The sequence below is a fragment of the Prinia subflava genome, chromosome 11, assembly GCF_021018805.1.
Source record: "Prinia subflava isolate CZ2003 ecotype Zambia chromosome 11, Cam_Psub_1.2, whole genome shotgun sequence".
In the NCBI taxonomy this organism is placed as follows: Eukaryota; Metazoa; Chordata; class Aves; order Passeriformes; family Cisticolidae; genus Prinia; species Prinia subflava.
The window spans coordinates 19,488,679-19,632,857 of NC_086257.1; the positions used below are offsets into that span (position 1 = coordinate 19,488,679).

Here is a 144,179-nt window from a genome sequence, read left to right on the forward strand (position 1 = left end):
TCCCTCCCTTCCTTCCCTTCCCTTCCCTCCGCCGGCGCCCATTTCGGCGCGGCCGGGCACCCGGAGTGTCTGCGGGCCGCCGGCTGCTCCGCGCCGCTTGGCTCCTTCCCCCAGTAACAGCTCCCACATTCCGCCCCGATCCCTCCTCAATCTCAATCACACACACACATATTACTTTTTTTTTTTTTCCCCTCCTTCCTCGGGACTTAATCTCCAGTCCCCCCCCCCACCCGCCCTCCCCACCCTCCCCTCCCCCGGCCCCTGGCTCGGATATAATTGAATATCACAGCGCTACGCGCTGGGTATTTTTTTTCCTTCCTCCTCCTGTGTGTGTGTGGTGGTTTTGTTGTTTTTTTTTTTTTTTTTTTCTTCTTTCCCCTGGTGTTTTTTTTTTCTCCTCCTCCTCTCGGTGTGGACACCTTAAAAATACATATTATATGTATATATTACCGATAACTCTACGCGTGTACACACACACACTCACACAGGCAGGGATGTGCGCGTATATACACGCGGCGGTATAAAACACACGGGAGGAGGAGAGACAATCCAGGGTGAATTCCTCGTGCCTCCATTCCCTGGGAAAGGGGGGAGCAGCCGCTGGCAAGGTAAGAACCGGGGGGCTCCGAGCCCCGGGGGCGGGCAGGGGCCGCGGTGGGGGTGGGGGGCGGCCGCCCTGTTTGTGTCGGTGGAGGCGGGAGGGGGATGGGACCAGAACGCCTCTGTGACCCCCTCCTTTTTATTAATATGTGTGTATATACATATATATATATATACACACACAGACACACATATATGCACATATTTATCCCTTCCCCTCCCCCACCCCGCGCCGCCGGCTTCCCCTCCCCCACCCGCCTGCATTTTTTTTAATTAAAAAAAAAAAAGAGAGGTTTAATGGAGCGGGGGATGGGGGGGACACCGGCCTCGGCAGCGAATGGCACACGGGAGCCATGGCGAGAGGCCTATTTTTAGCCCGATTTGTGTGGAAGAGCGGCTTCCCCTCCCCCCTTCCCGCATATTTACTTATGGGGGGGAGGGGAAGGGGGGGCAGGGCCGGGTCGGGATGGGGGAGGGGAGGCCCTGCCCCTCCCCCACTCCCGGAGTTCTCCCCGGTCCGCTCGTGGGGAGGGGACAGACCCCCACCCCGGGTCACCCCCGGTGTTCCTCCCCAGAGCCAAGTTATTGATCACTTCTCCGCCTGAGTTCAGGGCGGAACGTGCAATACCCCGCGGTGGCAGCGAGCGGGCCCGGTTCGGGGTGTAAAATAAGCTTTTATTTTCCCATTTCACAGCGTCTCTCCTCGCCCTGTCCGAAACCCTGGTGTAAATTGTGTGTTGCATCAATTAGAGGGGCTCGCACGGTTGATGCAATGTGTGTACTGTTTTCTCCGTGGAGGATTTAAGTCCTGAAATAATGTGGCTTGTTATTGTTGTACCCTCGAAAGGGTTAAAATTTATCGTGTTGTTCCAGGTGAATTTAATCTTTCATCACCGAATTTCCTTTTAAGGCAGCTTGACAGAATAAAAGTCTCTTCCTCGCTTGTCTTTATCCCCAGAACAGCAAAACTTTGTCTGTGCTTTATGGCAGGGGCTGGTTGCTGCAGATGACACGTGAGTCTGGAGGAAAGTTTGGTTTGTAGGTCGCTGTGTAGGAAAGTGAAGTTTGCTGGTGAAGTTTTTACTACTCTCCAGTGTGCTCGACTTCCTCGTTTTCCTGTCTGTGTAAATCAAATTCCTAGCTGATTTATGGGGGAGGGGATCACCAAACATATTCCTTCCTTATTGTTAAGGCATGTGAGGCATGATCAGGAGAACCAGGTCTTTGTTGCATAAAAAAAGAGAGTGTTGTGGGCTTGTCTGACTCGCTTTGCTGTCCTTTCGTGCTAAAATAAATGTCTGAGCACGCTGTGTGCATGAACGAGGTTCTTTGCAGTTGGTGGTCTCTACCCTTTGGGTGTTGTGAGTTGTGCTCCTTTAGCAGTGAGGGCATCACATGCAAGGTTGGTGTTTGGGGTTTGGTTGTACCTGGGCTTTGGGGCGGTTTCGTGCCCTCGAAGTGCTCTGAGTAACCCAAAGTAACTCTTGTCCATTGAGGCTCACCTTGGGTTTGGGGCCTTCCTTTGGACGTGTGTGTTAATGAGCTTTTCGGAATACATTCCAAGTGAAGACTGGACCTGCAAACTCCTGTGTGTGTCCTTAAATTTAAGCGAATGGGTATGTGTTTGTGGATCAGCTGTGAAGGGTTTTTTGCCCTTATCCATTGAAAAAAAGGGGCTGGTGATGGTGCTTAGGGCACAGGTGGCCCCCTGTAATTGGTAGAAACAAACTTTCTGTGGTTTTCTGTAGTGTGGTGTTTTTTTTTATTTTCCTTTGTTTTTGTTTAAGGTCTAGTGGAATGGTAACATTTTTTATTATTTACCTAAGGTCACCTGAGCCAGTGCACTGTTGCTGTCTTAGGTTTTCTTGGGGGAAGTTGGATTTTCTCCATGAGAACCGTGTGTTCTGGCACTATGTCTTGGGACCGTGGTGGCCTGCCTCCCAAACTGTTGTTGGGAGCACCTGGAGAACACTTAGCTCTCATTCCTTGAGGAAAAGAGAAGGAATTGTAATTTCAATGTATGAAAGGAGTTGGGATTTGGCTTTTGGACTTCATAAATTATTTTTAAGACTGTGCAAGAGTGTATAGGTTTTGTTTGTTTGAATGTGCACAGCCATAACGTGTATGTAGCATAAAGAACACAATAATTACAGAAGATTCTGTTGCTTAAGCATTTTTCCTCCCTTCAAACAGGTAGTTAAGATTTTTTTTTCTGTGAGTTTCTTTTTTAATATGACTACTTCTTTCAGTTTTACTCTATATATGGTAATTATTGATGTTTGTGTAATGCTTTGAAGTTGTAAGGCAGGGTATAAGCGCTAAATACCCAACAGCAATACTTCATAGTCATTTTCCCTTCATGAAAGAGTTTGATGCTAAAAAGTGCTACAGCCCTGAGCATCAAGAGGCTCTGGGTGGATTAGGGGAAATGGCCAAAATTGCTGATAATGTTGTTTTCAGATAATAGTTTTAAGTTAGGAAGAACAGATCTGAATAATGTACAGCAAACTGAGTTATTTTACCTAACTTCATTTTCGTCTGGAATTTAATAGAACGGGCACTTCGTATTTGAGTCAGAACGTGTTTGCTGTTTCAAGTTTTGTAGTGGCAGTAAAGACCCACATTCTACAAGGATGTAATCGTGCAGAAGTCAGGAAGTGCTGTAAAACACACAGCTCTGTGAACATCGGGGTCTCGTTCAGCTGAATGAGCTCTGCAGCTGTCTGGGAAGCTGCTCCCAGAAGTTGGGTGTGTTTTGTATTAGCGGTGGGCAGTAGGAGGTGAATCTTTCATTACATGGATGCTGTTTTGGTACAACAGCACTGTAAAGTGTTTTGGGAAGGCTGAGGTAGTGGCCGGTGTGACATCTTTTCATGACTAATTCCTCTGTTCATTGGGAGTCCCAAGTGATCGTCACTCCTTGAGTTTTTGCTTGCTTTGCCTGTCTCTTCTGTCCCCCCGGTCCCACAGCTGCTGAGGACCGTGGTGTCTGTGTGAATTCTGACACCTTGCTGGTGAGGACACTGCTGGCAAGCAGAGGAGAGACAGACACAAACCTCCTGCCAGCTCTTCCCCATCCCAACTGGGAGAGGATGGTGGTGGAGTGGTCTGGTCTGTGCTTTAGGACAGGGTGTGCTGCAGGTCGGTGTTGTGTCGATACTGAAATATTGTGATACTGAGATATATCGTACCCAAGTGTGATTCATTCATAATCTAATTCATGTTGTTCATATTGAGTGGTGTGGTGCTGGTCTGTGTGCTGACCATCCTCAGTGGGTGTGTGTCTGCACATGTGTGCACCCAGAGTTCAGGGTGTAATAATGACTGTATTTAATGCCCTAAACATCAGCTCATGCAAGTAGCTGCAGGTTGGGAGAGAAGTGAAAGTGTGTGTGCACACTCTGTAATTATGCTTGTTTGGCTCCTGCAAAAAGTAACTGCTCTGAGAATATACTCATTGCCTGCTCATTTTTAAATACAAATTCAAGTGTTTGTGTTAGGTGAAGAAGTGTCAGTAGCTTCCCATTAAGAACTATGATTGACAGCTCCTCTCTCTTTTTGAGTTGCGTTGCTGCATTAATGTAGTAGCTTCAAATTAACAGGTGATGAAGAAACCATTTCTATGTTCCTTTTGTTGATTTAGCTACTCCTGTCCCAAATGTGCTTAGTTTTTTAGGTGCTAAAGTATGAAGTTAGATGGTCTTAATTCTGTAAAGTCACTTAATAACAAGTGACTTTACTAGGAAAAGGTTCATCCAGTGATCCCGAGCAGAGTAGATGGAGACCGCTTTATTCATTTCATAATTGGTTTCTTCTGAGATAAAGTGTGACAATGAATTGAAGAATAAGGAGTATCTTTTGATATGAAATTGTAGGGAATATATTGGCTTTTCTTTAATTTTGCAAAATTGAATTAGCTAACCGGAGGTAAGAAGCAGTGAAAATGAGGCAGCATAGCTGTCACTTTGGGAGAGTTGATTGCTTGAGTGAAAAGGTTTGGAAGTCTGGTCTGGAAATTGCCAATTTGTATAAAAACTGGCAAACTTCTTAGGGTTCCGTCTTGTGGTATCTAATCCAAGATGAGAAGGCCCTTTCCTTCCTTCTTGTAAAACAAGGCTGAACTTGTTTATACAAAATGCCCTAGAGTCTTAGTGGCCTTGTTTGAGCTCAGGTTAAATGTTCCTTTGATTCTGAAGGATCTACAGAACTGTAACTCAGCTTACACTCTGAAACCTTTAATGCCTCACCACTTACCTTTCTGTGACATCCTTTAGGCTTAACTTTTTATATTGATAAGGAGCCTTAAAAATAGTTCTTCCTTGATGAGAAGTGGTCCTTCCAAGCTGGAGGTTATGTAATTGTAGGGGGAATGCACACACTGGTTGGGTGTGTAGGATTTTGGTGGCTTGGCTAGCCAAGGAGTGAAATTGCTGTTGTTGCAGCTTGCCCCTGCTCACTTGCTTCTTGGATGGGCTGATTGCAGGGAGAACTTCTGAGTGTATTTCCTTATCTGTATAAATAGTAATCAGAAAGTCTGGTGAATTGGTGTAGCATTCTGAAGAACTTACTGAAATAAGCTCTGAAGTGGTGAGGGGGAGCATTACGGAATTGCTTGGCCAACACATACAACATCTTCCTAAGAGTCTCCTTTTACTTTGAATGTAATTGTGCGTGGCCAAACCCGGTGCTGAGTGCAGATACTGAGGTCCTTTGGAATATGCTAGCTGGGATGCCAGAAGAGACTTCCCTAGGTCTGCTCTCAGCCTAACACGCCATTTTTGAGGATGAGTAACTCAGGCAGATTGGGTGTCAACCTGGCTGTGTGGTTCAGTGCCTGCCTGTGGCCGTTCCTGGTGCTCTGAGTATCCTGCTTATCTCCAGGAGCTGGAGGTGTGGTGGCAGTGGGCATCTTGCTCCTGAATTTGTCCTGTAGTTGTGCTTGGTGCAAGCATGACTCGTCTTAAGAAGAGTGTAAGCTGGCATCTGCATCTCTAAAGTAAGATATTAATAGTTTTATTTTCAAAGATGCTGAGTCCCTGCAGTTGCATGTGAAGTTGGCAGTCTCTGTGTGTGCTTAGCATTTCTAAAAACCAACTCTTGTGTGTGGTTTGCCGGCTTCTGCAAGCTCCCGTGAGGGTGTAGTTTCTGTTCCTGGGAGCAGTATTAGTAAAAGGCTATGTTGTGTGCTCTGACTTGTGTTTATTGTTGTAATTCTGAAGTCTCCATGTTGCAGAGGAGCAATCTTGCTTACTAGTAATGTCTAGCAGTAAAAAATCAGAATCATCCAGAGAAAACAGTTGTGTAGGTTTTTTTGGTTTATGATCTGAGGCTCTGTTCAATCTCTGTTCAGTGTCAGTGTGTTACAGGCACTCTCTGGGTGTCATTTTGGATCGCTGGAGGTGTGTTGCTGGAAGTTTTGGCTGGTGGGGTGTGAGGAGCAGACCTTCCCTTCCACCTCAGCAGGGCAAGAGTTTTTGCCAGCCTGGCAGGGCAGGCGAGCATCTGTCCCTGCAGAAGTGGTTGTGCTCCTTTTAGCCTGTTGGGGGTTTGGGGAATGATTCAGTCGCTTCTCTGGCTGCACACAGAGCTCCCTCTCACCCCACTGACGTCAGGCTGATGGTAGATTTTTATGAATTGGGACTGTGAAAGTGGAAGCTTTGCTCCGTGCCTGTTGGTGGTGACCAGAGAGCTACAGAAAAGATCTCTGTGCACGCTATTCCTGGAGCATTTTTCCAAGGTTATGAGTTAAGGGTCAAATATTTACTGTTTGTGAAAATGTAGTGCTAAATTCTATGCCCAGTGCCAAAACCACAGAAATTGTCAAGCTCTAGAGCCCTAAATAGAACCTATCCGAAAAAGTCTCATCCATTTGACATTAACAATGTTAAAAGTTCAGGCTCTTCACATGGGTGACTTACAGCCAACAAACTGAGTGAGGACTCATGGATAGTGAGCACATGTGAGGCAGATTTCAGTCCCCTGATGGTTCCCTAAAAGTATCAGGCAAAGAAGAGACAGTTTGATTTCCTGGAATAAGTTGCCTAGGCTGGCCGAGGAGTGGAATAACAAGTTTCATAGCTCTTTAGTGGTTTTTGGACAGATTGATTCATGCTGGAGTGTCAGCATGACTTCTGAAAATACAAATCTGCTTTGTAAAAACAGTGTTAAAATGGTGCCGTTATTTTTCATTTATTATTGATATTGGTCTAACTTACAGTCCTATTGGGCAAATGAGCATTTTTGCCATTAATTTCAGCAATTGGGAAAGGAGCTTACCTTAAAATACTGATTGATCTTAAGAGAGATGAGTGAGTCTGACTCTCCCTCCCTGCTTCCTTGTCTCTCTAGCTCACAGTAAGCATGAGAACTTTTCCTCTTTTAGGTTATGTCTAAATTTGTGGGGGAAAAAATAGTTTTGATATTGCATAGACCTATGGGGGAAATAACAAGAGATCTGGGTCAAAAAAGTAGGACGTGCAAGATTTAGAAGCTGTTGAAGTGTATTTATTTGTCCTATATTAGGTTAAAGGAAGTATTGGTGCTCTCAGTTTGGCAACGTGTCCTTCAGTCCGAGGTGTGCTGTAAAGGGAAGACAACTGTTAAACAATGATTCACCACTAATTTTTATATGGATGTCCACATTCTTCTCTAGTGCAGAAATTTCTGCTTGTGTATCAACACAAGCACACTTTCCTAAATACAGACCCTTGGAGATAAATTTTAATTGGGAAGTGCTTTGTAAAAATATGGATTTTTGCCATGATGATGTTTGTTCTTCTGTAATGTGTTTACTTTGGGGTTACATTTGTTCAGATTTTATACTTTTTAACATACTTATGTTAAAAGCAAAGTTAGCATGAATATAGATGAAGGAAAATGAGGGACGGTGTTGTCAAACATTTATTTATGCTGACATCAGATAAATTGTGCTAGAAACATATCTTGTGTAGCAATGGTTTAATTGTTTCCCATTGCTAGTGCAACAAAATTGGGGTTTATAGAAGTGGGATCTGTACTTGCTGAACAACATGAATATTTTCCTGATGCCGGCATTGTACCTGATTTTCCACTTTATTTTGAATGCACAACTAAATTTCACAATCTGGTGTCTTGTTTAGACTAAGTATCTAGCATTGTGGGCATGAAAAAAGTCATCAAAACGAAACTTCAATATGTTGAGTTGTGATAAAACTTGAACACAAATACAATGAAACAACCTACTAAGCAGTTTTGATGAGTTTGATCTGATAGCTGATTAACAGAAACCAACTTATTTTTCTTTTTTTTTTTAAACAGCTTTTGCCTTTATTGTAAATATTTGTCACAGTTTGAGTTGTAAGAAAAATGCTTTGTATTTCTGTGACTGTCTTCCAGGGCAGATTGTGAATGGCCTTTGATTACGTTAGAAGTATCAATGTTGTCTTGCTGTTGGCAAAATCCATATTAGTTGGTCCTTCTGCTGTCTACACGTGCAAGGTTATTTTGATACAGATTAGTTATTCCTAGTTCATCAAGGCCCTTTGTGAGATTCTTTCTTACAGTATGCATAATACACATTAAATATGTTAGCAATTAAGTTTTAAGAGTCTCTTCCATTAAATTAAAAAAAGCCTTCTTGGCTACTGGGTAATCCCATTGAGGTGCCTGGGCACCACAGCCCTCCCAGGTGTATTATTTTCTGGTAAGATGGGCATTGCTTTTGTCTTAAGAAATGAACCTTCTTTCTGTGGTTCTGTGGGCTGGTTGTGAAAGCATTAAATTCAATTTTCCCAGCAGTCTGCTGTTGTCCTGGTGCCTGGAACACAGCTGGGGTCCTATGTTAGAGAGATACTCACTGCTTGCATGTTCTGGGGACTTTTAGAGATACTGTGTGTATTGACAGAAATGGTGGGAAAAATTAAAAAAAAAATACACAAAAGATAAAGGGATAGAAACTTTCAGAGGTAGCCAGGGAAAACACTTTGGATGTGTTTTGACTTGCTCTTTGACGCTAGGGATGACTTCATACGCGAGGCTTGGAGGGTATGTGAAATGCAGTGTCAGACTCAGGCTAGGAGAGCATCCCTTACGTAGGCTGAGATTTGTCTGTTGTGCCAGCACCAAAGCTTGTGTATGTTGGACACTGCTGCAGAGCTCCAGAAAGCTCCATTGATGGTGTTAGAATATGTGAAATTTCATTTGCCTGCTTAATGTGCCTCCCACTTTCCCAGCTGTGGCCTGTAACTACCTGCTTGTAGAAGGGAGTTTTTTCAAGGTGAAATTAAAGAAATGCACAGGTTTTAAAAACACATTCAGAGATCAGGTTAGTCAGATTTCATTTGTGTTAATGTTCCTGTAAATGGTGGAAGTTTGGAACTGCAATGTACTTCCGTGTGCCTGTTGCTGCCTACTTGTATTTGTTAATCTGGTGCTGCTGGGCTTACTGCTGTTCTGTGTAATTAAAATAACCCCCCAAGCTTCCCCTTGTGTGATAAAAAGACAAGTGGTGCAAGGTTGTGCTGCTTTTTTCTTTCTGAATTAACCCCTTCCAGCTGTCAGGGTGGCTCTGCCTCCTTGTCCGTGCTGTAGTGGAAAAGTTGCAAATAAATGTAGTGAATTTTGTGTCCACCATAACAGTTTGCACCATTTTATTTTAACCCCTTCCTAAGAATTGATTTTTCTAATAATTCGCTGCCTATTTTTTCCTTGGGCTTTCTCTCTCCTTTTTGTTATTTTGGACTTTTCTTTTGCGCTCTGTTCTCTTGTCAGTCCTCTAAATCAAATTGGTGCCTTTTTGTTTGTGTTCTCTGGGTTTTCTGTCTCTGCTTTCTTCTTCTTTCTCAAAATATTAGTTAAGTTTATATACAGGACTTGGTCATAGGTAGCCCTCTTGAAGTGGAGGGGTTGGATGGGTTTGGATGATGCAGCCTGAGTCAGTGGTGGAGCAGAACCTGCTGGGGAATTCTCATTTTCCTGTGCGTTCCCCTGGCAGCGGGCAGGAGGTGAGCGAGGGGCCTGCCTGCGGGCACATGGCTGGTTGGGATGGGCACACAGGGCAGGAAATGCAGAGGACAAATTTTGGCAGTGCTTTTGTATGATAAAAATAATCTTGGCTGTAGGCATAGCATTGATCCAACTCTTGATGAAGTCAGAGGGAGGCTTTGGAGGGAGTTGGCGTGAGCGTTTAGTACAGACACGAAAAGCTAAGGAAGCTGGAGTGAGAACCTCGGCACAAGGTGGGGTTGGCTTTGGGCTTTTCAAAATAAGGGGTTTTATGCAAGAAGTTTTTATTGACATTGTGACTTAAAATTAGTGAAAACAAAGTCAGTCATCGTGAAATCAGTAGCGGCCTTATCTTATTGTTTTTATTGTGGGTAGTGTTGACAAGTCACATGCCCCATTGTTCTGGGTGAACAAACAGGGCTTTGAGGCTGCGAGCTGGGACGTGCGCACAGGCGCCTTTGTCCTGTGTGGAGCTGCGACTCCGGAGTTGAGAGATTTGTCTTGAAAGAGTTCACATCCAGGAACTGCATGATAAAATACTCCCTCGCTTGATATCTAAGCACCGTTTTTGTTTTGTGTCTTGTCGTCCAGAACCTCAGAAAATAAACACAGGTGACTTGATGGATCATAAACTCTCTCCTACCTCGTTGCCCAGCAAAACTGTGGATAGCAGGCTTGTGTTCTGGCTCTGGAGTGGATGTGCTTGGGACAGAATGCAGAATGTGCTTTTGAGAAAGTCAGTAAAAGATTTTTGCTTTAAAGCCTTCCAGGTGTAAGTCCTTTACCACAAAGCTGGTGACGCTTGAGACAGTAGTGAACGTCACCTCTACTGAAGTCACAGCTTTGTGGATCCCCTGTAAATTACTCATGCCGTTTATAAATCCCTGGAATCAGGATATGTGTAGTGTAACTAAGATGGATGCAGTAGAGACTGGCTGCAGGAGCAGACTTGGCACGTGTGGGCTGTGGATGTAGTCATCCAGCCGTATCTGGGGGAGAATTCCATTGAAATTGCTGTGAGTTTTGCTTAAGGAAGAGCAGAAAGATTAGTCTTCCCTGCCTACAGTAATTTTTATTATGTTGTTGTTTTTAATACATCTTAACAATGCCTGTGTAGCTCATTGTCTGGCCCAGTATTTTTGATTTGTAGAAAAAACGTGGTTGTGAGGTTTTTTTCTTTTTTCTTCTTTTTTTTTTTAAATCAGCTTATAGTCTTGCTTTTTCCTGTTTGGAAACTGATGCTTGCAGTGTGTTTCATACTTATACAGGACTGTTCACCAAAATGATCTGGGATTGTCAGAGCTCCACAGTAGATATTACTAAGTTGCTTTCATATGTAACGGCACGGAAGGTGGTAGAAACTTTTAAGCTGGTAGAAATTCTCATAGCAATCTTGACTGCGTGTCGACAGTGTCAGCTGTGTGTCCATCTGCTCTCTGGTATTAGAAAACTTCCCCAGTTTGGGTGGTTTGCAGGCAGTCTGTAAAATACTGCTTTAATTTCGTTGCAGAATGAATGGCAAACTTCTGGCATCCTAATGTGGGTGTAATAGAGCAATGGAATATATTCTGTGGGTTACTGCTCCAGGTTTTCAGACTTTTTTTTGAGCATGACTGCAGTTTGTTTACACAGTCCCTTCATGGGAACTGCTTGATAGAGGGAATTATGGAATTACTTTCTGGTTACAAATTCCCTCTATACATGTCTTGCTCTGTGGTGGATCCCCAGAGACACACTTCCACTCTCCACACCCACAATTCTGCTTTTCTGAGTTGACCTAATATACGAATATGTAACAGATAACTGTGCTTACTTTATTTTTCATTTACATCACTGAAGATTTTCTGTCCACATAATGATTGGGACAGAAAGCTGGTGTCAGGATTATCTGTTATTTCTGCCACCGTGTGACCTTAGCAAATGGATTAACAAATTTACCCATGCACCAGTGATTTCATACTTAACAGGAGCTTTTTCAGGCCAGTTCAGTGCCCTGAGATCTTCTGGTGAGAGGCTGTGTAGCAGTGTAAAGTGGCTTTTATTTAATTTTTCAGTCTGTGCTTACTTGGACTTTTCAGTTTAAGCAAGTGCTCCATTTTTATTTATAGCTTTTGTGTGTGTCTTTTAGTTTTCTGTTGGACAGAACGTTGGAAATATTTTCTACTAGTGCCAGGACATGTTGGAATTAGGCTACTTGGTTCATAAAGTTAGGCATGTTGGTGTCCTTAGTAACATGGAAATGCAACCTTACATGAAGTTTTAAGATGCCTGCACTTTTTCTGGACCTTGGCAGTGTTTTGGGAGTGAGGAAAGCTGGAACTTTTCTGGTGGAGCCACTTGAGGAATGGGTTTGGAGAGCAGCTACACAAGCAGCCACTTATCCCAGCAGTGGAGGTGGGAAAGGATGTGGTGAGACCCTTGAGCTGACCCAATTCTTGATGGAGCAGAGGCACAAAAAATTTTGTCCTCTAGAGTGGTGTATTGAGTCCTCTGCCATGCTGAGATGGATTTAGGGGTCCTGAAAACATCATCTCTGGAAGGATGTGTTAAACCCAGCAGCTGTTTTGGTGGGGGTGGGGATTAAAGTCCAGGTGGTTTTGCTGCACCAGTTTACAGCCTGACTCCACAAACACTGGCGTTGCTACGGCGAAGGCTGTGGCTGAACCACTGCAGTGAGGTGGGTCAGGTAAGGGTGGGCTGTGAATTTGTTATCTCAGCTCTGCTATCAGGCAGAATCCCACACAGTGCCGTGGGCCAGCTGCTATCTCAGCCAGTCTGTATGTACAGGCTTGTTCTGACTGCTTGGGTTCACCCATACAGAACACAGACATAAATCTTTGACATGTGCATATAATGTCATTTGGGCGAGTCTTCTTTTATAACTTCCTAAATGATTCTTGTTCATAAGTTTAACTATAAACTAATTCACAGGCTTTTATGAAAACTTTTTTTTATGTCCTTTCCTGGGAGTCAGTGGTGTTTTCCTGTTCGGAGGACATTGATTTCTGGTGAGCATTTTCCTTGTCAGTATAGGTGTCTCCTAAAGCACATATTGGTCCTGGCTGTCACAGTGACACTGATGAGCAGATATTCGCTGTTAATTATCTTATTTTCATATGTTGTCTGGACAGTTTTCATCTGCTGAAAAAATGAAATTTTAGGGAGTGTTTTAATTCTGGGGAGCCTCTTCCCTTTGGGAGACATACTTAAAGTTGTATACATTTGGAGTTTGCTATTGTAAGTTGTTCTTCTGTATGGTGACTTTTCTTCTTTTCACTATACTGTACCTTGAGAAGTATCTCTGGTTAATTTGAAAAGAAAGTCCTTCTAGCACTTTAATAAATACCTTAAACTTGGCAAAAATGTATTTACACACACACTGGCAGCATGGGTTGAAGTTAAAAGTGGGAATTTACAGTATGCTCACATTTTTCTTGGAATGACTCCAGGAAGAAAGTGTCTCATTCCTGTTTAGTGTAATATATATCTATATATCAGCTGATATAGCTGTTGGTGTAGTCAAGCCCTAATTGTTTAAAAAAATATCACTTAAGTGTGATTCTTTGGTATATTTAGAAGAGCTGAGTGAAGCCCTTTCTTGGTTGAACCATTTTCTTGTGATCTGAGGCAGTTTACGTGTTCTTCCTAAGAAATATGTTATTGCTCCATTGAAGTCAGTTCAGGTTCTCTGGAAGTAATCCAACCTTCAGGAAAGAAAAATATTAGTGTGCATGTTGAGGGAAGGGGTTTCCCTTTATTTCGGAATTTGCTTGTCATGTGTAGCAAATAAGCCATTTTTGGACACATTAAGGCTCTGTGAAACTAATTTTCAGCGCTGACAGTTTTCTAGTCCTGGGTTAAGCAGAAAGATTTAAATGTAATGTTTCCAATTTTTTTTTTTGTTTTAAATAGGAAGGAATATGTATATTTGCTCAGTTATAATTTGAGTGCCCTGAATGTTTCAGGATAACAGAAAAATGAACAATTTGAAACGCTGAGGACCGTGGGGACTTTTTTTAGCCAGTCATTTGTTTCAGTGTCTGAAATGTTTTGTTGCCAGTTTAAATGTTGGAATTTACGGAAGTAGCCTTTGCTTGGAAGCCTTAAATATTTGCAATATGTTGTTTATTTGGTTTACAAAGTTTTGTGCGGTTTGAACACTGGTTTTTGTTTTAGCAATGAGTTTTGGCAGAGCACATTCTAGCATATGTAGTCAGTCATAAACAAACTAGAGACCACTAATGCTTTAGTCCTGGGGCTGTATCAAAGCATGTAAGGTTAAATTAAAACTGTCTGTTTGACTTTGCTTCTTTGGGCCTGTGCTCCACTGAGACCTTCAGGATGCTCACGTTATAATTCCGTGCCTTCCCTCATTAAAGCAGCGACTCTCTTAAGTTTTTTGCAACTTTAATCTCTTAGTCAAGGAGGGGTTTTCCGGTGTCCAGGCTTGGTTTGTGGCTGAAGGGCAGCGCTGCCCACGCAGGCCTGTGCGAGTTGGGCACCCAAAGCGAGCAGAGCTGCGGTGCTTTCTGCGGGATTCCGTGTGCTTCCCGGGGCAGGGCAGGGAGCCGGCAGCAGCTGCCCTTCAGGAGCCGTGTGCTCGTGGATAAATTGTGCAAGCTGGGTCCTTGAACCGGATTGTGGAGTCTGCAGCAGGGTGCAGTGAGGAGCAGCGAGCAGCGATGAGGGCTCGCAGGGTGAAGGCGGCTGCGGGTGCCCGGGGGAGGCTGTGTCACCCCACGGCAGCACAGTGGGATGGGCTCTGCACAGGGTCAGGGGAGAGCAGGATGGAGCCTTCCCTCAGCACGGGGGTTCAATGGGCTGTGCTGGAGCACAGCGCTTCTCCAGGGGCCCGCCGACCCTTCCCCGGGGACCCGCCGACCCTCCCTGGGACCTGTCACCCTCCCCGGGGCCTGCCCTTGGTTCTCTCCTCAGATTTAGCCACCCAACCCATGGCGTTCTTCCTACACCTGTTCAAAACACTTCTTTCAGTGTTGCTTCTGAACCAAATGCTGTCTTCACCTCCCTGTCATTGCAATCAGAGAGTTACAGTTTAGATTTTTTTTTTAATATTTGCACATATTTCAGTCTCTTTTCCTAAATAATTTAGGCTTTTAACACTTTAATGACCCAAAATCTCAGGTAGTTTTGTTTGGAGCTATTTCTTCCTCAGGCAAAAATCAGACCTGAAATGTTTTTTTTTTTCTAAAGTTAGTGAAGAAAAAAACCCCTCTCTGGTAGCTTTTCTGAGTTGTTGAGATCAGCTCTGAATTTCCAGATAATGTAATTTTCTTTTTTAAAAGAGGTCCCCTCCCCCCTCCCCGGCAAGCCCTAAAGTATTCTTTGTGTGAATGTACTATATGATCTCTAATTATATGATCACATACCATTCCACAAATAGTGCAATACAATAGCATAGAATTATTTCTTGGATCTGGTAGAGGTCTATTCACTAGACTACCTTAAACCCTGAGCTTGCAAGTTGTTTTGTGTAAATTGACTCCTTCGCCTCCCAGAAGCCCTGTTTACTGTAAGCTCTGCCTTAAGGCCAGGTTCAAAGCTTGTTATGGAATCAGGGTTTGGGATGTCAGCCTTGAAAGTTGCCATTTAGCTGCTCTTATACAGCACATGCATATTAAGCAGCATAGCAGAATAACAGTGAAATTGCTCACCTAGGTCTGCAGATGAATTACCATAATTAACTGCTTCTTCCCATGAATTGCACCTAACGAGGGCTGTGCTGTTGGCTGAAAATAAATTGCATAATGCATTGCTGTTGACTGAATTATTTACATACCTCAGAGAGGAGATGGTATAAAAAGCTGCAGAACAAGTGCTGGACCATTAGGAGAAAGAACTGGGGGGAAGGAATCACAGCTAGAAGGCGGTGTAGCCTGCCTTCTCCTGGGTCACCCAGGAGCTCTGTGTCCTGTTTGCAACACACTGTGTGCCTCCATGGTTACATATTTATCACATTGCCTTGCATAATGTATGTGTGGAGAAAGCAGAGTTAGATCTGTGCACACAGCCTTGGGCCCGCTCTTAAAAAGAGTGTGGCTGTGTAGTTATAAATTGCTAAAAATGGCTTTTTTTTTTTTCTCCTCTCTCCCCCTGTGTTACTGGGCCCAAAATATCTGAAGTCAAAAGCAGAATGTGGCTTAAGAAATCAATTATAAACCAAACTGGACAATTTTTGAGGTGCTTGCTGTTCTGTGTTTACCTGAAAAGGGTCCTTTGTGTGCCTGTTGTGAGGTGGTTGAAGATTAAGCTATATCCATTATGTGTTTTTTTTCTTATTTAGCCAAGAACTGTTTTAAAGGAGCTGTATTTGGATCTGCTATCCTTTTGTTGTCTTGTGGAATGCTGTGCAGCCCTATTTATTATGACTTACTAAAAAAGATGCCTCTACTACATAGAGATTACTTACACTAATTTACCAGAGGAGTCAGACAATAAATACATGTGTGAGCTGCTCCATGCACATACAGTGGTAACACCGAAATAACTGCAACAACTGAACATGGGCTCCATCAGAGGTGGTGTTTTGTGTTAGAATTTTCCAAAATAAGGCTCGTCACAGCTTGTGTTTTCCATAGGTAAAACCCAATCTGGAATTGCACGTCTTGATTCCTAATTTTCTGGGGGTTTTGCTTTGGTCTGGGACTTTGTTTTGGGCCTAATCTTGACAAAAATCCTTGACAAAACTTGGAAATACTTTTTTTTTTTCCTTTTTTCCCTTGTGCACAGGGTTGTCCATCCATCTGCCTCCATCACAGAGGTGGTGGCCCAGGATGGATGAAGGAAGCTGCAAGTGGGGTCATGGCCCTCTCAGAAACTCAGTTGTTTATGTGATCACTTCTGGTTATGATCCCAGTGGAAATGTGGTTGCAGTGGGGAAAAGCTTTGTAAAAACAACTCTGCTTAGGAAATTGGATCACAAATAATTTTTTATAAGTAGGCCAAAACATTGCGTGATAAGGTTTGTATTGAGTGGGCTCCCATTTCTTGCCAAATTAGCTGGAATAGGTCAGCTTTTGTGATAACTGCAACAAGAAAAGCTAGTCAGTTGTTTTCTGGTTTTATTGTGTTTTTTTAACCTATTAAAAATTTTTCTTGAAAAGCTTTATTTCCTGTTTGAGTACATGTGCTTGAAGTTTGGCAAAGATGTGATCTTTGTGTCAGCAGGGGTTATTTTTGGTTTGGTTTTATTTTGGATTTGTTTTGTTGGTTTGAGGTTTTTTAATGTTGGTAGGGCTATTCTGTAAAACATAAATCTGACATAGGCAACCTTAGTTTTTGCATTTCTAATAGACTGTTCAGGCTGGTGAACCACTTACTGTGGAGAGGTTTTGTTGTAGTATTAAAAAGCAATAAATGACAAACCCCCATTAATTGGTATGCAGGCAAAAGTGTAAAGATAGCACAACAGGCTTGGAAATAAAATACATCAATGCTACCTAACATTTGTGACATACCTAACAAATTATGACAAAACATTTTTAACAAACACGTTTCTCCAAAATTTCAGAATGCTTTCAAACACTTCACACACGGTTCCTGTGCTGTACACTTCATAGTGCTGAGTGATTAACACTGCTGCAAATACATCCTGTCCAAAAAAATGCCACAGAGGAAAATTTGTTTTGTGTGTGTGTAGGTTTTGAGGGTTTTTTAACATTGTGTTTTTATTTATATTTTTAGAGAACGATCCAAATTCAATTTATGGAAACAAATAGGATTTTTCCATAGCAAGGTTTTGAGATTTACAGTAAACAGAAAGGGGATCTGCTCATGATTATTACAGTCCTTCAGACACACGGTGAATCTTGAAATCACTGCTGAAGGATGGAGCCTTTTCTGTTCTTCTGTTATTGTTTGTCACTGAACTTCTGAGCTGTTATTTAAGAGAGATGGATGATAAGAAAGGACATCAAAGACCTTGGAAATACCTTGCCAGAATTTGAAATCTGAACTGGGGTGTTGTAAAGGCATATTTCCTTTTAGGGGGCTGGAAGAGACCAGGACTGTAAGAGTGTAGAGGAAGGGGAGAAGTAACATTAATTTCTTGCACTTCTCTTTGGAGCCCTGATTCCGTGAGTGCCTGAGTTTTGTGCTTTAGTGTGGGAACTTCACCAGCTTCCTTGTTCTCTCTGTTAACAATCAACTGATTTAGGGTCACGAGTGTGATACGGGACATGGCCACCTGACGTGGCACTGCCTGGTGTGGGACATGGACCCATCAGTGTTCTGGGGTTTAATTGTGCCTTACTGGGTGCAGGTAGAATTTCAGTGAAAAAATTGGGCAGTAGGGAAGGGATACAGAGAGAGGAAAGTGTGCATGGAATTACTGATATTACATTGTCTGGGAGGAAAAATGGTAATTTCAGAATGTGGCCTTTTGGTGGGTTGGATGAAGATTTTTGTGTGTTATAGAAAATTTTTAAGAGAAATGTCACAAAGGGAATAAATGAACAAATTTTGTGCGAAGCCTTGAGGCAGTGAGAACCTGCTATGAAGCTTGAGTGGAGGGGACAAGACTTTACATTCAGTGTATAATTATAGCTATGGAACAATTGTAAATTTGCAGGTGAGAAAATACTGTGCTTTGCATCAGGCTTTCCAATTCCCAGTGGAGCAAGGATGGTATTTGTCTTGGCTAACATCTGTTCCTTTCTGGAGTAAGTGGCTTTAAAGGAAGGCATGAAACTTTAATATGATTTCTGGTTAGCTCAATCTGTCTCTTTCTTTGTATTTTCAAAACATACTTTATTTTATTAGATTCAAGAATACAGGTTACTTATACAAGCTGCTGGCTCCTTACATAAATAATCATATGATAAATGCAATTAGATTGAAGTTCAGCAATATTGAAATCACTTCCATAGGAAGCTGGCTGACTGCCCAGACATCTGACGTCATGTAGGAACCACACTCTTGGTCCTGGACAAATGTCTTTGGCATAGCCCTGAGAAAGTCACTGTGGTTGGGTGGAAATAAGCTCTGAAAGGCTGAATGTTTATGCCTGATGCCTTCCCAGGCATATCCCTCCCTGCAGACACCTTGCTGCACACCTCTGAGGATCCCTGCTCTCCACAGGGACGGGGAGGAGAGTGCCAATCCTTAACCATTAGGAATTCTTTCATGTATAGCATCAAGTTTCCACTCAGCCTTCCAAACCCTTGTTATGTGCTGTAATAATGTGGGAGAAGGACTTCGTTGTGGCCAACGTAATTCTTGGTAAACAGAGACGAGGAATGATGTCTCATTAAAAAATGTAGTGTGGCAATAGGAAAATCATGTTTATTACCAGTTCTAGAGTTGTATAAATAGAGATGTGAGACATCTGCTGAGCATTGCTGTAGTAGAAACACTGAAGTGTTTCATGTTTTTTCAAGTTAATAAATCTCAGATCTAGGAAGAAGAGCAGTGGAGTGAGGGCTAAGATAGCAAGGCAAATGAAATGAGCAGGGGCAGTGGAGTGATGGGAGACTTTTTAAATGTATTTCCCCGAGGAGGTAGTTGTTTAACAATGTTCAATGTTTTAGGGTTTGTATCTCCTTGTGCTTGTTAAAAAGCAGGATAGACTAGGCATAATAAGGAAAAGCCTTGCATCAGGCCATTAATTACACTTTTATTTAGATGGTGTGTGTTGGGCTGGTAGAAGTGAGAGCTGCATCTGTAGAGCAGGTGTCATCCCCACAGTGGGGAGCTCCCTGTGTTGTTGGGATAATTGTATGGGGATTCCTAAATTTTAGAAGGTTTTTGTCTCCTCTTCACATACCTGCAGGACCTGGCCTTGAAAGATCACTAATGCTTATGATAAAGGGGGACTTGAGGTTTTCTTGGTGGCCTTTTTTTGTTTGACTGGTTTTTTATTTATTTAAAAGCAGTGAATGTGTCTTAATAAAATTCTGAAAAATTAAAAGAAAAAAAGCTCTTTTTGTGCAGTGTAGTTCTGAGCTTCTAAGGACTGTAATCATAGTTTAGATTTAAAGCCAAAAATAAAGAAATAATTTATTGCCAGTTAAACATGAGCAAACAAAACCCAGTATATTGAAGAATGTTTTGAATCTATTTCCACAGGAAACATAGACAAGAATCTCTCAAAATTGGTCACTAGTGGCCTAAACAAGGTAATAGTGTCTGCTGTGTGACAGGAGTGTGTTCTTCAGGATCACTGGTTTTACACTGGAGCAAGAATAAAATAGAAGGTGCAAGTGCCACGACATATAGTTCCACAAATATATGCCAGTGTTTCTCTTTATTACAACATAATTGGTTGAAATAAGGAGAAACTTAAAAATTGCATTAGGTGTATTTCAAATTGGGTTAATAGAATTCTTATGTTTCATTTTGTTGTTTGTTTTTGGGATTTGTTAATACTCCAAGGTAGACTGCTGGATTTTTTTTTGCTGTATTTATGTACTGAAATTTATGAGTTATTCAGCTGACCACCACCTCTCATCTCATGAGTATATATTCAGGATTTTTTTTGTTTGTTTCTTTAACAAAAAACCTCATAAAATCATGCTGTGCTGTTTTGAAACAGCACTCAAACCCCTCCTTATTGCCTAAGCGAAATTGGTTTTGATGGTAATAATGTTACCTCAAGACCTGTCCTCTCCCTCTGCAATGTTGTCTTTCCTTAATAAAAACCATTCTTGATCCATTTCCAGTTTAGCAACCCCAAACCCATTCAGCTTTATCCAAATCTGATGCCAAAGCAGATTCTCTGTGGAGAATGGAGCATCCACCAATCTCTACATTCTGACCCTAGTCTTAGTATGAGGATTTTCTTTAAGGTTATTGTTAGAAATTTTGTAACAAAAATCAATTGTGAATAGCTCAGGAAGAGCAGGGCAAGACTTTTTTTTTTGAACCCTGAATCATTCTAGCTTGAGCTTTTTTTTTTTTTTTTTTTTTTAAATACATTTGTACAATGTGTATTTTGAGGTGGAAAAGTTGTAAGATTCTGACTATTGTCCAAACAGACCTGAAAACTTGGTGACATTCTGACTGCAGGCGGGATGTCTGCTCACATTCTGTGGACATTTGTGTGTGTTAATGAAATGGTTGCATTCTGATTAATTTGAATGGTGGAAATTACCGTAGGATTTAGTGAACCAGTATGACTGCTGGAATGGGGTGGCATGGGAAGATTGAGGGACTTCATTATTTATGGGGCAATTTTTATTTTGTGGTTCATTATATTGACTTGAAATTAATTCACTGTGAGGTTCCTGTAAAATTGCTTTGTGCAAAATAGTATTTATTTTACCTTTTAATAAAACACCTAGACTTCTATGAAAGGCATGAAAATAATTGAAATAAATTATATGCAAATAATTATTTAAATAGTGCAGAAATATCATGTGTGGTGCAATTAAAATTCCTGGACTCCCATCAGTCTTCCTAAGTGAAGTCCTCATAATGGTGTTTTTCAGCTGCAGTTTGTCCTGCTCTTGGGCTTTTCCATGTGAAATTCAGCAGCAGCTTGGGTCAACCACAGCAACCCTCTGCTCTAGAAACATGACCAGATTATTTTTCGAGTGATGCAACTGTGAGGATTTTAGGAACACCTAGACAGAGCTGTTCTCTTTGCTGCCTTAAGGCCCCAGAGGTTTAAATTAAATCTATAACCCTGCTGGGGTCAGAGGCTGGTGGGTTCCTCGGCGGTGCTGGGCAGGGCAGCAGCTCCACTTGCTGTGTTCAATGGGGAGGATGCCCAGATCAGGGTGTTGAGTTGAGGTGGGGTCTGAGCCACACAGCAAACTCTTACTGGGATTTTGATACACACAGGAATGAGGAAACCTCTTTAGGACCCTGGTTAGACAAGAAATTAAGCTATAACCAGTCTCTCCCTTTCTTGGGTGTCTCCCGGTCCAGTTTCCTCACATTGCTGTGTTTTCTGAAGCTCAAAATAATGCCTTGTTCTCAACTGATATTAATCATCTTGCATGCACTGAAGTGTGGATCTGACTGTGACTCAGAACAATTTAAAATCAGGCTTCATGTCTTATGAAAATAAATGGCTCCCAGAGGAGAAAGGACTTCTGTTTTCATTTATTGCTCGTGATGGTGAGCTGTGCCTCGGTTTGAGACATCCCATCTTGCACTGACTTCCTTCGTGTCCCAGTTCATGCTGACAATGCCCTTGGCTTTGATCCCAGCCTTTGCTGGGAGAAAATCTTGTAATGGTTTGGGTGGCTTGTGGACAGATCTGATAAGAGAGGGTTTCTGATGTTTCGTCAGCAGGTCAGGCAGGGATTGACAGAAATGCAACTGGCAAATGTTTTAAGCATGGGGAGGGAAAGGTGTCATTGAAGGGAAGGCAGCTCATGGGAAGAATTGAATTGGCTTTGGGAACAGCCCTGGAGCAAGGAACTACTGAAGTAAAGGCTGTGAAGATTGATCTTTTGGGGGTTATTGCTGGAGGCTATGTGAAATTTTGCTATCATTAAAATAAATTGTATTTGAGTGTTTTCTAACTGGTACTTTATCTTTGGCCCACAATTGAAGGAAGTTACTTTTTGTCCTTTTGGATTGCACTGGGTGTGTCTGTTTCAGGGGTTTATAGCCAGTTTCAGGGGGATTTTTTTTTTTTTCGTGGAATGAATGGTCTAGGTTGGTTACTTAAGTAACATGTTTCAAAGTGGGAGGGGAAAGTTAAATTTTCAGCACTGTGTTTGCTGACAGTGAACCCAGCTGAGAAGAAAATGGTTTCTTTGAAAACTGTCGAGAGCTATGGGAATATTTGCCTAAATTCATTCACCACATTAATTTCTAGATGACACTGGGTAGTATGGGTATAGAGGCTACACTGTAGTTCCACCTTTGGGCATAGGCTAGTGTTTTTTTTAAAGCGTGATCTTCCCCATCAGAGGCAACATGGAATATTGGTGGCCTATTTGTCAGAATTTTAGATAATCTAGACAGAGTTGCTTAGACAAGTCTATTTTTGGAGTAAGTTCTGGGAACAGTAAGTTGGAGTGGCAACTTTTATTTATATTTTGGATGCTTTGTCTTTGTCCTCATCCTTGTCGAGCTGGACCAAATGATTACATTTTAAGGCAAAAAATGTAATCTGGTTTGGGAGCTAATGCATTGCATTATTCAACAGCAGCCTCCACCCAGTTAAATGTAGTATTGACAGTTGCAGCACCACGCTTCAATGTATTGAAGATTAAAATATCTTTGTGTATTTGTGGGAGAGATTTCTGATGCGTTTTACTTTATATATGCAGTCATCAGGGCCCATTTGTCATTTATCTGTCTAGTTTGAGACACGTCACACCTGTGATCCTTCAGAGAACCTGGGATCAGTTATACTTTACTGCAAAGACAAGAGACTTTTGGCAGTCTTCCCTTAAAAAGTGGGAAACATGCATGGACATTGGTGCAGGTTTGGAGGCTGCAGTGTGATTTTTGTGTTATTCTATATAGCTGCCATGGAAGTTTGGCCACCTGTTCATTACATTATTTCTTTATTTTATTATTTCATTTAGGAAACTTGGTTTTTTAGAATACCAGCGAAAGCAAAAATCTCAGGAGGCTGTGCTGAATGGCTGCAGTTTTTTGAAAAAAAAATCAGAATGAATTTTACCTTCTTTTCTCAGCAAGCCAGAACACAAGAATTAGTACTGATTAAGACCTCCTATGTCATCATCTTGTTAATTATAATTTTCAGTTTTGACTTAGGGGGAGGGGGTGTGTCAGTTTACCCAATGAATTAAGAAAACAGTAGCATGTGGAGACACTCTGAATCTTTGCACTGTTCAGTCCAGCAAACAAAGTCATGTGTTTGTGTGGAGGGGACTGAATTAGTTCTCCTTGGTTGTGACATCTGGTCCATCTTGTGCAGCAGAGTGTGGTTGGTTTTGGGGCAGGTGTTGGATTTGTGGCTGGATGTGTTCTTGATCAGTGACGACTTTCTGTTGCATTGCACTGAGCTGTGTGTTCCTGGAAGTGAAGAGCTCTGTGTGGCAATGGGAGATTCTGGTATTTTTTCATTGTCCTGAGCAACATCTGCAGTTAACTGTGCAGTTTCAGAGGACATCTGAAAACCCCAAATCTCCACAGGACAGTTCATGCTTCTAGCAACAATTGCCTTGTACGTGGCCACATGGAAAATGAGACTCCTATTTGCATTCTCTGTCCTGTTTTCAGTCTGATGGGGAGGTTTAGATACTTTAGTTACCTAAAGAAGATAAAAACCCCAGCGAGACTGGCTATAGAGATCAGCTTTGTGCCAATGGGTGAGTGTGCTTTTTGTAACTGTGCTTGTTACCAGGAAATGAGTGAGGGCATGGCTGGTGCCCTGCCTTTGGAGGAGCAGCAGTGTTTGATCAAACCAGGTGTGTGCCAGATCACAGCTGCTCCTTTAGGGCTTTTTTGTGCAAATCCAATCTGGCAACATAATTTTGTACCAGCTCATCTTTTTGCCTTGTGTGGTGGTTTGATGTGGTGTTTCATTTTCAGGCCTTGAACTGATTTAGCCAAAGTCCTTGGTGTGGTTGCAGAGAGAATGGGTAAAAGTTCACATCTGTAACAAAACCCCAAAACTCTTGCAATACAAACAGCAGTGTTTGCCACTGTAAGAATTTCAAATTATTGCAATGCAGAGTGTGAGGGGACATTGTCTCTGGTAGTCAGTATTGGAATAAGCTGTGTTTCTCCAGTATCCTTCTCCAGCTTCTTCAGACACTAAAGGAAAAAGCATATTGAAATTTATCCTAGCAGTTCCACTATGGTGGACCAATCTGCTGCTGTGGATTTGATGTGTTGTTCACAAGTGTGCTGGGAGAGGTGTATTTTACAGTCACAACCATGGATCATGTGCACCAGGTACAGTTTCTGTGTGTTCTAAGCATCTGGTAGTCTGTGCTTCCAAGCTCCTGTGGATTTATCTGCCCTCCTCTAGAACCACAACAGCTGAAACAACTTCCATTAAACTTGAGGATAAGTACAAGGGAGTTTGCTTAGTAAAGAAATAAACTCCATGATGATTTCTGGATGTGAACGTCTAACATGGGAGCGTGCAGTTAACGTAATTTTAAAGAAATGAAAGTTATTTTATGTGAGTGGCAGACTCTCACATCTCCATATGATTCCCTCATTGGTTCCCCTGCTGGCAATTCACAATCTGTCCTTCAGGGTTGCACTTAATTGTGCAAGTATTCGCTGCATTTTCAGCTCCTAACTACCACAGGTGCTTGTTTGCTCCTCTCTGGCCTGTGGCACTTACAGGTATGCCTCTGGAGTGAGGAAATGAGGAGTCATTAAACTAGAGGAAACTCAAAAATAGCTTGCTTCAGGCAGCTTATTGCAAGGTTGTTTAGTGTTATTTTTTTTTTTCTAAATAGCAGAATAAAGCTACAACAGTACAAACATTTTAAAGACTGTTTCCTCATTGCTGTGACTTGTTTATTTCTTTTTTTAAATTCCTTCCCTCCCCCCCCCTCAATGTCAGATTATGAAATTTTTGGGCTGTTACCTTACCATAGCTACAGCTTTAGCAAAGATGAAAATAGTAACCTGAGTAATACCATATGCCAGGGATGGCAGTGACACTTCCTCTGGGGTGGTGGATGAAGCTCTTGCTCTCAGGTTTATCTGTGGGATAGGTGATACGCTGACCTCTCTCCACGTTTTGGCACTCAGTCCAAGCTGGGCGTTCTCCCGTGGGCTGGGGCGTCCATTTGCTCTCTGCAGATGTGTGATGGGGAGCAGTGGCATTATCCCATGGCATGGCTGGAACACAAACCCCATCCAGGTAGAGAGCAGGTAGAGCCAGGCCCCTGTGCTTGGAGAGCAGCTCTTGGCAGCACGGAGCTGGATTCCCACGTGGCGATGTTCAGGACACTGCAAGTGAGGAGCAGTCGGGTCTAAGGGGAACCCAACTGCTTGGGGCTGCCAGGGAAAGAAGGTGTCACCCCCAGGATAAAAAGCAGGGATTTGGGGTGGCAGGATTTGAGAACAAAGGAGGTGGCAGCAAAGGCCAGGCAGGAAAAATGGCTGGAAAGTGTCAAGGCAGTAGACAGAGGTGGCAGAGGGTGAGTAGCTGGCAGAGGAGAAGCTTGTTTCAAAATGACTGGGACCATTTGGTTTATGTTAACACATTCTACTTCACAGTTTGGGAGGAGTGCAAATAAACTAGGTCAGCTCATGCAAGCCTTGTTAAGAGAAACATGAAAAAATGGCTAAGTGTAGTGAGAGAAACTATGGGAAACGTCAAAGATAAAATTGTTTGAATGATTTTATAATTTTTAAAATGATTATTTTTATTGGATGTGCAGTGTTAACTTAGTGAGGCAGCATGGATTTTATTTTCCCTGCTGCTATAGTTAATGATTATCTTGCTTCTTTTGGAGAGTGAAAAATAACAGTGGTCTAGTGTGGCTGGGGCTCTGGAAATATCTTTGACTCAATAGGCAGCAGTTCTGTAAACAGATGTGAGACGTCTCAGAAAAGGATGTAAAATTATTAAACCATAAAGCAGTGAAACCATAGAACCTTTCAGTGTGTTTACCAAAGTTCTTATAGGTTCATGCTCAAAGGAAATACAACCACTGCTAGAGAATCTCATTAATTTATGTCTCAGTCAGCTTCAAATCTGTACCAAAAATGCATTTCCTGACTTAAAAATATGAATTTATTAGGACAGCGCTGCTGTGCTGTGGGTATCATGGGGAAGTTGCTCATCTACTAAATTAATAGAGGCATGTGTGTTGAACTTCCTTACACAGCCATTCCCTTTTGCTACCCAAAGCAGGAACGGATGACTTTTTCCCTGCTGTTGCAGAATAAGGAATTGGACCAGAGGCAGGTTAGGCTCTAACAGCAGTTGTGTCAGAGCTGGTACCGAAGTGCACAGGAACCAGGTCTGCAGCTTCCCTGCAGGTTTCTGGCTCGTCACAGCCACCTCATCATCCTCAGTAAAGTTCAGCCCTTGAGAGAAAATCCAATTCATTTTTCACAGTAGTGAGACGAGGCGTGGCAGTGGAGTAACCACAGCAGTGGGGGAGGATTTGACAGTCCTCAGTGCCCTCGCTGTCTTTCCCCTTCTGCTGCCATGACCTAGGTGACATGGAGCATCTCTCTTTTCCTGGCAGCAGAAATTAGTAGTGCTGACACCTTTCTTTGTACACTGGACTCAGCAGCTAATGTCCTTGAGGCAGAACAATTCCAGAAGCCTGTCCTGCTAATGAGAAAAAAACCCAAAGTGGTTTCTTTTAAAGTCTTTTCTGGAAACTTAGCAAAATATCTGCCTGGGTTTCCAAGTTGGGTCATCCCCACAGTCAGAATCAGCAGTGGAAGTTTCATTAGGCAGTCGAGTGGTCTCCAGTTTGAGTGGCAGGAACCCATTAACAGCTGAGGGAGGGGGTGGGAGAGATTTGTAAATTGGGGAGCACTGTGGTGAAGGTAATTAGGGAGTGATTGCTAGTGCTCTAATGCAAAGACTAAAGGCATCAAATGAGACTAAAAAGTGATATCCAAAATAAACAGTTAGGTAATTTTTTTTTTTCCTAGAATATTCCTGCAGAATTTTTTGCCTCAGGACATGGTAATGCTAAAAGCTGATGTGAATTCAGAAAGCCATTATATATTCATGGAAGAAAAATTGACCTAGAGCTATTGAACACTCAGTTTTTGAGCTGACATGGAAAGGGAGACTTTTGTAAAGGGATTAAAAGGAGGCTTGTGAATTTAGGAACAGCTCTCGTAATGAGCACTGTGTGAGAAAACATGCAGATGCTCATCAGAAAATATATCAAGTGCATCATTAGCCATTTGGAGGGAGCTGAAGTTGCTTTCTGGTACCAAATTGGTGATAAGCAAAGTGTAAAGGCCCTTCTTGCCTAATAAAAGAGAAGCCTGTTAAGTGTGTTATGTTTGAGGCATTAGAAGGTGAAGCTGGTGCAGGAGTACAAAGAGACATGGCAAGACAAAAGCCAGTCACCTTTTCAGAAGGATTTTAAGTGGTTCTGAGTGGGGTGAGACTGCCTTTGCCAGGAACAGCATAAGCCCAAGTGTAAGATAACAAAAAACTTCAGTTGGATGGATGGAATAGGCCATGTTTTACTGGTGCTATGCAGAAAGAATTGCAAAACTTAGATATAACATACATAAATGTGTAGTCTGTATAAAGACAGAGGCACCAGTAAAAAATTCAGGTTTTTAATGAGTGGCATTGTGCATCTTGTAGTTGTACTTGAGCATTTTGAAGATGTAGAGTCGCAGTCTATAAGGCTTTGGAAATGCTTTCAAAATAAGAATACCTTTGGTTTTTATTGCCATTTGCCTAAAGTCTAAAGAGCCCTGGAATGTACACTGAGGCTTGAAGGACTAAAACAATCTTGCTTTTCTTCGTGGTTATGTAAAGAGTTAGTTAAGAGGATTCTTGGAAGAGCAATGGAAATGGAATGGTAGTATATGTCAGCCTTTCAGCTAATATGCCAACTATATGCTTTAATTAATCTTTTTCTTTCCAAGTGATCATTACATGAGATTGTGGTTACTCTAATGCAAAGACCAAAGGCATCATGTGAAAATGGAAAGTGATGTCCAAAATAAACACAAGTATTTTTTTCATAAAATATTCATAGAATCTGCCAAGTATTGCTCAGATACATGTCATAAAGTCTTGGTTTTTTTACCTTGATTTGTGAATGTTTATGATATTTTTTCATATTTTTATGTTAGAAGATTGAGTTTCATTGTAGGAAGAAGTTCTATACTAAGCAGATAGTTAGCTAAAGGGAGGAATTTTGCAGATATTTCAAAATTCTAGGAGCACTAAAAGCATTACCCTACTAAATGAAATTTTAACTTCAGGATATGGTTTAAACCTTAATTTTTAAGAGAATTCTTTTTAACAACTCTGTTTTTTATCTACATAAAGGTTTGATTAAGGCTTGTGGTCACACAATTAGAATATGTCACCATACAATTAAAATATGTCCCCTGTGTAGTAAATGCTACATATTTGAATATTGGCAAGGTGGGATGGGATGAAGGTAAGGCTGCTGTTCAAGCTTGGGAAGACAGTCATGTTAAAGTTTCTTACCTTTTTTTCCCCTTCCCACTAGATATTCACAGTTGGGAGATTAAAAACTCCCAGCTTTCTCTCTGTGCAGCTGCTGTTCTTTTTTTCTGGCAGAAGATAACTTGGGGGTAGCCTTGGTTACAGTGTGAGTGCACATTTAGCTCCCCTGGTATTTAGGGGAAATGAAGCTGGGCTCGTTATGTCCCCACCATGCTTTGCTTTTCGTGTTTCAAAAATGTGTTTCTATATAAAATATTTAAGAGTGTTTGTGCCTATATACATATATATAAAATACAGTGTTTGTACGAACATGCTTCTTGGATAGATTTGCCTTGGTTTAGGTTAGAAATAGCAATTATGTGCTAACAAATTGCCTATTACATATGCCCAGTATACAATTTTTCCAGTAAATTTGTAACAGTTTGCTCAGTTCCAAGCCTGTGTGAGTGTGCACTGCCTCTCCAACCCATTCTGGTTTTTGCATGTGGAAATAAATTCATTTGGTTTTGCATGTTAAGTACTGTATTAATGAAAACTCAAACAGTCACATATATTTATGGGACTTTGCAATTGCTTGACTTTTAAGATGCTTGATAACGAATTAGAATTAAATACAAACTCAAGGAGCTCCTTTGGCAAATAAGCATAGATGCTCATTGCACTCATCATGTGGCAGTTTTTCATGCACACAGTATTTACTTTAGCAGCATGAACTGTAGAATGTGCCCCTTAAAGTGCCAATTGTGGCTTAATTATAGATGCAGAAATCACAATTTAAGTTGTTTTGCTGAAGGCTGTGCACTGGTTCTCTCTGAACCAAAGTGCACATTTTGGGAACAAAAAATCTACAACCAGCAATACCTGCTGGAAATGGATGTGCTGGAATGGTGCTTTCTATCAGGGTTTATTTTATAAAAGAACTGCCCAAACCATGTTATTGAGGTTTCAAAGACAAATATCCCAAGGGCAGCGAATAGACAGAATAAACCATTGTAGGACCCATGATGTCCAAGAGCACACAACAGCACTGCCTGGTGCTTGGCCAAGCCCCACAGGTTCTTCTCAGCTGTGGGTCCCAGTCTGGATTGAGGAAGGGCTTTTCCCTCCTTGGAGCAACGCCCTGCATTTGTCCTTGCAGAATTCCAGTGGGTTCCTGGTCTCTCTGGAGGCCAGCCCTGCTTTCAGGCGTAGCTGTTGGTTGCCCCCGGCCTGGTGTTACCTGCAGGCTTGATGAGAGTGCATTCTTGGGCCTCCTCTAAGTCACTGGTGGAGACATAGGATAGGTCAGGTCCCAGGAGAGGTGGCTGCAGTGTTCCAGGTGCTGCTGGCCTCCCAGACACCACAGAATGGTTTGTGTTGGGAGGGACATTAGAGACCCTCTCGTTCCAACTCCACCGTGGCATGGAACAGTTCCAGGGATGGGGCATCCATATCTTCTCTGGGAAACCTGTTCCAGGGGAATCACTCACAGTTAGCAATTTCTTCCTCATACCCAATCTAAACCTGCCCTCTGGCAGTTTAAAGCCATTCTTCCTTTTCCTGTCACTATGTGCCCTTGTACAAAGTCCCTCTCTGTTTTGTTTAGGTCCCCTTTAGGTACTGGAAGGTGCTATGAGGTCTCTTTGAAGCTTTTTCTTCTCCAGTTCTCCCAATATGGCTTCATAGCAGAGGTGCTCCAGTCTTCTAAACAACTTTGTGACCTCCTCTCAGTTGTGGAGGAGCCATTGCTTGCTGTATGTGGAGCTCAGCTGTGTTTCCACCCATCTGGTGGTCATTCATCCAGCTGGCCACAGCCCAGATTGGATAGGTCCATATTGTGGGGTCTAAATCGGGGTAATCCCCTCTGCTGCTCTCCTTTTTATTTGAGGGTGGCAGCAAACCTGCCTTTCTGTAGCCATGGAGGACCCCTCAGTCTCCACGAGCTTTCTGACGTGACAGTGGTGGCCTTGCTGTGACCTTGGTTCTCTGCACCCTTGGACACAGCCCATCTGGTCCCATGGGTCAAGATCAAATAATCACTGATATGAGCCTCAGCCTTATCTCCCATCTGCTGCCACTAAACCATTCACCTCCTTCTGCAACAAGCCCTCTTTTCCCCTGTTTAGCCTTTTACTATTATTTGCAGCATTAAACGTCAAACTATTTTCTGATCATTTCCATGAAACGTCGATTTGAAAAGTTGTGGTTTATCAGTGAAATGTAATGCAGTGTGTTACACCCCAATTATACGTGCATTAAGCGTTCCCATAAGAACTCTAAACTGAATTTTGCAAATTTTAATTTAATTATAGACTTACATTTCAGGATGTATTAGGCCACCCACTAAGTGTGAGGGCGTTCTAGATTGCTCCCAAAGAGGTACCGGTTGCTTTGGGAAAACTTAGTTCTTGTCAACCTGATGAAGTTTACAGGAAATCTTCCTGCAAAAATGACAGCAGCTCTCCTCTGACTTCTCTATCGTACCCAATAATTTAATTTTAAAAACATAAAATCTAGTATTTGAAATAACTTCTTGTTAGCGACAAGTGTAAATATTTTTCACTTTTATTCGATATTTGGAACAAGTGCCGTGACTGTTTGTGTATGAATGTGTGCATTTGTACACTGCATAGAAAATACTCAGCATTTATGTGTGCTTCATTCATTTTACTGTTATGAAAAAACCCCTTGTATGTCTAGCCAGAACAGAATTTTACTGTAAACCTAATGCAGTGTGCTCATTTGTATGGGTTGCTGCAACTGGAATTTTTCAAATGCATAATGTGGTGGTCATGATAATGTGTTTACATAGTGTAAAATTTGAGCTTGAATTATGATTACTAAAATAATTGATCGTCAGCATTTGTGCTTTGCATAAGAAGAGTTCGGGAAAGCTGAATATTAAATAAACAGCATGTTGGATGAGCAGCATTTCTCTTTCAACTCATCAAAGGAACAAAAACTAAAAGAAGAGCATGTATTCTTATTGCCAATTACTGTCCAAGGAGGATAATGATACAATCTTTATGACCTGCTAGAACTGTATTCTTAAAATAAATCTCCCATTACATTCCTCTCAGTGTTCAAATACAGTCTTTCTACCAGCAGATAAATTGTGCCAAAAATAAAACCAGAAAGGTCTCTCATACATAGTTTCTGGTTATTAAATAATGTGCACTCTCTCTATCCCTTCCCAGCAGGATCTTCTGGTTTCTCCAAAGCCTTAAGGAGCTCCTGCTGGAACTCAAGGAGCTGGTAGATGCAGGGGGTGAATGAACAAAATTAAAGTTCTTTCCTTAGAACTTCTCACTTATTTGATCATCTTGCAAACAAGTAGAAATGTATAGAATTTCTGTTTGTTGTAAAACAATATTTACACTGTGTCTCTGATACCTCCAGAAGAGCGCTCAGACATCAAAGGGCATCTTCCTTTGGTGGGAATTTTAAGTTCAGTAAAAAAAATTGTTAGAGAAATCATTAGGATTTAAAGGTACATTAGTAATATGTGGGAGTCAAATGCGTTGTGCATTCAGTGTGTTTGATCAGCCCGTATTGTGAGAGTGCAGTCTCTGAGAGAGGCCCCAGAGTGCTCTGTGGTGTGCGTGGGCCAGGGCGAAGGATGGAATAAACACCTCTGATGGGAGCAGAGCAGCACAGGGAGCCTCCTGCTTTGTTTGCTGCTCCGAGGGAAGAAAGAACAGAAATAACGCTGTCTCAGGGCCCAGGCCACGGCCAGAGCAGGCAGGGAAATCTTTGAGATGATGCTTTAGTCTCACTGAGGTGTTTACACTCCTGTGCTGCTGTTCCCTGGAGCTCTGTGGTCTGGCAGTGTGCAGCTGCTGCAGAGCCAACAGGTTGCAGGGGTCTGGATGCAGTGGAAAAAAGGGGAATGTGTCTGGCATGGCATAGGCAGAGGAATACAGGAATATACCCCCCCCCCCCCCCCCCCCCCTTTTTGGGTTTTGTTCCCTTTGGCAGTCTCTGCTGTCCCTAGTACATCTGTGTTTGTAAGCTAAAATGATCAAATCAGTAATGATCACTTTCTTGGGGATTTTATGCTTTTTCTTGTTTCTTTTCTGCAAGGAGTCCTTCAGGGCTTCTGAAGATCTCATTTCTATTCTTGTGATAGCAGGTGCCTTTGATAATCTGTTTTTCTCCAGTCTTGATTATTCTTTTTCTGTGTTGTTTGTTTCTTCCTTTTGGCAATTACATCCTCAATTTTGGATTATTTTAGATTTCTATTGCTAAAATCAAAACAGTCACTAACCGCCTTTCTGCGTTTGCTGATTCATTTTTTTGGGCAGCGAGGCCCCTGCTCCTTTGGCATCCTAGTTGTCTGCATATGGTAATTTATATTGTCTCTTAGCTGCAAGATATTTTTTGTTCAGCAAATTATTCGTGTTTGTTTGCAGTTGATCATTTTTGTCTAATAGCATTTTCTATTCCATGGCACAGCAGTGTCCTGGGAGAAAAGGATTTTCTCCTGGTGCTCTAATGAGTTGTTTTCTTAGCTCTCCCAAATGGTGTCCCATTCTTAGAAACAGTCCAGCAAGTGTCCTTGTGGTGTGGACGTACAGCAGGGCTTGGCAGGCTCATTCTGCCTTGTTTGGAGATTTCTCAGGCAGTGGAGTGAATCAAAGGGAATCCGACGGGGCATTGATGGAGCCAGGGTGACAATGAGATGCCAGCCCAGGCTCCCAGATCCTCCTGAGCTCAGGGACTCCACAGAGGAATGACTCTGCAGAACAACCCCACTCCATCTCCAAACCAGGAGTGATCTGAAATGAGAGTTTTGGTGGTATGATCAAAAGAATTTCATGCAGTTTCCATGAGTAAATCCCTCCAAAACTAGCAAAAGGGTTGTATCTGCTGATCAAAGGGTCCTCTGGCATCCCCAGCCAGTGAGATTCAAGGCAAAGGGAATTTTCAGAAAGCTCATTAAAAATTAACAATACTGGGGGAGAGAAAGCCCAGAGATAAATCCTTAGAGATCATGTTCCTTTAATAGAAGTTTTTGCTTGAAATGAGAAATACCTGAATGCCCACTAGAAAACAAGTTCTGTAATAAATTCTTTGCACCGCATTCCCTATTTGAGGATATGGGAGGTTTATAAATTCTGGATTTATAACCTGTTTTGTTTCTTATATGGAGATCTCTTTGATTTATCTCGGTGTTTGCTACTGTACAATTTACCATATTAAAAAAGAAATCAAATTATGGATTTCTGCACCTTAGATTCTTATGGGTTGTATTGATCTTTCAGGGCCTTTCATGTTTTTGAAGTTTGTGAGACAGTGAAACCTAAATTCAGAAGGTGTTTCTGAGGTTTATTTTTTTATAATGTATGTATTTTATATTATTGATTCCTTATTTCCTACTGTACAAATGGGAACAACTTTATTATTCTTCTGACATTGCTTGTAGTTAAAATCAGCCCTCTTGGTCCAGTATTTGGTGTTTCTTACTGATGTTCCAGAAGGAATACAGAGGAAGCACCATAAAGAAACTTCTGGATGAGATGTACAAGTTAATTATCAATGAGCTGAGATTTTATGATCTCCACAGTGAACTTGTGGGAAGTGCTTCCCTGCAGAAGCAAGAGCAAGTGTGGCACTGCTGGAGTGAATTAGAGAAGTGAAGTGTAAAAAAAGCTTAGTTTTGAATGCATGCTGAATACAAAAATAATTGCAGGCACAATTAAGATAGGTGACTTCCTGTAGCAACTGCCCTCTTAATCTTTCTTTCTCAGTGTAATTACCTGAAAAATACTGTAGTCTGAAGGCAACTTGGTGGTTTATTTCAATATATTTGCTGGTTTCAAATTCAGTGGTAAAGCTAAGCTTAAAAAACAAACAAGAACCAACCCACCCAGGACTGAATGATTAAATTTCCTTTATTTGTTTGTTTGGTGCTCACTGTTCTGCCTCCAAAGGAGCACCAAGCACCTCAGGATGTGGGTTATGTCCTGCTAGGGTTTTCCTTGGATCTGTTTTCCATGACTTGCATCCCTGACAGAGGGATTACCTAGTGCTGTGTGCTTTTTGCTGCCCTATTCGAAATTGTTTTCTTTTGAAAGTAGTGAATATCAAGGCTGATTATAGATGTTGTTTTAAGGAGGTCTTTTAGGCTTTAATTTACACTTTTAACTATTTAATACCAGAAGAAATGTCTGCTATGCCCAGGGTGGATCGAAGGGAAAACAATTTAGTCAACAGGTAGAAGCCCTTGTTTGAAGTAATTGATTGTAATTTTGCTTTGGATTTAGAGAAATCAAACTTTGTCGAGAAAATAACTGTGCTGCTGCAATCTGTTAAAATGTTTGATTTGCCACTAAGATTGAATTGTTGTAGTAGAAGTGGTATTTATTTTGCTAAACAGGCTGTTTTACTGCTTTGCTCTGCTTTTGTTAAAGCACATAACCTTTATTTATACAAATTATTTAAGTTTTTATGACTTTTTAGGAAGTTGCATGTTGATGAATGATGTGTTTCTAATTTATTGTGTCAAACTGCATTTAGAGGAAGGCGTGTATCTAATGCAGAAATCTACTTGGTTTACTGTTGCAGTGTACTGGATAAAGAGGGGAAAGTTCTGCATTTCAAACTAGGGGAAAAGTGCTCTTTTGACAGTAATGGAATGAACTGATTTTCTTGTTCAGTATTTAGGAATTAGTAGGGGTTTGTAGTCTCATAACAGGCAGATAAATTTCTTATCCTTGAATGTCCAGAGTACATACAAAGCATTGAAGCCACTTGAATGCAAAATAGTTGTATTAAAAATAATTTCTATGTCTCTGTAAAAAACTGACCACTTAACACTTTTAGTTCATGAACACTCTGCCTGTGATTTCCAGCAGTTCCACTGATTGCTTAGTTTTCTTCAAACCATAATTTCTTGGTTATTTCATTGATCTTATTTTTTTTTTCCTAGTGGCTTCAATCAGATTTTGTTACAGGTTGCCAACATTTTAAATTGAACTTTAAATTAAAATCTAAACTCAGTTTTGACGTGATATTTCTATAGTATCTATATCTGCAGTGGGTTCTGTTGTCAAAACATTGAAGAATTTCAGTTACAGAATTGCAAAAGGATTTTTTACTGGCTTTTTTTTTTTTTTAAATAGAAATTCTTTGCAAGAAAAAGCTCCTTGTTCTTGAAAGGAATAAACAGAAATGCTTCTGTGGTATTCTTTTTGCTTCCCTCATGCTGTGAGGCAGCAGCACTGGGCAGGAGACACAGCCCTGCTCTGGGGAGCCAGTGGAGATCCTGCCCTCCAGTTCTCTTTAGGCACCATCATTTAGTTCTGATTTGTCCTAGTTGGTTAAAACAGTAAAGCAGCAGGGGTTAAAATTTACTGTGTGGTATCTGTAGGGGTTTGTATTTTAATCTTTTGTAATTCTAAACATATTTAGTAATAACGTCATGGAAGTGTCTATCTTCTTTACCAGAATTTTTAAGGTTACCCTGCCTCAGTTCAGGCTTTTTGGGTCTGGCCATGAGTAACTCAGCTTGGGCAGTGCCTACAGTTTTTCTTTGCAAGAGATTTGGTTAATTTAAAAGAGAAAAATAAAAGCCTCAGGAGGGTTTGGGTGGAGTGCCTGAGATGGGACTGCTGAAATGACCTCACCAGGTCAAGTCTGCTGGTGACTAAGGATGAGCAGGAGGATCTTTCTGCTTTGTTAATCAAAAGAAAAGGAGATGTTGGCTTTACAGCTTTTGCAAGTATACACCTCTCTTCCTAAAATGTCTCACGTGAGAGATGTGACATGTGTGTTTGAACATGGAGAGTGACATGTGAAATCAGATTGCCCCCTTGGCGATTTTAAGCCATTTTTTTACCCAAGCCGAGAAGCTGCTGCAGTGTTCCATTGCACCACATTGCTGGAATTCGAGATTATTTCCTGCTCTTACCCTTTATGGCTCTGCAGCTTGTGCTGGGCCAGAGGAATTCCATGCAGTGGTGGGAGGCTTCATACATCACTTCCATACATGTGTTAGTGACACTTTACACTGTTGTTGCTTCTCTGGCATGAATTATTTGCACTCCCCTGTGGCTGCCTCCCTTCAGCCACACTCATCTTTTCCTGTGAGCCCATGGTTGATCCATGCAGCCACTGCCTTCAAAATTTGGTAAGGATGGTTGGCAGCTGAGGACTGGCAATTGTTCAAGTCAGTTAAGAAGTTTGTAGTTAAATCCTTACACAATGAAGTTATAATAATTAACTCTTCATGTGCAGGCTAAAATAAATGAGTGTAGTTTTATTTTTACTGCTTTACAGGAAGATAATAGGAACAAAAAGATAAAACTAGTGAAGTTTGCTGAATCACTGAATTAACAGATTAGCTAAGAATGCCCCAAGGAAATTATCTTAGCTTGACCAGAGAACAAATAGTGCTAATTGCTCTTTAACTGAGCTTGTTTAGTCTGCAGATGTTGCTAGCAAAACTGCATCCTTTTTGTTTTTGTGGGAGAAGGAGTGTCAGCGTGTAGGTGGTGAGCACACCCAGCCTGTTACAAGTCCAGGAGGGTCAATGAGACTTCTCTGAAAAGGTGTCAAAAGCAGACCAGCAGTAGTATTCCCTGGAGAATATGGCAAGTGGATTTATTTCTGGGTGAAGTTGGTATAAAAAAAGAAGGAGATACATTAAATGGGTCAGAAGTGCTAGTGTTTAAGATGTTTTTGTAATTCCAAGATTTTGCCTGTTCCTTAGGCAATGATAAGAAAGATAAGACACAAGAAAAAGTCTGATAAATGATTGCAGCTGTACCGTGTCATACAACAAAAAATACATATATTGAACCTTGTTTTTATCTGATCTGGTAAGCAGTCTCTACTGAAGTGCAGCAGCTTGTAAACCTGATTTTTTATTACTTGTTGGTGATGGAAGATGCATCATTATTGGGCTGCCAAATCCTGTGCATTTATTACTCTGTGCTGTATAGGGTCTGTGTATTTATTAGTGCTAAATACCTCATATTGTTCCATTTCAACATTCTCCCACTGACTTGGAGAAGCATGGCATAAAAGAATCCTCAAAAAACCTGGGAAGAAAAGCCCTTGACTAGGTGTGACTGAAATAATATCGACAGTGTTCTGTTTGGAGATGAACCAGACCCCAGTATTTGGTGTTTGACACGGAGGGGAAATGCTTTTCCTAGGTGGAGTATTTTTGACAAGAGTGTTTGATACTCCTCCCCTGAGCATTTGTCACTTGCTTCCTTGGTTAACCAATGTATGTTAGCATGATCACAAAAGCAGCAAAATTTACATTTTCTGTTCATTCTCCATCTATTAAAAACTAAACATCTGTAAGTTCAAATGGAAAATAGAGGCGTAGCTTTTTCTGTTATTAGGGTTTTTTCTTAAGTTTGTAAACATGCATCACTTTTTTTCCTTTTAAAAATGAAAACTGGGCTGGTCTGTGGATGCTTTAGTGAATTTGTATCAGAGCAGCAAAAATCACTTCAATGGTAGTACCAACCTGGCATATTTTAATATTAAATTGTGGGTAAATTTTCTGTCTTTAACAAGTTGAAAGATTAAGGAAGTTTTATTTCTCAAAATCAGAGGTCTTGAGTTTGTTACTTTCTCTGACCAGTCTAGTAGATCACATTGATAAATGTGAGTTGACTTAAAAAATAGAAGAAAGATCCCAAACCCACCGGTTTCATGAAGCCCTGACAGCAGTTACAGGGAATGAGAATTCTGTAGGTGACTGCAGAGGCAGAATTCTGTAAATGAAATTCCCAAACAGTGAAATCCTATCCCCAGCCTGTTCCAGTTTGAACAAGATTTGCAGGATGCACAGCTCAGCCAGTTTCAGATTCCTGGTGTGAAACAACCGAGATAAGAATCAAAAAGTAAAGAAAGGGAAAAGCCCTCTTAGATCAAACACTGTACACTGATATTTCTCCTTAGGCAGAATTACTCCTTCCAGAGTCCTTATTGCTCTTGTTTAAAGCAACAGAAGCCCCATGGCACCGAGAGTTTCTCTGAACTTGTCTTCAGCTTCATGATATTGTTACAGGGAAGTTTTTCCTGGTTATTTAGAATGTATTTGCAGTTATCCAATCTTCACCAGACAAACTTAAGTCTTCTCTTGCCCTTGATATTTGCTCCTGTGAAATTGTTTTTTTCTCCTATCAATGATGTTACATAGCTGTGCGTGAGACTGAGCCCTTAACTAACATCAGCATTCTTTTTTCTGCTTTTTAAACTGTTTGTAAAGTGGTGTAATAGGTTATCTGACCCCACTTCCACGTATTTGTAGGATAAACACCTGCTGTGTGTTGCTCTGAATGTGTAACACGTAAGTTCAAAGGGATATAAATTGAGCTGTACATCTGCAGTGACCATAGGAAATTCAACAGAAAATATTTCCAGTGAAACAAAAATACTGACTTCATTCATTCTGGCAACAAATTAAGTTTGCTTGGGTTTTTTTTACACTCATTTTCAATAGGGGAAAAACCTTTTCCTACTAGCAGGAAAACCAACATAATTGAAACATTAATTAACATATCAAACAGTATTTTTAGGGGAAGGGTTTTTTTAAAAAAAAATTAGGATAGACCACCTAGGTCTACTAGGAAGTATATAATTTAATAGTCTACATATAGCTAAACCCTCTTTACTGCTTAGGACAAGCTTTACTGATTAACCCTGGCCTAGCTGATGATCTTTGTAAGACCTCTGCTGTGGTTTCACTTCCTGATGCTCATCAGTTCTTTTGAATGTTGTCTTTGATGAATCAAATACATGTTTTCCTTGGTCATGCTTAAGTCCTGTTGTTAAAAAAGCAAAGAACAAGTGGCATGATTATATTAGTTTAATATGCTGCTGTTGATTAATGACTTTAGTCCATTTATTTAATAGATGCTGTTCTCTTTGACCATAGTGCTAAAGTAAATATTTTGCTATGTTTCTCTGTACTGTAAGCTCCTTATTCTTTGGAGCAGGTTTTGGTGTCTCTTACTCCATGTACTAGTCTCATATTAATGCAACTATTTTGCTATTCAGTCAGTGTGACAGACAAAACAGCTCTGGTATCTAAATGGTTTGAAAAGACAACAGAATAACAGATACATGTTTTATGTAGTTAGTCTCTGTGCTGTTTCTGGTAGAGCTCATACCCAGTACATTATTCCATGTTTGCTGAGAGCTTTTTGTGCTGGGCTCCCTTTCGCTGTCCAAGGCACCAGGCATCCTTTGGAAAACATGCATTTTGCTGATGGAGCAATGCTGCTCCTGCATTTCTGCCCTTTCAGGGCTGTATTCCCTCTTCCTTTCTTGGGCCACTTCTGTCCTCCTCTGACCCTGCAGTGGGATGCTCCAAGAGCTGAGTGGAAGATGTTAATTTGTTTTTAGAGGAAAGGAAGTGTTGAGAACACCCAGCTGGGAGAGGGTAGATGAGGGTAGGCTGAGGTCTCCCCACGCAGTAGCAGATAGATCTTGGCTAGGATGTGACTTGAGCATAAAGCTAAACCAGAGCCTTCAGGTGAGCCACACCTCTGAGCTCTTAGGGACAAGGGAGCTCGTTTGGGAATGTGTGCTGTCCCTCTGCCTTCTGTGATTTTAGCCCCTGCTGCTGGGAAGGCTTCCCTTCCCTTCTCAGGAGGCAGGAAAGCTTGTCATGGTAATGAGAGGCACAGGCTTTTTTCCTCTCCCCTGCTCTGCAATTTGTCACAGCTCAGTAGCTGCTGCGTAAGAATAAGTTGTCCTTTTAGCAGGGATGGCTGGATAACCAGTGCAGAACAAGGGCAGCCCTCTCCAGGTAGGTTTTAACTCTTTGTCAGTCAGAGGCCCTACATGAGGTTGCAAAATTGCTCTGTTAGAGAAGTGATGGAGATATGGAAAGAGCAGAGGCCAAAGGTTGTAGGAAAGGTGGTATTGTCTACTGGTGGCATGGTGTGAAGATTTAGAAAAAGGAAAAAAAAATCCTTGTGTTGCTTGGTCTTGGGCAGCTTGTCTGCTGCATAGTCACAGGGTTTACCTGTGCAGGGGGAATTTCATCTGTAAGTTGTGTGAAAATATGACCAAGACCCAATAGCTGTTTTTAAAGGTGATACAACTGCCTGACTACGTTGTGCTTCAGACATCACTCAGTTTTGAAAGTTTCTGAGGAAATGAGAGAGGACTGTAAGCAGAAGTGCAGCAGCTTTTGTTGACCAGTATTTTTGGAAAAAAAAAAAATACTCTTTGATGCATTTAACTGATGATTTCAGGACATTCAGTGTTACCTGTTTTTTTTTTGGCAGAATGAGAGGCTTACGTTTTTCTCTGGCTTTGCACAAAATAATAATAGTAATAGTAATTTTAGGAAGAATCTGGAACACATGATAAACACCTTATTTTAGTGGAGCTGTATCCCAGGAATATCTGTATGAGCCCAAGCTTCATTGCAATCTTTGCTTTTGGTCTCTGGTACGACTTAAAGTTTTCAGAAAAATTATTTCATACCTGTGGATTTTTAAGTGCTTTAGAGTTTTAAAAGTGATTCATAATTTTGAGGATTATTGTAAAGGAATTCTTGGATCCTAACTCTTCAGCCTCTATGCTACTACTATCACATACCCAATATCACAAGCAAGGTAGATTTTTAAGAACGTTTTGGAATACCCTTGTCTTTAAACCCGGCCCTTTGCTGCAAGGGCAGGTATCCTGGGAATTATTCCTGCAGTGGGCAGACAGAAGGCAGCCAGCCTTCCTGCTGTGTCCTCAGACAGGGAGAGTCACTCCAGCACCCCTGGGTGTACACAGCGTTCAGGGTCAGTGGCCACAGCGGGACAGCTCGAGCCTGTTGACGTCAAGCTGTCTGCAAACACCTCTGGGAGCAGAAACCAAGCCCCACTGCATTGTCTGAATGTCCTCAGCAGCTCCTTAGCTTGGCTTGGCAAAAATGTACATCTGAGCTGTTGGTCTGAAAGAATGTTCAGTTTGACTTCTGGGTGCCCAGAGAACTAAAGGTGGTAGTGGTACCAGCACTGAGGGAAACCCAGCCAGGGCTCCCATGGTGGTTACACTCGTTGAAAATAACACAATATTGTCAAGTCCTTTTGTTATTTCAGGGGATTTCCTTATTTAAACATTCTCAGCCTAGTTCTAAATGTGGTGTCTGCGTAGAACATGTGTCCCCCCTCCCTGAATCATGGCGTATTTGAGAAAGAATTTTTAATTAATTCAATAAATTAGGCTTGCCATAATCTAGACAAGTTCTTCTGCAAGGCTACTGAATCCCAAAACAGAAAAATACAGTTTTGAAAACACAGTATCTGTCTAAAAACACAGATGAGGCAGGCACTGTTGCCAGAAGGTGATTTTCCCAGGAAAGCCATTTGAGCTTTGTTCCATATCCTCACATTGGAGACCAATTTAAAAGTCCTTCTAACCTTGCAACTATCAGTTCCCTGCAAACACATTTCCGTGTTGACAAAAGCAGCTGCTGCCTTCCTTCAGCTGTGAAGGCTCCTCTGAGTTAACTGGGTCTGAGTGGAGAAGGGAAGGGTTCTCACCCACCAGTGCAGCTGAGTTGATTCAGTGAGCTGGAGAAAGCTGAATTAATATCATGGGGAATACGTCTGTTCTTACTTTGAGGAAAGGGAATGGGGAAAAAAAAAATCTGATTTTTAAGTTTCTCTCTCTTTTTTTTTTTTTCCTCTTGGTTCATTTTTTAGGCCTGAGTTTGAAACATGTAATAACAGAGTGGCCCCTCAATGTTACACATCAGATTTTTCTTTTTTTTTCTTTTCTTTCTTTTTTTTTTTTTTTTTTTTTTTTAGAGAGAAGGAAAAATCTTTTTCCCTTTCCTATTTGAAGTACGTCTGCTGAGAGCACCCAGTTTGACAAGCTGTTTTAGCTGATTATTATTCCAGTGGTGAATTTAAATTTAAAACTCAGTTTCATACTAAAAAACTCAGAAAAATGATTTGTCAATATGCTACTGTTTTGATCAATATGTCAGTAGTCATCATGTCCACTATTTTCAGAAGAAAAACTCCACAAATTGGAAACTACCTTGAATTTTCACAGGTGACCCCCCATCCTGCAGGTAGCAGTCTGTGAAGGTGGGGGTTGTGAATGCTTTAAGGTGCTTTGGCATAAGAGTGCTTTGAGTAATAACTCTTTATAGTCTTTCCCAGTCTAGACTGGGTTTAACTTCATTCTCTAGGACCTTCCAACTTCCAGTTTATGTGAATTGGATTACTTGCTAATGAATTTCATTTAAATGCCTTGCAAGTGGATTGGTGCTGCAGCACTGCTCGCCGTCCTTCCATCGGTACCAACTGATTGGTATTGACAAGATTACTGGGCTGCTTTATGGGTTTTTAATGGAGCTGGCTGAGTTGGTTTCCTCTCCAGCAACTCAGCTTCCTTCCCTTTCAGTTGACTATGAGCTATTTTGTGTGATTGCCTCAATTTTTGACTGTTACGGAAATTGATGTTTTAAACTTCTGCAGTATGCTTTTGCTCTGGTGGGACTTGTCCTGTGTTTCTCATTGCACAGTGAATCCTGTTTCTGTGGGTTTACAATGAGTGGTTTCTGTATCTGGATGAACTTTTCTCCAGAATAGTGCTGTCTGCTTGCCCAGTTCTTACTCTTTGTCCCCTCAGATACCCTTTATTTTTTAGCAGCTGATTCACACATGGCTATAGATATACAGGTGCTTGTTCTATATAAGAGTATTCCTGAAATGTGGCAGCTTTAATGTGATATGAATGTACAAATTAAACATTTCTTCTTTGAAACATCTGAAAAATTATCTTACATCGGGTTTTTCCATATTTCTGATGGAATAAAGGTAAAAGAACAAAATTCAGGAAATAAAAAATTCTCAGCTGACAGAGAGGAGCTGTTTCAGGTGGAGTTTAGGAATTTGTGTGGATATGTCTCTGGGCAGGTCTTTCCATATTTCTGATGGAATAAAGGTAAAAGAACAAAGTTCAGGAAATAAAAAATTCTCAACTGACAGAGAGGAGCTGTTTCAGGTGGAGTTTAGGAATTTGTGTGGATATGTCTCTGGGCAGGTCTTTCCATATTTCTGATGGAATAAAGGTAAAAGAACAAAGATGAGGAAATAAAAAGTTCTCAACTGACAGAGAAGAGCTGTTTCAGGTGGAGTTTAGGAATTTGTGTGGATATGTCTCTGGGCAGGTCTTAGATACTTCCAGTGCTTCCTGATGAGGCTTCTTCTAAAACATCCTCACCCACGCCGTGCTCCCAGAGTGAAGTACTGGAGCAGTCTGTACATGTTATTTTGTCACTAGGAACCCTATTGCTACCTACCAGTTTCAAGTAATGACAGTTTTTAACGACGTCTTGTGTGTGGTGCTGATTTCCCCCCACACACACTTGTACGTATTTGTTTCTCCTGCATTTTCTGAGTTGGTATTTGTCTCAGTTTAGCCTCTCTGTCAGATCTGAAAAGCAGATGTTGTTTTAGACATGCTGAATTGCTTAAAAAAAATGTTGCCATACATCACTGTGGAACTGTGATTAAAAGAAATAACTTTGGTTTTCTCTGTTTATGTTCCAAGCGCAGCAGTGGTAGAATCACCATTAGCTTTGTATGTGCCTATTAACCAAATGAAAGGAAGGATTCAATGGAGTGATTAGTTTTCAATTTAGGCTTTTAAAATTATTGTCTCATGCTTTTTGCAGCCTAGTTACTGAGGGGAATATCCAGGATTTAGATATTTTTAATTCTATTTTGATTGGGGAACTTTTTCCAGATACTGAATCCAGATAAAAGCAGGATATTCAAGGATCGTTTAGAGGAAAAGATACTGTGTCCTCAGAATGCTTTTATGATTCAGAAAGCACAACATCTAATGACTGAATTTATTTGTTAGAACTCAAATAGCACCAAAATCTCGGAAAGTAGTATAAACAGTGTGATCTTAAGAGGATTAGAAAAAAAACCCCAAGTGCACAAGTTCACATGGGGAACAGAAGCAATTCAAAGCTCACACAAAAACCACTCATTTAGCCCTAACACAAACCTAGTGCAATGTCTGGGAAGGAGAAAGTAGCACCAATAGCAGCATTTCTGGAAGCAAATGGTTAAACATCTCTGCAAGCAGCAGTTAGAGAAATCCTTGCTTTCAACTGATTGTGTTTGGAAACAGGTAAGGACTAACACCAGCGTACATCTGGTCTGAGTGTTTATAACCAGATGTGTCACTGTGTTGGTGCCAGGGTTGTTTTTATCTGTGGTTTCCTTTGTATCACACAATTATTACTGGGTTGGTAGCAGCAGCCCAATCTGTACGAGCAGTCTGGGTGGGTATTTGCTGCTTTGGTGAAGGTGGTTTGGCATGTTAGTTTTAGCCCTGCAGGTGAGAACTGCCTGGCCCATTCAAGCTGGATTTAAGGCCTGGAGCGTGGCTGGTCTCTGTACACCACTGCAGGACAGAATGCTCTTCACAGGGAGGTGATGTTGGGTGTTGTACTGAGTGATTGGCCCTGAATCTCTGAGGGACACAGGCACCAGGTGTGTCATTTTGTGCAGAAAAATCTGGCGTGGGCAAGGCTGGAAAGCACTGGCTCTGAGCACACGTGTGTCAGCACTCACATGGCAAAATCATTTTGAAGTTGAGGGGAGCAGTTTTCAACTGGTGTTGAACACATTAGTCATCAGGCAGTGGTGAGCCATTCCCAGCCCCTCCAAGATGAAGCATCCAAACTCAGAAGCTGCTGTGCATTCCCCAGGTGTGCCTTATCAACTTAAAGGGCATCTGGTGGACTTTTTAAAGTGTCTGTAGAGCTGTTACTACATCTGGGCACCTGTTTAAATCACCGTAACATATTGGAATATAAAGGTGAGAGATAGTCCGAAATCAATAAATTATAACTGTCACCTGCATTGTTTCAAGGTACATGCCAAAAATCCAATAAGATAAATTTGGAAAGAAAAGAAGCTGCTGATGAGGCGTTTGTACTCAGCAATTGATTCAGAAGAAGGACACTGCAGAGTTTTCTAAATGTTTACACGTCGCTTCAGGCGCCCTTACTTAAAACTGGAGCCTACAACCAATTAACATTGAGTGAGGAATGAAGCAAAGTCAGTGAACCCTTTCTTTTCTCATTCTCTGCTCTCTTGAGTCTTTGCTTCCAGCTTCTTTCCGTGTCACTGCCCTGTTTAGATGTAAAGCAAAGGACAAGAAGCCTCTTCCACGGATCAGGCGGAAAGGTTTCCCTCTCTGGCTTCGATGATAAGCACTGCACTCGAGATTGCACAAGGGCAGAGAGGTGTTGGAAAGAGACAGTTTGGGCAGTGTGTACTGAAGAGAGCTTTTTTTCCTTGAAGAAAATGTTTTGTGTTTGTGCAGTCATCCCTTTATTTATGTTTGCAATGTTCCTTCCCAAATGGAATAACCCAAACCAAGCGTCACACTTGGTGGCAGGGCCTTCCTCTGCCTTTCTCTGCTCACAGCTTTTATCATGATTTAGACTGTTCTCAAAAGAATATTGGTTGGTTGCTGTTTTGTTCTATTTTTAAGGAAAACCCTTGTTGTAAGCAAATAATGTTTTTATGGGGCCTGCAGAGCGGGTGCTAAAGCTTTCTCTTCTCAGCTCTGCCTGTAGAAAAAAAGCTTTTGGAGTAGCCTTGCATAGAATATTGAGGAGCTGAGTTTCACTCAGCCCATTTACATATTTTCTGCAGCATTAGTACAACTAAGCAAGGAAATAAGAGCCTGTTTGCAAATTCTTTCAGTTCCCAGCATTCCTGCATTCCTCAGCATCCTCTGCAGTGCCTCTTGCTTGCCCTGTGAAGGTGATGTTTCTGCCTGCCTTGTGGGATCTTCTAAGAATAAAATAAGCCCAAATGCTGCAGCTTTTTTTTTTTTTTTTTTCTGGCCAAAAATGGCTCTATAATGAATGATTTCCTGCTGGTTGAGTTTGAAAATGGCATGTGAGAACCTCGTTGATCATGAGTCCCACAAACTATGGTTGTTCTTTACTCATAGTAAAAGTTTTTTGACCACAGGTTGCAGATGCTTGGTAAAGAATTTAATCTAAAAATAGTCTGGTAATACTTCATTAGTCACCCATGTCCATCTGTCACCCTTCCTGCTCTTTGAGTGGGCGATAAGATTATGTCCTAAAGAAAAGTCGTCTGGCAAGTATTTGTATGGAGGACAACCACTCAGGAATATTAGTATGGATAAAAATCGTTTGTCACTGTTGGATAAAAACGAATGTTGCAGTGGATGGAGTTACCTCATATTTGGACATCAAAAGCTATGTGCTTATACTTAGTTATCTTACTGTTGGGTGCATACAATTATTGTTGACATGTAAAGAAAATTACTAAAATGTAGGAGAGTATGGATTTGTTTGGATTATGGTTTTGTTTGGGTTTTAAAGGTGGGCAAGATTTCTCTTGAATTTTGCACTAGGAAGATTTCTGTTATTTACATGTTGTCAAGTATTGCTAGCAATTAGTGTGAGCTGGTGGGTTTTTTTAATTACTGAGGTCACTGCTGGAGTTTGTAACTCTTCAGGCTCATGGACACACGTGCGTATAAAAATCGAGTTATTTAATGCAAGATGTGTAAGGAAAACAGATTTTTCTTTTGCTGCTTCACAGTGGATGTAACCATTTTGGAAGTCATACAACTGCAGTGTTGATTTTTGTTTGGGGCTTTTCAAAGTGTTTAGAATTCGGTAGCTGTGGTGTATTTCCAGAAGAGATGTGGCATGGGCAGACGATACTGTAAGTTGCCTGGTTGCCTTCCTGAAGCTTTTTGTGGAGAGCTGAAGCAAAGTGCAGACACCAGGATGCTTCTACCCGGGTTGTTGTGTGTGTGCACTCCTGCTGAGTGGCTGCGAGCATCCAGAGGTGCAGGTGTTCATTCAGCAGCAGTGTTTGTTCTTTGTTCAGAGCTCTGTGTGCCAGGCTCCCTGCAGGAGCAGCTCTGTGATGTGGGGAGGACAGGATATGTGCAAGCTCCAGCTCTGTGCTCTGCTCCAGGCTCTCAGCAAATGCACTGGGAACGCTCAGCTCCGGGAGCTGAGCAGGCTGGGAGAGCCAGGAAGGTTAAATGATAACATTTTACTGTGTGTTAACAGCACTGTTTTCAAAATAATAAACACTAACATTGCCTATTTTGTCTCCTTATTTCCCTGTCAGCATCACCCTTCTGTGGCAAGAGGCACCCTAAAGGAAAACTTCTGCATATCAATGCACTGCCAATGGTAAGTACCTTTTTAACTGACTAAAGATGGTGTGGTTTCTCTCTGCACACATGCCATTAACAGGCTTACACTGCAAGTAGTATATTTAGAATAACTAATTTTTAGTATTCAAGTGGATTATTTTAATTTTTGAAGGAACATCTAGACCATTATGCTGTCTGACAAAAATATTACAATTGCACCTGGTTTTATCCTGTGGAAAGTAGGGCAGCATGTTAATTTTGAAGTGAGAAGTGTGACTTGACAGTGACATAGCTCATCCTGTTGGTAACTGGTGTTGCTTCCTCTTTTGGCCATGAGCCTGTCTGGGGTGAGCTGTAGCCAAGCCAAGTGTTCTGTAGCCCCCATGTGGGTGCTATCTGCAGTTTGTTTCAATACTAACAGCTTTTCCCAGAAGAAAAACAGAACCAGATCTGCACTGTCAGGTGTATTTTACTTCAGCCCATTTGTCAGTGTAAGACCAGTGAAGTTAAAATCTTAGCTTCTGTAGAAAGGGGCAATCTTCTTATTCCATCTCTGCAATGTTAGTGTTACAGACTATTGCAAATCCGTGTTTTCAGGCTGTCCTTATGGTTTGCTGGTGCTTCCTGATAGCTGTGCAGATGGAGAGCAGAGCTGAGGGCTGAAGGGAAGGACTGGAATTTACTGCTTCAGCTTTGATTCAACAGCCTCTTTTTAGCAGTTTTGGTATCTCATGTTGCCACAGTTGAGTGGTACCTTCAGCATTAGCCTGAAGAATTAAATGCAGAAAGTGCCAGCTTTGTTGAGTTCTGTGTTTGAAGCATCTCTAGATCATCATGCTCAGTACAGAAGTTAAAGGGGTAATATTTTGAACTGCTTGCTTTGAAAACTTTGGATCTGAGAGCTGAGCTGGTTTCCTTTGGTTTGCATGTGGAAATGGATGTGTGGAATATGTAAATCAATTACAGCCTCACTTACACTTTTGCAACTCCACTGTCTTTGCCCTGTGAGGAAAATGATGCGCAAGAGGTTGTTTGGATGGAGAGTTTCCTTTACTTTGAGGTAGTAAGCAATTCTGTTAACTCCTAAAGACATCATGGAGTGAAATATATTTGTCACAAAGTAAAGCAAATGCACCTCTGAAATCAGATCTGCACCAAGCATGTATGTTGTTTAATAGTCTGGTTTTTAGGCTCAGAGTTGATGTGAGAAGAGTTTATATTAATTTGGGATTAATATACTTCAGCTGGTGGTAATGGATTTGTTGAGTGAGAAAGAATAGTGTTTGCCTGGTCACTCAGACTGGTATTTTAACTTCTCACTCCTGAAATGGACAGTGCTCTCAGCCTTTTCTAGTATTGTTAAATCTTCATTGTTGTTGTTGACCTTTTTCCAGCACAAAGCTACTCTGTTTTCTTTTTATTTTGTAGTGGTTGAGTGTTATTTCAGTCATGATTTAAGATTCTGATCTGTATTACTGCCTCTCTTAAAAACATGACTCATTTCATATTAAACTGGTCCTTGTACTTCATAAAATTTTAAAATACTGTAAGACTGTACTTGAAATGTTACTGCATTTTGTCCTAATTCTCCCCCTACAAATTATATTAGAAATTCAGAATTGCACAGTCTCAAGGGCATGGTAGTTGTTACAGTGATCATAAAACATACTCAACTGATACTTGCAGTGAAGTACTCCCCACTCTTTTCTTTGAGGGCTGTTTTTGTGCTGTAAGTTGTTATACTTTAGTATTCAAGAGATTTCTAAACCATTACTCACCTCTGATTAACTTTGAAATAGTTTGAATGTAGATTTAAGAGACAAGCTAGACACATTTTTACCATCCCCAAAGTAATCATAGCTAAACCTGCACAGTAAAAAAAGACTTTTATAGGTTTTTATTATGTTTTTCTTTTTGCTGTGTGTAAACTAAGTGTGGGCCACAGGTTGCTGAAGAAAACAGGTTGTGTACATCTCCCAAAGAGGACTTGCTTTAACCATGGTTACCCGTGTTCAACACATATTTGAATAAGAAATAAATTTCTGATTCCCTTGAGAAATGGTTGTAGCATTTTTGGTAGTTTTTAATCCTGATTGTCAGTTCTATTTCTTAGTAGTAAAAACCCCCAAAATAACAATTTACACATACTCTGCCCTCTTCTATTGTTCTCTTAGATTTTCAATTTTCAAGGTAATTAAAAGAAGCTTATTTTTTCATCATATTATGTTGTGGTATACATACATTTGTTATGTATATGTTAACTAATTAACCAAATAGGGTAAAATATTAGTTACTCCTTAAAAATTACTATAGTTGTTGGCAGTTCTTTAGAAAATAAATATTTATATTGTGATATAGCATGGCTCTGTTCAGTGGGTGTAAGTTCTCCTTCCCATTTTTCCAGCCAAGTTTAAGGTTCCTCACAATGTCAAAGGAAAGATGCAAAGGCTTAATGAAAAAGGCCTGGTGATTGCAGGAATGTAAGTGTCTAATGCTACTTTTCTGTAATTTGGAGGTTCATTTAGAGGTTGATAACTGGGTGCTTAATCTGCGGTCACAAGAATCAATGAATGTGTCGGAAATAAAAATTTGAAGTCCTGGATCTTTGGTCTAAGCAAAAGGTGACATCAGGATTTTAACAAGGGCTTTAGCAAATAATTTTTTGATTATTGATGGAACAGATAGCTTACCCAAGAGAGATTTTCCATTGTATCTTGGAAGGCTCTTTTGTGAGTTTTGGAAGCAAACCAGTTTGCCTTTCTGTCTTGGCAAGTCATTGACATAAATACGTGTGGGAATGTAGGAGTGTGCTTATCTGTGCATGTATTTATACACACATACAGATGTATATCTAAATTTAGAAATACTGAGTGGACTGTGCAAAACCCAGGAACTTACAGAAAGGTGGGAGATACTAGTTTGTGACTCTCCTGTGGGATGGATTTAATTCTACAGAGGTAACCAGAAGGGGCTGTGAAGGACTCAAGCAGGGCAATGTGGTGGCCTTCTTACAAGCATCCTGGAAAACACTGTGTCGGGGTTCTGAGCCTTTACATGGATGGTTTGGCAAAAATCGACACCCTGATCAGTCAAAAAGGTCTCATGCAGAAGAGAATAGAGGATGTTATTGTTCATTACAGGCTGGCATAGGTAAAGTCTGAGGATAGGCAGTGAGCACAAAATTACCTAGTCCCCAGGCAAGCGGTGTCATCAGCAGCTAAGGCATGTCCTCACAGTCTTGGGGGAATACCAAGTAGGTGATTTAAATCCCTTCTTTTCAGTGCTGCCTACTTTTAGGTGAACACATTATACTGTGTTTCCAGGGTGTAACACACCTATTGTGTGTTATGTCAACTGTTCCTACACCTGAGAGATGTTACAGGGCAGCTCTTCAAGCACTGTGTCTCTGGGGCCAGGAAATTCCATGGGTGCAACATTTCAGTGTAATTACCTATTCAGGGATTTAGCTCAGAAACAGCAGGAGGGCTTGGAGGAGTTGGGGAGAAGGAATAAGTCACTCCAAAGCAAAGGGACTGGAAGATGTCTGCAAATATTTCCCCAAGACTGCAGCAAGTTGTTTTAATTTGAACACCTTTGTGGTGCCTTCAGGTAGTCCAGTGACCTTATCACTCCTTAGAAGAGAGGTGAATGAATAAATGGATATAACTATCAGCCTGTGCTTCCCCAGCAGCCAAACCCGTCCAAGTACTGATCTGGCAGGCCATTATGTTAAAATGCTTCCATGCAAAGGAATACAACCAAGGGAAGGGGGTGTGAGCTGGAGGGTTGGGTTTGGTGGGGCTGCCTTGTCTCTGCTGGTACTTGCCAGGGACAGCTGGAGGTCTGTGCTGCTAGCTCCAAGATTTTTGCACTGGAATTGCAAAACTGGCTTTGTTCAGGAGCTGAATGGCATCTCTCAGCTATAGGTATATAAAGTGAGTATCTGCAGGTGAGCAGCTCTTTGGAAGGTGGTGGAGCTGAAGGTCAGTTGTCATTATATCAAGAACAGGGACCCTTGCTTCCTGGAGTTTATGAAACCTGACAATACTAAAGGTGTTGCCCTCAAGAGCCTAGAGTAATTGATTTAAAATAAATAACCCTGCAAGACTGAGGCCCTTATTTTATGAAATACAAATGCATGTGCGTACATGTAACTTCTAGTGTAGGAGCAGTTCTTCTGAGATATAAATACAGAGCACTTGCATGCATAAAGCTAACCAAGCTTGAAAGCACTTTGAACAGTAGGGCCTAAAAGTGCTCATGAAATTTATTGTTGAGGCTGTTGGTTGTACAGTTTATGGATGCAGTCTTAAAAGGAAAAAAAAAATATTCCTAGCAGATTCTGAAATAGTCTAAAATAACTGACAACATGAAATTTTGGACTATTTTGCTCCTTCTGAAATCAGTGGATGCTATTATCAATGAAGGAAGATGAAGTGCAATGTATTTTATGTGATAATTTGTTGTGGCTAAACAATTATTTTTCAAAATGTTCATACATCAGTTCTATTTATTGGATCAGCATGAATTTGCTAATCTAGTGGTTTATGTGTGGAAGAGGAAATGCTATTAATAATGTGATACAAAAGAAAAGTTCCATCGTGTGGTAGGGTGCAAACTGTGTTAAGCATTAAAAATTGTATGTACACTATTCTGAATCATTTTTGGAAGGGTTTTTGAATTTTCTATTTCTTACAGAGAGCAAGTTAAACACACTAGCAAAATCCCTTCCTGACTGAGAGGGAAAACACCCCTTTTCTCCTTTCTCTGCCATTAAAGTTCACCATTGAATGAATCAACTGAAACGGAAATGAACGTCCTTTAAAAAAATTTAAGTGTTGGCTGTGTTTTGAAGTAGCATTTGTCAGAGAACTTTCTCTGCTCTTTCTCCAAGCATTTTGCAGTTCAAAAATAAGCTTTGACTAAGAATTCTCGGCAAAATCATAAATATGTAATTATCTAAGCAGCCAGGATATTTAGCCCCTGGCAGGTGCCCAGTGCAGTGCAAGAGCAAAGGGAACTGGGCCAGTATCTCAAGCTAGAGGAACATCTAAAACAGGGTGAGGGCTATTGCTATTCCTTATCTACTGGCATTCCTAGGTTTTAAATTTTAAATGTACCTGAAAAGAGGCTGTTTCTGCTGCAGTGGGTTGTTTTTTCTTACAGCTGCTTTACTCTGGTTTTCTTCGTTGGTGTCTTCCTCTGCTTCACCTCCCTTGCCTTAGGTTTTTTCTGTCTTTACTGCTTTTATACTGGTGTTGGTTCAATAGATAATACTAGTGCAGTTAGCATTAGATTTTATCTTACTTGATCAGCATGCCATCTGCTTTAGAGGAGAGGGAGATTTTGTGTTTCTGCTCTGGGTTAACTGCCATATGCCCATGGTGAAGTTGTATAACCTGAAATGACCCTTTTCCTGCTCTATTATACAAAAGAATTAGAAATACAGTATAAAGTCTTCTTGACGTTGCCAAAGTTTGTTGCAGTTTAAAAATTAGACTGGCTTTGGGTGTACATGAAGCAGGATGTTGTAGGGAAAACCCAAGGACAGGTTCTTTGTGTCCTAGCCCGTGAGTGTTGCCATCTGCAGAAGTGCAAGGCTGATTTCACAGGAGACCATGTCAATGTGTCACTTGTGTCATGGGGCCTTGATCCTGATTTCCTTCTTGTCAACAGAAAGTTGGTGTTAGCTCGAGTTAACAAAAGTAAAGGCTGCCCTTAGTTTAACAGTGCTGATGCTGGGAGATAATGAATATTGCTGCAGAACAATGGGAGGTCTGTAGGCTGTGTGGAATGACACTGCTGATGCTGACTTTTATTTACCCAGCAGAAATAGAGACCTGCTGGCCTTCAAAAACCAGGACCCTGTGTGTCCATCAGCATGGGAGGGTGTGGCTAGAAGCCTGTATTTGTTTTCAAACTCTTCAGTTCACCCAGTGATTAGAGGCAGAAGTGGTAGTCAGTGTGTTAGTGCACCCATATTTGTAAATAAAGGTCATGTGTCATGTTCTTACTGTAACTTAGTGAATAAATATGAGAAACCATTCAAGACAAGGGATTTGAATCCCATACTGAGCATATGTACGTAGGATTGGCATCCATCAATTCAATATTCACACAAATGGAGGGTATTGATGTCAAATATGAACCATAATTGGAATCTTTGACCTCATTCATGATATTCATGAAACCTTTCCCCTTTTACTTAATTTCTTTGGGCTGTAGAAGGACCATATTTTACAGTCTACATGTTCTAAAAATGTTTTAAATCATGTGTTCAGATATTTAAAAACTGTTAAAAAAAAAAAAGCGAAGTCCAGTAGCATAAGTTAAATTCATGTCCATCATAATGTGAAAAGGAGAGGACTTGAATAAAGTAATAAACTGGGCATGTGTGACTTGGGAATGGTTCTGTGCAGGGCAAGGAGTTGGACTCGATGACCCTTGTGGGTCTCTTCCAACTCAGCTGATTCTACAATTCTGTGAAAGTGGCAAATGAGCTTTTACAAAATCAGCCATTTCACTCTCTTGCAACTTGTTTTCTCTTTTAGCTTAATTGACAGCTTTTATGAGAACAGCCATGCACTTCTGGTAAAGAGCATACAGTAAGCCAAATAATATATACATGATGGGCTATGAAGAAGTGATTTTAAGTGTGTGCTTACTGATGAGAATCCAGAATACGGTCACTGGTGGTTAAAGTGAACAGAGGGCAGATCAAACATCAGAGCAGACTCTTTTTTCATGAATAAAAGAAACAAATGTAAAACTATCAGGTACATAACACACAAATTAAGGGGAAAATAGATGGTCAAAGGTTAAGGAGGGAATGAAAACACAAGTTTTATGGTCACAAGATCAAATGAGGCATTAGTTAATTTTCCTTTTTTTGGTGCAGTTCAGCAGGAGTTCAAGTAATTCAACCGAGTGATTGAACTGGAACAGGAAAGAGTGCCAGAAAAACTAGTTGCTAATAACATAAACAGAAAAAATAATCAAATGAAGTTAAGACTTGATGTCAGCATTTCACATTAAAATGCATTTGAAAAGGCTGGAATTTCATCCTAGTTCATGGAACCCGATTAACACAGAAAACAAATTTGTAACAAATATTTTAACAGCTGATAAATTATTCTACTAATAAGCTGTCAGAATGGATTTAACCAAGAAGTGGCTGAAGTTCAGATGGTGTTTTCTGGAGACTGACCATCTGGGAAATTGGAAGTAACCTGAGTAGTAAGTAAGGGTATTTGAACTGTGAGGAGGTGACTTAATTACGTAAATAGCAAATGGAAACTACATTAGGGATGCTGGGGTTTTGCTCTAAATAGAAGATAAAATACAACTTAATATTTCCTACCATTGATACCCCAAGGTGATGTGCTGCTCTTTAGGCAAGGTCATTGCTGCCTTTTCTTGTACATATTTCGTACTTGTTATGAAAAGCAAGTAAGTGGTATGTGTTTGAGTTTGTGACTGTGAATGCAGCTTAGAGCAGATTGTTGGCATACCTTTCCACTGGCCTAATTCCTGGCTTCTTTTATATTTAACTTTTTCTAAAAACAAAATCCTTTCTTGCTGAACCATTCAGTTTTGGCTATTATAAAGATTCTTCCTGTGCTGCTGCAGTTTACGAGGTTCCTGTTTTAAAGTCCTCCCCAGTTGGTTTTAGACTCTTGCATGTCCCAGTTCTTAGTTCAGAATGGGAGCCTTGGTGAACAGGCTCTTGGGGAGCAAAGTTGCTTCTGCTGACCCATCCAGTTTTGTTTTAAAATCCTTTTTGCTAAAGCTGACAGAAATTTCTCAGCAGATTAGCCTCCTCATTGCCCACAGGAGCAACTGTTGCCATTTTGGTTTTTTGCTTGGTGGCTGGTGTTTTTCTTATTCACACGTGTCTCCATGGTGGTACATGTATTTCAGTTGAATTTCCTTTTCATCATAATGCAAACTAAATAAAGTCTTTTTTTTTTTTTTTTTTTTTTTTTTTTTTTTTTTTTTTTTTTTTTGTCTTTCAAAATGCCCATGTCAAGGCAGTTGCAGGGATTACTCTGTTGGGCAGGGTACCCTGAGGTTGACTTGCACTTGGATTGTCTCTGTTAAAGCTTCCCATTTTCTTCAGACTTCTTTTTAGTCTGTCCACGGTTGGGTGTGGATTGTGGCATATTTGGAAGAGGAATGAGTGTTATATGTGATCCTCTGAAATGTCTCAGCCCTAACATCCAAGTGCCTGGAGTTCATAGGAGTTGGGTCGTGAAGGCACTCAGACACGGGGCAAAAACTATAGCCTGGGAGAAAACAATGTAGTGATCAGAAACATTATAGTTCAGCAAATTCAGCAGCACATAAGCAAGTCCTGGACTCATTTTTTTTCAGATTTGGAAGACAATTTATTCGGTTATGTAAATCTTTAAATTTATGCTTTGAAAAAGGAGTGTTATGTGCGCAAATTCTAAATCGTTCCAACTTGTGGCATTTATACATAGCAAACCTATAGGGAAAAAATAGTCATTTTTGGGTTCCTGAGGCTCTGTTGTTACCTCAAGATAGATGTGGGACGTTTTGCAAGTGCATGAGTGGAGAAACATCAGGGAAGGCAAATCTCGAGCAGAGTGTTACTAGAAGTGCCAAGTTACAGCTGTGATGGGTGACATCAACTTAAAAAGATGTCAACTATGCAGCACTCATAAGTTAGGAACCTCTGGGCTTGCTTTTGAAGAAAAAAGCATTGCAGCTTAAGTGAAGTCAACTGTTCCACATACTTTTGTGACTTGTAACTCATCTGGTGAAAAATCTGAGTGGTTTGTAGGCATGGTGCTCTGAGTAGGGAAAGGAGCTAGGGGATCCCAGGGGGAAGTCTGGGTCACAGAGTAACACACTTCCTTCCTTATTCTCTTGCCCTGGAAACATGTCATTTGTTTATTTGCAGTGCTACATCCACAGGAATCTTCCACTGGAAAATCAGTTCATGTCAGAGAAATTATTTATTTAAAATAAATCCAGCCTTGCCTCGCCCATCTCTCTGGCTACACCCATGAAAATTGCCTAGAGGTCAGCTGAAAAATTGCCTAGAGGTCAGCTGAAAGGGCCTTTTTGGGCAGTGGGTGAATTCACAGCCCTCCCTTGGATGATTTATGGGAGCTGAGTAGCACTTAAGACAATTGGGAAGATGATGCTGTGGCTGGTTTCCACAAGCAGCTCACTGCACACTGTGTCAGGGTTGAGAAATGACAGTGCAGTCTTGTGTGATTTCATGTGTGTGATTTCAGAGGGTTTGAAGAGCAGTTTTGTGGCTACCTCAACTTTAAATTCAGTGTGATACACAGTGCCTCTGCCAGCATATGCTGAAATCCTGTAAGAGTGCTATAATTAGGAAGCTTAGTTGAAGAATTGGGTGAAGGAAACACTTGCATTCCTTAAGTATAGAGGATTGTCAAAAAGCAAAGTGTTCCCTAACTTGCTATGAATTCCTAGGAGGATTTCATGACAAACATCTTGGGTTAAATGAAAAGGAATATACTGAAAAGGGGGAGGGGGACAATTGTTTCTGTTGTAATGTGTGAATGCCATAAAATCCTCCAAAATGCAGCACTTTCAAGTAGGGGTTTTGCTTCTTTTTCCTTCTCTCATTTTATCTTAGTACAGGAGGATTGTAGGATATGTAAAACGTGGACTTCACTGTAGGAAATGCATCTATTTATCACTTCGAACCAAATCTAAGAGAGCTGTATGGATTGTTTCAGTAACACCTAGGAGAAAAATAATTTGTTTTGAGAACCTTAAATCTACTAAATATTTGCTGAGTGAAGAAAGAATCATAGCCAGGCAGAAATGCCTGTGTAACGTTTTGCCTTACACCAGGATAATGGCTGCAGATTTTCAGAGCTTCAGCTGTTTAATAAGGCATTCCCTAACACAGCCCAACAGCCAGAGCCAAGAACAGAAAAAAATGCCTTTTCCTATGATGCTTTTACCTTCCCTCACTCAGCATGTTCCTGCAAAACACTTCCCAGCTTGCTCAGCTCTGGTGTAGCTCAGTGGCTGTGTTTCTGCTGGGCTGGTTGCTATATGGTTAGAAAATAAGAGAATCCCATTCTCTCACTACTAGCTCTATATTGTTTGTTTTTTCCAGACAAAATTAGACTTGTTACATAGCTCTTTATCTAGCTCTTTTTCTAAAATAAACCTTAATCCTCATTCGGTATTACAAATATTTCATTCCACTGGCCAGAGAAGTTACTGAATGTAGATAAAGATGACAATATTCAACACTGTATTTGTCTTAACTCAGTAACAACTGGCACTTTCAGGAATGTCTAGAAAAGCTGTGTTACATCTCAGCACTTCCATTATCCACTGAAAACTCTTCAGTGTATTTTGTGTTCCACAGAAGAGGAACCTTTATTTATTTTTTAATGGGTGTGCTAGGAGGACAGACCTGGCAGCAGCAGTGATTCTGACTCTCTGGAGGACCTGGGTCCATAACAGAGAGTAGCAGGTGGTCTAAGGGAATATAACTTAAAACAAAACAATAAAAGTCCTGGACAGGAGACTTTGTTGTTGACCTTCAGTGTTGTTTATTGACCTTGTCTGGTGAGATTATGATCTCTTCAGCACAGAAACGAACTCCTACGTGTTTCTGCAACCCTTGCACAATGAGGGCCCCATCTTAAAAGGGATCTTCTGGATGATCTGGTTATTCAAATAAATGGTGGTAATAATAATGTTCATTATGTCTGGTTTTAGTTGTTGTGAAGGTTCCTTGAGCAAAGAGAGACGTGCCTGAAGTAGAACAGCAACATCTTAAGTGAAATTAGTAAAGTCCCCATGATCTCTTGGATGTGTTGATTTTTAATTGACTGTGTGTTTTGTAGATGTTTTTGTACCACTCTGTTTTATCCAAGTGTGTATAAAACCACATCAGAGATTTTACCAGGGTTCGTATCAGTGCATTTTGTGATTTATACTCAGTAGTAAAGATGATGACTGCCAGAGGTTTTTTGGTTTTATATAATCCTGGATTTACAGCCTTGTAATTCGCTTGCTGTCTGTTTTAGAGTGCAGAACAGTGATAAAAAGTTTGCACATAGACTTGTTTGACTTTTCCTTCTGTACAAGTTGTGGAATCACAGCTGAGGGGGTGGCCACTCCTCCTCTGCATGGTACCTGCTCATTTTCCTCCCAGGCACTGATTTCTAGTAGCCTTGGCTGGTGGTTTTTTGGTGGGTTGTTGTTGTTTGGTTTGTTGGTTTTTTTTCCCCTCAGATTTCAGAATTACAAATGGAATTAAGGGACAGGTTAAATAGAAATGAATTTGGTTACATATGGCTGTGCTGTGCTGTGAAAAATGCAGGTCATTTGTGTCTAGAAAATGGGTCAGGTTTTAATTGCATTGTCAAGGGTAGTTAATGCTTAAACAGTTTGCTTCTCAATATAAAAGCGAACAAAAACAGATCTGCTATTAACTTTTCAAAGCACTTCTAAAATTATGGTATATACTATAAACCTAAAGTACAACAGGCCTAGAAAGCCCCACAAACCTTTAACTACTTGCAAGAGCTCTCAGTTTTCTTCATGACAAAAGGAGCTATTTTTGTTTTTCAGTACTGTCTTGTGGCACATCTACAGCGAGCCTCTTCTGATCCGAGTGTTGCTATGCTGAACAGACAGACCAGTTTGCATGACCTCAGGCAGAAAATAACATTTTCGGTGTACTCTGAGTAGCTTTTCTAGCAGATTAAGGAGCTGAAGTTCAAGTCCATGATCAGATGACAGTGCTGCCTCATCCTCGTGCCTCTGAGTGCCTTCCATCCCCTGTACCCCACGTTTGCCCTCGGTGTTCTGCAGAGGTTGTGTTCATGAATAACCCTGTCTGCTTTTCTTGCCGTGCTGCACAGGGTCATTGGATTTTGCTCTTCTCTCGACTGCAATTCAGGTGAAGTGCACCATGGCAAAGGATTTATTGTTCCTGTGGTTATATAACGGGATAGTCAGTGACAATAATTTCAATTAATTAGGTTAAATTCAGCGGAAAGGCAGCTTCTGTGGCATCTTGGAGGGAGAATCCTCCTACCAGGAGATCCACCTTAGGCTGACTGTGGTCTCTGTGGTTTGTCTGGTGGAAATTCATTCCCTCAGCAGTGTCGTGGAACCCAGGGGATATATAATAGCAGTCTGAAAATATACTATTTAAAAAGGGTGTTCATCTTGCAGCAAAAGGGGTAAAATGTCCATAGTTTGGTTGATTTTTTTTTTTTTTTTTCCCTGTGATTTGAAAAAAACTTTTGGTGTGGTTTTTTTAAGTGATCTGCTTATGAGGCAGCACTTACTAGAAAACCACTTGTCTTCATCTCCATAACATACCCAAACCTCTGAATTCTGCACCTATTTCTATTAAAGATTAAATGAAACCATAAAAAATAATGTCAAATGTTCTCTGTAAAGCCAAATTTGCCTAGGGTAAGTGTAACTAAAAAAAAATAAAATAAAGAAAATTATGTTTTCCTACTGGTGATAGTGTTTGCAAGTTTTAATGTAAGTGTTGCAAGTAAAATGATTTGGAATATGAGAAAAATCAGAAGATATGAACTAGGTCTTGACTTGGTGCTGGTTTTATATAAAGTACATTGTGTGAGGGTGGTTGTGGTGCTACAGAGGCAAAACTGCTTATTGATTGCTGGGCTCCAGTTTTTATTCATAACTGTAAGACGTGGATTCCTACAGCTGTTGCTTGAGTGAAATTTGCTCATAATGACTTTTACTTAGCTGACCAAGCCCACTCTAATCCTGAAGATTTTTAAATGATCTCCTTAAGGTTTAAATATTTTTAGTATATATAAAGAAAAAACCTATCAGGGGATGGATAAAACCACGTTCATGTCTTCTTTCTTACCTTCTTTTCAAGTACCTTGCAGCTTTTTTGTTTACAAGTGTGGCAGTTATTAGAAAAAATAAAGTGTACAATGGATATAAAAATAGCCCACGTGATGAAAATGGCTTTGGATCCCAGCTAGCTTTGTATTTGTTTCTCGCAGATTTTGTTTCCTTTTCCTGATTGTTTTCTTCTAATTTTTTAAGTAATTAAAGTGTTGGAGTGAATTTCAGGATAGGAAGAAAATTTAGGAAATAGAAAACCATAGACAATCCTGTTCCCAGACAGCAAATGATGATCTTAACCCAGGATTCTCTTCACTCCCCTTGGATTTAAAGGTGAATTGGCTACGTGCAATATTAGTTACAGCTACAATTGATTTCTTTGTACAAGTACTTTGGTATGCATAAATACATGAGAAATTAAACAGCTGGCACAGGCCTCCTGGTTTTGTGTAAATCTTAAGGTTAGGAGGATGAATTTTTTTTATTTTATTGAAGATTCAAAGAGGTAGCTGTAGGAGGAGGTTTTGTAAATGGCATTATTAGGAGTGTGCTCCTGCAAGCAGATGGGAAGTGATGTGATTTTATACCAAGAGAAAAACTGAGCAGCAATGATTTCTGTGTTTCTCTTCAAGTCTTTCCAACATTCCTGAGTATTCCAAAGTATTCTGCTGTACAACTGTAAAAAATTATTATCCACTGAAATATGAATACAGGTCACCTCTTGTTGACGGAATGGTGTTCCCTAGTCTTAAGTTTGTTTCAAGAGCTGTTTCTGTGTAATTCTGTCTCCATTTCTGTTTTCTCTCCATGGCAGACATACCTGAAACAGTGAGTCCTGCTTTTCTCTCAGCAGAAGGCTGGAGGCAATTCAGTGTGTGTTGGCAGGGTTTCTCCTGCCAGCTTTCCATCTTCACTGAGCATCCTCTGCAGGATGCTCTTTTTTCTGCTCTTCAGCAGATAGTGTCAGGCACCTGGAGAGATAAAGGGAGGAGAACTGTTTTCAGGGCAAATCACAAAACCTCAGCTAGAAGGAAACTCAGTGAAATAGGCAATATTCTTTAAAAATGTAATTCTCCTCTTCCAAAGTCCCGAACACAGTCAAGTTTTGCCAGAGGAGTTTGGGGTTTTTCCACTTTGTTGGTGACTCTTCCATTTAAATCCAGTCCAAAGATGGAGCAGTACCTTGTATTGCATCTCACGGTGCACTGCTCGTGGTACCAGCAATCAAAGCTGGTCTTTCTCTGGGAAATAATAAAATCAGATCTAGGAATTTCTTATTACCATCTCCTGGACACTCACTCCTCCTAGCATCACTGTGTCCAGTGTCCCACCCATATTCCAGTATATTACTTAACTCTACTTCTTTATTTTCTTTTGCATGGACTTCTGGATGGAAAAATGTTTGCACCAGCTTATGTGATGTAATAAAGACTATTAAAATCCAACATGGCTTTTGTACCTGCAGTTGCCTGTACTGAAAGTTAGGTATTAATTTGGGAAAGCACACAATGGGGGTATTGTAATTGAGCAGTGGCTGACATGTCACTCAAAACTCAAAGTAGGTTGTACTATAAATATAGTCCCTTGTTTTGCAATTGACATTTTGCTAGTGGGTGGCTAATTTGAAAGGAAATAGACCAGTGATCTAATATTAATAACTAATTAATAGTTATGTGGCTATTTTAAGTCTTATTTTTCTGCTTATTTATAGGCATATATTATTCATCTATGCTGTGTATCCTTCTTTGCGTATACATTTAATTCAGAAACTTTTGCTTCGGTAACATTCAGGCTTTGCAATCAAAAGCTTGAGAGCAAAGTTGGTATGTTCTTGAAGCCCACTTTCTGAGGGTGACAGTTTCAAAGTAATAACACTTCAGCCACTGAGGGAAGTCTCTCTCTTGAATCAAGGCCTGAGAGGAAAGCCAGTGGTGCATTGTCTACGTCTCAGCTGTATTTGTGAGTCCTAGATCAGCATCACTCCTGTATGTTTTCCTGTGTTTGAAGTGGAATACAGAGAAGTTTTTAGGCTTCCATTGAAAGTGTGTAGCTCATAGACAAACTGAAGAGGAATAAAATAAGAAGGAGCATCTCACAGGCAGTTGGGTCCTCTGGGATCAGAATAAAACATGCATTCAAGTGCTCATTGCTTCTCACAGCGTGTGTTACTATACCAAAGAGATGTGATGTTTTTCTTTGCTCTGATGGGACAAACTTCAAAATAGGGTTTTGTCTCTTCTACCTATTCCCCGTCTCCTGCCTTCTCTCTCACACTCACATTCATCTGTAAATTAATAAGGATGTGTGATACTTGTCCTTTTAATGAATTCTTAATAGAATTGATAATAAGGCAGGAAGACCATGTGAGAGATTCATTGTGCTTTGTGTATGTCTGATGTTTCTAGATCTGTTTTGTCACATATCCAAACATTTTTAAATGTATTGCAGCAAACTCCATAGAGCAGTGCTGTGGTACCTGGGCCTTGACTGTCAGCTGTGGAATTTGTGTGTATTGTCTTTGCATCTAATCCCTCTTGTGTGAGTAACTCCTGTGAGTACTCAACTCACAGGGAACAAAAATTGTTTCCCACTATCTCTAGAGTTTGCATTACTCATTTAGCTACTGTCCTAGGAGGTTTAAGCTGTGTCCTAGAAAGTGTCTCCTGTTGGATTAAAACCCTGCTGCAGTTACCTGTGGAATTCACCTGTTGGTGGAGGCACCCACGCTCCCTTCAACCACACACTGCCTCTTCTTCATTAAGGTCTTTGCAGCATTTGTTCAGGTGTGAGGAAAAGCCCATATTAACAGCAAATGTGTAACAACAAGCAGATACAGCATTCTGCCTTTTAATTCCCTGCCCTGCAGAGGGTGGCTGGGCGTTGCAGCTGTTTGCTTCTTGCAGGGCATGGCATTGATGATAGAGGAAACATTGTGGGGCTTTTAGTTTCTGTGCCTTTCCAAAGGTGCTGAGCTCTTTTGTGTTTGGGCTCCCCAAAGCTGTGTCTCTGTGTTCCAGCATAGTTCACAGTGTCATCGGTGTGAAACAAACACCTGTGGATAGACACATCCCTTGGAGCAAGCTTCCTCCTTCCATTTTCTTACAGATAGCCAGAGATTGCAATTTCAAAGTGCTTTTGTTTGTTTGTTTGGGGTTGTTTGTTTGTTTGTTTTGGGTTTTTTTTTTTTTGGGGGGGGTTAATTTCCTGCCTCTTATGCACTTTCCAGTGCAGAGGGCAGCTCTGGGCAAGAACTAATCCCACCTAATCCCAAAAATGTAGACTCCAGATGTAGGGATCTCAGCAGGGGAGGTGTTTGGGGCATCACTTAGGATCCAGGCCATGCAAGAAGTGCTTGAGGTTGTTGTCCATTGATAAAATGCAGCTGGCAGTGTTTGTCCAGCTGAAAGGACAGAGCTGACACCAGTAATGCACCCGTGTGTGCTGGTGGTGAGGGTTCTGTGTGTGGGCAAATGAGGCGCACATTTAAACTGTGCAGGACATGTGAAGTTTGATTTCTCTAATTTCAGAGTCAGTTTGAGGCATGTTGGAAGTGACTGTCAGGGGGTTGTTTTGAAGTCCCTGTATGTTTTTCTGACTCTTTTTGTGTGACAGTACATGTTTTTATTTTCAGTTCCCTGTGACTCAGGGAATCTTTTCTCTATGGATATGTTTTTTGCAGGCAGTATTTAACATAGTCCTGTTGAGTCTCATGTAATAATGAGAATCTTTCACAAAGTGCTGCCTTAATCTGCCAGGATTTGTAGACATTTTGTTATTTTCTAGCAATAAAAAAAATACTTGAAAAATCTGCAAAAATTCTCTTGTATGTCATGTCTTGACATGGTGTGAGGTTGTAGGTTGAACTTGATGATCTCAGAGGTCTTTTCCAACCTAAATGATTCTGTGGCAACTTCAATGTTTTCTCCTCTGTGAAAAGCATATCTGCACCTGGGCAATCCTGCTTGTCCTTGTAATATTTACTTTCTAACCTTTTGTATTAAAAATTGGCAACAATGTTTGTCAAATAATATAACAGGTCACAACACTTCAGGCATCTTAAAAATCACCTGTCAGTCCTGGTAGTGCACTGGAAGTGTCTGTCAGACACTGGGAATATGAAACAATGGTTCCTGTGCAAGGTTCTTGTGTCCTGAGCTGCTTCTCATTTACCAATAAATTAAAGGAACTTCACATCTGCCCTGTGAAGGGTTGTGAGCAGGAGCAGTAGATAGTTAATGTGTTGGAAGTAAAAAAGTAATGTTCATCAGTGACTCTCACACATACATGAGTTTTGAAGTATGGACTTTTTTAATAGCTGGGATCCTTGTTTGGTTTGGATGTATAGAATTGGAATACAGTTTTCCATCTGAATGGATTTTTGACTGTTTTTGTTTGTTCTATGTTCCATACACATCTCACTAGTGCTGCTTTGGTGTTTCTAGGTTTGAGGTGGTGTTTTCCTACATGAACACACAATTTTCTGAATAGCACCACAAATAAATGTCCTTTTGCAAACATTTTTTTTCCTCCTCTCATATTATTAAAGGCCCATTGAGTCTGAAAATTAAGTTATGTAGCTTCCCACAAACATGCATATTTTTCAGCATAATTGGAAGATGTTTTGGATTACTGTCTTTAGGCCTGTGGAGCCAAGAACCCAATTATAGGCATGGTTAGAACACGATCGTGTGCGTTAGTCAGATTATAACAAGATTCCAATAATGTAAAATTGCTGCACGACAAATGAGTTTGTATAGTTTTGACAGTTGTTGCCTTTAATAAACTAAATTATTAAGCAATACACAGCTGCAACATTTGCAGAATTGGAGAAATATTGACTCTTATTTCCCTGTCAAAATCTTTTCCACCAAGCGGGACCATGGGTGTGCATGGGTCTGCTTTGAGTTGTTATGTTGACTTTGTGAATCCATCTGTCCTGAGATGATTTTCTCTGTGAGTAGATGAGAGACAGGTTACAAGAGCTACATTTAAGACTTTGTCAGGCACCTTCTTTTTACTGTTAGTGCTGACAGACATGGCCACAATCTTTTGGGCTGGCACTTTCTAAGCTAAGATTTGGGGGGGTTGATTGTAATTTATGGATAAATGGTGACTAGATTAATGCTGTCTGCTTATTTTCACTACAAACCTGAGCCAAGAATTTACCTCAAGTCTCCTGGCAGAGTGCAAGAGCCATCGATGTGGTAACTCCATGTACCAATTGAAGTGGATCTCTGAAATCCAAGAACCTGTGGTTCCCTGGAGTAAGGTGTTACTGCAACGCTGTAAAACAAAGCAAAACCTACGACGTTCTAGCAATTAGGCTATTCAATCCGTAGCCTTTTCACACTTTTCTGTCCTGAGCTATGCTCCAGCTGCAGGTTTGAGAACCACTGTGGCTGCCAAGTGATATTTGTATCTCTGCTGGCAAGTCTCTACTTTAGTGATATGACACTTTAATTAGATATGACATAATTATGATACAACCTGCTTTTGGTCCAGTTTAGGACCAAGTCCCACTATTTTTACATGCATTTCCAAGCAAATTAAAGCCCAATTTGAGGTACGTGCTCCATCCCAGCCACTGATATCTGTTCAAAAGGAGCTGAGGCTCCAGCAGTACATGATCACTGCCCTGCAGTTTGGAGCTTTCCTTTCCAGTCCAAGAGCAGCAAGGGCAGACCTTATTTCTGAGTGTCCTTGGCTGCTGTCGCTTGTGGTGTTTCAGCTCTTGCACTTTTCTCCTGGGAGAACATGATGGCACTGACTTAATGGGGGTAAATGGAAAGATGAAGGCTGCTCGTTTTCTGTGCATGGGGAGGGTGAATCTCTGGTCATGAATTCAGAGGCAGGCACAAAGTACAGAGCATCCTTCTGCTCTCGGAGTGCTGACAGTGATATTGGTTGATGGCGTAAAATAAAGCTGCTGGAGATTGGCAAGGGAGGAGAAGAAGAAAAAAAGAAAAATATATTTATTTACCAAATTCTAAAATGGTAAAATAGAGGATTTTCAGAGATGAGAATGATGACCAGCTTTCCAGTGCTTTTGAGTGGTTTACATTTTAAAGGGTGTTTTTTTTTGGAAAAAAAGCTGCAAGCTCCAGACATCATTTTTAATGAGTACACAAAATAGTGGCTGTAGTATTTGCAACACCAGTCATGAAACAGTACTATTGGAGGCACTATTGGTCTTTAAAAATAAAATACTTCTGCCTTCCAGTTTTTTAAAAATGATTCCGATGTTTTATTTTTTTTCATTAGGCATAGCCTTATAAAACTTAAATGCTTTAAGCCAAGTAGTGTGCATTACGATGAGACCAAAGAGTTGGAATATCTGTCAAATAGAAAGGATGATAATTTCAGCATCCTGTTTCCAAAACAGTTGTACATACTTCTTGCTTCCTTCATGTGCCCTTGGCAGTCAGTCAGCTGTGAGGCTTTTTGAGCACCATCGATATACTCTGAAAATATCCCCTACGTTTCGTAAATCGTTAAGAGGATGAATTATGGAAATGACAGTGGATAAGGAAGAGAAGCAAAGATGCACATTCACTTGGGACATTGCCTTGAGGCTGTGTCATTTGTTGGTTGGATGATCTTTGAGATGGAGGCATTACAGGGAATAAGTTGTAGCGAGCAGATCAAATATCTCATTTATAGTCATACTCATCACACAGAAAGAAAAAAACATCAAATATTATTAACAGGTGGTCGAGTGGGAAGACAGCAGTAAACAATACTTCCTGAAAGTGGATAATTTCTCTCTCCCTGATGGGCCACATTCAATTTATAAAATGCACAGCAGTATTTTTTGTGACCACATAGTTCTACTTTTTTTGTCTTGTTTTCCCTAACTACATAAGATTTATAATCAAAACAAGCAAAACCCTAGTCAGTCATTAAAAAAAAAAGATACTCGTTTGTTGAAAAAACCCTTTTGATTATTTTTACTTTTTTTTGATTTAAAAATTGAGACTTAAGTCCCAATTGAACAGCAGTAGGGATTTCATTTCAAAGAGATGGAAGAGAAGACAAATCAAAAAATGTTGTGGGAAAACCCTCATCAATGGAATGGATAAGTGGGCTCCATGCTGATCAAGGAGCACGCTCTAGTGGCAGGTTAATCCAGCGTGGCCTTCTGGGGTGCCCATCCTCCACTTCCACTGATATTTATCAGCTTCTTCAAGAAAGTGACATTTTCACAGAATCTTTTTAAACTTACCATTTCTGTTGCTCTCCAGTGCCAAAACAAGTGCAATGTGTTTACGTGTGGCATCATCACATGTATTGGTGGCAGCGAGATGAAATTCCTGCTCTCTAATTAATTTTGCAGTGGGGAAGTATATGTCTATTTTTGCAGATGGTTTTTAAATGCAAAGATATTTTAAGCTGTAGAGGGAAAGATTTCATGCTCACGATGCACAAATTCTTATGGAGTGTGAGCATTTTAGTAACAGACACAGTTGTCAAGCTTGCCTGTTAGCATCACGTAAAATGTTGGGTTCTCAAAACCCTGCACATTTTTGCAGTGTTTTCTTTTCTAGTCGTCTCCTTCAGGCTGGAAAATTTCTTCTCTCCTTCCTCTCTCGTTCAAGTTTTTTTTTCTGTAATGAGACTGTAGGTATACAGTTTGATTCTCTTCAGATTTCTGAAATACACGTAGATAGGCATCTTGTACGAAAGAAAAATAAAATACTACATAAGTAACTATGAAGCAATCCACAGCTGAAGAGTAGATATAGTAAGGAAATAATGCCCTGTGATTATAGGTGAGCACCCTGAGATACGCTTCATTTCTTCATATCACTTGGTAAAAATATAATTAAATATGAAGTTTTCATCCTACATCCTTCACTATATATGAAGGGGTTTTTGCCACAAATTCTACTCACATCACTAACATACATTTAAAAAAACCCACGAAAATATACTCTTTTTTACTCTTATTTATAAATTTGAAACAGGTTAAAAATATAATTGAGAGGATTCTCTGATTGTCGTGTTATGAGCTGCAAGTGCCTGCAGAAGTAGCTGACTATCAGGATCCATCTGAAAAATTACTTCTGTTGCTTAGTCATTCCTAAAAGCCCTGTTAAGTTAGGCCATGCATTTAATTCTTGCTGTTCCCTCAGCCTCTCTGCCATGGCTGAGGGAACTGGGAACAGCTTTCTGCTGTTGTAGGGAGCTGAATGCAATGGTGAATTTCTGCTGTTCAGTGTGTTTTGTGTTTTCTGCGTGTGCTCTGTGGGGAGATGTGGAGAGGAAAGGAATTCCTCTTAAAGCAGCTTCTGTTGAGGGTGTGGTGGTTCTCTGCTCTCCTGTAGGGCCTCCGGGTTCTTTCTCTTGTTTGGCATCATTTTGGGGGTAATTTCAGTTATTTACTTCAGCAGAGTTTGTTCCAAATGAATGAAAAATCCTTAATGTAAACATGAAGTGTACAAGGTTCAAAGCATAAAAGTTGAAACTTTCTGCTCTGTCTTGTTTATTCAACCAGCAGGATCAACATCCCCTTTTAATGACCTTTTGCACTTGGAGTTAAAATTTTATAAGCTTTTTAAACTATGCTTTTGATTATTTTTTCCAAATTAAATTGTAGCAATGCGGTTGGCATATACAGTTAGGTTTGTAGAAATGATCAAAGCAGTACATAATAGCCTAGCAGAGAATTAAAATTACATTAATGGAGGGTCAGGACCTTTTCACTTAATTCTTGTGTATTACTGCCAGTGTTACAGGGAGGACCAGGACACTTTTCCAGTCCAGGGTGGTGTTATCATGGTTTTTGGAAATTACTGTCCATTTGGCTGTTGAAGGCTTTTCAAGAGGGAAACAGGAGAAGTTTACTTGATTCTCTTGGGAATTTAAACATGGAAAATGATTGCTGACCAAAATACCCTGAGGTTCCCCAATCAAAAGAGGAAAAAACATTTTCCAAGTCTTACTGAGCTTAGCAACAGACTAAATAGCAGAGGGTTTCTTAGAGGTCAGTGGTTGCTTTTAGGATGATGGAAAGTCTGAAATGCTACGTCCTGTTTAAGGCATGTGTTGCCTTCCTTGGTTTTAATCCTAGTATTAAGGAGGTGCTTGGGAAGTTTTAGTGTTATTTGTAATGTATTTTGTGAGCCTTTGTAGCTGAGTTTAGTACTTAGAAGCTTGTTTGTTCTTTTCCAGGTCCTCTCACAGAGGGCAGAGTTAGGCTTTTTACTATTGAGTGAATCCTGCTTCAAACAGCATTTTTTTGACGTGTGGATTCTTTTCTTGTGGTGCCCAGACAGTGTTCCTGTGCTTCTGCCTTCAAGTCTTTTCCTTAATCCCTTAGTTTACATAAGATCACTTTCTAATGATTTAATCTGTAATGAATATTGGTGGTAGGAGTCACCATGTAACACAAATAGAGGATCAGTAATTATTCTGATCATGGGTGCATAATGTATTCCTGGAGTCTGTTTAAATTTTGAAGTCACCTGTAGAAATTAACTTAATGAGGGTATTTTAAAGATTGTTCCTATAACTCCCTTTTTATAATTTGTTGGTGTGAAATTCAGCTCCTGAACGGTCACTTTTGAAAACACTGGATGGTTTGATCACGGCCTTGTGTTTCCTAGTTTTTATCTTTCTATTGAATCATTTTAGTATGTATTGGTTAGCACTGCAATATCTATTGCATCAATACTTATCCCTTTGGAAACTTTTTCTGGAGTCTCATAAAATTCCCCTTTGTCAATGTGGACAGACAAAAAGAACAGAAATTCCTTTGAAGCTAATGTGCTGTTCTGTGGTGGGGATTTGCTTTCAACTAAAAGAGTGGGACAAGGATAGAGTTGAAACTGTGACTGTAAATTGTTTTTTAAATAAATTCCATGTAAATAGTCAAGGTCTCTAATTTTTGTTTATTTTCTTAACTAAGCATATATTGTTATCAGTAGGAAACTGAATGTTGTTTTAATTCTTTCAGTAAAAAGACTGGTAGAAAAATAGCTTTTATCCTTTTTTCATCCTTTAAAATAAATATTGATAGAAACTATCATAATATGGTTTGTGTTACAGGTGGTGTAATACCAAGGGCTGTACTGCTGCCACATCACAATTTTGTGGGGTTTCAGAGAGTAGTTCTGGTAAGGACACTCAATGATTTATCTATTTATTTGTCATAACAGTGGACTGTAGTTTGGTACAATTTAGTATTAAGTGCATTTACAGTATTTGATAGGTATCAGTTTCTGCAGTTCACTGAATCCTTACATAAAGTGTTCTTTTATTCAGTGGTCTTTAACAGCTCCTTTTGGAGCTGTTAGTGTCTCATGAGTAAATCCATATTCATTTTGTTGAGTTATAACACATCAACTCACAGTATGGAAATATTAATAAATAAACCTTTTGTCAAAACACATTGTAAAAACTGTATTGTCTCCTTGAAGTGTGGAGTCACTATTGCCTCAGTGTGTGTCAGTTCTTAAAAAAGGGTGTAAAATTACTGTATTTTGATTACAGTATGGTTTTTTTTCAGTGCTAGTCTTGTCTTCCTAAAGGAAAATACAAGTGTATGGTTCTGAGGGCAGATATCCAGACTGTGTGCTGTTATTAGTGTCTTCTTAAATGTGATGTGCAGTCATGATTTTACAGTTGTTTTCTTTAAGTATGTGTAGCTGCAATCCCTGTATCATTTCTTTTGATTTTGGAAACTTTTCTTAAATATATTTTATCATCTCTTCTCCATGGCTAGAGTTACAAGGGAGATGAGATTACTTATTCTTAGAAAGGGAAAATTCCCTGTGCACCAGGCCACCAGCAGCCATGCTCAAGTATTGTGCTAGAGCACAACTGAGCATTTGTTCTTTCAGCAGGAGATAACTGAGACCACATTTGTATCTGTAGAATTTTTAATATATACCATAATTTAACAAATGTCTTGTGGGTGTAGCAGATGTCTCTTCTTTCCCCAGCACCCTCTCCCTTTTTTTTTTTTTTTTTTTTTTTTAATTCTCAGTCCCTTAAATTTTTTTGCAAGCTCTCTTTGTGTGCTGTCTTAGGTCATTAGAGGGCACTCAAAGACAGAGGGAATTTGTTTTAATAAACCCTTCCTTGGGAGTAGACCCCCACAAGATAGAGAAGGATGTTGCTGATGTTCTTTGTGTCCTTGCAGGGTAGTGTTGTACTGGCTCTGCTCCAGGACATCACTTAAGCAGTTGAAGGCAGTGAGCTAGAATATGTTTAAATATTCTTCTGGATTTATCTGTATCCATGTGTACTTCCTAAAAACAAGGTGGAGTCCAGAAGAATTTCTCAATGGGGTTTTCCAGTCAAGCGAAGAAACAAATAAGGTCTTTATGTGCTGGAGATATTGAGGGGAGAGAAAGGTGTCCTTGCTTGAGAAGTCTCTAGACTGATGAGTGAAGGAAGCAAAAGGTGTTGGGAGTTGTGAGTGAATAAAGTCTGAAGGTATTTTCCCTTCTGCCATGGCATTAGGTTGGTTGATCTAAAATAATTGGGCATGGTACTACTCACACTAGGTGATTTCCAGTTCCTACCTCAAGCCAAGTAGGCTTACTTTAGAGTTTCTAAGTCTTGGAGTGGCAGACAGTGAGCTTTCAGGTTTCCAGGAGAGAAATGGCTTTGGGAAGATTTGAGTAGCATCACTCAAGAATGTTAAATGGCAATTCTGCAAAGTAAAAACATCATAGATTTATAAATATTGTAAGAAAAGAAAGATGATGGGAGCTCTTTGGAGTCTGAGAAATACTGAAAATTTTTCAAAATGTTGTGAGCAATTTATGCAGTACTTATTAAAGTATAATGTCATCTGGAGAAGTCATGGACTTCTTCCTATCTATCATCTCTTTATTTTCAAATAATGCTCCCATTACTGGAAATGGGTGAGCAGAATTTTACTTGCCTAGAATCTGTTTGGGATGAGGTAAGGATAACCAAAGGTGGTGAGTTTCTTTTTGTGAAAATCTAACCTATCTAGTTTGTTTGACTCTGAACTAGCAGAAGTAGTTAGTGTGATTGGTTAATTCTGCAAAAAGCAGAGTAGAGGTCACTTGTGGGACAAGCTGCAGACCATTTCAGCACAGCTGCCTGTGTGAGAGTGGCCTGCACTTACAAGGCAGGGTGTATTTCCATCTCTGCTAATGTTTTAGCTTGACTCAGCAAAACTGGTTTTTCTACACAAAGCTATGGTTGTGTTTCCAACTGCATCAGTGGAGGAGCATTTTCATTCAAAATAGCACCTTCTGCTGGAGGGGAGTCCTCGTCGGACAGATGAGGTTTTGTCAGGTTTTGAATGGTTTGCTTCAAAGGGGATTAATTAAAAAATTAGTGAGAACAGATGTCTGATGTTGGCCTGATCAGTCAGAAAGAAGAGGAAATGTCCTGGGTTTGAACTTTTTATCTTAATTGGATCCCTTGTGACTTTCAGCCCATTTGATAAGAGTTTCTTCAGTAGACTCTCCTGTTTCTGCTATACAAAGCCAACAGCTTTAAATTTTAAGAGTGGGTATAGGCACTCAGGTTTTTGCATGCAGTTTGGGAGGATGATTCCTTCATATACCACAGTCTGCTTTAGTATAGCTTTTTATAACCTATGTGCTATACAGAAAAGCAAAATAGTGTTCTTTTAAACTACTTTTAAATGTATTTTTTGAATGTCATTATATATTCTTCTACAGGTGTGTTCAGGTTCTTTTACCAGTTAGACCTTCTGTAGAGTGCCAAATTAACAAGAGGAACATTTGGTATGCTGCTTTAATCTTCTAAGATCAACAATGCAATTACTTCTAGAGATGCAGGTGACTTTGCAATGTGTAGGAGCCGTCTGGGGCTGTGTTATGGCAGGCACAATCATCCAATCTCTGGGAATTTTTCCTTTACAGTAGTATAAATATGCCTTTAGACTTAAGCACTGATGAAGTATCAGAACTTGGCATTTATTCAAAGTTATCCTTAGTGTGGGATAATTTGAGTTAGGCAAAATATTCCAATTTCTACAGGCAAGGAAAGAAGCTTGTTTTTATTTTTCAAGGCTTTCTATAAAAGAAAAGACTTCTCCTGATGATTCAGATATTGGAACAGTTCCCAGTAAAAACAAAAAAGGTATATTGCAGGCTATGGAAAATCTGGTCAAGGAGGCTGATGGCACTGACAATGTAGTGTGCCTTTTCCATGTATTATAGGCATATCACCTCTGCATACATGCTATTCTTAATATTCTGTCAGAAGACCCTTGGTACAGCTTCATTTTGAGGGAAAAAATAAAAAGCAGATGCTGAAGGCAGGAGGGGGATTAGCTTGATGTCTAGACGATTTTTGGAGACATGAGTGAATTTTTCATCAAATATATATATATATATATGCTTGAAGGGAAAAATCAATACAACTTCTTATTGAACTTTGGGTGTAGCTAATATAGATGGAGATGTCTCTGCCAAAATACACAGCACTAATACCTAGAACAGCACAGGTTTTGTTCATAAAAAACTCCACAGTCAGATTTGAGGAATGTTTCAGAGCAGGACATAGGGATGCAGAGATGCAATGTCTGCATTGAGGGTGGTTCCTGTAGCCGAAACTGAAAATTGTATAAATTAAGGGAAGAAATACTTGCAGGCTTGGAAAGCAATCTGTCCCTTGTTGCAGAGTTCCTGAGGGTGGGGTGTTTTTGTCAGAGCTGCCTGTGTGCCCACCAGGTCTGGTGCTGTGCAGTCCAGTTGGGTGTCCAGTCTCACAGCGAGCCTGGACCCAGGGTCGCTGCACTGCCCTTCATGTCCCTGGGTTGTCACCCAGGCAGTGACAGCCCTGAAAGGACCATGATGACAGAATGGTGGCCCAGGAATGCCCAATCTTTCATTTTGTAAAAGTAAAGCAGTACTCTGCCCTGATGACCGACCCCTACCCCACCTCTGGGCCACGTTTTCCAGAGCTGTCTCAGGAACACGCTCCTCCTTCCCGGCAGCCTCAGCAGCTCCGAGATGTTGCTGGGTTGCTGTTGCTTTGTTCCTCTATTACTTCATGATAGATCACACCAGTATTGCAGCTTGGCATACAGAGCAAGGAAAGAAGAAAAGGGAATTTTTACACTGGTCTCACATTCCTGGTGTTTTGGGTTGCAGATGGAAAGTAGGATGAGTTCTGTGATGATGCTGCGTCACTGCCTAGGACAACGAGTCAGTGCTGTGTGCAGCTGCAGTGCTCGTGTTCCTGAATGGCCATGCCCAGTGTCTCAGCAGGGCTGAGATCATGGCTATTCAATCCCTTCGGTAATATTTGATTTAAGTTTCACAAATAACAAGAGCTTTGCCTCTTTGAATACCAGAATTCACGTTTGTCAGACCATGTTTATTTCTTAATTTCTTTCATGGCTTTTGAGAGATGGGTCTTGTTAGGAGGTAGCCACAAAAGGCAAGAACTTCACATCCTGTTCTTTGATAGAAATAATTCCGATATGGCATCTAAGTGATCTAGGTGCTTCTGGGAAATTTAGCTGCCTAACTTCAAATCTCACCTGAAATTAAATCTTGAGGTGCCAAAGTGAATATTGTTGGTTTCTGATCCACTTCATAGGCCCTTTTCCTGAAATAAATTTGTAAGTGTTAAATTAGTTTTATTTTGTACATTTTTTAAAATAAGGAATATCTAATTTAATTTTTTGCCCTGCTAATTGGTCTTTAATTATTAAAAAAAAAAAACCCTTAGGAGAAGGTGGTTGTATAGGTCCCCTTTTGCACCTTGTGTTGTTTACACTGGTAACTGATTTCTGTCATTTGTCCTCAGACACTGCAGTTTGATTATTCCTGAATAAAAATATGCTGTAGTTCTAAAATGGCTTCTTAAAGACTGTGGTTTGCACTTTTTAATACTAGTGTTGCTTTTGGTTTTATTGAAGAATAAGATGGTGTTGTAGGTGGCATTGGTGGAGTGGTATGAGGAAAGGAAGCTTTTTTTGCAGATTAGCAACCAGTAGGGCAGGGATGGTGCAGAAGTGTGGGAGTAGACATAGCTCTTGGAGATTCACACGTATTCTGGTTTTGCATTCATGTGACCAATTGCAGAAACACGTTATCTGTGACTTTTGGTTTTGCAAAAGAAGGGGAGGGGTTTCCACTTTTTTAAAGATCCACTCGTAATGGTTATTGACCTGCAGATTCCCACAGGCTCATTTCAGGCTGCTTTAGTGAACAGAGGTGGATGTGAAACTGCTTGGGCAAAGCAAAGAGCTGAGTTTTTAATCTGAGGGTAAACTTTCTTAAGCTTTCTTTAGAACTTCATTCATGCATAATGCTGCAGTCAGTTGTGAGTTACGTGTCTTTAAATCTCTTGAGGTGAACATATTGGGGCTAGAAGAACTTGTCAGTTTACATTTAATTTATTCCAGGCTTTAGGATATGCTTCATGGCTGTGGAAAAGTTTGAATACTAAATATGATGAATGTTAGCCTATATTTTCAATACCAAATTCTGCTGGCCAACTGCATTAGATTTTTAGCATGTTCAATGCTGGGTAAATGGAGAAAAGCTTGTTTAAGGTGCGATGTATTTCTGCTGTTAATGGTCACAAGTGCCAATGTACCTGTTTGCCATTAATCCATAACTCATGAAGTAACACTGACCTTGTCCTAAGAAGTCAGAGGTATTCAAAGTTTTTTGTTAAAAAAATCCACAACAAACCCCTGCATTGTTAATATAACTAATTAATTGTTTTCCCTGTCCAAAGGGTACTCTCTTCTTTTTCTTCATCCCAAATTTAAAAATAGATAAAGAAATCTGACCTTCTCTTTAGTAAGTAGCAGGTTCTGATGTGGCTCTTGATCTGAGTCTGTGATTAATGGCCACCAAAGCTGGAAATTATCTTTCCTTTTAAACAGTTCATATTTTCTTGACTTGAAATTTCAATGAATTGTAACTAAAGGATCTTCTCTATGTCCTGTGGGGCTGTTAGGTTGGATTTTTTCCCTTTTTTCACCCCATTATGGTATTCCCTCACAGGGGTTTTGTGTTTCATCCTTAATTTTTCAGAAAACCAGGACTCAGAGCTGTTACTGTTCAACAAGACATCTGCCTCAGGAAAAGAATTGGCAGCTTTTATGCATCACAAAGGAATTTCAGAAAAATTATTTATTCCCAAACCAGATTCTGCCAGAGTACATAATTCCAAAACTTCTTTTCTCATGGGAAAGGCATAAAAGACTAGGCTTAACAATGGGGAAATAAGCTGGGTTTATTTGCGTTTAGAATGGATCAAAGCCTCTTCAAGACCTGTTCTGTGCACTGAGCACCTCGTTACTGCCTCTCTCTTTTTCATTTGTTTATATCATCAACACTGCTGCAGCTGTACTGTGCCTGATAATCCCTGATCTGTTCTAAAATAATGTAGGGGTCAGGGAAGATGCTCACACACACACAGAGCATCCTTCCACTCCAGGAAATGCTTCTCCTGCTCCATTTATGTGGTCAGTATTATTTATGGAGTAGTTCTATCGACTTCTCACACTGAAAGTAATACCTGTGCTTGCAAATAACTTCATAGGTGCTTAAAAAGCTGAGGTGAGAGTGTTCAGGTTCAGATCTGAGGGGCAGGGTAAATGAGGGAGTAGATTTTTTGTTGGAAAAGGTCACGTTCATGGAGCTGTCTGTGCCCAGACTGATATGTGTTTGGGTTTTAGTTTTAATTTGGTTGTTCACTAGGAAAGAGGAACCAGTCCCCAAACACCTGCAGAAATTTAGTATGGTTACCCAAGTAATGATACCAACCTTAATAAAACCCCAAAATACCGTGTTTTTCAAAAAAGCCTATTCCAACACCATCAGGCCACCCGTGAGTGTTTCCAAACTTGGGCCCTGGCAGATTTTACTGCTCTCAGAACTGCCAGGCAAAGGCTGCTTGGATCCCTGCAGGCTCAGCCTTGCAGGTCACCCCTCACACCACAGAGCACAATTTGGAGTCTTTTTATTTTGTTGTTGGCTGTGCAATAACTGTAGATGTGCAGTATGAAATCGGCTGGAGCAAGGAGGTTCCCAGCTACCACGCTGTGCTGGGTTGTGGGCACCAGCCTGGGGCAGGGAGGAGGTGCTGGGGGCTCTGGCAGACCTGCCCTGCTCCCAGTTTGTGTTCAGGTGCTGGGAGCTCAGAGCAGGGCTGTGCTGGGTTACTCTGTGCAGGTGTCACTCCGAATCACCTCCAGTTCTTGTTGTTATGGCAACATTGAAAAAACTTCCTTATCGAGAGTGAGGGAACCCATTCTGTTAAATACACTGAGGTGAGTCAGACAAAGGCCTTTCTCCTGCAGGCAGTTCAGGACATGACTCAGGGCACCAGGCTAAACAAACAAGGACAAATAAAATGAGCAGGATTTACTTGGACTAGAAAACATTCTTGTTGGTGATGAATCGAATTTTTTTTTTTTTCAACCGGCAGAATTTATTTGTGCAAATTTGTTAGCAACTTGTGTTTTAATGGAAAATTAAGGGAGGAAGGACATAGAAAAAGGAGTGGCTGAAGGAGGTACAGATGAATGCTCTGGAGAGCAGATGGAGAGATGGGCTTAGGAGTGCCGAGTATGTGCAGGCAGTGCACGGTGAGGAGGTGAAAACCAGGGCAAATGTGTGACTACAGGCTTGAGATCGGATGTCAGATCAAGAGATGAAAGCTGGAAGATGGATCACCAGCTTGGGAAAGATAGCAAGAGCAGTGGACAGAGGCTGCAAAGGGTGACACTGCATGAAAAGGGAAGAGGAGCCTACACAATTGTATGAAAAAAATCCACAGTCAAGATAGGGCTGCTGTTGTAGGAGAGCAGAAATACCTTCTCACAGCTGCTTCTGTGAACTACATCTGCTGTTTTATTACCAGCAGGTAGCAATGTAAATATTTGAATCATAACAAATAGAATCCATGCCAGACTATACAGTCACTAATCACCATTCCACAATAAGATTTACAGAACACACAAACCCCCCACAAAAAACCGCAGACAGCTGAAAACTGACTAATTACAAAAGTCTGCCCAAACTTCAGCGGTTTTCCATGGAGAAAAAAGTGGCATTAGCTGGAAATGAGTCTTCTTTTGTAAGCCATCAGCATCCAGCAGCAGCCTAGTGAAAAACTGTGTCACTGTTAGTGCACCAGTATCCATCAGCTCAAGCAATTGATGTAGATGTAATCACTGTCTCTAATAGAAATAAAGTCAGGGTAATGGAACATTGTCACAGGATCAATGTCTCCTGTTTTGAAAATAAACCCCCTCAGCTTTGCTTTTGCATTTATGTACCAGCAGGCGACCACATCATTCAATTCAATTGACACAGTCCCTCAGAGCCCTGAATGATCTATTGTGGGAACATCAGGAAGAGCATATTGGAAAAAATGGAATGTTCCTGATCAGACTTACAGGCCACGTTATTTAATGGGTTTTCTAGCAGTGAAAATGAGAATAAATCAAGTGAGAGCAGAAACTTAGCACGATATGGAGATTTTTAACCCTGTTTAACTGTTAATTTCTACTGGTTCTTAATCAAAAAGATTGAACCACAGAGTTGTGTTTGTTTTCAGTGGTGGTGTTCACAAATAGAAAAGCATTTTTGGACCTTGCCCCTCCCTACCTTACTCTCAGCAGAAGCCCTAGTTAGGGCTCATTTTCACTGACTCAAGGGCTCTTCTCAATCTGTTATTTTCTCAGAATTTCTTACGCAGTTTGATCCAAGCGAGGTTTAATGGGTGTGCTCCCACATTCATCCATAATTAATTTCTTTCAAAGGCTTTAATGCGGCACAGGAGATCAGCAGCCATATAGTTAAAACCAGGTGCATGCCAAAAAGGCGGATAAAGGATTTTAAACAATGTTGCAGAAAAGGCTTTTTCCAGTTTTCACCTTTCTTGGACTTGATTCCAGCAGCTGTTTTGTGTCTAGATCCAGGCAGCATTAGCAGGCAGCTATTTTAGCACTTAGTAAAGCCATTGAACAATTTCACAAAGCCTTCTTGAGACAGGGTCTAAAAGTTTGATTGCAGAAGTCTTTATTTATTGGAGTTAGGTATTCCTGAAGGACTGTAGCTCTGTCTAAAGGGACATTCTTCTAATAGCCTAGGAATGGAAGCTGCAGAGCTTGTTTGATGTTACCACTGTTCCTGAGCTGCCCCTCTAATAAGATGATTTTCCCTTTTGAGGGACAGATGGACAGATATCTCTCCCTGGAGGAATGCCAAGCATTTGTCTGGTGCTTCCCTCTCCATTACAGAGATATATTTAGCACACAGAGCCTGGAATTTGGACCTTGCAGGTCCAAATGAAGTAATCCATACTGGCCAAACCTACACTAGTGCTCCCTCCGGTGATTCTGCTAATTCTGGTCATCAATCAGAACCAATCACTTTCTAATCAGCTTTACAAATGCCACATTTTCAGTTTTGCTGCCATAGTCATCTGTCCAGGTTGTGTGTAGGTAGGACAGTCTAACCCTGAAGGTCATCCCAGCAAGCCACAGGTTCTTCCTTTCTAAAAATGCCTTTGGTTTGGATTAGACAATTGATCAAGAAGCATTTCATAATGTCATAGTTAAATTTCTTGGTGTGTTCTGATAATTATTTAAGTATTGAAAGAGGGTGGTGGTTTAACCTTTGAACTGCTGTGTCTGGACAGTTTTCATTTGATCCCAGTTTGTCTCCATCAGGGAGCCTGAGCTCTGTGATTAAAAATCCTTCACTAAATAAGATGTTTGGGCTTGGGATCTTGTGGGGAGTCAGGGAGGGATTGTTTTCATGAAGTAATCAAAAGTGAGGCAGAACATTCTGCTGGAGGTTTTACTGCATGTTCTGAGCAGCTGAGTTTGGCTTTTAAGTTATAAAGGAACATATTTGCATCTGCAGAAGAATGTATTAGGACTAGCTCCATTCCAGCTAGGTTGTAATTGTCATGCAGGAGAGTTGTGCCTTTAAAGAGGTGTCACAGAATGATTGGTGTTGGAAGGGAGCTCTGGAGATCCCTGAGTCCATCTGTGTCTGCTTTCATTGTTACCCAGAGAGTTGAAAAGTCTTTAAAGTACTAATAAACGATATGTCTTTACTATTCTGATGTAGGAAATAAGGAGAAAAATCTTCCCCAAACATAATTTCTTCTGGTGATGTGTTGTAATTATGATAAGAAAAAACGGTTTAAGAACCTAAAGTGTTGAATAAAGCGTCAATACCAGAAATATCCCTATATCTTTGGTCAGCCTAGGGATTTACAAAATGTGGCTGCCAAGAATCACTGCAAGATGCCCTGTAGCTGTCCAGGAAGATGTATTTTCAACTCTAGAAAGCACAGAAGTTTTCAGCTTTGTAGCCACAGCCGTGGAACTGCAGTCCTGGCTACGCTGTCAATTGTGTCTGCTGTAACATCCGGAATCCCAGCCTCCTGGGCCACACAGCATGTGACTGTGGGGAGGAGATTTTAGTTCAGTAATTAAATACTACTTTGCTCTAGGCAAAATCAACAAATGGGCTTCATCTGCAGCATATTTTGTCACTGTACTCAGGACTGGGCTGCATTCTTCAGATAAGTAGACAGTAACTTACTTTTAGCCAAGGTTTTTGGGTGGTTTTGTGTTTTGTTGTGGGTTTTGTTTGGTTTTTATTTTTTTCCTTCGCTTCCCTTTCAGGGTTGTAATTCTTTTTCTTCAGAAGATTTCAGACTGGCTTTGTCATCTTGTATTCTTCATACTCTCAAATTGGCATGGAAAGGCAGAGACTGCTGCCATAAATTAGGTCACTAAAGCTGAAGTACAGAATACAAATATTTATCGCCTGAGCTAAGGAAGGCAATTCAGATGAGGAAAGGAAAAGAGTTTTTTAGTTTTTGGGTTTGTTTTTTTTTTTTTTTTTAGGAGTTCAGAAATTAGTCTGTATTCCTGAGGTTAAAAGCAAAGCAGTAGAGTTAAATAATGAACATGAGAAGCATCTCTTGGTTTAAATTACTAGAAGAAAAACTAGCAAAGCCTGATGATATGAGAAATCAGTAAGAAGGTTCATAAGACAGAATTACAGATAATTTTTATGCAAGTGCACATCTGACATCTTATTAAATCTTAAACAAAAGGGCATTTAGCTAATAGCAATTTAGAGGCACAGGTAAAAATGCAGAAAATGAGAACACTGTGTGGAGATATTACAGAAAACACTTGGGCATTTAACTTGAAAAAAATGTTTTTCTTTTAATTCAGAATGCTAGAATTCCTAACTGCAGATCATCAGATGGTAGGAAAACTTTGCTAAGGGTTCAGTTGTGCTGTGCCCAATACAATATTGGCCCCTATCGCTCAAGTGAAGATTTGAAAGAGCAGATAAAAGTGTTTAGAGCAAGTAGCTGATACACTTGAAGAAAAACCAACCTCTTTTTTTTTTTTTCTTTTTCAAGTGCAACAAAATGTTCATTTTGATCAAAATTGGTGTCTGATAAATTTTTACACAGAAGAATGTACAACACGAGTTGTAGACTGCATGCTTGATATAAAGCAATCACTAATTAATTTTATGAATTTGCCTTTGTAAAGCATTTCTAAAGGGCTATGCAGAACCCTTATTTGGATGTAAACTTGGCAATTTCATCAGCCATTGGGGATGAACGCACTATGTCTCAGGGAAGAGCATTTGGAGAAAGCTTTAGTTAACAAAGAACAGTGTTTTGTGGTTTAAATCTCCAGTTCTGTAACCTGTGGTGGCTTTGGTATCTGAATGAAATCCTGCTGAAACCTCACACATCCAGGAGTTTGCCAGGTCTGAGTGGCTGGATAGAAACAGCACCCTTTGCTCTTTTTATTTTAGTCATCATGGCCATTAAAAACAAGAAAGACTCTTAAGTATTAATTGATAAAATGTCTATATGCACATATGCTAGCAAAATTTTTGTCTGGATTTCTTGCGAAAGAGGAAAAAATAAAAGCTCTAATGGCAATATTTCTGTTGTAGGAGATTTATTGTTTCTGTAGCCAGACTTCTGTTTTCCATGGATAAATGTAGCAGCCTGTTTATGTCTGAACATTAAGCATTCTTCAGAGCTACCCAGAGCATTAGCTGCTTCCTTTAACATATTATATTTGATATCAAACTAATGATTGGTATGTTTTGGGGGAATTATTATTCACAGCAGCCTGTCAGGTTTTCCTGTTGGGATGTGTTAGAGCCCGCCTGCAACTGCAGAAATATCACTTTCTTAGGCTGTTATTTGATGATACAATAACTCTAATTGTAGTGTAACTCCAGTAGACATTATCAAATGGTGATGAAGAGATATCCATTAATAATCTGATGTATAAACTTCCTCTGCCAGTTCAAGTTTGTCTGAAAAAAAAAAACCTAAACAACCAAAAAACCTATTAGGCCAGGAGCTGTATTGGTCGGCATCTGTTCCTGGACAAGGAGTACAAAGCTGGCACAAACACGTGGAGTGGAATAATGATTTGTCAGAAACACAACCACGTTTGCACCACTGGGCACTGATTAGCCTGCAGATCTGGTGTTGGTAAGAGTGGAATTCGATCTCCTTTTTAATGGATTTTAGTTGTAAATTTTGCCCCGGGTGCGAAGTGTGTGAATGTTCCTCAAGGGACAGAGATTCTGCCCTGCCTGCCTGGGACGGGCACAGAAACACAGACACACTTCTGCCAGGTCAGGAGCAAAGCCAGAGCTAGTGTTGTCTCTGGGATAAGAAACCTTGTTTCCTTTGAAAGAAGCAGTAGCTTCCAAATGAATTTGTGCATGATTCCTGGAATGGAATGGGTGGGCCAGTTTGTCTGAAGCACAGGCATGTGCCTTGTCTGCTCCTGGCCTGTTACTGTGTAAATCTCAAGGCCAGCATCTCTATAGGCAGTTGATTTTTATGGCTGATGGGTGTTATGCCTGATAAATTTTGGGACTTTAGGGATTTTCTGTAGCAGCATTAAGAATTACCTGCGATATCTGGATGTTGTCTGATCCTAAGGTGTTACAAACCACAGGCCCATCCTCTGGGAAGGGAAACAAAACCTGGGAAGAGGCTTGCTGAAATGGACTTTCTTTTGAGCAGGGAATATCGATCCTCCTGTGGTCCCACGAGCAATTTGGGCATCGTTTGTGAGCTCTCATGCCCATCCTTTTTTTACCTCTCATGGGGTATTTTATTTCTTTATTTAATCCTGGTTTTACCAGCGAGGAACCCGCTTCACATGCGCTGTGCCTGCTCCAGGGTGCAAAACAGAAGCAGAGGCAAGTGGGAGAGATTTCCTTTAAAAGCATAATTGGATCCAAAACAGCAGTGTGGGTGCATCATACTTTGCCATGTAATTCCACAGAATGTTTTGAGAAAGACCTGGAGTGTTTCCAAGGGCAAGAAAAAAAAAAAAAACAGGGCTTTAAGGAACTCATCACATTTTGGAATGGGTTTGGGACATAAAGCTGCAAATATTTTAAGATGTTTTTAATGGTCCCTATAAAAATTAGGCTACAAATCTAAGACTGCTAGGAATTACACATTAACTTTTACTTATTTTTGTCTCATTTTTATGTATCTCTTCGGCGATTTAACTTCAGCATATAAAATGAAGAGCAATATTAATATCTAATAAAGTGCCCAAAATAAGTAGTTGATTGCTTGTGGAAACAGTGAATTTGGGGAGAATTGGCCAGCATTGATGAAGTATTTCTTTTAGGGTGTGGGGTACATGGGTCCATTGTCATAAACAATTTGAGGGTTGGCAGCGTAAGTTTGATGTTAATTCAGAGTGTGTCCAAGGGAAATAATTATTGTATCCTCTTCTACTGTATTTTCTCTTTAACGTGACATTTTGCTTTGGGTTGGAAGGAAGGTGGTTTGGTGTTGCTCGTTCTGCTCACATTTCTTGTGTCACTTGGCTGTGGGACACTTGTCCCCAGGCTCTGCCTGAGCCACAGGGCCTGTGATGGGGAAAACACAGAAAACACCTCCCAGAAAATGTAAAAGGGCCCTGAAAACACACACAAAGCAGCATCTTGGTAAAACACCCGAACCTTTGGCACCCTTTCCAGTTTCAAGCCCCTCCTCAGACAAACCTCATGTTTATTGGAGCTGTTTCTGTGTTTTTCTGGTGGCCAGGGTGCCACAGCCTGTGCTGCAGTGCCACCTCCTGATAGCCGGGCAGGACCAAAGCTTCTTGTGCAAAACACTCCAGCCAGCCTGGAGAAAAGGAGGCTGCTTTGACTGGGGTGGGGTGAGCAACACTTCTGACAGACAAGCAAAACCTTGGGGGATTTTTTCCCTTCAGCTACCCAGCTACATAACAGGTGAATTGATGTGGCATCTCCATGGTTCTGCTTTGAGGGGGAGCCCTCTTTATATAAATAATTCAGGACCTCTCTGTGTGACAAATAGCACTTTCATCGTATTTCTAGGGTTTGATCTGTTGTTTTTGGTGATGCAGCAAGATTTTGAAAATCCGTGACAGACTCATGAAACAGATACTGCCATTTGTGTGTGTGTACGTAATGTACAAAAACCTTCTTTATGAGTCTCTTTAAAGTTAATTACCTTCTTGTCTGAAGGGAAATATTGTTCCTCTTCCTACAGCATTTTTCTGTAAAAAAACAGTCTTAATGGTAATTTGCTCCATGTATGGCAACAAAACATAGCTGAGTAAAACCAGTGTTTGGTCCTGCACATGGTGGAATTGGTTGCTAATGCATGAAATGGCGAAAAATGCCATTCATTTTACATTCTGCTTAGTAAATGAGTCCTCAAAGTATATATTGGAGTTTGGCAGGGTGTCTTGTATGGCTGGGGCTGTGGAGAGGTGGGGTAGGGTTGGTGTCAATGTACCTTCCTTTACCAGTTGTGTTGCACTTACTGGAAGTCATTGTCTTGGGGCAGCTTTTTCCTTTAGAAATGAGAGGGATTAGAGTAGAACTGCAATTTTATTTTTTTTCCGTAAGAAACTAAAGCCATCTCCCCCACAGCATGGCTGTGAGCTGGGTGGCCACATGCCTGGGGCAGGTTTAGAGATGTCCATATGTGGTTTCAGGCCAATAAACTCCTTTTCATACCAAGTTCCTCCTTTAGCCTCTCCTCTTCTTGAGGGGCTTAATTGGCTCTTGTCTTTACAATATGATGGGACTTTTGGGAAAGTCACATTCTGGAGGGCTGTTCTCACTGCCCAATTTAGCTGGAGTTGACTGGTAAAACTCTAAGTTACGTGATGAGAAAAACAGTGTGGTCATTTTCTCCTGTTATCTTGGGAGTTCTTGCTGGGAAAAGATGCCCAGGGAGAATACACATGGCAGCCTCATAATGCCAATCATAACCCTGGAGTTGTTACTGCACTTGTATTCTGCACTTTCCCACTGGAGCAGCAGTGGCAAGTGGCCTGACTTTTTATTTTGAACAATGTAGGAAAACCTATTCTCTAGTACTTTTTTACATCAGATCCCAGCTCAACCTTTGTCAAATAACAGTAGGAAAGTCACTTGCTTTCTCAGACTCCAGTTCCATAGGGGAAACAATAGGTGGTCAGCTGGCTAAAGTCCTGTGAAGGTTTGCTGATGAAAAGTGCTGGACACATAATAGGAACAGGAGGTGGACATTATTTCATCACATGTCCTGGAAGCTGATGTTTTCACTTGTTTACTTGGAAAGGTCACAGTTTTCAAACATTCAGACATCATGAGAATGTTCTCAAAAATGTGACTTTGAGTTAGAAAAAATACTGTGTTCTAGTTCTTCATGTTTTAAAGACTGTTGCCTCATATTTTTGAAGTTTATAATCAAAAGCATATATAGTCTGATACATTATTTGCCTTTCTAAATATTTGTCATTACTAAAATCAGGGAAAAATTATGTGTGTGTAAATATATATATGTCTCCCATCAATATTTTCAAAGCATTGACTAAAAGCCTATAGAAATGTTACAAAAAATGGACTGGTTAAAGTTTACTTCTAATGTCAAGAATTCCTTTTATAAAGCCAAAAGGTATGGCTGAGATGTTTTCTAATCTTTAGTGAGATTAGCTGGGCTTGCTTTGAACAGTCACTGTGTTGTAGCTCATACTGTTCTGTACCTTTTCACTAGAGCAGGAGCACCTGAAAATTGGAATAGATTAGAATTATAAAAATGAGAACCTGCCTGGATACCAAAGTTAAACCAAGTTCTTGGTCTTTGTTAACCAGGCAGAGAGAGACCCATGTTACAAAAAAATGTGTTCCATAGCAGTAATGTAGCCTGGATGAAACTTACCTGATTATTTTTTAAAATCTGTGAAATGAGGCCTTTATAGTAGTGGTATTAAACTGCAGAGTTCCCCAGTCCATACCAGCTTGCATCGTATGAGGATCCGGCCCTTCAATATTTAATTTACTGACCTTTATTTTGTGGTGAGACAAATGACTTTTTAATGACTCCAGCAGACTTATTTGCATTATAAAATAAAGCCATGGTCTATGCTGCCAGGGAGCTACTTACTTTATAAATATAGCATTTGTTGGGAAAATACCTATTAGGTACTAAAAATATTTAATTGACCTACTTTTTTTTTTTTTTTTGCAGGGTTGTGTCCTTTGTTGTGACCTCATGGTTTAACTGGGAATAAAGATGAGTATAAGCAGTGATGAGGTTAACTTCCTGGTATATAGATACTTGCAAGAGTCAGGTGAGTTTTTACAATTCTGGTTATTAAACAATGCATAATTTATTTGATCTTCATCTGCAACTGGCTTCAGCAAACACAGGCTCATTTATTTATTTTGCCAGTAGGCATGTCCTTCTGTCTGAACTGTTTCTTGGTATTTCTTCTCAACAAGAGAATGAATTCCTGCCAAGTTACCTTCTGTAACTTAATCAGATTTAGTCATTTGAAGTCTTCAGATGGCAGTCAACCAGCCAAGGACACACTCCATTGCTAAAATGCATTTTCCTGGAGAGCACTTCTCTGCAGGGTGATGATGGCACTTTGCACCATTTTCTTTAGGGCTGCTTGAAGAAGAAAATAGAATGATCAGCAAAATGCTGGTTTTTCCTGTTGTCTTGGAGTGATGGTGCTCCTGCCAGCTGGTCTTGTGTAGCCGAATTCCTTGCCTGAACGTGACTGTGGGAGGGCAGATGTGGCTGTGTTTCCAAGGAAGAAGTGACAACTGTGACCATGACTTGTATCACTTGACTCTAAATGGAGATGAACAGATTTTTTACAGGAATAACTCTTGGGGTTCCCAAAAGACTCCATCCCTGCAGGACTTTTTTTTGGAGGATCTTCTCCCCTTGGGTAACCAGAATCTCTTGCTTCTTAGGAGAAAGAGCAGAAGACACTTGAATATTGTCAGACTTGAAAAGAAACCTTTTTCCTGTCATATCCCTCCACACTGACTGTGTGTGCACAGCACAAGAATGCAGCAGTGCTCCCTTATTTTTAAAGCTTCCCCAGCCCAGTGTGATCAGCAGTTTGAGTCTGTGTTGCATGTTTGGGTTTCTAGATGCAGCCATATGGCTGCAGGGAGTTTTGTGGTGGTGGTTATTCGTGAAACTCTGTAAGAGACAACATCATCTTTTACTCACAACTGTGATATTGATTGCTTAACACAGCCTACATTTAGAATGGGAAGATTTGACTGGAAGTCAGGGCATGCCCCAGTAAATGAACAAGTGATGATTGTCAGCTGGCAGGAGGGAATATGATCTCAGCAATACATAGAAGAAGTCTGCATATTAAAGCAAAAATGAACTCCAGTCTTACAGTGTAAGAGATCAGCTTTAATGGGTATACATATAGAAATATAAGAAAATACACACATATTATACCTTGCTCTTACAACGTTTATTGATTCATAGTTTTTGTTTGGTGATTGCTGATGGGTGGCTTCAGGCTTGTTGAAAATGCATTTGACTGATGCAACATATGTCCACTGATCATGGACTTCCCAAACTGAGGCAGTAAAGCACCAGAAGCAATTGTGGATGGCAGACTTCTATAGTTTCTGCTTGTCAAAAGAAAGCAAAACCTCATTTTTCTGCCTGAATTTACTGAAAACTACTACACGTTCTTATTCCAGTTGCAGATTGCTTTTGTCGTAGAAGCCGAACTTACAAAATTGCTTCATCTTCATTTGAAAGTTTTTAGGCAGCTTCTTGCTTACCTGACAGGGAAAAAGGAAAAAAAATTAAGTGGTTTCAGAAAAAAAACCACCATGACAATAAAGTTAATTTGCGGAAACAATTATTTTTCTCTAGCTTAAATTCACTTTTTCAAGGCGATCAAATAAATAGCGAGCAGCTGCCATTGCTGCACCATAACATGTTTGCCACTTCTTAGTCAGTGCACAGTAGCTGATTGTAGATCTAAGTGCCAGAGCATCTACAATTATGGCAGCACTGGACCATGAGCTGAATTCTGTTCACATACAGATCCAAAATACCTAGTGAGTCTTGTGTCTTGGATGTATTTATGTCATTAAATACTACATATAATACAATGCTTATATGTAGTTTGTGAATATAGAAACATGTTTAAAGGCTATAGTGAATTGTATGTTTTATACTGACTCGTGCACAAATGTTTTGCTATTGGTACTGTAATTAATAATTGTGTTTATATATGAATGTTGCTTTTCTCTTTTTGTACACTTAAACTGTAAGGGAATTGAGGTGTTTTGACAAGTTTTTGGTAGTTCAGAAGCATGCTGTAGCTTTATACTTGGCATAATTTGCTCAGGTTTTAAACAGAAGGTCCTACCATGGTACAGCAAGTAGCGTTGTCTGTCTGTAAATCAATTCTGATGTCTTTGCCTTGTCTTTAGGGTTTTCCCATTCAGCATTTACCTTTGGTATAGAGAGCCATATCAGCCAGTCTAATATAAATGGTGCTCTGGTGCCACCAGCTGCTTTGATTTCCATCATCCAGAAAGGTCTGCAGTATGTAGAGGCAGAAGTCAGTATTAATGAGGTAAGGAGGCTTTGCCTGCAGGAGCATTGTGTCCTTGCTTGCAGTAAGTTTGAATGTCAGTATTTTTTTTCTTAACTTTCTTGTGTCCTATTTATTTACTTTTACTTCAGATTCCTTACTGCTGGTGTTCACCATGACTCCAGTGGTGGAACCAGAGTGGAGTGACATAACTGGGTGGGGGTTCTGCCCAGTGCAGCCACACAACACCAGGCATGGTGTTCTGGCTCATTGCTTAAAGGTCCGTTGTCTGTAGAGTTTTTCCCCTACTCTAATGTTGTAGTGCATCCAGACAAGTGCAATAAGATAATAACTGAGACCAGTAATTTCTTCATTTTTTGGTTTTGTAGGCTGGCACTAGGGAGGTGGGAGAGCAGCTCTTGTTTGGGCTCTTGTGTCATCACAGTGAAGTAATGTGAGCCCAAAGGCAAGGTTTCCAAGGAGAGGGAGGGTTTGAATTTGTGGCAGGAAGGTTGAAACTATATGCCAGTTTGCCTTTTGCCTCTGCTGGCTAATTCATCTTGAGCAGGATCTGTTAAATTTGATGTTTAAATGGTTATTCCAGCAGTACAGAAAGCTATGTATCTTCCTGCCTGCTGGTGCAGACACTCTCCCTCAATTTCCATTCTCATTTGTGCCTGGAAGGTGAGAAGCCTTTGTGTGTGTCAGATTACAGAAGGAAACTTTTTTTTCCCCATTAATTCACTTTCCAGTCTCCCTTATGTCTGCTGTTTATGTGGTTTTCACAGTCCTAGTGAAGCAAATCCTTTCCCTTAGGAAGCCTCAGAAAAATAAAGCAAGTGATAGGAATAGAAGAAGACGACCCTATATTTATTGCAAGGAATCCTTCTAGCCCCTAAAATAGATCCTTACAAAACTCTAGCATATGTATAAGGGTATTTTTAACTGGGTCTTGTCCATTTCAGGATAAAATTCTTCCTTGTTGTTTGAAAGTATGCCAGCACTGTTTAAAAAAAGGAAGAAAACTAGTCAACTCCCTAGATAATATGTTTATGGAAAGTATTAGTCTAATAAGACTATAACTTCACAAGTCAGTGACCCGAGTTGCAATGTTTGCAGCTCTCTCTTCAAACAAACCATTAGATTTTGCTGCAGCCACTCATGTTTGAAATCATATTCATAGAGAGCTTACAGAATTTTTTGCTTTAGCAGACAATTCAGCAGACTCAAAACAAGTAACTTTTGATTCCACAGGCTCTCCCAGGGGCCTGCAGTGGCTTTTTTTGCATATTTATGGTGGCCACTTAACTTTAGACTAAAATTCCAGTCCTGACCACAACAATGATGAGGTATCACTTCCAGCACCATATGTAAACCGCTTTACTATATTCAATCAAAATGTTTTCTTTAGTTTTGCTTTACCCATAATGTTAATTTGTATTTGGTGTTATCTTTTTGTTTTTTTTCTCCCTGTGCTGTAATTTAGGATGGTACCTTGTTTGATGGTAGGCCGATAGAGTCTCTCTCACTGATAGATGCAGTGATGCCTGATGTGGTACAGACAAGACAACAGGCCTACAGAGACAAACTTGCACAGCAGCAGGCAGCAGCTGCTGCAGCTGCAGCTGCCACCAACCAACAGGGATCAGCGAAAAATGGAGAAAATACTGCAAATGGAGAGGAGAATGGAGCACACACTATAGCAAGTAAGTTGAGACAGAAATGGCTTTAAGCTGGGTTAGCATTTCCTAGTTGTTAATCATAGTGTGAGTGTGTAGACAATGAGGTAAAAATGTAGAGTTTGGAGTAATCCTTGCAGAGTATTCCTTCATCACGGGTGATACTTGAACAGATCGTGTCTCACCTTTGGCTGTCCCCAGTTTTGATATCTGGGCTTGCAGGAGTCAAAAGTTCTGAATTCATTAATTCACAATATTCCCTTGACCTGCCTCACTTCCAGTACTGCTTCTTTTCCTTCACCTGAAGATTTTTCACAGGGCCCTTGCATAGAAAGGAAAAAAAAAAATTGAGACATTCCTGTACAAGGAATGAGGAGAGGAGTCTGCCAGTCCATGGTTGGTTAAAACTCAGTAGTGCTTGTGAAGCTCTGCAAACTCCTTCCAACAGGTTCTGTAAATCCCACAGATCCAAGAGCTGTGCCTGGCTCTCCTAGTGATACTGAGGTCAGGGTTGCTGGGACAATCCATGTCCCTTGTCTCTTTTATCAGTATCAGTTTTCACAATCTGTTCTTCCAAATTGCTCAATGCAACTGCTCACAGGTTTGCTTTATTCACAAATTCCATTTTAGTTGTGATTGGTGAAATAAATGAGTTCTGTTTGTCATCACTGGAACATCAAAGGAACATACCTTACAGTGAGGCTTAGTATGGAAAAGTTTGGGTCAGGCATTAAACTCTGATTTTGAAAATACTCTTCTGGAAGTGTGAATTGCATGTTTAAGTGTGGGAGTTACAGTTCTTTCTGTAAAAACACCTGAAAAAATGACATTTTTGAAAGAATATTAATATTCAGCCATGTACAAGTTTACAGCCTGATTTTACTAGGTATTTTTGTTAGTATATATGATATAAAGCTAGAAATACATTCTCTGGCTGAAGCAAATGAAGTCTCTACTTGGATGCTTTCATTTGAAAATCTCAAAGGAGTGAACTGGATAGAGGAAGGGTAGATCTCGGATCTCAGCCCTGCTAAATGTGATCTACCAGCAACCCCTGCTGGCTGTACAGCATTTCAGACTGGCATCGATCCTCTGACTGAAGCAATGCTTTATATGGTGCTTTTTCTAAAAAAATAGTCATGTTTTAATAGCCTTTTCTATTTTCTCACATGCACAAGCAGTGACAGAAACCCTTAATGCTAAATTAAGCAATAGCTGTGAAATGATTTCTTTAACTGCAGTGAATAAATATGGAACAGGTGAACTGTGCAGCATTTCTTACATTCTGCATTTGCACTCATTGTGAATTAATTTTTAATAATATAAAATGATTGATGGTAGATGCCAAAAAAACTCTTTTCTCAGTTGAATTACCCCCAATATGTTCTCCAGAACAATATGATTTCAACCTCACTTCCATGCAGAAAGTTACACTGCCATAATTCCACAGTAATTGCTGATGAAGTTTGAGAAGCTTGGTTATGTTTGCTCTATCACCAAATGTGATTATATTCATTAAAGTCATTTTGTAAATGGAGTGTCAGAGACGTAGATTTAAAACCTGTTTGACTGCAGTTGGTGAAAAGAGAGATTTTTGAAAATGAATGTTATAAATGTATTCTTACAGCACAAGCTAGACTAGTAACATATTGTACTATGCAGTATTGGGCCTGAAAAACAGAGTACTTGTAACAGCATTTCTTTTTTAGCATAGCAAAAAATTAACTTTTGGCCCTAATTCTGAAGCTCCAGAATTAAACCCATTTGGATGTGAAGGTTTACAGGGGCGAAGAGCTTTCTCACATTTTTGAAACTCCCCATCTGTTTATAGTGCTTCATTAATTGGAACTGAAAAAAATAAAAGAGCATGACAACTCTGTCAAATTTTTGAATCACATAAATTGTGAATCCTTGCACTCATCGCAGAAGAATCTGAAGCATACAGGAGTCATGTCCCAAATGTCCCAAATGTCCCAAAATACTAAAATCCACCTCCCTGTACTGTTGTTTCCCATGATGCAGATAATCACACGGACATGATGGAAGTAGATGGAGATGTGGAAATCCCTCCCAACAAGGCAGTGGTGCTGCGTGGCCACGAATCCGAAGTGTTCATCTGTGCCTGGAATCCCGTCAGTGACCTTTTGGCCTCAGGGTACGTGCCCTGCCCACCTGGGGGTGTGGGGAGTGTCCGTGCTGGGGCATATTATTACTATTATTATTATATATAAATATATAAATATATAAACAATAATAATAGTAGTAGTAGTGGTGGATGGGAAGGGCAGCAGGCTCAGGGAGCTCCTGCCCCAAATGCCAAGTGCCTCAGGGCTGTTAAATGGAGAATAATAACGATGGTGATGATGCTCAGAAAGGGCAGAAGGTTCAGGGAACACCTGCCCCAAAAATCAAATGTGCCATAGTGTTTGTTCTGTAGAGAATAGTGCTTTAAATGCAACCTATTGTTAATATTAATATTCTTAATAATTAATAAATAATTAGCATATAATTATAATATTATAATACAGCATACTGTTGTATAAATATGTGTAATTATGATGTATAATTATTGTAATATATAATCAATATGTATTATATCTTACATATCATATATTGTGTAGCACATATTCTGTATTCTATATTCTGTATTCTATATTCTGTATTCTATATTCTGTATTCTATATTCTGTATTCTATATTCTACATGCTATTATATATTCTATTATATATATTATATATTCTATAAAATAATATATATATCTATATATCTCTATATATATCGCATACTGTGTATGTAAAATATATTAAAAACGAGATATAGTGTTTTATATTGCCATATATATAAGTATAATATACTATCTATAGTTTTACATACCATATATTATAATATCACATATTATTAGCGTATTGTATATTATTGGCATGTGGCATACTGCACATTCCATAAGGTTACAGACTGTCACTGTAACGATGCACGTTGATGTATCCATGAGGTGAGCGGCGTTACCCGGGTGTAAAATCAGGATTTGTGTCCCCACGGGGCTCTGCAGGTCTGGTGACTCCACAGCGCGGATCTGGAACCTGAGCGAGAACAGCACGAGCGGCTCCACGCAGCTGGTGCTGCGGCACTGCATCCGCGAGGGCGGGCAGGACGTGCCCAGCAACAAGGACGTCACCTCGCTGGACTGGAACGTAAGTGCAGCTGCCACTGCCCCCAGTGCTCCCTGCAGAGCCCTGCGCACTCCTCACATCAAATTGTAAGTGACAGCAGCGTGGTGGATCCCTGGGCACTGAGAATTTCAGGCACTGACCCCCAGGCAAACACTGCATTTGATGTGAGGCCGTGGAAAAGGCTTCCAAAATTGAGTACTGGGATTGTGGGTGTGTAGTTTGAATAGAAGTGTGTGATATCAAATGGTGGAAAACTTAAGAGTTTAAGGTTTTAGACTATAGTAATATATGTAAAGCAAGATGGAGGATTTATGGCATAAGCTAAGTCCTTCGTTTTCACCTTCTTCTTCATGGGTGTGGGTGGTCTTTTGTAATTGGTTGTAAAGGCTGCACAGCGGACCATGGGTGGTTGGTTATTGGGTTAAAAGTAAAAATAATTTAGGTGTCACTTCTTAACTGGACAGTTTGTTCTTAAAAGGCCTTCTAGAGAGAGAGACAGAGCCATTTTTCACTTTATTGGCTAGAACTCACAACTCATGAGACTGTACTATAGATAAGAATTAATAAACATCTGAGTTCGAACATGAACATCCCCTCTTAAGCATTTAATCCCAACTCTGACAGAAGAAAAGAAGATAAAAAAGCTATATTTATGGTGCCCCATGTGAGGATCAAACTCACAACTCTCAGAGGTGTCCTCTGTGGCAGCACCTGAAATATTTCTATTTTGATTGGTGTTGTAATTTCTGTTATACTTCAGGAACCTCTTTCTAATAAGTTGCAATCAATGAAATAAATATCATAAATGCTGTGCAGATCTATTCTACTTCAAATTTGCTTTGTGCTCTTTAGCTTTGAGTTAAGCAGTAAAAATAAATAAACAACCTTTTTGCTGACAGAGTGAAGGTACACTTCTAGCAACTGGGTCTTACGATGGCTTTGCCAGGATATGGACTAAAGATGGTAAGCAAAATACTTTTTAATTTACAATATATTTTCCTATATTGTGGCTCACGGCATAGTTTTTTATTTTTTAATGTATTCATATCAATATAAATTTTCAGGTAATCTTGCCAGCACCTTAGGGCAACATAAAGGTCCTATATTTGCGTTAAAATGGAACAAGAAAGGAAACTTCATTTTAAGTGCAGGAGTGGACAAGGTGAGATAATCTTTGGTAAAATTAAAATTCTTTCCTTCACCGTTATAATCTAACTGTAAGCAAAATAGCAAAACTATGCAAAGTAAGTGAAACTAAAGGCATGGGATGTTAATATGTGCTTACAAAGATCTTGTTATGCTTACCTATGTTTTCTTGGGTATTATAGTAGTTTATTGAGGTATTTCCATTTCCTAGATTTCAGTGTCTGTGGATCTCTTCCCATTTAGGTTAGTCTGAGTTAGAAAGTAAGTGTATTGTAACCAGAAACATGAAACCTTTGTAAAACCAAACCATCTAAATTCAGTGAAGCACTTCATGCCAAGCCTCAGGAAAAAAAATTGTACTGGAGGGACAGGTTCAGGCTGAGTTGAATATCAGTCAAACCTGAGAATGATTATAAAGATCAGAGCTGGAACATAAGAAAAATTGATATATGTTACTGGAGAGATGCCAGCTGTGTAATGCCATGGAGCTCATTGTTTGACTGTGTTTTATTTCACATCTCTAAACAAATTCAGGTTTACAAGGTCTTTCAGTTCAGAGCTGCTGTTAGTGTGAGAGGTTTTATGTATGAATAGTAGGAAGGGCACAGAGTGATGGGAAATGTACTTAAAGTGAATTCAGAGAATCAAATAGACTATTGCAAGAGTAAGGAGAGTTGATTTTTTCCTCTGTAACTGATTCAAGGTGCAGAAGTCAGCACAGGTTTTCTCTTAGTGAGAGTGGCAAACTGCAACCTCAGTACAACCACTTAAAACTGGCAGTGTCACTGTAAAGTAGTAAACCTTCTCCTTTATTTGTTTTTTTCCCTTTTATGCATTTACTTGGTTTGCTTTATTAGCCAGCTTTATAAATGCTTGTGCTGGCACAAAGGAAGGAAAATTTAATGTCTCAAAGCATGGAAAGGATGTGTTTACTCTTTTGGCATCTGTGATGGTTAATGCCAGTTTTTAAATTTTTGTGGAGGTACAGCTTTCGTTTGCAGGAAGATAATTAAGGAAGAAATAGAAACCTCATTTCAGTCAATAAAACTTCTTAGACAAACAGTTTTTAGACAAACTGAGATTATGCTTTGAAAAATACTCTACTTCAGCAGAGAGAATGACCCAGCCTTAGACTCCTTTTCCATTATTAATTTGTGTGGTCAGTTCATGCTTCCATTGAATTTGGTGTCAAAATTTTCATTGATCATTGAGAGTAGGGCAGGGATGTTGGCATATAATATACTGATGATAAGATACTAATTTTGTCATGTAAGATTTCTTTAACCAGAAGGTTATGAAAGTGTTGGCAGAGAACAACATAGAAGGAAATCACACCCTTAAATTTTTCAGTATGTGACTAATTGTTAATAACATCTCCTTAGGAACAAGTGAGTAGCTGATACTACAATTTGAATACACAAGTATTTGAAATTAAAATAGGTGTGTGGAATGGATTACAAGAATATAAATAGGACTAAAGGGATAAAACTGTTTCAAAGCCCACAAATTCCTTCTTCCCTCTAGACCCAAAATGTTGTGGCTAAACACCTTTCTAATGCGATCTTAAATTTTCTACTGTTTTCTGTACATCTACTACTATTTCTTTTAGTACTGGATCAAACTGTAGAAATGTATAATCAAGAGCAGGTTTGGGTGATGATGAGCAGGGTAGGTGTTCTCATACTTGTGAGTGGTGATAGTTGTGGGGAAATTAGCAATTTGTACAAGTTTGTTTATTGTTTATTTGTCTGTTTAACACAGACCACAATTATTTGGGATGCCCACACTGGCGAAGCCAAGCAACAGTTTCCTTTTCATTCTGGTAAGTCTTGATTTCATCATTCAGGTTTGTCATCTTGAAAAGACAAAAAGGTGTAATTTTAAAAAATAAATTTAAAAATCTTATGTTCATGGTGCTTATTTGCATCATTTTAAAATCTTACAGGTAGTTTTTGGTTACTGAGTCCCATATTGGAATTTTGAGAATGCAAACAAAGATGGGTTTGTTCTGATTTTATAACTCACAGTTTTATTGCAGTTCCACAGAAGTCATAAGAGATAAATAATCCAAGTATTCCTGACTTTCTGTAGACAAATCATGTGTGTGGGCCACAAGGGATTAGTGTTTATCACCTCAGGACTGCATTTGTCACCCGCCTGCTGCAGTGATCCTGCCCCGTATCCCATTGTTCTGCTGTCCCCAGACTGTTTGGCCACAAAGCAGCTGAAAGCTGGTCACTGGCCAGCTGGGGTGGGAGTGCAGAGGTCAGACAAATTGCTTTGTGGGCTGCTTCCTGAGCCATCCTGCCACAATCAGCTGGAAAACAGGATGGAGAGGATGACAGACATGTCATTGAGGGGTCTTTAAGAAACGTGTCCCATTCCCATTCTTTATTCTGCTTGTGCCACATTTCCAGTGGCATGACAGCAGTCAAAAACATCAACTCAGCATTTACACCAAGCAGTTCTCTCTGTGCTATCTGTCATAAATAGCTGGCTTGATCAAATGGAACATGTTGCCCATGATTAAGCTTCAAGTTACCACACCTTACAAAGCTGGAATTAAGAGAGGAAATAAATCCTTACCTTTCCCTGGCTGCCATCCCTGAGCATGAGCAGGAGCTGCTGGTGGAGATGGCCTCATGCATGGTCATGTGTGAAGCTGTGGGAATCTGTTCCTTGTGCTGACTCCTGAGATTTGTTTATAGATGCCTTAACTACAGCTTGATGTCCTTCTGCACTGTCTTCTGTATGACTTAGATTTCAAATACGTTCCATACTATCATGACTTACATTAAATTTAGTTCCATTTCGTGTAAGACTTGTTTTGCCTGCATTTCTTACTGTTCTTAGTGTTTATCTTCAGAACTGCTGTAAAACTAATGGTTGCCTCCTGTTGGCTTTTGTTCAAAGGTGGTGGATACTAAATTTGGACATCAAATTGCTGCAGAGTGCATACTACAGCTTTAAATATCTTTCTTTTTCTTTTAGCACCAGCATTAGATGTTGATTGGCAGAGTAACAACACATTTGCCTCTTGCAGTACAGACATGTGTATTCACGTTTGTAAACTAGGACAAGATAGGCCCATCAAAACCTTCCAGGGTCACACAGTAAGTACTGCAAAAAGGGGGTTGTTTTGTGATATTTTTATTAGTGAGAGGTTGGGGGCTCTCTAAATTTACCAGTACCCAGCACTTGTGTAATGGTTGGTCATTTGCTATGGCAGTAGATGCACACATAGCTAATTGTGGTTAAGGTCTTATGGAAATCACAATCTCTGTGATTATTAGAACAATTCTCATCCCCGTGTTCAGCTTGTTTTACCAGTGCCAGGATGCAAGAGGGAGCTTTAGAAGAAGAAGCATGGTAACGTCAAGACTTTACCACCTGGTGTACAAGAATGCATGGGAAATGTGATAAATGGATAGCAAAAAGCTGCTGTCACTGAAGGCAAAGCTATGAATAAAAATTAAGTGTTAAAATCCTGACAATTATGCAAATGCTTATAACTGCTGTCCAGCTTTCTCTTTTGTAAGCTGTCATTTGTAATGGAAGGGAAGTCTCCAACCTACTCTCATTGTTCACTTTTAGAATGAAGTAAATGCAATCAAATGGGATCCAACTGGTAATCTGCTGGCATCCTGCTCTGATGACATGACTCTAAAGGTAATGGAAGTTCTGGGGCTGGCCCTTGTCTTTGTAGGACTCTGGAATGCACTCCATTAGCCTGGGCATTCTGGCAGTATCACTGTACTTGCCACGTTGTCCAATATTTGTTCTTTTTTAATATAACAAGGTTAGGCAGTCCTAGAAATCCTTGTTAATCAGGGCCAAGCTTTGGTCCAGAGAACTTGTTACAGGCTGCCAGCCTGAGACCTGGAGCATGATTTATTAGGTGCTTTTAGCTGTTTACAGAATCAGGTCATTAATCACGAAGCTGTCACGCTTGATGGTTGCTTTTGGTTAAAAGAAAAAGTTGGAATGCTTGTCAGGTAGCACATACAAGAATGGGTGACTTGCTCCTTTCCTGATTTTCTTCTGCTTTCCCCTGCTTTCTAGTTAAAATCTTTGGCATGTTTTTTTCTTCAGAGGCTGTGTGCACTCCTGGATTTTTCCAGTTCATCAGGAGTCATTCTACAGTTTTCACTCACACCTACACTTGTCCTCCAAATGATTCATAGCTACATGCTTTCCTGTAGAACAGGGGCAAACTTGGGAGTGCAGAGGACACTGCAGCTTACACATGTGACTTCAGGGCACTCTAGAGATCCTTACAAACCTTCACCAGGGAGATGAGGTTGTTCATGCCTGACAGCCCTGTGCTGCTTCCATGTACAGATGCTTGCCATTACTCCTGCACTGCTTTACATTCACTGGGACCTTTAGCACTGTGCTTGGTAGAGTTTCAGGATACATTTTTTTCATTGACAGCACTAGTCCTTGACAGCTAGTAGCCCTTGGGACAGTTAATTCCACCCAGATCACTGTTATTTAATCAGGGAATGGCTGAATGAGTAGCCACATATCCCTCCTGCTGGCACATGGTCAGGCTCTGGCAAGGGAAATCACCTTATCTAAATACAAACACATAAGCATTAAGCCTCCAGTCTAAAGCTGGATGTCTAGACATCTGCAGTCAGCACTGCCTAGCACTGCTGAAGAGCAAGTTATCCTTTCCTAGGTTAAGTGTCTTAAGTCAAGTGTGTTGAGGAAACCCCTGAGAGCATCAGTTGTTCTCCATTGGCAGTGGATGGAGTCAAAATAGGCAGCTTAAGCAGGTATTTAATACTTAAACAGCTGAAACTCCAGGGTGATGAATTCCAGGCTGAAGCTCAAGCTGCTGCTGCTGCCTCTCCATGAGCAGAGGTGACAACTGGGAGTGTGTCAGCATTTGTGGGATTCAGGCAATTAACTTCTTGGAGGCTGTTTCGAACGGAGCCCAGGCTGGAAAGATTACTGCTGTTTTGTTTAGGGTTAACTCAAACACCAAATGCTGGAGGATAAGTCTGCACATCACTAATCACTTGTGGATCACTTACTTTTCAGTGGCAGTAGGAATAAATACCAGTTTGGAAGCACATGGAAGGTGCCCAGTGATTTATTTACTTGGTTAGTTTCTATCTACAACTTAATGTTCTCTAGGGCAGCTGATACAGACTCTTTCATCCATGCCAGCTTTGGGAAGAGAAGGTAGATTTTGATCCCATCAATTAAACTGGAAATACAATTTCAATTCTGTCTGCACATTGAAAATCAATTTCCTCTTCAGCAAAGCAGCAGTTCTGAAAAGCACCATTTATTTACACATGCACCTCAATTGCCTCTTAAATACAGTTGGGCTTAAACATGCTCCAGGTAGCTTTTTCTAACAAAAAGTGAACTAAAAGCATTACTGAGACAGATATTATTAAAAATAGTGTTCAGGTGGTTATCTGCCATATCAAATTTCAAGTGTAGGAAAATGAATAAAAGCCTTCCCAAATTCCTTCTGTAGAAGCAATGTAAACTCTTAATAGAATAAAGTTTTTTTGTTGAGCATGATCATGGAGGAGCTGGAGTCCTCTAATGACCTCTGTGAAGTACTGAACACTGAAATCTGGCAATGCAAATATTAATAAGTCAGGAAAATGTCATAGTGGTATTTTTGTCTCTGGATTTGTATGAAAACAGAAAACTTCTCTACTCTCCCTTTATTCCACTCAGTCTGTGTAGCAAAAGGTTCATTTAAAAATAGGACTGTGATATTTTAGCAACTCAGACATGAACATTTACATATTGCTCTTCTCATTTCAGCATCTGCTCTCATCCCTGCACTTTTCAAGTGGGTTGCAGTTAACTCAGACAGTTGGGTTTCTACAGGCAGCACCTTTATTACTCATTAACCTTGTTTGGGGGCCTAGAACACAAAGAATGAAAGGTCCTGGGATAAAACTTGGTATAATTACTCTACAAACCTAGCAATCATAGCAAATATTTTGAGTGGCCTGAAAGGTGACAATCAGCCTGCAAATGATACAGAAGAAACATGTAAAATATATTTTAGTACAATGTTGTGCTAAATTATTATTGTTTTCCTCCCTTTTTATCACAGATCTGGAGTATGAAACAAGACAGTTGTGTCCATGATTTACAAGCACACAACAAAGAAATTTATACTATCAAATGGAGTCCTACAGGACCAGGAACAAATAATCCAAATGCCAATCTTATGTTAGCAAGGTACTATTTAATCCTGGTTTTAAATTCTTGTTAAACATTATTTTTTACCTCATTTCTGTTCACAGAATGTTTTGATGCATGTAAGATACTTTATCATATTCTCTTTGTATTAGCAACAAAAATATGTTGAATTGAGATGTAATTAATCTGTTTTTTTCCTTGACAGTGCATCCTTTGATTCTACTGTTAGGTTATGGGATGTAGACAGAGGAATTTGTATTCATACTCTGACAAAACATCAAGAACCTGTGTACAGTGTAGCTTTCAGTCCTGATGGCAGGTACCTGGCCAGTGGCTCCTTTGATAAATGTGTACACATCTGGAATACACAGGTATTGCTCTTCTCTGTGTTCACAAGTTTGTGTTTTGGTCTTTTCCATCCTTCCAACCTTTGTTTATCCATCACACTGCAGCCACAAAGAGCTTTGTCATTCCTAACACACTGGTTTTCCCTTTATTCTGAGATTATTTCCTTTAATGGTTGTACATTTAAGTTCTCACTTTGAATGCTTGCCCTATGGTGAAGTAATACTTGTCTTTACATTGTCTTCGCAAAAACCCCAAAAAGACAAAAAACCAAGCAAACCAAAAAGACCCAAGCAAAAACTCACCGACAAAACCCCACATTGAACAAAGTTTCTCCAAGAGCATATTTCATCCAAAAATAGTCTGTGTTAACTCTGAACTTTAAATTCCTGATAAAACAGGACCTTTTGTGAAGAGTGATGAGTGGGTGTGGACATACTGATCCCATTGGCTGTTTCATTGAATTTCTCTGACAAACAAGAGAATGCAAAGTGAGGGAACATAATGATGATAAAGTATTCCTGTGAAACTTTCTCAGAAAGGACACTATTGCTTGTTTTGTATTTCTGGCAAAAAAAACAGGGCTTGTTATGTTTGAAAGTCTGAAGACCTTGTCAAGCATGATGCAATCTCTGGCTGCTGGGCATTGGGTATTAATTTCTGAAAGGCTCATTTTAGTAACTGGAAGTAGTCATGACCATCCCAGGTTTGCCTGTCAAACACAAGAGCTCAAGATGCAATGGTTGTGCCACATCCTGTAACAAGGTGCTGAGTCTGTCCACAGATCTCTTCTGGACCCTTTCCTCTGAGAATTCTACCTTTTAAAAGCAGTGGGGAAATTTTACATGTACAAATTGTGCTTGCTCACTTTGATTTTGTTGTAATAATTACCTGCCTTGTCCCTTTTTCAGACAGGTGCCCTAGTTCACAGTTATCGGGGAACAGGAGGGATTTTTGAGGTTTGCTGGAATGCAGCAGGAGACAAAGTTGGAGCAAGTGCTTCAGATGGTTCAGTAAGTGTTGCTTGACTTGGTTGGTGTTCTAATAACAAACATCTGCAAATCTTTTAACCAACAATAGAGACAAAATTTCTTTCTCTAGCTGAAGGTTGAATACAGCCAGCTCACCTGTAGGTTTTCAACTGTAACCATGCTGTGGTATTGTAAGGGGAATATCTTTATTCCAGTCCAAAAACCTCAGAAGGTGGAGATATCTCCAATTTATATTTTCTGTTCCTCTGGGGCCTGTGTCAGCATGACCAGTGTGGCTGGTTTAGAAACAAATTTTTCTTTCTCTGCCCTTTCCGAGTGAAAATGCTCAGTGTAAGTGATATTATTATAGTGCATGACAGGAATGAAACACCTTCTGCATTGCATTCAGCAGCAAAACAAAGTGCAGATTTCTAAATGCTTGTAATTAAAAAGTTCCTAAAAATGTCAGCAGCTATATATAAATATCAGTCTGCTCCACTTTGCTTAGGAAAAGCAGGGAATAAAATCATGTTTAAGTAATCATGGATGGCCCCACTGTCATTTCACTGCAGGGTGTTGGAGCATCACCTCCTGCCTGCTCTGACACTGTCCTGCAGAGAACTGCAGTGGGATGGGAATGTGCAGGCTCTTCATAAGCAGCACAGTCCCAGGGCTTTTCCTTGCTTCTGTCTCACCATGGCTTGCAAAGAAAGGAGAGGAGAGCTTAGGGAAAAGCAAAATTAAAATAAGGCTGATAAAGGAATTGTGTTTTGAAGTCCTGCAGCTTCCTTTAACAAACATCAGCAAAATCAATCCTGGCAGCTTAGTAGTGCAGAGTCTCAGGTGGTGTCTTAACACAGGTGCCAAAGCATTTCCCTCCTGAATGCTCCTTGCTGGTAAGTAAGGTGGTTTTGTTAGAGCTCAAATCACAAAGTAGGAAGATCTGGATTTTAAGGAGCCTAAATTCTAGAGAAGTAAGTTTGATTAGTCTTTATATCATTTTAGTCTTGTAAGTATAGGCAGTATTGTAAAAGGACAAAAGCTTAAGTCATATCCTGAGTGGAAATTATCACTCCCCCCAGATGAACCTTTTTTATACTTTCTTATATACTTATACCTTTCCAGTCCTCCAATTTGTTTGGCCCAAGAAGCTGATTATACTTGGAAGAGATTTGTTTTCATTTAATTTCTGATATTTTAAAAAATGTTGGGCTTAATTTGTTTTATATTGTTCGCTAGCAAAAGCTTCTCATCCACTCTGTTTTAAATGTGCTTGCAGCTGGTGTTATCTTGTGTATGGTTGTATTTTACTAATAGATTTCTATATCTGACAGACCCAGAAGCACTACCTAATGGAGATTTTGGGAAGACTAAAACTGGAATTTGTACACCATTAACTGTTATTCTGATCTATTTTAGTACTCGTCCACATACTTAAATTTCATTTTATATTTTTTACAAACTAGATTTGAGTAAGTTCTCAGCCTCATAGTATCAAATAACAGGCAAACAGCTTACACAAGATGCTGTTGCTGTTCTGATAGTAATTCTGGAGTGCCTCTTAGCACTGGGGCTGGCTCATAAAGGGCCCACCTGGTCATTTTGATATTCCTTGATCATTGTTAATGGATATAAGGTTAAGATTACACAACCCATGTGTGAGATTTTGCTGTGGCCCTTCCCACAGAGCTGTAAATGCCCGTGGTGCTGTGCAGCTGCTGCATCTGTGTCTCTCTCTTTGCAGGTTTGTGTACTAGACCTCCGGAAATAGCGCTCTTAGTTGGAAGCCATGGACCGACTATGAATGTGTACATAGCCAAAATGACTGTCCCTGACCCATGTACTGCTATAGTCCCAATCGAACCATGGCCAGTCCACTACAGCCAAATGTAAAAGAAATATATACATATACTGTATATAAAAAAAAAAAAAAAAAAAAAAAGGAGAAAAAAAAAAAAAAAAAAAAGAAGAGAAAAAAAAAATTACACCCTGAAGAGGATGACAGAGTTTTGTCACAGCTTGTGAATCCTGTTCACCAAGTGCTGGAATCTGCTGTGCCCCAAAATAACATTTAAAGGTTTTGGATATGAAAAACAGAAGAGAGCGAGAGAGAGAGAAATATACCATATACAAGAGCAGACCCATATACATACCAAAATCAGAAGATACTAATGGCAGCCTTCATTACCCCTTCTCCCATGAAATCCATTCTCACGTGGATTTGTGGGGTATTTTTGTTTTCCTTCTCAGTAGTTGAGCAGTTTGTGTGTACAGAGAAAATGGACTTACAGAAATCTGCAGCAGTAGTTTTTTTTTTCTTTGCTTTTAATCATTTGGTTTTCTGTTTTGTTTTGGTTAAGTTTACGGATGCATGAAGTAAGGGAGTGATTTAGTTTCTTGTTTATATTTTTTCACCTTGGAAAAAAAAAAAAAAAAGGCGTTTCTTTGAAACATGTTTTGATGCATTCTTTGAAGAGGTAGTTTGAACCTGATAATGTTTGGTACATTTTGTGGCTCCCAGAGCACAATTTTGTGAACAGAGGGAGGGTGGCAAAGGGATTAGGAAGAGAGAAGAAAAAAAAAATCCTTCTTTGCAGCGTGATATTTCACGTCTTTCTCATCTACAAAGTAGGATGGAAATGGTTATAATGCTATGTTTGATTTTCTGGTGACATGGCTGAAATGCAGTAATTTCTTATTTGGGACATAATTCTGCCAAACTTAAGAACAGAAGGGCACAAAAACACAGGAGAAAAAAAACAAACAGGGATGCAAAAAAAAAAAAAAAAGAGGAAAAAAATAAAGAGGAAAAACGCATCTTCTGTTGCTTTAAGACCATAGCTAAAATATGGTTAAATTGTGCACTATTGTGAAAAGGAGCAAAATATAGCTGGGGGATTTTGTTTAAGAGTTTAAGATCTTTCTGGACAAGGGTTCATGCCACAGCTTCTTTCAGAGTTGCCCATCATTATTTGTAGGAGCTTAGATGTATAATTGTAACCAAACTCCAGTATTAAAAGTATTTCATGTAATTTTTCTTTATTAAAATAAAATCTTTGGCATATATTTGATAACACTGCCATTAAGAGGCAAAATGTTTACTACCTTAGATTTAAAAAAAAATCTTAAACAGAGGACTTGCTTCAAGTTTATTTTAATAGCAGTGATTCAGCTTATTTAAAAGATGAATACTTGCACTAATTCCCCTGCTGCTCTGGTCCTGCAGTTTATTGTAACTTGTGACTACATTTTTTTCCAAATATAGGGTAGATGTAAGCTGCTATTTTTTTAATAATCACTACTATATAGTGTCTTTTACTCTGTTTACAATATCAAGTATTTTTCTTACAATGACAGATGTATATGGCAAACCTTTTTCTGCTCATGTGATTAAAAGTATACTAATAGTGATTTTATTTGTAAATGATAGCATGAGGTTGTGTTTATGCGTATGTGTAGTTGAAAAGGTTGCACCATGTCTTGCATAAGATTCCAAGAGTGTAAATTTATAAAAAGAGAGGTTGTCAAATTTATGTCACAGACATTTTACTTAAGGAATGGTTTATATTACAGAGCTTTGCAAAGTTATCGGTTTTATAACACTATTTCAATCACAATTAATTTTGTGGCTTATGATTGTTAGTCTCTAACCTATTTTTTTATTCATTTGGGGTTTTTTTCCCCCCTCCAAGTTAAGTATAAATTCATTTAATTGAGATAATGCAGCTTTGACATTTTAACCATTGTTCTTTAGGCATCGATTTCTGCTATTTCCATGAAATAAACACGACTTGAAGCAAGTCTGAGTTTGGCTAAGGTAGGGTAGCAATTTGCCAGTGGTAAAGACAAGTCAACAATACATTGTTTATATACACCCCAGGATTATACTGCTATCATACACAGCGTTTAAAACCAACACCAAGTCATATCCATAAAGACAGTTATCCGTGGTGGTTCTGTGCCAGCTATTTTTAGGGTTTTGGAACATATTGCAAATGTTTAGAGCAATTATCCTGTGAGTTACAATATGTAGGAAACCTAATATATTGAGTGTCTGGCACTTGAAATATTGCTTTTATTGCTGGAGGTCCATGACTGTGGCTGACCTCTGTCATTTAATGAAAAAAAAATAAAAATAAAAAAAAAATTCTGTGCAATAATTTTAAACTGTGCTCCCAGGAATAGACACAAATGTTTTGAGTATGTTTAAGCTGCATTTTTCATTTAGCAATGCATTTGTCAATTGCACTGAATTTAAATCTGAAAGTCAGAAGTGATTCTTGATAGTACTTTTGTATTTTAATATGGACAGTTTATTCATTTTCATAAAAGTCATTGGATGATTCTTTCAGCCAATCTAAACAATTGTGGTGGAGTTCTGTGACATAGCTGCAAAATCACACAGCCATGTTTTTAGGGTATTGCCATTTTCCTCTTTCTCAATCATCAGCTGTTTTGGTTGCAATTCCAGTTGCTTCAGCACTAGCACCACACACTCAGAAATAGAGAACACCAGAGCTTCAGCGTGTCCAGGCCAGGGCTGTCAGTGTGGGTCCGGCAGGAACGTCGGCTCTGTCGGCTCCGGACGCGCGGGCAGAGCCCCTGCCCCGCTAAGGGCCAGCAGTGCCCCTGCCCTGGGGCCAGGCCGGTGTCCTCGAGCCGGTGTCCCCAGGCCGGTGTCCCCAGGCCGGTGTCCCCAGGCCCAGCTCCGGCCGTAGCTGTCCAGCTGTCCAGCCTCGCATGCCACAGTGCTGCTCCTGCTCCCGCAGCCGCCGCGTGCCGGCCGCGCCGAGTCCCGCCGCCCTGCCCGCCACAAAGCAGACAAAACCACCACAGAGCCGTGACGTGAGTTACTGTCTGCTGTAGCACACAGGCCTCGTGTCCGGGCTGGGGTAGGCTGTCCAGATTGCTCCTTCCAAAGGGGAAGCCAGGTGGCAGCAAGGCCCTGACTCTGCGTGGCAGTACGTGCATGCTCAGTCTTATGGATGGAGTCGTTCCTATTTTTACCAGTTCAACATGAAAACAGGCAAATATCCAAACAGAGGATAAAAGAAAGGGGAAGAGCTGGGCTCAGAATTAATGATGGGATAAGAAATGAACTGCTCTTGAGTTCGCTGTCTTTCTGTGCATCCATCTCGGAATCCCGTCTCTCATTTTTGCATGACCAGATCCAGGTTTCTGTAGAGTTCGTCTTTTTCTATTTTTACTTTACCTTTTTCTGCATTTTTAAATTGATGTAAAGATTCCCAACCAGTGGACTTTTTAGTGTAGTTAAGAGAATATCTAGGTCTTCATAAAAGCTTTTTTAGACTCTTTGTAATGTTGATAAACTGAGTTTATTCTGGGACTACCATTGTGCAGGGTTATTTAGCATGTCTACTAGATGATTGGAAATCTTATATGAAACACTAAAAGTGCCTCTTTTTCTGGGTTGGGTGGAGGGGAGGTCGTAGTTACCAGAGTCAGAACGACATGGCATTTCGAAGCATGTTTCTTGATTTCGTGACACTTTAATGCATCTTGAGAGAAAGGCCAAAGATTTCTACCGATTTTAATTGATTTTCATTTTCAAAAGCACTCCTTTTTCCTTACACTGCTTACCTCATGCTAGGGCGTCTGCTGGGGCGTTGTACCTTGGGAATGTCCTTGGTGTTTAGGGATTGCAGTGGCTGTGCTGGTTTGCCGGCAGAGTGACCCCGGCAGCAGACACATTCAATTCTGCTGCAGGAAGGAGATTCATCCCCACTGCAAACTGGGGGGTGCAGCCTGTAAACACAAGGTTGTCTGGTTTTGTCTGTTCAGCAGAGAGGGGAGCCTTGGGACCTGATTTTTACTTCACCAGAACTCCCACAGTCTGTCACTTGATGAGGAGCCCTTGCCAGGGTGAGCGCCAGGGCCGTGCCGAGCCCCCGGTGTGGATAAAATGAGCCCCATCCCCCTCGAGCCGAGGGTCCCCCGGTGTCCCTGGGGTTTTGCCAGGCCCTGGCGTGGTAGATTTAGCCCAGTTCCTTTTTGGCTGATGAGCAGGATAGCTCCTCCCTTCCCAAAGCCCTGTAGAGCCATTCCCCGGTGGGATCACTTCCACCCTCTCCAGACGCCTGAAGAAAGCAGAAGCAACATTGTGGCATGTTAGAAGCAAATACAGCTTCGGGAGACAGCAGTAAATCTCCATCGAGATCCCTGACATTTTCCGTAGGGAGAGAGACATGGAGCAGTCCTCACTTCTCCCTCTAGAGAAAGCTCTGAAATACCACGAGCTGTGAAAGTGTGACTGTCTCCACTGTCAGTCTGGTGGGAGGCAGACGAAGCAGGAAAAGCTGCCGTGTCGAGTGGATTGCAGATTTTGTGTTAATAGTGCTTCAGATCAGTAGTTTTGAGTACATAATTCGCTTTCTCTGCCTTTAAGTTTGAAGCTTGACAATAACTTGAGGCATGTTTTTTTGTTTTGTTTTCTTTTTCTTTTTTATTTTTAAATGATCATTCATTTTTACTTCATAATGTTTTTTGACATTTGTGGGTAAATACAAGAAAACAGTCTGCATGTTGTTGCTAGTCCAGTGTACTTTGCAATCTTGTCCTCAACAGACTGCAGTGTGCAGAACAGTAATTCTAGAATACAGAAGTAATTTTCTCTCTCTCCTGACATTGACATTGTAGTTGTAATGGTTTCATTTGGAGTTACAAATCCTTTGGGTCTAATTCTGTGAGCCTACCTATAGCACTGGATTAAAATGTCTGCATCATTTCTTCAGTTATCCAGTTAAACTACAACTGTTGTAAAAGTGTAAATCAGCCCATGACAGTTTTTTGTACTTGTTTAAAGGACTTTTATTGTTCAGTTTTCATGATTATTGTCTAAAGAAGACTGATATAGATGTTCTATACTGTCCTGGACCATGTTAATTACACTTTATGATGTATTTTGGTTCTACATCACAATGATTTGTCCCCAAGGCCCTTATATCCCTTCTAGGCACATTTTCTGTTGCAGTTTCCCTTTGCATTGTATTGCTTTGACAACTGTAATTTGAATCAGATCTGAAAGAGGTCCAGAATAAAATATATTTTGATATTACCTTGGCTGAATGTTATATACCAGTAATTTTAAACACTTGGGATGGAAGATCATTTGCAGATCATTAAGCAGGGGAGGTGACAGACTGAAACGCTATTTTTAATATTTACTTTGGCACATTTTCACATGAGACAGGGTGCAAACAGCAGCAGGAGGTGCTGCACTGTGTGGCTGCAGGATCTTTGTGAGCACACTGTGGTTCCTGTGGCAGTGACACCGTCCCCTGCCACCACGGGGTTCCATTTAGGGGAACTGATTTATTTTGTGTTTTACACGCTCCATCTTCCCTTCACCCCTACACCTGTGGAACAGAAGCAGAGTCCAGGGGTGCTTGCAGCTGCAGCCCAGCTGTGTGGAAGATCCTGGAGGCGTGGGAGCAGCTCCTCCCTGGTGGTGGAATCTCACTTTGGGGAGATCTGGTGTTACAGAGCGATGTTGTTTGTGTTCCTGTATTCCAGACGTGTGAAACCGTTCAGAGTCACGTGTGGAACAGCAAACATCCACCATGCATATAATGATTTAATTCCTTTAGAATTGTGGGTCATGTCATAATCCAAGTGAGGGAACATGGACAGTTTCTTTTCAGTCTAGATCTCTGTGGTGAAATTGCAATTGTGGATTGATGATTTGCTCTATATCCAAAATTACTAGCTTTCTCAGTAATGCCATCAAAATTGATTAGAATATTTAGAAACTTGCTGTTGAAAAGTGCCTGTAATGAATTGAAAACAGAGGGAGGACTCTGTTTAACTAGTGTAAAGCCAGCCTTGCCTTCCCTTCACCTGGACTCTGAGTGCCTCGCAGGATTTCTGTGTCACCTGGATTTTGAGGCAGCAGCGTTGGAGCAGTTTCATTGTTCTGGGACAGACTGTGAGTTGATATTTCATTGGTGTAAATGAAACCACAGAGCAGTGTCGTGTTATGTACATGTTGCTCTCACATGGTAGTGATGGCCAGATCCATCCTGGGAAGAGGAGGCAGCATTCCAGGTAGGTGCCTTATTCCACTGCTTCCCAAATCTCCCCTTTGGACTTTGGTTAGAGCCTGGTTCTTATAACTCTGTAGGACTTTGTGCTCTCAGGTATTCAAAAAGTCTGTGATCCCTACCTCACAGGAAAATGATTTAATGGAAGTTGAAGCAATATCTTTGCTCTGCTGATGTCAGCACAGGGCAGCTGTAAGGGGATAATAATCTGGGAGGAATTTATTGATGATTCTGTAGAGAATGATGATGCCCCAGTTAGTATTTTGTCCTTAAGGAAAGCTGACCCAGGAGTTCTGCAGTGCAGGGGCTTTTGTGGATATCTGACTAACTGAAAATTGGTGCCAGAAAGGCTTGGTTGGAGGATTAATAAAGACAGGTTTTCTTAGTAGATGTCATGTGAAAATGTTCTGCTTCCAGATTAATTCTTCAGTTACCAAGTCAAGATTTTGGACTCAAAAAAATGTCAAGACATCTCAATAGAGGTTGAGCACTTTCAGCAGACTATTTTCTTTTTTTCCACAGAGTTTTTCTGACTCGATCTAGATGCTGAGTGCCCTGGTTTCAACCTTGAGAACGCTGTATTTTGAGCTTTCTGGGTTACACATTCTTGAACATTTTCAAGACTCCACTGGACTGGTGACAGCTCAGACTGTACTGCCTCCCCTATTAGAGAATCAAAGGGCCCAGCTCGCAGTTATGCTGATGAGAAATTCCCAATTTTTCCCCAGTGCAAGCAGACCTAGGGCAGCACTTCTGAAAAGAGATGTTGGTGGATGAATGATTTTTTTTTTTCTGATATTTCAAAAATCCATCCATTAAAGGTCAAGTTTCCTGTGCTGAAGTGCTCATACCACAAACCTGAAGCACCTTTTGCTCCTTGCGTGTTGTCTCAGCCTTGGTGGAAACCATGAAATCTGCAGGCTCCATTTAGTTTAATTTGTACCTTTGTCCTTGCTCCAAATGTTTTCTGCTGACAAGAATATCTGAAGGTGTGGGGCCTGTCTTTAATAAATGCCAGGCAGAGGGGCACAGGTGGGGGCTCAGTCATGGCTGGGGGCTCTCCAAAGCTGCACTGGGTCTCCACAGCCTCTTTTCTGCTCAGGGACTTGTGCTGCTGCATCATTTGCAGTTCCAGAGGCCACTTGGAGCACAGTGTCTGCTGGCTGTTGCACTTGGGCTGCACTGGGGCTCTCTGCTCCATAAATATTAAAAAATTCCCTTTTTTAAATAACACAGTAACCGTATATTCATATGACTTGGGAGCCACAGTAATTTTGACATCCCTTAATTTCTCGTAAGTGATTAGTTTTTAAAATAGCAAATTCCCACTAAAGGACAAGAGTGAAGAATTGCACCTAGTTTACTTCTTAAATAGTTATTTGAAAGTTTTGCAGTTCTTTCCCTTTCTATTCTTACAGCCCATCTGTCTTCAGTTTGCTTGAGCACTGCAGCAAAGTCAGGTGCTGATTTGGTGGATGGGAACAAACTGCTTTCTAGCAGTGAGTAATTTGAAGCCAGGAGCCAATTCCCAAGACACAGAAGTAGGAGTTTGTGTAGTTTGTTGCAATTGTGTTGTTTACCATCTCATGCTCAGATTGGTAAAACTTGCTGTGTGTGCTGAATTAAATATTCTATTATTTTATTCTATTTATTTCTGTCCAGTTCCTGTAGCTAATTCTGTGGGAAAGTCATTCAATATAGTTTTCATAGGGAACAAATTATAACTTTGCCCTGTGTGTTGTTCAAGCAGGGAATTCTCCAATACTTCTTGGAAATGTCAGCTGTACAGAGGTGTAGTTTGGTGCTGTTGTCTGGACTGTGAGTGATCTCCAATTTTGGGCTTTAGGCATATGATTTCTTATCTTGAGCATTCAAGAGTGAAATAGTTGTTGACCCATTTATTTATTTATCTCCTGGCTTATTACTGTTTGCTTGGCTGGGTGGATAAATCGACTCATTGTTTCCATCAAATGTTTTTCTAGTTGCAGGTAAATTGCGCCTCTGAATTGGGCAGTAAGAAACAATAAGGATGAGAAATCTGTGCCCACAGTGCTCTGTTAGTTTGAAATCAGCACATTGTGACTTTCTTTGCATTTGATCACTTTTTACATGGATATAGGAATTCCAAGAGTTCTGTCCAGCTCTTCAGCCATTTTATTCCACTTTCTCTAGGACTTGTAAATGGGCAGAATAAAGGGGAATGCTTTTGCTTATGGAGTTTCTGTTTGGAAATAGTGGGAGTCACCAAGTGATGAGGAAGGTGAGGGGCAATGTCTGAGGTTGTAGGTGGGGAAGGACCCTTGGCAGTCAAGGAGCTGCACAAGCCTTGTCCTGCCAGGCTGCTCTCCAAGGCTTTCCTGCTGAAATACTGCAATAACCTTAATGGTAAAGCACTTTCCTCTCTAATTCTGTCCAATTAAAAATTTTGCATTTTGTCCACCCTGAATGTGGGGAGAGAAAAAATGCTGTTTATTGCTCACAGCGGCCTTTTACATCTCTGAAATCTGTTGTGTCTTTTCTTCTTTAAGCTGAACTGTCCTCAGAGTGTCTCAATCAATTCATCAACACCAGCTGCTCTCCTTGACAGACAATCTAATGAATACTGCAATAAGAATCTTGTTTATAAGAAATACAGTCCCTGAAACAAGGCAGGGAGGAACTGAAAACGAAATAAGGTTTCTGGTTTTGCAGTTCTGCTATAATAACTCTGAGAAGTAGCTCAGTAATTGATAGATTTTTGCTTTGCTGCTGTCCCAGGAAGGACCCCCATGGTTTTTGGAAGTTTTACATAATAAACACCTTTTTTCCCTTCTACAATCTTTGTGTTGTTCCCCCTTCCTGGTTTTCAGCTAGTGACAGGATTTTGTCCAAGGCTGTCTGGTGGCAAAGCTAGGAGTTTAACTCAAATTTTCCCCCAAAATAGGAGAGAGGACCAGACTGAGGCTTGTGTCTGCCCATGGCTTCCACCAGGGACCCTGCTCCCAAACCAGCACTGAGACAGAAATGTTCCACAGAGAGTGGAGAAGGGCCCCTGGGAAGCAGAACAGAACAGAAAAGTGAATTCAGGAAATGCTCCAGTGATACATTAAGACACTGGTAATAGTAACAAGCAAGACAGAAAAAGTTTTAACTGCTTAAACATGTTTTCAGGCAGTAAATGCTTTTTAATGTGATAAAAATGTATTTCAGACAAGGCTGCTTATGTCTCATGGAGACCCACACATTGCTGGTTTCTGACCAGTCTGGTGAAGGACTTCTTTTAAATAGACCAAAGTCACAAGGATGCAGCAATATCCAAATCTATTGTGAATAAAAAGCTTTAAACACACATTTTAGAACTGGAAAACCCCAAGCACCTGCAGACTAAGAAGAGGCCATTGCTCAACTGAGACTGCTGCTGCTGTGGGGAGTATGGAGAAAATGCATCTCTTTTTACAGCCCTGCTGGAGAGAGGTGTTTCAAGGATCCAGCAGTCCCAGTGGATAGAGAGGGTAGGTGTGTGCTGTATTTCCAGCTGCTTCCATGTCCCCAAGGAGAAGTGGATGCCAGAAGAGGAGATTTTATTAGCACGGGATCAGTTATCAGTAGTACATTAATATTAGTTCATTAATATGGAGAAATTACCACTGCTGCTGAGCAGGAAGGATGTGCTGTTTTCCCATTAGATCTCTGCATCTCCTCTTTTCCAAAACTTGCATTTCCAGCTGGGATGGCTGCAGCAGAGCTTGGCTCACGGTAAGCTGTGAGATTTGGGGTTTGTTTCCTTCTCCCAGAAAAAGGGAACAGGGCAGGAGCATCCAGCAGAGCAGTGCAAGCTCAGGAGCTGCTGCTGTCCCAGCAGCCCTCACCAGGTATTGAGGGCTGTTTCCAGAAACACAAAAACAGCTTGGACAGGATTAATAGGGCTGGATTTTAAGTTCCAGGGCATGGGTGAGTGGTATCACTGAGGTAGCCTGGCAGCTCCTCTGACCTCGAGTGATGCTGCCTGTACAGAACTATCCTGTGTGGGTAAATGTGGAGACAGGCTGAAAGGGCAACTGCTCATGTAAACTGAACTGAACTACACCTGGGTAACAGGAAAGTGTCTTGGAATGGGAGCAAGTGCAGTCAGTCAGACTTAGAGCATAAGTGGTGGTATTATTTCCCATTTATTTCCCATTTCCTGCATGCCAATTTACTGCACTCCCAGCCTGTCTTCCCCTCGATACAAAGCAGCAGCCTAAGGAGTCATTACAACAAAGCTGGGATCCCAAAATTGCCTTTAATTCAGATACTTCAGTGAGAGAGGAAAGTGTAGTTTCAAGAGAAAGCATGTGCAAGTACCAAACCTCCCCCAACTGCAGAGATGTGTCTGTGCAAACCAACCCCTCTGTGCTTTAGAGGAAACAATTTACTACTTCAGTAAATAAACACAGCTGTTAAGAAGTTAAGATTAGGCTGTCAGATTCCCGTCCCTGAGTCAATGATGGTGTGCAGGCCTTCCCTGTCTGCAGAAGGGAAGATGGAGCCTGCCTCAAGGGTGGAGAAAAGGAGATTAAAAGGCAGATAAAAGAGCTGATCTATTGGGACCATGATCCTTCCAGCTGAGGGGTGGATGGAGTGCTCTTCCAAAGGGAATTAGAGCAGGTGCAGGTGTCTGTGTGGGTGTATGGGGGATGCAGGGAAAGGTTAGGATTTCAGGAAGGATACCAGGCTGTCAGCTTTGCAGAACAGCAGGGAAACTTCCACAGCCACAGCTGGATGTTGGAGCTGGCTGCTGTGCACTTCCAGACCTTCCTGGTGTTCCCTGCAGGAGTGCTGGCCCTGTGCTGGCTCCCTGTGGCACAGTCAGTGTGCATCAGCATCAGGACAGGATTGAGGAGAGATTGATAGCAGAGCAGTCCCCTGACCAGCAACAGCCAGGGGATATGAGCAATGCTATGTTTTGCCTTTCTCACCCTTGCAAGGCTTTTTCCCTCTTGGAATTTTTGATATTTCTAGGGTGGCTGGCTGAAATTCAGCAGCCAAATCTCTGGGAATTTCAGTACAATTTTAGAACAAAAGTCCCCAGCCCTGTCTCTGTGACTTTGGCTTCAAACATTTATTGCAGACATTCAGTGGAACCTCAGACAGTGGTTGCAGTTCTGCATGGAAATCCACTGCTTTTCTGCCATTTTTGGTGCTGGCCTGTTAAACTCTGTTACATCTTTTCCTAGTGCCAATGCCAGTGGTTGGAGTGCATGTCTTAGGTTTTGTTTCATTTAATTTTCATCAGCCCAAGAGACTTTGCAGGTGGCAGGAGCCACCTCACTCCCTGCCTTCCCCTGCAGAGACTGGCTAAAGCCCTGGTGATTTTCCTTTTAGTTGCCTCTCCCTGCTCCCTTCACCAGTGCTATTCTTCCCTGGCCTGTTCCTGTTCCTGCATTTTCTGCTGGTTTCAATCAGTGATTCCCTTTCCCAGCTGCCTTGGGAGGTGACATTTCAGTGCAGGTCCTCACTGCCACCCATCCCTGGCTCTGTGACAGTGAATGGATGAGGGGCTCTGGTTTTGGAAGCAGCAATGGTTCAGCCCAGCCAACAGGTCTTGCTTCATAATCATTCCTTGCCTTGCTCCCTTGAAGGAGATGTGGTGAGGGTGTTGAGGTTTTGGTGCTGTCTATTAAATCATGCCTAGTTGCTAATTTTTTAATAATATACATCCACATAGAAGTGCACAGGATGAGCGTCCATGGTTAATAGCAATTTAAAAACCACAGTCATCAGGTGATTTATCTGAGTGATGCACACTGGGTGTTTCTGAGATACAAGTTGACTGAGAAAATGAAGTCCTGTTTCACTAGAAAACACAGTAGTTACTTATTTGGCTTAATTATTCCATATGTTAATGCCTTGCTGCTCTTGCAGCTGCTGGCAGAGAAAGGCAGCTCCTTTCAGGCAGTGCTGTGCATGCTAATGAATGCCCAGGTTTGTTTTCCTGGCTTTTACACTTGTGATACCTCTGCATCCAGCTGTGTACGGCCCTGGATAACTGCAGCAGAGAACCCTGGAAACAAAAGTGGAAACAAAATCTATCCATGACAAACAAGTTTCCTGTTATGGTAAGGACTGGTGTGAATTCAGTGTGTGCTGGGAAGACAACCATGGGACTTGTTAGAAAAATCAGATGTGCCTTTGAAAAGTATGGGAGAAATGCTTGAGGGAGTTGATTTAAATTTTTAGTCATTGTCATTCAAAATGTCTCCAGGAGGTTCAGCTCCTTTTTCCTTCTTCCACCCAGGAGCCTTGCAGCTCCAGGAGTCTTGGACATGGGTTATCCCTGCAGTATCACTCATGAGTCCACAGCTCTTTTAACCCATGTGTCTGTTACAGAGACAAGCCTTGACTGCAACCCTTGGTCCAGTTCTGTGTCTGTCACATCCTTGTGCCTAATATCTGCTCAAGAGGCTATTTCTGCTGTATGTCATTTGTGGTGTTATTTAAAGTGGAGCTGCCATTCATTGCCCAAAATTCCAGCAGAGTTTGACAGGTGTCACTTTTCCAGCTGGTGAAGAATCCTTGGAATCTGTGGCTCTTCACATCCCCCAGGGCTGTGCCTGTCCTGGCACACACAGACCCACTCCTCTCTCCTGGCTGGGCCCTACTGCCTCATTTTGGGCTTGTTGGCCTTTAAAAGCAAAGTACAAAATAAATACACTTGAAAAAAGGAAAGAGGGGGAGGGAAGAGAGAGTAAACAAGCCAGGCTCTGCCCCTGCTTCTTCCCAAGCTGTATTCAGCCCTCACACCTCCAGCACAGCTCAACAGGGGTGTGTGATTATCTGGCAGTGCCATGTGCTTTGCTCTCCCTTCTCTGTGCTGAGTAAAGCTGCTGAGCTCATGTTCTTTTTGAAAATAACAGTAATAAAGGAGACTTGAAAGGAAAAGATGCTGTTCCCCTGCAGAGTGTGCTTGTTTGGGCAGTTTGATGGCCTATTTTTATTATAAACATAATTGAATTTCCAATAGTTGCACACAAACAACTGTTGTTTGGGAATAAAAAGAAGAGACGTATGCTAATCGAAAGCTCCCATAATTACACAATCTTCAAATTAATTAACGAGCCAAAGGCAGCCAAACATTAGCATTTAGAAAGCACTTTGCTGCATTAACCACTAATGAGTTCATTTAAATCCATCATGCAACCCATTTTGGAAAGCATGAGCCATATTTAATCATATTCAATCAGATTTAATAATGGAATTCCTAACACAAGGCATTGTTGATTGTGAAATTACCATAGAATTTTATTTGTTAAATACAGGGGATAAAATGTAGGCATTTATTGTTGTTTGAATTTGAAATTGTACCTCGAGAGAAATGTGAGGAGGAAAAAAAGAAATACACGTCCAGGTAAGTATGTTCTTTATGTAAGTGAGAGATGGCAAAGGATTTTGTTTGGTTGGTTGTTTGGGCATTTTTTGGTGTTTTGTTTTGGGATTTTTTCGTTGGGGTTTTTTGTTTTGTTTTTGTTTGTTGTTGGTTTTGGGGATTTTTTGTTGGTTTGGTTTTTTGGCATTGTTTTGTTGTTTTTGTTATTTTTAATTTGTTGGTTTTGTTATCATTAAATGAAAAGAAATTATGTCACTTCTGATAAATGAATCAGTAGTTTCCCAAATGTACTTGGGAATCCCATGATAAAATATTTTTGCTGGAATTATTTGCTGGTTTCAGCCCTAGGCAATTATGGCACAGCTCTGCTCCCCATTCTGTTCCTTTAGAGCTGAAATAACACGAAAGGAGTCACAAGAGCTCCCCTGCATTTAAATCAGAGCAACTGAGGTGAAACCTCCACTCCTGCCTTTTCACAGACAGTCTAATTTCTGGTCCCATTGAAAGCACCGTGGCTTTGTCACTTTGTTAATAGAGCAGATAAATCACCATCAGCTCAGAGAGGAGGCTCCTTCCACCAAAGTCAGGGCACTTGTGAAACTCAAGACACTCCTTACAATAAAATGTCTTTCTCTGCCAAGCCTGTTGTTAAACATTTCAGCCAGTTAGAGCTGTTCCAATGAGAAATTTCAACCCAACAGATCCTTGAGCTCTAGGCTACACTGGCACACGCAGAAGCCAAAAGTTGGGCTGCCCACCTGGCACGTGGCAGAGCAGAGAGGACACCACAAGAGAGCTGTCCTAGGACAGAGCCTGTCCTGGTGTGGGATTCTTCCCTTTTTTCATGAAAGGCTTTGACAGGGCTCAGTTTTGTTCCCGTATCTTGAATTTTCATGGGTATTTGATCCCCAGGGCAAGGGAAGACCCTGGAGATCAGCAGTGGCTGCCCAAGTACTGGTCCAGCACCATCCTGGCATGGCACCACGGGTGAGGAAGTTCTCACAAGAGGAACAAGCAAGGCCTACAATGCTGGAAGGCATGAGACTCTCCAGGGAATTGTTCAAATCCTTGGGGACAGGTTTATTAGGAATAGAGGAAGAGCCAGAGGCTGAGATTGGAACAATCTCTGGCTGCAGTTACCTGCCTGCTCTCTGCAGGTGTGGGAGAGGAACCTGGATGCTGCCTCTAAGCTTCCCTTGGGATCTCTGCAACCCCTGGAGCTGTGTCCTGGGACACCTCTGCTGCCTGCTCTTCTCCAGGGCATCCTCCTGCCTGCTCATCACCTGCTGGGAGGGGTCTAGCAGCAGGAAGGTCAGATGTTCTCCTTTTTTATTGATCAAACAGATCTCTATGATTGTGTTAGAAATTGAGAGGCTTTCAGTCTTTGGGTCTTGGAGCAGTGGTGGTTTTATTTTCTTTCTGAATTGTTGGATAGTCTGGAAAAAAAATTAATCCTCTCCCCAAATAAGAAGGACTTATTTGAAAACACCTTTAGTAACAGCTCAATTTCTCTTTGAATTCCTCATAAACTTCTCTGTTCTACCTCTTAGCCAGCGTTGTTGCTTCAAATTCAGCTTCTCAGCTCTGTGACCCAGGTCAGAGAGAAAGGGATTAACTCATTAACCACCCATAAACACAATAAAACTGCTCTGAGGGTCTCTAAGAACCTTGCAGCAGTAACATGCCCTGGAGTGAGCATGCAGGTGAAGGGATTAAATGCCAAAGAAAGTCACTCTTTTATCAAATATGTTCACAATAATCCCTTAGAAACATTGCTGTGCCCTCAGTGGATAAAGGAATTGAAGTGACTCAATTTGGGGACAGCACATTATGTCTGTCCCACAGCTCAGCAGAAACCCAGGAATCCCAATTCCCAATCTCTTGGTGTAATTACAAAACTTTCCTTAGTGAAATGTTAGTTGTAGGAGTTGCTTCTTTGCAGCCTAATGCATAAATATCCACCATTAATAGCAGCATAATGGAATAAATTTGCCAGGTCTCATGAAAATACACTGACTGAAACATTTGATTAGGACAAGTTTAAGACTTCAGAGGATGTCTTCAGCTGCTTGTAAAGATAAAAGCAATCATAAAAACGAAATGAATCTCAGTTAGAAGCTGTATTCTTAAGCTTTTAAATGCACATTCCCTCTAATTACCAAGTACTTCTCAATGCAATGCACTTTACAAGCAACAGGACAAAGTTTCAGAGCATTTGTGTTTTTGCAAGTTGAAAGCCATTAACATTTTAGAACTTAGTAACAAAGGGAAAATTGCACTGGTAGAAGAAATGATTTTCTGTGAGTGTACTTAAACCTGTGCCAGCCAATCCGTAGGTGTTCATTTTTCATTTAAGAACTGTTTATTTTCCCTTAAATCAATCAAAAATGCATTCAGGTTGAGCTAAATGCAGTCCCCTGAATTCAGAGTGCCTAAATCCTGTGGCTGTTGTGCTGCCTCAGCTTTAGGGTTTCTGGGGCTGAGGCAAATCAGGTTGATGAAGGCAAATGCAGATAAAGCCTTTCTCAAAACCACCACATTGCCTCTGTCTGCCCCAATATCAGTGCCTTTTTTGGCTGATCTTGTAACAGGTTGCTTAAAACATCCCTGGCAGGAATTCCAAGGAATGCTCTCGTGTTTTCAAGGAGGATTATTTTAAGGGATGTGTGAGACAACCTCACAAGATGCTTTTATAGCAGGCAGAGCGTGTCACACTGTGCTCAGGAAATATCCTCCTCACTTGAGTACAAATACCAAATTAGGCAGGCCACTAAACACTCATTCCTTTTTCAAGGTTTCTCTCTCACATGTTCCTCTGAAGGGATAATGGGAAAATCTCAGGCCTGCTGAGCTGAAGCAAAAAGAGCTTAATTTCTAAATCAAGACACAGGAAATTTTCACTTTGGACATTGCCAGATCTCCACATTTCTGCTCTCTCTTTTCTGAGTGTTTAACCCTTCAGTTAAGTGTCCAGTGGTGGTTCAGTGGGGCAGGACCCACAGTGCATCCCAGTGTTCCCATCTGAGACACCCTCCCCATTCAGGCTGTGTGCTTTCAAATTCCAGGACTTCAGAGGTGTTTGAAATCCAAATCAGGAGTTGAGTAGCTTAAACCCTGTCCCTAATTGACATAAGTGAGAGTGCCTATATTCTTTTCTAGTTGTTGGTGTCATAAATATCTCCATTAAGTAGCAATTAAGCTGCTGGGATTTGGGCTGTATGCCATTATAAGAGGTAATTATAAAAGAATTGGATTAATTGGTTCCTGAATTATTTATGTAGACATAAATACTGCACATGAGATCGGTGTTAAAGAGGATACTGGCATGAAGAGAGGAAGGGGATGATGTATTGATTTATGCTATTTCTTTAGTTCTTCCTCCCAAAAATATTAGAAAAGTGGAAGTTTGTTAAAAACTATTCCCATGTTAATGTGCATACATCACCTTATCAGCTTTTACAGAAATACACTCCCCAGATGAAGCCATTCTGTGCTTTTGTAATCTCTCCAAGTCCCCACAAATAATAAGTGTTGAGAGTTCTTTCTTGTCAATACAATGAAGTCAATCTTCTGTCTGTTGCAGTGTAATTTAGAGCTGGGGGAAATGACTGATTTCACAGATATTAACTTTATCGAATATACAAACAACAGATGTATTATGGGGGAAAGAAGGAATTTTGTGTGAGCAGCACAAAGAACTCCAGCAATCAGCAAATTCAATCTGCTTTTGACACTGCAGCATTCTTACAGTCTAGCAGTGCTTGTCAGCTGTAAAAATAATACAACACAAAGAGGTGGCAAAGTGAAAACAAGACAGGCTATTTGGTATGCAAACAACCAAGAAACTTGGCGAGGATGCGTTTATAAAAACAGAGATTATGGTTTGAATTAAAACTGTCATCTCTAAATTGATCTATTTCTTGTGTTTCAGGGCACTCCTTGATGGGGTCAGGAAGAAATAGGCTGAAAAGTAAAACACAGTATTGAAGTTGGAAAAAGCCTCTCTGAAAGGGCAGACTGGGAAAAATGTATCTGGACCTTTGTGGTCCTTCCTGCAACTGCCCTAAGGAGGCCAGACTGGCTGATGGGAGGGGTTGCCTGGCATAAATGTACTCAATTAATGTTTTATGGGTCTCTCTTCTGCCATCCCTTTTGAAGATGGATGGAGAAACCATTTCATGCCCCAGCACTGGGCTCAGACAGGGGAGGGGGTGCATGGACATTTTGGGGAACCCACAGCCAGGGGAGATGGAAAACAAAATGTCACAGGGAGGGTCCTTCCATTGTCAAAATGGTCTGCAGTGGTGCCCATGTGATGGGTGCAGGGAGCCAGGCTGTCTGCAGACTGCTTTAGTGAAAATTAACCTTTTTTCTCGTTTTTTTGAGCCTGCACTATGTTGTAGCTGGTTGGCCTTGCTGCTTGTGGGAGCTTGTGGGGTAGATGGGGAGAGGGTTTTTGTGTTCTCAGGAGGAAAAGAACTGGGGGAAATATTTTGGGCCATGTCTTGCAGCACCAAAATCAGTCTCAGCCCTTTCATAGGAGCTGAAACACTTGAAAATTACGTGTGAAAGAAAGGTGAGGCCTGGAATAGCACAGTCTGAAGTTTCTTAGGCAGCAGTAACCATAGAGAGAAACGGAAATGCTGACAGACAGACTCTAACAGGATGAGTTTTTCAGTTTGATTTAAAAGAGGTGTCAATACAAGAACTCACCCACTCCTAATTACAAATTGGCCCAGACTGAGTGGTTTGGAACAGCTTCAGAAGTTGAGACTGAGGTGCCCAGCCTCAAGCCACGTGTGCTCTCCGTGATTCCACAGAGGTGACAATGATTCTTTCCCTGGTTCTTGCATCTGATGGCCACAATTTTCCTTTGGGCTCTCACCTGGGTGCCAGCTTCTTCAGTTTGACCTGCTTGGGCAGAAAATACAGCAAAGGCAGCCCCAAGGGTTTAGCTTGGGTGTTGTACACGCACCATAATTGTGCTCAGCTCTTTACCCCAGGCCTCCAGGAGAGTGGGATGTGGGCCAGGTAACAACAAAACCATGGATATTGCTGGGGATGAAGGCAGTCTGGCTGTTGTGGGAAGAGCTGGTCTAAAACAGTCTGGAAAAGTTACCTTGTGTTGTTAAGTGTTGAAATCTCAGGTTTCTGGTAATTTGACTGGTTTTAAAGAAGGAAGTCAAAACAAATCATCTTGACTTGCTTGTGTAAATTAATTTTATTTTGCCTTATTGTAATGCTTAATCTGTTTACTATTTTGCATAAGACAGTATTTTAGGATGTTTTGACATTATTAAAATAAAATGGCTCAACATCATGGAAACAGAACAGTGCTATGACTTTGTCTCATGGAAAAGCTTCTTTTTCTCCTAATAGTGAATAAGAATATATTTTGAGATGTCAGTATATTCCCTGAAATTCATAAATTCAGCTTTCTGGAAAGCTTTCATTTTATACCACTCAACCTTGGTGAGATTTAAACTTTTAAGTTGCCTCTCCTAGTGGAAAGCAGACAGAAAATAACGACAGGTTTATGGCCTGGGAATTCCTGGATGTGACTGCTGGTGCAGAGTTTGCCAATGGGACACCTCACCTTTTGTCACCTTGTCACCCACCTGCAAAAGAGAACATCACTGGTTATTCAGTTCATCCTCAGGAGGCACTGAGAGAGGGATAATGCTCCCCAAAAAGCAATTCTGAGGTAAGACACAGTTCAAGAGTACAGTTTGACCTTTATCTGGTGTTGAGTCCTGTTGTCTTTGCATCCCTTTAGCCCCTGGTGGTGCTGAATGCTCCAGACCCCCCTGCTTGGGATCCTCCTTGGGGCTGTGAGCTCGGAGCATTCCTGGCCCCTCGCTGTGTGGTCTGGGATCGCCCTCCTCCCTCCCAGCTGGCTGCAGCAGGAAAGCTTGAGCACACAGATAAAACCAAATGGTGTCTGCAGAGAAATGTAAATGTTTGTACAGGGCATCTGCAAAAGCAGGCTGATGGCTTCCCAACAGCTCCAGCTGGTGCCAATACAGGAGCAGGCAGCCTCTGGGTATGTCCTGTATCATCCCTCTGCTCTCCCAGGCTGGCAGCAGGGCACCGTGGTGACGGCTCTGCTCCCCCAGGGGAGAGGGAACTGGAAGGGAGAGGATTGTGGCCAGCTTAACTCACACACCAGAGTTTCACACAGGCCCCTACAGCACCGACCTGTCATCCCACTGATGATTGGGAACTGAACTACAGGTCCACTCATCCAGAATCACAAACACTCCACTGCCGGGAAAAACCGGTGTGTGTCCAGGTTGTGGTGATGGGGAGAGCTTCAGATCATTCCTCGGGGAATGGCTGAGAACTGAATGTGAGCTTCCAGTTTGCATTTCAGCTCTTGTCACCCTGGAAGCCTGAACGCTGCACAGTCAAGTGCTTCAGCTGGGGATCTGCCCCTTAGCCTGTTCAGGAATGCTGAATGGAAGGAATAATCTGTGCCAGGCGTGCCTCGTCCCAGGAATGCTGAACACAGGGAATGCTGAACACAACACAGGGAATGCCGTGTGCCAGGCATGCCACACAGCGGGAATGCCACGTCCCAGGAATGCTGAACGGAGGGAATAACGCGTGCCAGGTATGCCTCGTCCCAGGAATGCTGAAGCTGAACGGCAGCAATGCCACATCCTGGGAATGCCAAACACCTGGAATGCCGCGTGCCAGGCAGGCTGAATGGCGGGAATTCCGTGTCCCAGGAATGCTGGACGGAAGGAGTGCCCCCGGCCGGGCCGGGCGGGAGCGGGGCCGGGCCCTGCGCTGCAGCCGCCGCCCGGCGCCGCCAGGTGGAGCCCGCGCGCCGCGCCCGGCCCTGCGTCCGCGGGGAGGGAAGGACAGAGGGATGGATGGACGGACGGACAGGCTGGCGGAGGGATGGATGGACGGACGGACAGGCTGGCGGAGGGATGGATGGACGGACGGACAGGCTGGAGGAGGGATGGATGGATGGACGGACGGACAGGCTGGCAGAGGGATGGATGGACGGACGGACAGGCTGGAGGAGGGATGGATGGACGGACGGACAGGCTGGCGGAGGGATGGATGGACGGACGGACAGGCTGGCGGAGGGATGGATGGATGGATGGACGGACAGGCTGGCGGAGGGATGGATGGACGGACGGACAGACTGACGGGATTGATGGACGGACGGACAGACTGACGGACGGACTGACGGACTGACGGGCGGATGGATGGATGGGTGCCCCTCATCACCGCCGAGGCTGTCGGAAGGTGCAGGCAGCACGCTGCCCACACGCGTTCCTCACTCGTGAGCCCCTCATGGCCTCCGAGCCAGAGCTTGGCGGGCAACAGCTCAAAAAAGAGCCTGGGGAACCTTTTCGTTGGATGGCTGAGGAGTTCTCTGGAAATAAAGATCCACAAGGGAGGCTGGGGTTGGGGTTTTCTTTCCAAATTTGCTGAAAATCTTCTTGTGAGCCCCAAAGAGATGACATGGAAGCAGTTGCTAATATAAGCTGGATCCAACGCAGGGATAGGGGAAAAACATTCGCCAACAACAGCTGAGCCCTTGCCAAACAGAGGCTTTACCTCTGGAGAGTTGTCCTGGCCAAAGCAACAATGCCTCCTGCTAAGTTATGTTACATAAAACTCCCTGTGCTTGCGTTGGAAACAAGGTGCTGGGCTGGTTCGTGTTTTGTCTTCAGGCCTCACTTTTGGCCCTGGATTTTCATGTCTTTACTGAGGGGATCCTAGGGGAGCCAGCAGGGATGGTAATGAGTTGAGTAAAACTCACATTTTTTGGTGATGGGCACAGTTAGGAGGTGCTGATGGCCAAAACCCAGCATTGCCTTAGTCAGCAAATATGACACAGATCACCTGGTGCTCCTGGCAAGAAAAGGTGGAAAGGGAAAGCTTTTTCCTTTAGGAGAAGGGATGGCTCTGCCAAGGGGTGCGATATCTTTTTGTTTTGTTGCCCCAAATCCATCACTTTCTGGTATCAACCATTCTGTGCAGATCATCTGCTGGGTGATCTCCAGGGGACAGAGCCAGAACGAGGTATCACAGGGGAGACAGGCAAGAGCTGGGGTGGTGTCACCCCTGAAAGCCCTACCCAGGAAAGAACCTGCTCATCCAAACCACCAGGGACCAAGGGAATGTCTCCCTTGGTCTCCCTGACAAGCCAGTGGTGCCAGGGGTGTGTGGGACACCTTGTGCTCCAGCTGCATTTGGGCAGAGCCTGGATGTGCTGGCATCTCCAACCCTGTGGTTGTCACTTGTCCAAGTGCAGCAGGGGCAAGGGAGAGCAAAACCATATAACACACAACAGCTCAGTGCAAGAGCCAGGTGTAAATCTCAGGAGCTCAAACTCTCAGTCCCAGCCTGTGACTTTTAGGAAACCTTTCCAAGTGCTGCTTCACAATGAAAGACTCTTTCTTGCAGTATTTTTAGCTTCACTGAAAGACGCAGATTTTACCCAGAAATTATTAGGAAGAGGGGGGGAAAAGATCCTTAGTCTGTCCATCTGAGATACTTCTAAATCCATCTCTAACATTCCACAGGAGGCAGGGTGAAACAAGGAAAATGGGATGCTGTGTATTAAAATTGCAGCAGAAATCTATCACTCATTGTTACCACATTTTTGGTACTCTCCCTAGAAGGACTAGGGAGAAAGTGCACAGAAAACTGTTAGAGCAGCCATCTAAACATTTAATGGTGCACCTGTGGCCAAAATTAATTGTAAACCCCTACTCTCCCACCTTTCTAGTGGTTGTAATTCATCACTGCCAGCACCAAACTCAGTGTCCCAGTGCCTGACCTGCCATCCAGTGGGAGCATGAGGCTGTATGCCCAGCCAACAGCGTGTCTTCATTTCTGTCTCAGCATGCTGCTCTGTGGAGAAGAGATGTTTAGTACTTCAAAAAGAAAAAAAAAATGAAAAAAAATTGCTGGATCAGTCAAAAGTGGAAACCCAGCTCTGTTTTCCAAAGGGCCTGGAGAAAAGGCATGCCTCGCTGCCTCTAAATTAGGTCACAAATTTTCTGGCTGTTGGCAGCATCTCGGTGTTCACCCTGAAGGCAAAGATGTGAACAAATTACATTTTGCTATCACAGGCCCCTGTACCTGTGCTGCGTTCCCACTAAAGCACGGGGAATGTACCTGTGTGAAATGTGGGGGCTTTGGGAACCTGCAGGAATTGCAGGTTTGGGGAAGGCACAGGGACAAATGAGGAAACCCCTGCTCCCTGTGGGTGGTTGACAGCCTGTGACACTTAACACTTGTCACCAATTTGGTGAAATATAACACTCTGGGGGGAGAAAAGGCACGTCATGGGGTGTGTGTGCTGCTGTGTGAGACTGGAATCACCCAAGGAGTGTTTTGCCAGATCTTTTATTCAATGAAATTCTTCATAAACATGGTGAATGCTGATGTTGGCATATGGGCTACATACCCACAGGTGTGCTCCTGCATCTCTTCCCACGTCAAAAGCATTTTCAGTTGCCTGAGATGTGCTCTGGCAGTGCTGAGGGTTTTTTTTTCTCACAGGATCTTTCCCTGCCATGTTCATGCAGCTCTTGCCAATGCTTTTGCATTGAAAGCAGGATCAGACCCTCAGGAAGCACAAGGTGACACTGGTGACAAAAGAGAAACAAATGCTGATGCATTTGTGGTCCTGGCTCTGCACTCTTCCTTTGTTCCCCCAATTGATTGTTTGCTGCCCGTGTTTTCTGTAGCAAGGATGTTTCCTGAGCAGGAGGCAATGACACTCGTGCCCTTGGCCAGTCTCAGCTCAATAATCTGCTTGAATTCTGCAACAACTGTCAGAGTGGGACCAGGACTCTCCCAGACTGGATGGGGACATTGCCTCCAGCTCCTGATGCTGCTGACCTCTTCAGAACTCAGGTAGGTTTGGTTTGGTTGGATTCTGCTGCTGCTGATGGAGAGTGCTAAAAATTAAGGAGTTGGATGACCCCAAACTGGGCAAAAATGCATTTGTTGTTCTGAATTGAAGCCCTCACTGAACAATAGCAAACGTAATTAAATGTATCACACTCTTGGAATGGAAAATATTTCCTCCCTGCTCCAATACCCCCTCCTGCAAGGCAGAATCATCAAAAGGCATTTTCTGTAGAGTTCTGCCCCAATCTGTTGCTTATCTCATGTGGAACATGAAATCTTGTCCTTACCAGCACAAACAGGTTGGAGAGCTGATGTGAGGGGAGACCCTTGGGGAGGGATAAGGCAGTGCAGGGTTTTCAGGAGGACCTGTAGGTAGCTGTGCATCTCTGTTCCCTCTCAAACATGAGTTTGGCCACACAAATACAATGAAAACCTTAGTCTAGACTTAAGCTCTTGCCTGTTTAGTTGACCTGATTAAATAGCAATTTTTTCCTCTATTGAACACATACCCCAAAACTTCCTTCCCTCTGCCTTTTCATCCCTCCCCCAGGCAGCTGTGACAGGTCTGTGTCCCCAGGGTTCTCACCTGACCCTGAGTGAGCTCCTCACAGATCCCTGCAGGACAGGTCTTGCTGTGCTTGTGCCTCCAAGTCCTGTCCTGGACCCGCTGGGAGCCATTTCTGTTACAGAGTAATTTCCAGATGTAGGAAAAGGGCTGTGACGTATTACACAGGCTGGTAGACAAATGGGTCAATATTATCTTTAAAATAGGGAGGGTGTGGAGTAACTTTGCCTCTCTGCCCTGCCCCTGGGCAGGTGTGTGCAGGGGAAAGGGATGCTTTGGTTTTTTAGAGGAAGAGAAATCATTTTTGCAGTGCTTTGAGAGAGGCAAAGATAACACCTACTCAAACATCCCTGAGTAATCCCAAATAGTGCTGCTTTCTGAGTTTTTCCATTTGTTTTACGTGGATGGGCTAGGGATTTTCACAGCCAAACTTCAAAGGTTAAATGCAGTGAAGTCAGCAGGAAAACATGTGTATTTAACCTTTGGCTGTGGCTAGGTAAACCACTTAATTTCACAAAGGTTGCACTGGAAAAGCCTGTATTTTATGATTGTCAGGAGGGCATAAATTGAGTGTGGGCAGGAAGAGGAAAACAGGTCAGGAAAATGCTCCTCAGAGCTTACTTGTGAGTGCACTTCCCTGATGTGAATATTTCCATGGCCATGACCACACAGATAACTTGACCTTCCCCAGGACTGTGCTGTGGAGCAGGAGCCTGGAAAAGCTGTACAGACACTTTGCACCAACACTGAAATGCATTTTACACTGCTGCTGCTGTGTCCCATGGGACACAAACTCACCCTGCACCCTGTGGATGCAGCAGAAGAGGGACCTGACTCCAGCCATGGTAACTCAGATCACCTCAGAGCAACAAGGCAGTCACAGGGTTGTTTTTGGCTGTGCCACAACAAAAATAAACTGAACAGGTGCCAACCAAGTGGCACCTGGACTACCGGCTAAAATTACTCCCATAATAAAAACTACTCGGGTTGCTATAGTCACAATATTTTAGGCAAATCTCAGCTTTCATTAAAAAGGGAAGAAAAGGGAAGGAAAGGTTAGGCTCTCATCTTCCTGAGCCATAGTTTAAAGTTTAAAACATAAAGCAAACATGACCTTGCATTTCAAAGATCAGGAGTTAGGTCCTAGCCAGAAAAGCACCATTCATCTGCAAATTGTTATTAAATGCTGTCATTATTTATTGAGTGGGCTTTTTTCATTATTTTAAAGGCTGCACCATGGTGGTGGGTGAATGCTGCCAAGATTTTAATCATTGAAAATTGGCAGAGCTATGTAAACTGTTACACAATCAATGAAGGTGCTTCACAGCAGTTGGGAAGATCAAGATAGATATTGGATTAAACTTGCTAATTAGTGCTAAATACAAACTGCATGTGCACTGACCGCCTTGCTGGGTTTCCATATCAGGATCAAGACAAACTGAACTGTTACTCCTGCTTTTTTTCTTTTCTACTTGCTGCCTGTGTGCTACTGAATTTTCCAAAATATCCACTGAGTTTGCATTGATTATACAGTTTCTTATGGTGTATATTTGTTACAAAATTGATTATATTTTCTTATGCTTGCTGACTGGACTCATAGAAGAAAAAAAAGGTCATTTTGTGACTCTACCAAGTTTAATTTTGGGGAAAGTCTTTTCTTCTGGGGATGTGAACAAGAACATGATGATGTTGTTATGTCTAGGACCTTACTTAAGTGTCAGAATTTATAATGTTTAATGCCTACCTGTAGGTTACTTATCATGTAACACATTTTATTATATTTGCTGAGTAGCAAATGGGTGAAACATGATGTGAGCCCTTGTGCTGCACAGCCTGCTGCCCATGGCAGTGAGCAGGAGGGAGGGACAGTGTATGGCTCTGGCAGTGTGGGGTGTTTGGGCAGGATTCCTTGCAGGAGCAGAGCCCTGCAGCAGGCAGGGGGCTGGAGCAGGACCAGACGTGGCTCCCATTCATTCCTGGTGTGGCTGCTTTGCTGAGCTTGGGGTTGTTGGGATGTGACTGCATTTGAGGAAATGGGGGATGGAATTGTCGTAAGTAGCAGAGGTAACTGGTTGGGAGTGTTGTGGTCCACAGAGGGGTTTGGATGTCTACAAAGGGGAGTTGTTTTGCCAAACAGTCACTATTTAATAGCCTAAATCAGGTGCTTTAGGTAGGCAGTGCAGACCAACACTGAAGTGTTAAAAATACCTTTGAAGCATTGTACTGTTTTGTCTGCAGCATAATTTCCCTGTGTAGTGGAGGAATGTAGATGTACCTGCCCGACCAGAGAGCAGGGAAGCTAAACCCATTCATATTTAGGAGTCTCCTCACTGTAATTTTGGGTACTTAATGTCTTTCAGCATCTCTATGCCTGAATTCCCTCATCCATAATTCAGCCACGTTTTGAGTGTGAGGCGTTCTATGATCCTGCACAACTTCTGCACATCACAGCCAGGGAAGGGACTGCGAGCAGGGGCTGTTTCTTCCACAGTGCTTAGAGAAATGAGCCTGCACCCCAGCCATGAGGAAAACTGATTGGAACAATAATTCTGCTGCTGTTAACCACCGACTCAGCTGCTGACAGGGTTTCACACTGTTGTAACCCACAGCAAGGTTTGCTCTTTGCTCCTCTCTTGGCTGTGGCCATTCCACTCTGTTGCTGCAGGGAAGGGAAACTCTTCAGGAAGGCTGGCTCACCCAAGGACAGTAATGATAGCCATAACATTTTCTATGTCTTTTGCTGGCAGGAGGGAAGGGGGAGAATGTGATTTTTTTTAAAGCAATACCTTCTTAAGTGAGGAAGGATGACTCAGAAAGTGAATTAAGTTTCCATGAGCAATTTGGAGTTTATTATTAATGTTGATTGTTTTGTTCTTTCAGCATTTTGGAGCATGTGTCTCACTCATAAGGAGTGTGCAGGAGAACTTACTTGGTCAGAACCAGCAACCAAGGCCAGAGGGTGGTTTCTTTTGCTTGGTTCCTATTAAAAACTGAGTAATTTCATTGGTATCCTCTCACAGCCAGCCAGGATTAGTTCCATCATTTAAGGCAGTCTTCTATCTCCTTGGGTTGTTTCCAATGATGTGATGATTTTTTTTCCTGGCTTATTTACTCCTTTTGCTTTATGAAGAAGTGGATTCTTGCCCTTTGAATGGAAAGCAGCTCTGAAGTAGCTGGCTCTGGCTTTGCTGGGAGATCTGTAGTAATTAGAAGATGAACAATGTAGTTAGATATTAGTATGTAAATGTTTATTTCTGTCTTCTACTTGAAATGTATCAGATAGATTTGCAGGAGAATTGACTGCTGAGTGACTAAAATTATTCTACTCCTGAGGTAATCCCAGTCTGTAAAGGCTGAGTTTCTGGTTGTGCAAAGACAGATGACCCCAAAAAAGTGCCTGTGAGGTAAAATCCTTAAAAGACCTCACTCATGTTCACTCTGTGTAATATTACCATCATCTTCCAGTTTGTCTGTAACTGAGCTTTGTTGCTTTGGATCCTGTCAGTGGAGTGCCCCAGCCTTCTGCAGGCAAGTGAGGATAGATTGTCCATGGGATTCCTGCATGTGGTTCTTATTTAAAAGACAAATTTCCACCATTTTTATGTGGGAGCAGCAGGAACCACAGAGATCTCTCCTGGACTTTAGCTAACCCCTCTGGACTAGCTGTAACACTTAGATAATTTAATGTACAAAGCTTCAGGTTGTCGTCATTATATCCCTTCATGTAAAGTACTTTAGGAACAATTTGGCCAAGGCAGCAGGGATACTTCTGTGTAAATATGTCATGAGATCCAGCCTTTTAATGTTCATAAAAAGGCAGGATGTCAATTTAAGCTCTTGTCTATCCAATGCATCTGAGGTCTGCTGATTTATGGAGTACTGTAAATTGCAATCATATAAGCCTGTAACACTCTGGCAGCTATTTAAATAGCAAAACTTTCTTCCAAAAACATGATATATGGAAGGTATAAAAGTTTTAAAGCAGGCGCCTGCCTTAACAGGGAAAGAGTATTAGCTTTCATTTACTGACAAGAAAGAGCTGATTTTCCTTACAAGAAATGCTCCTTCCATAGCCACCCCGTGCTTCGTATTAATCAAGCCATTGCTTTTCTGCTGCCAAGATCCTGGGCAAGATTTGCTGTGGGGGAGTTGGGAAAGGTTAATATTCTCTGAATACTTGGTGACAGAGCTGAGCAGCCAGGGCATGGATTGAATTCCTGGTCCTCAGAAAAATCAAAGGCCAAACACACGTTTGCTGGTGAAACCAAATGAGGTTTTGTGACCAGGAGGGAAATGGAAGAATGACAAAATAAATCAAGCTGAGGTGTCAGTCTGCAGTGGGAAGGTCCAAGGGCCAAATGTCACTCTCAGCACTCTGCCATTCACTCTGGATATTCTCATGACTGCTGGTAGAAACCAGACATTTCCCGTGGCTCCCATGGGACAGGGATGCCAGCAGGCAGGAGTGCAATTGCCTGCCAGTTTTTAGGTGCATTAGATTGGCACTTCTGAGATGATAAAAGACACAGGAGTCTCATGAGAAGGGAATAGGGGATTTGAGCAGTCAGGCTAACTCGCTCATGGTGGCGCAGAATCCTTTGTTTGTAAGTAAGCTCAAGTTTTCAGCATTTAAAATAGCTCTTACCTTGCAAGCCATGAGGAAGGGACTGTTTGTAGACATCCATATTCCAGGAGCAAGGAGGAATAACAGAGCACAGGGCAGGAAAAGGCACTGATGTGGTTTTACTGTCAGAACCTAGCTGCATGTCAGAGTAAGAACTGATTTGCTAGGTACCAAATATCATATATAATAAAAATCTTTACACAGAGATAACTACAAGCTGATTCTCGCTCTTTAACATGTCACAGTAATTGACCCTAATAAAGAGCCTGTTAGAAATAAGACTATTCTGTCAAGCTGGGATCTCTACTGGTTCTCTAGAGCAGCTTATAATTTTGAGTACCTTAGGAAGATAAATATCCCTCAGAGAATATTAATTCTTACACCACACCTAAATTTAGGGATATATCAACTTGACTTGAACTATGCTTGAATTTCTGTACCAGAACAGGAATTTTTTGGATCAGTTTTATTGGATTGAAAGAGTTGAAGACTGAATTTTAAATGGATTTTACCCTACTGGTATGGTGCAGAGTCTAGCTAGCATTGCCATGAGAGGTGTAGCCCATTTTTATCTCAGTCATGTCAGGGCAGGCACTTTTCTATGCTTTGGAGGGGGTCTGGTGAAGAGCCCATCTCCTGTGTGAGCATCACCCTCAGGGCCAGATCTCACAAGTGGCCCAGATACAGCTGATGCTCTGCCATTTGTCTTTAGCCCAGAGAAGATATTTGTGGGTTTATCTTACTCCAAATTTCTGGCTTTACCAACTTCTAACAACTTGTGTGCTATAACAGGTGAGAAGCTGCCAAAAACATGTCAGGCATTTTATGTGATGCTTTTTTTAAACTTCCCTGATGTATTTTTTAAATTTCTGCTTGGCTGTGTCTTGTTTTATCCTGTTTGCTCAGACATGAACCCTTCCAATAGAATTGGGACAGTGATATTAAAGCTGGTAATATCACCTCTATGATAATGTCTGACCATGTCTCTCAGAGACTGCTGAAGAAATATTTTCAGTGGCTATTTTCTTTCAGGTTTATATTAGAGTTTGCACCTCATAACATCCTCTTGAATCCAGAGCACTGCCACAGAGCCAGTCCTGAAGGAACAGATGGATCACTTTAATAAAATAATGACATTTCCCTTAAACCTGTTAGGAAGAAGGATATTGTTTTGGGGCAATGATTTTTTTAAAAAAAGCTTTAGGACAACTTTCAGTGTTGCTTACAGTCCTGTGTTTCTTCCCATGGGATTTCTCTTTTGAACACTTTCAAGTATGTGTGAAGGGCTTCCTACAAATGTGAATAAGCTAAATGTGGATTCATTTCCAGTTCACCACCTTCCGAAGCGTGGCATTTTCTGTCTTCCAGTTGGCCACAGAAAGCATCACAATTGAGTATTAACTTTGTTGTCTTGAGAAATCATTTCTCTTGAATGCTTCCAGTGTCCAGTATTTTAAAAGCTTTTTCTCACAGCTAAATTCCCAAGCTGCTGAGTCAGATGATAAAAAAAAGATAATAAAAAACTAAATTTCTCCATTTGAAGCTACATGCAGTCATTGTTTTCAAACAACTTTTTTTTCTGATGTGATGTTCATATACAAGAATGTATAGATTAGATTATAAAGGAAAATAGGAGTGCTTGTGCTTGGTTAGAATACACTGCTTTGCCTGGCCAATCATAAATATCCCGTTATCTTGGTGCAATTGGTCATTTGTTTGCTCCCTGACATCTGGAGTTTTGCTGTGGCAGCAGCTGAAGCTTTGTGCTTCATATCCTTGAGCTCTGACAGTAAATCAAGAAGAACCTCTGAAGCAGAAATGGATTGTGATGCACAGATGAGCCTGGTGGCACAGTTTCACAGAGACAGGAATCTGGGAAAAATAAAGTCCTTAATGCCAGGCAGTGTCAAGCTAGGACATACACACAGAGCTGCTTCATTCAGCTAGATTGTTGTATATGACTGTCTCAACACATATCCAATGAAGTTTTAAGTTTCCTGTGGCTGTGAGCAATAGGTGGGAATGGCAGCTTGGGGAAGAGCCCTCAGCTGGCAGGAAAGAGTCTTTGGATACAGCCACCCTGTCACCCTCTGCTTTACCTATAACAGAGAAAAAGTTTAACAAGAGATTTTCCCTGCTTTGTGTCTGACACTGGTGAGTGAAGCAGTGTTAAGTCCTTGCTTTGAGATTGATCATAGCTACTGTTTTTACCTCCAGAAGGTTTGTTACCTGCTGTAGAAATAAAATGCATTTCTTTGCCATGCTTTCCTCTTAACAAATCTACTGCTGGCTGCATCTCATCTCCTTGTTATCTTCCTGATTCTGACAAATGGTTTGATTTGTTTCTGCAGGAACTGGAGTTAATCCGATTGATTTATAAATCTCCCAGCTACTCCTTTTTTCTCTCTTTAAAGAACTGCTCTATGCTGATCTTTTTTCAGTCTTTCAGTAGCTTATCCCTCCTCTGTAGGATCAAAAAGATGAATGCTAATAGTTCTTTGATAGCTTCCACCAGCTCTTTTGGCAGCCTCGATGGTGTTTGTCAGGCTGAAAGTTTTTGCTCATTTCATTACCAACCATTTCCTTGCAAAGTAATGTTTTAAATAAAGGTTCATTCAGAAAGCCACTGAAATTGCAGGGCTCTCCTCTGTAGATTGTTTTCCAGTGTTCATTGTTGACATATTCTTTTTCTTTGGACTTACTTCTCCTCCAGATTTTACTTGAGAGTGATTCCTTATTCTTCACGTCTTTTACAGCTCTTTGACTTGATCTCTCTGATTTTGCCCATACACTCTTTTTTAGTGAATAAACACATCTTTCTCACTCTTTTTAAATTCTCTATAACTTTAACTAAATAAAATAATTTATCTAAGTGAAAAAAGAAAACACCCTCTCTCTACACACTTTTCAAGCCTTTCTTACACTTTCCTGGGTTGTCCTCATCCCACACTTATTTATGTGAAGCTGCTATTTTTTCTGCCACACCATAGATATCTTCTGATCATCATCCATGATCTACCTTCTCCATTCTTCTCCTTCCCTCCAGCCAAAAATCATGGGCAACTGCTTCCTGCTGGCTGCCAGACTTGATGACTTTAGTGCCCAAAAAATAACAAAAGTTAATGCTTGAACTTTTCTAAAAATGTCTCCTTGCTCTCACTTTGGCAGAATCTGTTCCTTAAACCGAAATTGAATTTATGAGAATTTTGATGCCTCTAAAACCACACTCTCTAATGGTTTTACTGCTTTTTGAAAAAAAATCACCATGATCTAATTGCATTATTGGAAATGATTGGAGCACTGTAATATATGGGGGAGAGTTTCTGTGGTCTCTGAGAAATCTTTTATTCAGCCAAAAAGACCATCTAATGCTTACAGGAAAGATACTTGGAAGAGCTTTTTTTAATTAAAGGGAGTGGGAAAGTGTCATGAGAAGACTTTACTCGAGGGTGCATTCAAGAGAGAGATTTGGGCTGCAGGGATGGAAACTGCTAGTTGCAAGACAAGAAAAGTATATTTAAAGGTCAGGAAACAATTTGTAGTTCAAGAGCAAAAGCTTCTGAAAGCTCTTAATTCCAGATGTAATTACCCTCTGTGAAGCAGGGCATTAGCACTCCATGTTGCCCTAATTAGTTTACTAGACCACATATTCCAGGTGAACCATGCTTGCAATTGGCCTGGTGCTTGTTTGTGATTAACAAGCATTCAGATGAAAAATTGAATGTCATGTGAGCACTACTCCAAGCTCAGTAAATGTCAGGCAGCCGAGATAGTCAGGAAGCAGCAGCAGCAAAACACCACACAAAAAAAAAGCATGAGCTGTGCATAAGAGGAGCCTTCTAGAATTCCTGGCCTAAAATGAGAGGGTATGGAAACAGAGACAGTCTAGTGAGGAGCTGTAACTTAAAATATTAATACTGGCAAAGAACAGAAGAACAACTCCACTTACTTTATCTCAAGCCATTAGCTTTGATTTAGTGCAGCCAGGGAAGCCTTTCGGTACTTTCCGTGCTATCTTCACACTCCAGCTTAATAGCATTTGTTTAAATGAGGAGTGGTCCCTCAAGCAATATTTCTCTTTAAGAGGCAAGTCCCAGCACAGAGTAATAAGTAAACTGGGAACAATATATTTTAAAAGAAGAAATAGATTCTGCCAGCTCAATTTAAGGAAATATTTATTACACATAATTTCTCAACTGTTTTCTGAGTAAGCAGTATGAAATGATCCTTATGAACAGCAAAATGGAAGGAGGAAAAAAGTGTGCACCATTATGGGGGGTTTAATCTTCTATGTGTCTGCCTGTTCTGAATGAAGTCTTTACTTACATGAACTAATGACATCTGCCCTGGATGTCTCAGAAATTTTAGTCCCCAAATGACCTTGTTTTTAACACTACTATGCACCTACAACCTCCCTTTCATGTTTTGCTTTCTAATAAATGACAACAAGCTTGGTGATTTTAAGGGAAGGAAAGAGGTGTTAGTCTTGTCTTGTCTTGTCTTGTCTTGTCTTGTCCATGACCAAATCTTTTCCATCCCATTGAGCTGCAGGTGTGATGACACTTGGCAGGGTGGGAATGGAGTTGTTCTGTTTTGTGCTCGTGTGGCTGCTTTGGTCCCAAGTGAGAGTCTCTGTTTGCTGTGACTTATTAAAACCCACATCACCAGCTCCTTGCAGTTCATAGTTTCTTGTGAGTTTTCTGCTCTTTGCCTCCTCTGAGAAGCAAATAGGCCAAGTGTGAAACATGGGCTTAAAACATGTGCATCATGTAATCGTAGCATAGTTCAACAGCCTCACAATAACTGGGCTTTTTTCTTCTTCTTTATATAAACATATTAAATTGGTATTGAGCTTCCAGGGCATCATTTTAGCTGTAGCTAAAAATACAATCAGTGCACCACATTTTGGCAGATTTAACACAGCAAAATTGTTTATATGCAAAATGTTTCCTGCTGAGTGTCACAAATAATAATTTAGTTTAGAATGTGGCACCCCACAGATCCAAAAAACACTGCTGTGGAAGGATGATGTTGCTCCCTCTCCTCTTTCAAATGTTCTGGTATCTTGCTTTCCTGTCACTTTGAGCCTGGTAATTCCTTTGCAGACACGGACACAGATATTTTACAACTGCATTATTAAATTAGTGATCACTTCCTTTCTTTTGCCTCCATGGGATTATGACAGAGTGTTCCTCTGACAGTGTATACCTCTTGTTCCTTTCTGTATCACTTTCGTAACTCTCAGGAACATCACTCAACTGATCAATGCAGTTTGTTAGAAATCTATGCAATTTTTAAAAACCCAGTTACATGTGGTTTAAATTCTGTTTTGTTTTGGGGTTTTTTTGTTTTTTTGTGTGTGTTTTTTTGTGGGTTTTTTTTTTTTTTTGCCTTTTTTTTTTCTTTTTTTATTAATGTAATCAGACATCATGTTTGCTTTGCTCATTGGAGAGTGGTTGCTAATCTCAGAGCTGATGGCTTCAAGTTGTTGCAGTTGCCATTTTTTATTTCCTGTGACTTGCTCATATTTTTATTTCTCTTTCATGGAAAGACACTTCAGTGAGTTTATCTTACTTAGTTCTTTCTCTAAGAACAAACTGGACAAGGATGGGTGAAACTGGTCCCACACTGGGAGTATACTGGAGAGTGCTGTGAGAAGTTACTACCTGAACCTAGGAAGCTTCAATCCCCCTCAATATGCAATGGGACATAGTCTCTGTGGCTGGGAGGGCAATGGGAAGGTCACTGGTGACTCACCTTTCACTGCTGACAAGAATGCAGCAGGTAGGAAAGGCTGGATGGCTCTTTCAGTGCCCTTGTAAGTCATAAATAGATTTAGACACAGGCCCTGTTCCTCATGGTGTTGTTGGTTCAGTTCTTCCTGATCAGTCTGGTGCTCCCAAAGGGTGCCAGACAGAGCAGCAAAGCTGCAGATGCAGCTCCAGGGAGTGGCTGCTGGAAAGGATTTGTTCCCATCACTGCTGCCCATCTTGGGTCCTGACTGCCTGCAGGAGCTCTCCGCTCCTGGGGAGGGGCTGAGTGGAGAGAGGACAATGAGGGATCTGCAAGTGACAGGATTTGGTCACACATGGTGATGACAGCAGCCCCATGTAACTTCACTGTCTCCTTAGGCCAAATGGTGTTTGTCAGAGTGGCTGGGGTTAGGACATGAACCAACACTTGGTGAAGGAGTGTGGAATCCCTCTGGAAGGGGGGTGTAAAGGTGGATCTCACCTTCCTCCTTTCTCTTACAAAAGGTGCTGTTCCTAGGAAGAACAGCACTAAGCCATTTAAATGCAGTTTTCAGCCAAAAGTTCCTGGTCAGGATCTGAGAACAGCTAATTACAAGAGCCCTGCTGGTGCCTTGGGATTTCAGTCTGGATCCCTGTGGACCAAAATTATCACTGTCTTTTCCTATTGAACAACCATGTGAGTTTACATTTGAGAGTACATGGTGCAAGAAGGAGAATTAAAGCTACCTCAGAGAAGGGGAGGTGGGTACTGCAGGTTTATTTTCATATGTGAACTTTTTGGCTGTGACCCAAAATTGTTGCAATGGAAAATGATTGTCTGCTTTTTCATCATGTTCCTTTTTACTGTGAAGGGAACACCAAGTGTACCGTGTGCAAAGTTTTCTGTGATAAAAGATGTCATTTAAAAAGTCAAACTTAATTAATTATGAGGACTTCAGGCTGGACCAGAAATTGATATACCTTACAAATGAGAACAAGTTAATAGGAGTGCAATTATTGCAGGAAGACTCTTGGTATTAGACACTGTTTGGATGTCACCTCATTCTGTTGTTTAGAAAAATTTATTCCAAAAATATTTTGGCAATGGAAAGGAGTGCAGTTCAGTGGAAAAGTGAGACAGATGAGAAATCTGAGCATAGTGGATTTAAATAGTATACCATAATGTGCCAGTAACAGTCAGATTTTAACACTGAATATAATAGCAATATGGCTCTGCTCTGTCAGAGCCATTTTTATATTAAGAGCTTTCAGGTTTTTTGAGAGGTACAGATCACAATTGAAGTGTTCAGTTCCCATTTGAGTCCCCTTGAGCTTTGTTTCTCATCACACACAATAGTGGGAATGAATTAGATGTCATCCCTCTTTGTGTGCCCACAGAGTGTGTGGAAAAAGCTGCTCAAACTTGTTTGCTGCTGCTGTCCCGTGGAATATGATAGTTGAAATGTGGGTATGGGAGGTGTGACACAAAAAATCTGATACTGTCACAGCAAGGCTCCTCTTAAAATAGTTGTCAGAGCAGGGATGGAAGGGACATTCAGCTGAAGTAAAATGCTGCAGATCACTTTGTGTGCTTTCTGGAGAAGGAGAAATAGGACTTCATATTTACAGACCAACTACCTTGATCAGGCTCTTCACATACTTTGGTCAGTGTCCTTGCACTTCTTCAGATTCCTGGGGCAAATTATTCCATGACATAAAGAAAATAATCCTCCAAAATCCTCCTTCATTTTTTCCCAGATGAAAATAAAATCCTGACGCTTTGGAACTTTGACCAAGGCTCAGCATAAATTTTAAAGTGACAAAATGTTCACTAGAAAAAACTAGTTGATAGAATCAGCAGCTTAGGAACAAGACACAGTTTTGAACCAGAATGTAATGGGATCAGAGGGGAGAAATTAATGTCTTGTGGTTTGAGTATCAGGCATCCTTGATCACTGGATAAATGAATGAGTGGATGATATCCTAAAATCTATTGCATGAGCAGTGTCTGGAAGCATCTACTGCCCTGCCTCAATAATGGAAAAAAATGGATTCTTGGACTCCAGGATAGGGACAGGAATTGATTTAGAAGCAAGGAAAACAGACAAACACACACATCTGCTCTGTTGTCTTTGCCAAAGAGATTTGATCAATAGAGTGATGATCAATAGCTAAAACCTTCTGCAATTCATGGTTAGGTAGCTTGAATTCTCAGCAGAATTGGAGCTGGAAAACCCAGCAGAATCTGTGCTTCACTGGAAGAAATAGTCAGAAGACAAAACCAAGCACTTAACTTAAAACACAGGACTGCTCATGTGTTTGTTCCTCACTGAAAGAGAGAATATAACCTAAAAATCACCCAAATAGACAGCTTTGTAGGATGATTGTGTTTATCTGTGCTAATCTACTTCGCTGGAAAAAAAAAAAAAAAGGTTTAAATGAGAGTTTTGGCAGAAGGAGCTGTTTATAAATGCATCCTGTGAGAGCTGCCCTGTACAGTGTGGGTGTAGGAACCATCCTGCTCCGTGCTGCTCCTCACTCTGGACACGGGGGAGACTTGGGGTGCACAGGGCACCCTGCAGAGCCCATGGTGCTGGGAGAGCAAGGGAGATATTTGGTTTAACCTTAATTATTTAGACACAATGCAGGTTTTCCATGTGGGCAAAAAGTTATGTAACGTTTACTTAGACTTTGAATCTCTTAATCTGTGGGGTTGCTTTTAAAGAAGTATGGGCTTTTTCTTTATTCATCTTCAAATGCTTTGGGATTTGAATTCACAGGATTTGTCAATGTAGGTACAAAACACTTCTGAATTTCCATCTTCATGGCATGAAAGAAATAACATTTGTTCATTGTATTATATGCTGGAGTAAAAGCATCTTCAGCAGTATCAATCTATTAATTTTCTTCATAAAATTAATCAATCTAAGTTGTTCCAGGTGGGCTTATTTCTCAGTTTACCCAGAGGTTTCCTCTTCTTTCCTCTGTGCTGTCGTTCACAAAATCAAAAGCAGACCCCAGAGCCATAGGGAGGCACAAGTCACAGAGTTGCAGCAATAATTAAACTTAATTTCAGATGGGGAAGGAGCCTAACACAGCAGTGCAAAAACCCCTTTCCACACAATAGAAAAATTACTTAGAGAAAATCTTTGTTTTTTCTCAAAGGTTGTTTGAAAAGGCTGAGATCCATTAGTTTTGAATTTTCAAAATCCTGGATGTGACTTAGCCATGTCCCATAAATTAAATGATAATAGATGTTCTGGGCAAGTCTAGTAAACCAAGAATGCACTGGGCTGTGCACACACTTGGGGGTAGTACATGTGCACATATATTTGCCATTATTGATTTTTTAATTGATTTTTTTCTCTGATGATTTAGCAATATCTAAATCCAGCAGAAATGTGGATGAAAATAATTATTGCAAGAAGTACATTGTGCTGGAATTTTAAAATCTTTATTAGCAGACAGAATCCCAGAGCATTGTTCTCCCAGATGGGAATGGAAAGGCACAAGGGTCACTGAGGGGCAAAAACTGTATTCAATACTTGCTTGTGCTTGTCCTTGAGCCACTGATTCTCCACCTGACCAGCCAGCTCAGCATGTGGCATCTTTGCAACATGTAGGATTCTTTTGGAATAAAGGAACACAGGGTTTGTTAGATTTTAAAGCACAGTGATTTTCTTTTTTTAATTAGCAGTAAAGCAGTAAGGCACTTAAGATGCAAACTCTAACAATAAACAGGATTTGCTCTGTATTTTTGACTGGTGAATAAAGATTGCACAAAGGTGGTAACTTTTAATTTTGCATTAACCCAGCTCGGCTCTGCAGTAGGTGCTGAGTAGTGTGACGAGAAATGAATCAATTGCTGCCTGTGCCTTGCAGTGGTTGTCCCCAGTGAAATAATCTAAACCTGTCAGATGGTGACAGCTTGCTCTACCTTCACAAATAACACCATTTTTGAGAAATCAAGCACTGCTGATATTGCTGTAATAGATCTAAAAGTGCATACTGATGTGATCTGCCACTTCTGCGAGATGGAATTTGAAGCCGCTAATACACAGAATATTTCTGCTGCTTCAGCTTCTCATCTCAGAAATGTGGATTGGATCTTTGAAAGAGTTCAGCACTGAACAAATCTCCATCTTGTCTAGTTCTGATACTTAGATCATAATACATGAAAAGCTTATTTAAAAAAAAAATAAAAGTGCCTTCTATACCATAAAAGCTGCAACAAGCTTAAGAAACTGCCTGGAGAACATCCCTTGAGTATCCCAAATATGTTGTACTGAAATGTGGTGTCCACCAACTCTATTACACCTTGTACAAACAAAAGCAAAGATTTTGGAACACTTCTCATCTCCCAGAGCTCTAAAGAGGTTTCCCGAGCACTCAGCGATCATCCTTTGTGTTTGAATCCAGCTTGGCATATGTGAGGCATTTTCGGTGTTTAGGCCAAAATCTAAACTGAAGGGGGAAGATCTGAATTATAATCCAAGCAAGATGGCTGTTACTGAGGGTTTTTGGTTTTGCAGTGGATGAAGAAGCAGTGATCAGATTTGGAAAAACTTTACTTTGGTTAACCAGAAACCAGTTGTTAAATGCAAATTGAAATACTTCAGTTTCATGGGAATTGGTTTGACTTTAAACATAGGAAAAAAAGAAAGGCATTGGGAAAAGAAAATGCCAGTTAAAATTGAAAAGCTGAAAAATCTGATTTTGAAGTATTCAAAAAATAATCCACTCTTTTCTTACTGAGTTTTGTTGTTGTTGTTGTTGATCCCGTTTTGTAATTAGTTTTTGCTGGCAGTATTGAATAACCATTTGTGGATGAATTCACTTTTTATCAGGATATTGTATGCTCACCTTCACCTTGAAGAGTTCATGCAGAGCCAGTGGGAGAAGGGCAAGGGCTGCTGTTACTGTGCTGTTAAAAGAAGGATCACAGAGCCTTTAATGTCTTGTGGCTT

At 41.0% G+C, this 144,179-nt stretch overlaps 1 protein-coding gene across 5 annotated transcripts; it reads left to right on the forward strand.

Moving 5' to 3' along the window:
- The first annotated feature begins 350 nt into the window (after positions 1-350).
- On the forward strand, positions 351-110,073 carry TBL1XR1 (TBL1X/Y related 1). 5 transcript variants are annotated; one of them, XM_063408143.1, is made up of 17 exons: positions 351-608; positions 47,743-47,807; positions 70,691-70,758; positions 87,161-87,263; positions 89,401-89,546; positions 90,991-91,210; positions 93,188-93,338; positions 94,233-94,374; positions 95,253-95,316; positions 95,418-95,515; positions 97,261-97,321; positions 98,491-98,612; positions 99,094-99,168; positions 101,594-101,721; positions 101,888-102,053; positions 102,939-103,040; positions 104,743-110,073. In XM_063408143.1, the coding sequence occupies exons 4-17, from the start codon at positions 87,206-87,208 to the stop codon at positions 104,767-104,769; spliced, it is 1,560 nt and encodes a 519-aa protein (XP_063264213.1). In that variant the 5' UTR covers positions 351-608; positions 47,743-47,807; positions 70,691-70,758; positions 87,161-87,205; the 3' UTR covers positions 104,770-110,073. The 5 variants fall into 5 exon arrangements, with proteins under 5 accessions (XP_063264213.1, XP_063264216.1, XP_063264218.1 ...); XM_063408148.1 differs by having other exon boundaries at positions 352-608; positions 93,206-93,338; XM_063408145.1 differs by lacking the exon at positions 351-608 and adding an exon at positions 1,524-1,613.
- The last annotated feature ends 34,106 nt before the right edge of the window (positions 110,074-144,179 follow it).

Coding starts and splice junctions, on each gene's coding strand:
- TBL1XR1 (XM_063408143.1), top strand. CDS start 87,206: ATGAGTATAAGCAGTGATGAGGTTAACTTCCTGGTATATAGATACTTG. Junction 89,547..90,990: donor CAGAAGTCAGTATTAATGAG/GTAAGGAGGCTT, acceptor GCTGTAATTTAG/GATGGTACCTTGTTTGATGG. Junction 99,169..101,593: donor CTGATGACATGACTCTAAAG/GTAATGGAAGTT, acceptor TTTTTATCACAG/ATCTGGAGTATGAAACAAGA.